At 40.7% G+C, this 121,896-nt stretch overlaps 1 protein-coding gene across 4 annotated transcripts; it reads left to right on the top strand.

The window, feature by feature from the left end:
- Positions 1-10,014: 10,014 nt before the first annotated feature.
- Positions 10,015-65,183, top strand: PPP4R2 (protein phosphatase 4 regulatory subunit 2). Of its 4 annotated transcripts, none has more exons than XM_080808275.1 (9): positions 10,015-10,927; positions 11,331-11,412; positions 47,701-47,871; positions 56,627-56,720; positions 58,298-58,335; positions 59,429-59,503; positions 59,754-59,897; positions 60,771-61,060; positions 61,314-65,183. In XM_080808275.1, coding segments are annotated over exons 2-9 (1,134 nt in total). In that variant the 5' UTR covers positions 10,015-10,927; positions 11,331-11,410; the 3' UTR covers positions 61,634-65,183. The 4 variants fall into 4 exon arrangements, with proteins under 4 accessions (XP_080664401.1, XP_080664400.1, XP_080664402.1 ...); XM_080808274.1 differs by having other exon boundaries at positions 10,021-10,318; XM_080808276.1 differs by having other exon boundaries at positions 10,613-10,630.
- The last annotated feature ends 56,713 nt before the right edge of the window (positions 65,184-121,896 follow it).

Genomic DNA, 121,896 nt, shown 5'->3' with positions numbered 1-121,896 from the left:
TATTAGAATCCACTGGAACAGCAGTTCTGACAGTGTTGTTCCTGAACAAAAAGCATCAGTATTACCTGGGAAGTTGTTAGAAATATCAATCTTGGGCTCCATTCCAGATCTGCATCAGAAATTTTGGGAGGGAGGCCCAGACATCTGTGTTTTAATAAGCCCTCCAGGTAGCTCTGCAGACGGCAATTTGAGAACCACTTAGGAGTTTGCTAAAATGGGGATTCCTGGCTCCCACCCCAGGCCTGCTAAATCAGAATCTCTGGGGTAAAGACCCAGAACACCTATTTTTATCAAGCTCTCCTAGTAATTCTAACTCACTCTAAGTTTTGAGAACAACAGGTCTTGGTGGCATGTCTTCTTTCATAGATTCTAGGATGCTAGAGAAAATGACAGGAATTAGGACACCCCTGACTGGACAAGAAAACATGGTGATTTTGACACAGATAAATTGAATCATGTCATTGCCTTGCTTGAAGCATTCCATTGTCTATCACCCTGAAGATGAGAACCAAACTGAGTAGGATGTCTCAGGAGGACCCACAGTGCCTGGCGTCCCCATTGCTGCCTCCGCTTTGTTCTCCACTCACCCATGGTGCTCCAGCCCTCTTTCAGGTTCCTAGAACACACCGTGTCCTTTGCTTTCTCAAAGCCTTTGTCTCTCATTTCCCCAGTTCTTCCCCAACATGGCTTAGGTCGCAATCCAAATGTCACCTCTCCAGAGACACCTTCTCTGATCGCCCATCCACAATGGTTTGCCCACGTGGTCCTCACACCATTTTTATCCTGTTGATTTCCTTCATTGTGCTTCTCACAATCTACAATACCTGGGCTCTTATGTAATTGTCTACTTCGTTTACATCTGTCTGTCCTACGAGACTATAAGATTCCTGAGGACAAGGATCCCATCTGCCTTGTTCAAGGCTATCTCCACAGATGGGTTTCTGGGGTAAAGTACAAGCTCAGGAAATATTCAGGCCTGAGAATTTCCTTGGGTCAGTTTTAGGTTCTAAGCCTGTGATTTTGCTGGTAGAGGCTGAACCATCCCCACCCAACCTACTCCAGCCAGTGGTAACGCTATAAAATCCACATATGATCAGGCAATTGCAAATGTGACATACCTTGTGACAAGCCAGAAAATAGCCAAATCCAAGAAAAGCAAGGGCACGGTCCTAAGTGGGGAGTGTAGCCACAGGTTGACGGTACATCCGGAGGCCAGTGAGGGTGGAACAGTTTGAAGAAAAGCTTGAGGGGTGCCTGGATGGCTCAGTCGTTAAGTATCTGCATTCGGCTCAGGTCATGATCCCAGGGTCCTGGGACTGTGCCCCGCAACAGGCTCCCTGCTCAGCGGGAAGCCTGCTTCCCCGTCTCCCACTCCCCTTGCTAATGTTCCCTCTCTCGCTGTGTCTCTCTCTGTCAAATAAATAAATTTAAAAGAAGAAGAAGAAGAGCTTGAAAGCAGTGGTAGGAGATGGAGTTGGAGGGCTGTGGAGTGGCAGAATGACCCACTGTAGGGACTGTGGCTTTTACACTAAGTCAAATGAGGAGTAACAGCGGGGTTACTTTGAGCAGAGGAGTGATAGGATCTGCTCTTCTTGTTAAAAGGATCCTGGCTGCTGTGTTGAAATCAAGGATAGAAGGCAGGAGAGCTGTTGGAGGCTGTTGTAATAATACAGGTGAGACATGTAAACACCTAATAAACATCTGGAAAGACTTAAAGCAAACTCACTACACTTCCTACAGCTGTGGTGGGTTGCTGGTTAGGGGAGAGACTTTTACTTGTCCTGTATTCTTTGAAATGCTTTATGAAACATTATTTATCAACTATTTGAGGAATTAAAAGTCACCATTATTATTTTTATTATAAATACTAAAAATTTTTACTCTTCCTTCCTGAATGATTAACTCTCATGCCAGTTAAGTGCGGCCAAAGAAAGCAGGAATCCGCAAGGGAGTAGGGGAAGGTAGCCTGGTTGGTGCACCGTGTCAGAGCCCAAAAGAGGTAGGAAGGCCCAGCGTTAAAGGGATTGGCAATGGTAACAAGCTGGTTGCATGAGAAAGATTGATCCAATAAATAAATATATTGAGGATAATGGCAGCGGGTTTTTTACTGTTGGAGCCTTGTACATACAGAAAAGGAAAAAAAACTAGAATGAATCCCCCAGTGTTGGATTGGAACTGGAAGCTGTGAACTCTTGGTTCCAAATATATGTTTATGTAGACAGATATAGAAATAAATGTATTTGTAGCTGTGTGTGTGTATGAATACATGTGTATGTTCTCTAGATCTGTCTGCCAATAGGGTCTGGGAGCAATAACATATTAATGGCAATGAACACCCTAGCCATCTTATCCAGACTCCTACATAGATAGCATTCTCCACTAAAAGAAATCAGGATTTGAAGAAATTATTAATTCCAGGGCTGAAGAAGGGAAGATGCAAATTGAGCCTGGAATAACATTTTGTACCAGAAAAAGAAGACATGCCCCAAGAATGATGGGGCCATGTCAAAAGGATGCAGAAGCCAGCTGAATGAAGGTCCTAATGGCCAACTCTAGAACAATTTAGGCATCAAAATAAATAGTGATAGTAATGAACAATGACCTACTGAATAGGAATCTGAGTCCAAACTAATATAAATTAAAAAATGACTTAACGTGAGATGATGCTTTCCTTACGTTATATTGCCAAGTTACAAAGGTAGAAGGAATGATGGAATTAGAAAATCACCATTTGGCAACCATCATAGTAATACTTAATGCAACCAAGAAACATCAATGGACATGAAAACTGAAGAGTGAAAGTTTGATGAGATATGGGATATTTGCAAAGTTTCAAAGTCCCTCACCACAAAGCACTTTAAGTTACTATCGTGCGCTGAATGGTAGCCCCCAAAATAATATGTCTATGTCCTAATCCCTAGAACCTGTGATTGTTCCTTATTGGGAAAAGGGTCTTTGCAGATGTAACTTAAAAATCTGGAACTGAGGAGGTGCCTGGGTGGCTCAGTGGGCTAAAGCCTCTGCCTTTGGCTGGGGTCATGGTCCCGGAGTCCTGGGATCGAGCCCCGCATCAGGCTCCCAGGGAGCCTGCTTCCTCCTCTCTCTCTGCCTGCCTCTCTGCCTACTTGTGTCTGTCAAATGAATAAATAAAATCTTTAAAAAAAAAAAAAGAATCTGGAACTGAGGAGATCATCCTGGATTATCTAGGTGGGCCCTAAATCCAATGACTAGTGTCTTTTTTAAGAGTAAGGTCAAGATTTGAGGACAGATGAAGAGGCAAGTGAGCACAGAGGCAGAGTTTGGACTGATGGCAGGCAGTCACGTGACAGGGAGTGCCACCAGTCAGCAGAGGCAGGAAGAGGTAAAGAAAGGATTCTCTCCTAGAGCCTCCAGAGGAGGGTGAAATCCCACTGACACCTTGATCTCAGATTCCTGGCCCCCAGCAATGTGAGGAAATACATTTCTGCTATTATAAGCTCCCCAGTTTGTGGTAACTTCTTACAGCAGCCACAGTAAACTAACACAGTTACCAAGGGGAAAAGAGCAACCTGGGTTGCTCTTTTACTAGTTTAATCACGGTAATGAGACAAATTGACATTGTGGGCCACCCAGTAGGATGGATCGAGAAGAACACACCATCCCTTCTGTGACATTCCTGCCAGAGATGCGTCACCTGAACCTAATCATGAGGAAAAATCACACAAACCCCAAATGAGGGACAGTCCACAATTGTAATCTTCAACAGGGTCAAGGTCAATGGAAGTCACCCTCAGGCTGAAGGAGACTAAAGAGACCTACCAACTGATTGTAACATGTGCTCCAGGACTGGATCCTTCTCCTAGAAAGGACACAGTGAGTTAACTGGTACAACTTGCATCGGGTCTGGGGATTGAATGGAGATAATCTATGAACGCTAACCTCTTGATCTTGATTGTGGTTAGGCAAGCAGAATGCCTTTGTAGGACCTGCATACTAAGAGGAATGTAATTTCAGGAGCTTGGAGGAAAGTATTTGACAATTTACCTCATGTGGTTTTTAAAAAAATGTTCTTTGTGTAATATTTGTGACTTACTGGTGAGTTTGAAATTTTTTTTAAAAAAAAAGGCAACAAAATCAGAAATACTATTTTTGTAATCCTTAACCTAAGTAACAACAATGGCTCATGCTGACTGAATCAGATCACTTGCTTAATTCTCACAGCAAGGCTATGAGTGAGATACTACCACATCTCCAATTTGCAGATCAGGAAGTTGGGGCATTTTGATATTAATCATTTACCTGAGGTCACTCAGCTAGGAAGCGATAAGCCAGAAATTCAATCCAGATCTGTTTGATGTTAGACCCTTTTCTTTTAAGGAGTACACCATTCAATTTTAACATATTCAATTATTGAATATTATATGTGCATATGCATTAGTCAGGGTTCTGTGGAGAAACAGAACCAATAGGGTGTGTGTATGTGTGTGTTCGTGTGTTCATTTATTATAAGGAGTTGGTATACAGTAATTGGTGATTATGGAGACTGGAAAGCCCCAAGATCTGCAGGGTCAGTCTGTAAGCTGGAGACCCAGGAGAGCCAATAGTTTAATTCCAGTCTGAGCCTGATGGCCCAGGAGAGCCAATGGTGTAGTTCTAGTCCAAAGGCCAGGAGACCTGGGATCCAGGAAGAGTCAGTGGTTCAGTTTGAATCCAAAGGCAGGAAAAAGCCAACGACCCAGTTAGAAAGCCATTGGGGTGGGTGGGAGGGAGGTGTTAGCTTTTTTGTTCTATTCAGACTTCATTAGGGAGGGCAGTGTGCTTTACTTAGTCTACTGGTTTAAATGTTACTCTCATCCCAAAACACCCAGAATAATGTTTTACTGAATATCTGGGGATTCTGTGGCTCAGACAAGTTGGCATGCAAAATTGATCATCACAATATATATACGTAAAATATATGAGAGAAAGAGGGAAAGACTAGGCTAAAAAGTGGACTTTGATAGCAAGAACCGATTAGTACCTACCTAGCCCTGCCTGAGGGAGAGAGGGACGTGCCGTTTCTTGCCCACACTTAGAAGACTGTACTCCCAAATAGGATGATGGGATTGTGTTTCTAAACAACACCCACAGTCAGGATGAACCTTCAGATTACTCATTGGCTTGGGCTCTACAGGGTACCATTCTGCCTCCTATGTGAGTTTGGTTAGGGACAATTGGATCCCTTGTTCTAGTCATATCTGGGGCCTCTGGTCACCACACCTCCAACTTCTCTGAGAATTCTCCATTGCTTGGCCCTGCTGCCCCACATTCATGGCCAAAGCATTCAGATTTACACTGGGAGACCCTGGGTTCCAGACCACAGCTGAGTGGGCACTTGGCCCAAGTCGGCTTGTGACTGAAAGATACTGGTCATTTATCTTAGCGAGTCTTTGGCAATGAGGGCATCTTTTTGTGAGCAGTAAACACTGATTCAGAGAGAGAGGGAGAGAGAAAGATATGTAGAGCTGAGGAAGAGCATGGCTAATGGGTTTGGTGAGAGTCCTGGATCCCATAGAATACCCTTCTCTCCTAATAAATTCCCCTTTTCTTTCACACAATTTGAAGTGAACTCCCATCTGTCCCCACTGTCCACCTTAGTTAAGTCATCAACCTAGGCCGCCCTTACTCCTCTCCTCTGGGTACTCTTCAGCCCAACGTGGCTGCTATCAGAAATCACACCCGTTGTAATGCCAGAGAAAACAACCAAGGGTCTTTCAGAACAGACCCTTTCTGCCCCTTATTTCCGATAAAAAACTGTTAGCTCTTGAAAGCGTCTGGAAAACAGTTAACCCTGATGATGTGTAAAGCTACCCTCTTGCCTATTTAGAAAATTGCATTCATCTTCATTTGTCCACCTTCCTATCCTGGCTTCATCTTGGTATCCACCGTGATATACAAATAAGGACTAAAAGGCATGAATAAAAGGCCATGAAAATCAAAGAGCCTCTATGGCTTTTTATTGTGGTATTTTAACCTTGCCTCTTCCCTTTTCTCCAGCCCTTGCAGATGCAGTGTGGTGTTTCTAGATTTTTCTACAATTCCCTGTTCTCGTCCCTTCCCACAGACTCATCTCAGAGGGATGGACAAACTCCAGTAATTCTCTCTGGGGTTATGAGAACATCCTCGCACATTTTCTCTGATTTAGTTACAGGTGTTTTCTCCTATTTCTGTCTCCTCTTCCACTTCCTACTGTGTATCTCTCTTCTCAAGCTCAGCTTTTTCTCTCCTTCACACACTCAGAGCAATGGGCCAGTCTTCCTGCAGGTTCATGTTTGTGTAAGGTCCATCATTTCCCCAGTACCTAGGAGGCCCTCAAGGACTGTTTGCTTGGTTAATACCACTCCCTTTGCCTGGAAGCTTCTTCCCTATTGGTGCTAATCTTTTACAACATTTAAGTGAGATCCTTCTAAAAGGCAACTTCTATCCCTCCCTGCTTGGAGAAATTTTCGCAGGCCTTTGACCACCTGATTTGCATACTTGCCTTCTACTTTGCCTCTGTCTGTGCCCACATCTTATCTCTCTGGGTAGTTTGCAACCTTCTCGAGGACAAGAAAGATGTCAAAGGCTCTGCAGTGACTCTAGATTTGAATCATGGGTCAGTCACCTGTCTGTGTAGTTAGTTGCGTGAACCTGGGCAAGTTGGTTCACCTCTTATACCTGTTTTCTCTCCTATAAGTGGGGGTAATATCACTAATCTCATAGGATATTTGCAAGGCTAAAATCAGACATTTTTGTAAAGTGCCTAAAAGAATACTAGACACATAGAAAATACTGAATAAATGTTAGCTATTACTATTAATATTCTCATTCTTTACATTAGTTATCTATTGCTGTGTAACAGTTACCTTGGAATTTAGAAGCTGAATTTTTCATCTTCATAGTTTTTGTGGATCAGGAATTGAGAAGCAACTTAGATCTGTGGCTCTGGCTTGGGATCCCTCATAAGGCTGTGGTCCAGATGCCGGGTAGGGGTGCTGTCATTCGAAGGATTTCCTGGGGCTGATGGACCCACATCGAAGGCCTCAGCTCTACTTTTGGGCCTCTTCATAGGGCTATTCTTGTGTTGTAATAACAGGGAAGCTGGTTTCCGCTCTAGTGAGGCAGAATCCACAGCACTTTCTTTCCTTTTTTTTTTTTTTTAATTTTATTTATTTATTTGAGAGAGAATGAGTGAGAGAGATCATGAGAGAGGAGAAGATCAGAGGGAGAAGCAGACTCCCCAAAGAGCTGGGAGCCCGATGCGGGACTCGATCCCGGAAGTCCGGGATCATGACCTGAGCCGAAGGCAGTCGCTCAACCAACTGAGCCACCCAGGCGCCCATCCACAGCACATTCTATGGCTTAGCTTCAGAAGTCAAATGCCATCCCTTTGGCTGGACTTTTATTGGTCACCCCGACCAACTCTGATTCATTGTAGAAGGAGACTGAGGGAGGACATGAATCCCAGGAGGCAAGAATTACTGGGGGAATGGTGGAAGCTGGCTGTCACATTTGCATTCTGTTTTCCTCCAATGGAATTAGTGTCAGTAGGAGGCTCCAGCAAGCACAGAGACTGTGCATGTTGGCAAGAGGAGAATTTCAAGGAAGAAGGAAGAAATGATCCAAAGGCAGTAATACTTCAGCCTCACGTCTTGCCTCTTCTGCCCTTGCATTCTCAATTAAAGGCAGACTGAATTTCCTATGACTCTTCAGAAACCATCCAGTTCTTTCTCGTTTCGAAACCTGTGTACCAATGGATTTTCTGTTTTCAAGCTTCTCCTCTCCACTTCACTTAGCTACCTACCACTCATAATTGAGGTCTCAGCTTAAACACTAGTTCCTCCTGGGATACTTTCCCTGATTCCCTTAGCCTGTCACTGTTTTGTGTACTTTGCCTCCTATCATAGACTTTCTCTAGCATTTTGAAGTCAAGGCATCTCCAAGTGAGGGGAATAGCTGATGGAAAGGGACAAGGCAAGATGGAAGAAATTAGTATGGTATGTTCTCTAACCAAGGGAACTTTTTTGGATAATAGGATTTTTTAAAATATTTTATTTATATATTTGACAGACAGAGATCACAAGTAGGCAGAGAGGCAGGCAGAGAGAGGGGGGAAGCAGGCTCCCCCCTGAGCAGGGAATCCGATGCAGGGCTCTATCCCAGGACCCTGAGATCATGACCTGAGCCGAAGGCAGATTCTTTAACCCACTGAGCCACCCAGGCGCTCCGATAATGGGATTTTCTTTCATTTTTTAAAGAGATTTATTTATTTGAGAGAGAGAAAAAGAGAGAGAGAGAGTGAGAGAGCACACCCTAGCATGCACAGGGGAAGAGGCAGAGGAAGAGGGAGAGGGAGAGAATCTCAAGCAAACTCCTACCATCCGGGGCTGGGTCTCATCACCCTGAGATCATGCCCTGAGCCAAAATCAAGAGTCAGTGGCTTAACTGACTGAGCCACCCAGGCACACTGATAACGGGATTTTCTTGATCTGTGCTGGACAATACAGAAACCATTAGTCCCAAGTGTCTATTGAGCTCTTGGAATGTGGCTAGTGCGACTGAGAAATGAATTTTATTGAAAAACTCCAGAACTGAATTTTAAATTTTTAAAAAATTTAATTAAAATTTAAATAACCACACATGGCTTGTAGTAACTATATAGTCTCACACAAGTCTAATAAAAAAGAGACTTACCTAAACAGGACAGGGTGGTAGAGAGAAAGGGGGCTAGGCTTTACTATCTAGAGAATAGGCCCCTTCAGACTAGAAGGGACCACCATAACTAAATGCTGGGCATGGTGGGTGTGTATATTTGATGCCAACCTCATACATCCCTCTGTAAGGCTATTTAACTGGATGCTCTGAACAATGAAAGGGTCTAAAGACACTAGGGACTGGTTCTCTGATGGCAAAATGAGAAGTATTTTGGCTTTGGGGAGCTTTTGCCGACATCTGCCACCCAGGGGCAGGGTCAGAGACATTATTTTAAGAGGGTCAGCAGTTGGGAGCGCTGTGTCCAAATTCTCACCTTCTGACACAAGTAAAAAATAGCCTTCTTTCCTCCTGCTCTCCTCCCCTCTTCTTCCTTCTTTTCGTGGCTTTGTGCTAGGCTTTCAAGAGACAAGGTGGAACAACTCAGTATCTTTTCCCTGGAAAGTGCAGAGACAAGAGAAGACAATGAAAACGAACACGCTGGCTGGGAGCAAGACGTTCTGGGTTCTGGTGCCGTTTTGCCAGACTAGCTTTCTACACCGCAGCTTTCCCATTTGTGAAATGTCGGGGTTGGAGAGGCCTTCTGAGGTCCCGCCCTAACTTCCTGGGTGCTTATGTAATGCAATCCAAATCATGATGACAATGAAAACAGCAGCCACGTTAACCGAGTGCTTACAAGTTCTAGGCACCGTGCTAAACGCTTCACGTTCACCATTTCACTCGAGTCTCAGGGGTGTTTTACAAACCCTCATTTTGTAGGTGAAGAAACTGAGGCTCTGTCAGTTTAAATAACTAGTCCAGGGTCACATAGGAATACTCGAACTGGGCTTTGAATCCAGATGGTTCCAATCGCTAAATTTTTAATCTTTTTTTATGTATCAGTTCTCTTCAAGGTAGGTCAGTGATGAGTGTTGGGTTCAGACAGGGAGATATGCTTGGTAGGATTATTCGTAACACCGAGTGTTTTTTTAATGCGTACTCTGATGGCTGTGTGCACACTTAATTCTCCCAGCGACTGTACAGGGTGGTCGATACCAGTGCCCTCATTGCACGGACCGGGAAAGTAAGGCTCAGAGAGGCTCAGTAAATTGCTCAACATCACACAGCTAGCAAATGCCAAAGACTCAAAATTAGGGCCTGCAGTCCCCGGCCGCGACCAATCCGGCTGGAGTACAGCGCAGGCAAAACAGGGTCCACCACCCGGGGGAAGGCGGGGCGGCGGGCGCCTGCCGGGTCTCCGGCACTGCCCAGGGGGCACGCCCCCGCCGCGCACGCGCTCTCGGGCTCCGGGTCGGGGCGCGCGGCGGGCGCGAGGACGGCGGCGGGGAGCGTGCGCGCGGTGACGTGCCGGGCGCCATGTTGGAGGGCTGGTGGTAGCGGCTCGGGGAGGTGCTCGCTCTCTCGGTCTCGCTCTCTCGCTCGCTTCCCCCGGCTCCCTTCGGTGCCCCCCCCGGTCGCCTGCGTGCCGGAGTGTGTGCGAGGGAGGGGGAGGGCGTCGGGGGGGTGGGGGGAGGCGTTCCGGTCCCCGGGAGACCCGCGGAGGGAGGCGGAGGCTGCGAGGGACTCCGGGAAGCCATGGACGTCGAGAGGCTGCAGGAGGCGCTGAAAGGTGGGGGTAGCTGCCCCCCTCTCCCTTCCTCCTCACCCCCCGCGGCCCCCTCTCCTCTCTCTGGGCAGGGGGCTCTGAGGAGCCGGGCCAGGCTGGAGCGGGGGAGGGGGGGCGCTTCCCCAGCTCCCATCCCCCTCCCACCTCCCCAGGGGCGGGGAGCCCTGTGGGCAGCTCCCTCCCGCCCGGCTCTGGGCTTTGTGTCGGCCGCCGACGTCTGGGCTGGGGGAGGGGAGCCGGGGAAGCTTTGGTAGGGGCCCCAGCCTCTCGCCCACCCCTCCGGGTTGAGGTCGTGGGCCCGCAGCCCCCCTACGGGTAGGCTCCGTTTTCCGTCGGGCCCCCGCACGCCAGGCGTCTGGGTGAGAGAAAAAGTAGTAGGTTTGGGTTGGTGGTGGGAGGGGGGAGAGGGCGGCAGAGCAACTTTAAAGTGTCTCAGGAAGTCTTTTACAGAGCTTCTGAAGTCATTCCTCCACGCGCCCTAATTCTGAGGTGGTCGCCTTCCACGCAACAGGCTTGAGAACGGGTGGTTCTCAAACTTAGAATAGCGTGTGATTTCAGCGTTTTCACAATTATGCATTGACATCGAAAATCATGTGGAAACGGCACCATGAGGTAGCTGCAGTTTCTTAAGACGCAGATTTATGAACTTTACCTAGATAAACAATTTATGGGGGTTGGGGCCTGGGATTTGTATTTTAATTGGTGTCTCAGATAAATCTGGTATTGGTGTTCCCCCGGACTACACTTTGAGAAACTGAATTAAGGATGATCTCTGGAGAAGTTGAGTGCCCCCTTTAGGAGGATTCTTGTTACAACGTGAAGAGACCGGTGTTAGAAGTAGAACTTGTGAGAGTCAGGCGTGAATATTTGGCTGAGAAGCTGATAATATATATATATTTTTAAGTGCTTTTTATATTTGAGAAAGAACTGGGAGTAAAGTTTGTTTTTATAGTGCACTGTAAGTGGTTGATGGACTTTGAAAATACTGATAATTTTTCTTTCTTCCCTTATTTAGATTTTGAGAAGAGGGGAAAAAAGGAAGTTTGTCCTGTTCTGGATCAGTTTCTTTGTCATGTAGCCAAGACTGGAGAGACAATGTGAGTTGAAAACATGTATTTGTTGTTATGGTCGTAGGTATCGTTCAGAATTGTTTAGAAGGGAGGGGAAGTGTATTTCAGAAGAATTGAATAATCTTTCTACAGCTGTACAAGCTCCACTTACTTAAAGCATTTCCTAAGTGCATATGCTTTATTTCCCTTATGCATACTCTGTGATGAGTTTTAAAAATTTGTTAAAATTTCCTTCGTATCTGTGCTTTTGTAGATTTAGAATTTACTAGTATGCAGAGCTAGGGAAAAGAATGCCTATCCTGTTATGACCCTTTTTGGCCCTAACAAACAGGTTTATTTCTGGAATTTTGTGGCTTTGATTCTGTCTCAAATTTTTTTTGTTGGTGGTATTTTCTCATATTGTCCTTTGTCCAGCCTTTTGTTGTCCTATTTATATATGTGAGTGTTTGAAGTGTCACTTCTATTTATTCTCTTGAGGACTTAGGGTGATTATCTGACAAATTCCAGATGCTACAGTTTTGATTGTCCTGTAAACTTTCTAGGATAGCTAACTTGTTACATATGCTCAGCATTTTATTAGGCTTGTTTCCAAATGTTGTGAATCTGAAACTTATACTGTGAAGTTAGGGCTGTTTTCTTAAGTACCATTCCAGTTCTTTGTGTGTGTAGTTTGTGTTGCAGGAGTTGTTTTTGCCATCACTAAGTTAATTTGTAGAAAGCAGTGTGGATTTGGTGACTTGCTTGTACTCTCTTTTTGTAGGGGGTGGGAAGTAGGAAGGAGATAGGTTTCTTTGGGTGCAGTGTTATTAAATGAGCTTTCTTTTGGCTCCCCTATGTCTTGTCTATTTTTAAAATTCTTTTTGAGGCCTACTGTGAGTGTAAGCTTCAGCAAGTGATGTATACTTTCTTGGGCTTTATTAGCAGATGTTCATTTCTCACAAGATGCACTTGTGGTTGTAATATATGTAGCCTTCTAATAACTAGCCTAAATTTAGAAAGGAAAAAAGACCCTCTGATTTAGTAGTATTTAGTAGTCATGTAGATAAGCTGAGTCTCTGTAGTGCTTTATTAAAAATTAACAGGACTGTATCTGTGATGTTTTGAATCTTACATTTTTATTTATTCCACTTAAAAAGTGGAACTCTTTAGGAGAAAAAAATTACATTTGTCTCTGAATTATAGTCTCTCTTAGAATATCTTGATTTTAAAAATTGATGCAACATAACTGGTATTTATGTAGATAAGCTTAAAAATGACTAGTTGCTATCTTTCAAAAATAAATTAATCCCTAAGTCATAAATTCTTAAATCATAAATTCTTAGATTTCCTCTATTTCTTTCAAATTGTCAGTTGGTTCAAGCTTATCCCTCTATAATATCAAGAGGGGAAGCTTTTACTTTCAGAGTTTTGATAAACAAGATTATGTCAGACTATTTGGAGATAAATACTTAAAACCTCTTCTCCTTATCAGGTCTGTACAAACTGGCTTCTCTTTTGATAAACTACATTGGCTGTAAATAGTTGAAAACTTCTGAAAGAAAACTTCTTAATATCCTGTCAGACTGGATCACCATGTGGCTAGGGAAATTTAACCTGATTTTTGTGGACAATTATTTCGTTTGTATAGAAGACTTACACAATTCTGCTCTCCAGTTACTCCCACCCCACATTTATTTACATTCACTAATATTATTTTGTATTAAAATGGTGATGTTAGATTCTTTATAGAATCTGGAAAGTATTTTTAAATTTATCATTAAAGCAGCTGGTGTTTACACGTTTAGCTTTAATCTTTTTGTTCTTAATCGACATGTGCATGCCTTTTGATTCTGAAATTTGCACTTTCTGACATCCACTTTATGGTTAAACTAAGCTTTGTCTAACTTACAAGATTTTAACAAGAAAATGTAAAGAACAGCAGATCAGATCTCTTCCGTGTTTTAGGATGGATGGGTGGCTTGAGATAAGAATTCTGTAGTTTTTATTTTCATTGGTATTTTATAGCAAGAAATCATTAACAGAAGAGATATGTGGACTTTGTTTATGGACAAACATTAGTGACAGCCTAGGCTATTTATTTTCCATTAAAAAAGCCTAATTTGACACTAGGTGTTTTTAGCTTTAGAGAGATTTTAAACTTATAGCATAGGTTTTTACTGAATAGGAGGTTGTAGGAAAATCTAAAAAATACTGGAGCAATTTTCCTTTATGGTCTTTTAAAAATTACCTGTAAACATCTAACGTAGGAAGTTGGGAAAGATGCCAAGACATGGCTTACTAAACTTTAATGAAGACAGATTATCTATCTAAAACAATCTCCAAATTTTGTTGGTTTGGCCACTTCAAGAAACTATTTATTTTTTTAAAATATTTTATTTATTTATTTGACAGAGACCCAGTGAGCAAGGGAACACAAGCAGGGTTAGTGAGAGAGGGAGAATCAGGCTTCCTGCTGAGCAGGGAGCCTGATGCGGGGCTCAGTCCCAGGATCCTGGGATCATGACCTGAGCAGAAGGCAGGAGCTTAATGTCTGAGCCATCCAGGCACCCCTGGAAAAATTATTTTTAATGTTGAAAAGGTTACTTTGTCCTGAAAGTGGGACATTTCCTTAAAGGACACTTTACCAAAGGTAACAGTTTATAGCTTAATGCTAAGTATATAGTATGTGCTGAATAAACAGAAACATATGTGGTAGGTTTCAGTAATGAATTTGAACATTTGATGGGTTTCAGTTGTGAATTTAAACATTTGATAAGTTTTAATTGCAGTTACTCTTTTTGATGGTCATATTGTACCCCTCTTTGGCCTGTGGGAGCCTCTTTCATTTGATCCCAGAGTCCTTTTGACTTGGCTCTTAGTGGTCTTTGAGTGTCCATAGTCTCTGGTATTAGAATATAGTCAGGTTTTTGGTTTTTTTTTTTTTTTTTTTTTTTTGGACACAGAAAGAGAGATCACAAGTAGGCAGGGAAACAGGCTTCCTGCCAAGCGGAGAGCCTGATGTGGGACTCAAGTCTCAGGACCTTGAGACCATGAACTGAGCCGAAGGCAGAGGCTTTACCCACTGAGCCACCCAGGTGCCCCTAGCATATGGTCTCAGCTCATTCCTATCTAGACCTGAAATCAGACATTTCTCAAGAAGCCGTGTCTTTTAGTGGGAAGTAGTGTTTAAAGACTACAACCTGGAGACTGGAGATGCTTATTATTACTGAGTTGGTCATTGTTTCTAGCCTCTTCGGTGGACAGAACTAATAAAATACTACATGATTCATTCTGATGCTTCCCGTTCAAAATCAGGGCTACAGAGTTTTAGTTCTTCCACCCTAACAATTCTGGTTCTCAAGGACATGGGAAAAGTCTAATAATAATACCAACTTCACTGGTGTAGGTAGTAAGAACATCAAAATTGTTCATATATTCTCCCAATTTGTAGCCCCAATTTAAGAAAAGTAGTTGTATCTGTATTATCTGGACATATAGCTATTGCATAAGTTTCTCCTAATCATCATTTGTTCTTATTTTTATAGTAGCTCTGTATCAAATGCACCACCAGTCCTTAGGTCAGTATCTCTAGTCAGTTTGGTTGTTTGAAGTTCATTTTCTCCTGGAGTCTTTTGGCAGAGTTCATGGGACATTTCCCGAGTTTTTATATATTGTTAACAGTTAGTGTCCTGTATTCTTGTGGGTCAGTTTGGAAATAAAATTTTTGGTTCTCATTTTCTGTCCTTGAGTAGCTTAAATATGTTAATTCCATTGTTTCCCCCAACTCAGAGTACCTGTCAAAAAATAATCAGATGATAATCTAATATTCTTTACCTAGTTAAAAGCCATATACTCTTTTTGCCTAGACTCCCAAGGAATTTTTTTCTGTTAAGCGCAGTAATTTTTTGGGACTTTGTTTTAGTGTTGGGCATTTTGGGTCAGTATACTCCGGTATGTGGCATGCTCTTTCAATATGTATTTTCAAATTTTTCATATCTTTAATTTCAGGAAATAAAAATTATTTTCTTTGATTTTCCTTTACAGGGACTCTTTGTATTCTTATGTCAGTCATCTTTGCGTGTCTTCAGTATTCTTTATTTTGTCCTGAATTCCTTTCTTTATTCCTGTTAAAAAAAACAAAAAACAAAAAAATCAAGCTTTGGCGAGGTAAGCTTCATTTATTGAAAATACATAGTTTGCTAAATTTTGACATGTGTCCTCAAAGTTGGACCAGACTGAAGATTCTGAACATACCCATTCATTATTTCCAGAAGTTTCCTCATGCCCTTTTGTAATCTTCCTTCCCTGCGTGTGCTCCTCTTCTCAGGCAACTAAAGATCCACTTTTCGTCACTTTAGTTTGCTTGTGCTAGAATTTTATATAAATGGAATCATACAGTTTGTTGTCTTCGGCTTCTTTTACTCAGCATAATCGAGGTCCATATTTGGTTATCAGCAGTTTATTCCTTTTTGTTTCTGAGTGGTATTCATTATATGGATATCTTACAGGTTTTTTTATAAATTCACTAGTTGATGGACATATGAATTATTTTCAGTTTTTTTATTAGAAAAGCTGTTACAAATATTTGTGTACAGATCTTTGTAGGGACGTAGGCATTCTTTTTTCTTGGATAAAAAACCTAGGAGTTAATTGGCTGGGTCATATGGTAGGTGAATGTTTAATTTCTTGAGAAACTGCCAGGCTTTTCTAGAGTGACTGCACCAGTTTGCATTCCCACCAGTATTAGTGGGAGTTGAGTTAAGGTTTTCCACATCCTTTTCAACATTTATATGGCTCTTCTTTTTTTTGTAGTCATTCTGTTAGGCACATATTGCAGAGTGGTTTTAATTTGTATTTCCCTAATGACTAATCATGTTCAGTATCTTTTCATGTGTTTATTTGCTATTCCTGTATCTTCTTGGTAAACTGGTTCTTCAAGTCTGCCCATTTAAAAATTGAGTTTTCTTACTGGTTTTTGAGAGTTCTGTATATGTTACAGATACAAGACCTTTATCTGACATAGGATTCATAAGTACTGGTACAACTTTTGTGGCTTTTCTTTTCATTCTCTTGATAAGTGTCTTCAAGGTGAAATTTTAAACTCTGTTTTGGTTTTTTAAAAAATGTCTTCCTTTAAAGAACTCTTACTGCGATATCTGTTATGTTCTTTCGTTCTCATGTATTAGCTTAAATGTCTGTTTCCTGAAGTAATTTTTAAAATGTCTAATCATTTGCCGAAATCTATTATAAAACTCATTTTCTGAGTTTCTCTGATTCTGACTTGTATCATTTTTCTCTGTGTCTTTAGCTCATTTTGAAATTGTATCATACAGTTTTGATATGTTTTTGGACAAGTCTTTCTAGGTTCCTTTCATTGTAGGGATGTTTGTTCTCCTTACTCTTTTTTCTTACAGTTACTTTGTACTGGGTTTGAGCTTGATAGTTTTCTGTTGTATATCTTTACATGAAATTAGTTTTCTTGACCTTTGAGGAGGAAATTTGGTTCAGAATAGCTTTCCTGACTTCATAGAGCTTTCTTATTATTTCTTTAAGTATTTAAGAACATGGAGTTTGCTATCTGAAATTTCCAGGTTCTGTTTTCCACTCCTGCTCTTATTTGGACCCTGTATTTCCTTCATCTTTATTGTCCTCTTCTCCACATCCTGGTGTCATCTCTGGATGGGAGCCCTGGTGGGTCCCTTTCAGGATCACATTGGAGCAAGACTGCTGTTCCTTCACTGTGGGTCCCTTTTGTTTACTCACTAGCGGAGTAGGTATAGCCCATTCAGGTCCAGCTGCTATGCTCAAATTGCCCTGTTATGATTTCTAGTGATTGCTTGTTGACAGTTTTGTGCTTCTCCTTTTCCTAGGCCTTACAGGTGCACCATGACCTCTCTTTACTTTCTTTTGTTCAGAACCTGATAAGGTATGGGTCATGTAACTGTCACTTTTTCTTAACCCTTTATTCTTTGGGGTTTGTGAGGTTCGCTACCTTCTTAGCTAGTTTTTGTATTGTGTTGTTTTTTCAGGTAGTTTAACTGTAAACTTTTTTTTTTTGTTGGTTTTTGGCTTTGCTGTCTAGTTATGTCTGATATATGGGGTTTTGGAGGGATAGAAAACTGAAGTACCATTGTCACCCTCTCATAATTATACTTCTTATGAAAACTTGTTACTTTCCTCATCTATGAAGTAGAAATAATAGTATTTCATAGTATAAGTACTTAATACATGGAAAGCTTATCATATCACTTGGTGAAACAGTAAATGCTCAATAAATAGTAGTTACTGTGTTGACAGTGCTTATATTGAGTCTGGATTGTCCCCACGCCCCTACCTCGCCCCCTGCAATTTGAAATTTTGTGTGTTGAGCAATTTTGACATCATAGTAAGAAAATAAAAGGTTACCTAAAAGTAGTTAACTACAGCTGAGACCTCCTTATTGTAAATAAAAATCTCCTTAAGCGATGAGGCTGTTAGATCTTTCTTCTCTGGATTTCTTTAGGGAATTTTGTTTGTCACTTGGTATTTACTGAACAGTAGTATATGCTGAACATTGTTTCTAAAATGTCAGTCTCCCAGGGCACCTGGGTGGCGCACTCGCACTCATTTGAGCAGCGGATTCTTGGTTTCTGCTCAGGTCATGATCTGAGTTAGGGCTGTGCTTGGGATTCTCTCCCTCTGCCCCTTCTGCTCATGTGTGCTCACTCTTTCTCTAAATCCCCCCAAAATATTTTTTTAAAAAGTCAGCCTCCTATACTGCCTTCATAATATTTGCCACAGCCTTGTAATATCTATGTAAATATTTAATACTATTTTCTAGTTTGGCTTACTTTTTTCCAGATTTTTTTCAAATAGAAAAATATTATAGAAGTTAAGCCTTCATTTTATCTCTCCACAGAAATGTAGTCACTATGTTAATTTTTTTCCTCTTGTGAGAAAGATCTGAAACCACTGGTTTGTTGCATTGGTTACATCTTTCTAAGTCAGTACTTATACTCTAAATCTATAAATACTAAAATAATGTACTCACTATGAATTTTCCTTGTGTCACCTAAAGTCCTGTCATGTACCACCATCACAGTGGTACACAGACAAAGCACAGATTTTCATTAAATATTAGTTAAGTGGGTGCGCTTTTGTTTCACATGTTCCAGTAACTGCGATGATTAAGGTATAAACATGAAAATTTTAGTCATTTTCATTTGTTTCATCATGTCATGCTATAAACCTGATGTGTCATGCATACTGCAGAAAATCTATTGACGCCTTGGAAGCTAGACATGTCAACTTTGTTTTCTCTGTACAGTTAATTTAAAATTTTCAGTCTCTTTGGTGTGCAGGTGAGCTCATATTTTCCGTGTTCAGTCCCTATTTTTACTAGTAGTTGGTTAGTTCCATAATTTCATGAGAGTTAGCATGTGGTAATATTCTTGGAAGGAGCATGGCTTGAATTCTGAAATTAGGTTGGCGACTTCTCTCCATGAATTTGGGCACGTTATTTGTGAGCCTGTTCCCTCACTTGAAAAATGGTTTTTTTACCATATAGTTGCCTCAGCTCTTGTGAGGACTTTAAATAGAAGGATGTACCTATAAATACTAAAATTTGGAGTAAAAATTAGAATTGTCTATATGTCGGGCATAAACAGTGAATTTGGTTTAAGATACAAGCCTGAGGTATACTGTGTCTTAGGGAAAGAGCTCTGGTTTGAGTCAACACAAGACCTGGGTTTGAATTCCTACCTCTACCACTTATTCTGTGACCAAGGCTGAGTTCTCTGTGCTTTAATTTTCTCATTATACATCTGAAGTGCTTAATACAGTGAATGGTGCAAATTGACAACCCACTCTCATTCCCACCCCTAAATGGAAGTTGCTATAACTATTTTATTTCCCATTATTTAAATCACTTAAATTACCGTGGGCCACAGTTGGCTAAGATAGTAAATGAGGGGCTTGTAATCGATGATCTCCAAGGTTCCTCCCAGCTTGAAAACCATATAGGAGTCTGTGTTGTGGCAGTTACTTTGGGAGTAGTATTGCAGCAGTAGTGATTAAGAGTGAAGAGTGGGGCATAGTGATTGTGGTTGATGTTAAAAATGTCTGCTGATGGTGAAAGATGTTAACTGTTGGGATTATATTGCAGAGGTGAATGGTTTGGAGACCAAAAAAGATTAAAAAAAAAAAAAATGGAGAATCAGTTGTGTATACCTGGATGAGAAAGACCAGTCATGGTTAACCACTTTAATTCATCAGAGCCACAAAGAGGTTCACAGAATGCTGTTCTTAGTGCCACCTGTATACACACCTGTGTATATCTACATCCAGAGGTCCTCTTTGTGCCTGCCAATTGATGAATGCATCAGTTCATAATGCTTATGGAATATTACTGGAAGTCTGTCAGAAACTCCATGTTGCTTCAAAACATCTTATTAGTAAGAAGTTAAGGATTTTATGATCCACATTTACTGTGCTTTCCCTCTGTTTTGTGGACTGTAGGTCTTTTACTTTAATGATATGGGAGTTTGTGAGTGAAAAGTGTGTGTGTCTGTCTGCATCCTTCTGCCTGTATCTTTCTGTACCAAAATCAAGTTTCAGTATCAATAGCAAACAAAACAAAACACAAAACCCTTAAATGTATTCAGTGACTAAAGCAGTAGAGGCAGTTGAAGAGGAGAATGTTGGCTGTTACTTCATTTAATACATATGTTTGTGAAAGCATTTTGCTTTAAAAATACCCAGTGAATCTGAGAAATATATTTTAGATCTTCATTTTTGCTAGGGTTTTAAATGTGTTTAGTTGCTTTTCTTTGCTTTCTCTGGTTTCACCCACAGCAGTCCTGTTTATATTATCAGGCTGCCTGGGTTTGGCACTGCTTGTGTGGAATCTACCTTGTGTAATAGGTACTTCTGTAACCCAAGCTCAAAGTCCAGTCCTACCAGATGCACTGAGTATTATTGAGAGATTACACCACTGACTATAAAGTGAAAAATAGTTAAGTGTCAAATTAGTAATGATGTAAAATAATGGTAATTACTGCCCCCAGTTCTTTTTCAAAATGTACCATATATATGACAGTGTAGTAGGGCTTTTTTGTTACCACTTACCAGTGTGTCTTTGGGGAGGGGGGTGGAGAAAAGCTTTATTGACAGGCTCTGTGGTACAGTGAAGATGCTCTTGGAGGTGAATTTGTGAGGGTATCTCTCTTGACTCTGTGTTTATAATCTGCTTGACCCTAGCTTAGAAAACAATCTTGGTGAAAATTTTAGTTTCCTTATAATCTATGTGAATGACCATGATGGAATAGGTTAGTTACTTAAGCCGCCTTTTTCTTCAGGTCCCCCGCTGAAAATGTGAAACAACACTTAACTTCACGGAGTTTTTTGAAATAGCAGGTATTCAGTAAATCTTAGATTCCTTATTTTGTTTTTAGATTGATATGAAAATAAAAATTAGCAGTACTAAAAATTAATTTAATACCAGCTTTGATACTTAAAAGGTTTACAGCTTACTGAAATGAAGTCCTAAGAATAAAAACATTGACCAGTTACAGTGATCTCTCTTCAGGCCCAAGACTTCCCTAAATCTCATCAAACTTTTTTATACTTGGGACTGAGCTAGTTACTCATTTTGCTTTCTAAAACTTTGCTTTAGCTATTATATTTTCCTTCTTTGCTATAACTAGATCTGACTTAGACTTCTTCAGACATACAGTACATTGTACTTTCTTTTTCTGTCTCCCTATGATTTGTCTAGGCTCCTTGCAGCTTCTGGGTATCTTGAGTATTTTTGACCCTTTTAAAATTTAATTCTCCAAATGTTACTTCTTGTTGTGTGTGGTGCTTCTCAATAAACTCCTTTGTGGAGTCTTAGATTGATTTTAAGCTCGTGAACCTGAAATGGGGATTTGTCTTTAAGGGTCTAGAGTTTTCACATAGGACTTGTGTTTGGGTTAAAGTGGTTTTTCTTCGTGAAAGGCAAACTTTGAGTAAACATTTTGTGCCAGACACGGTCAGATGTTTCATATGTGTATCTTGATTTGATCTTTACAACTACTTTCTGAAGTAGGTATCTCTGCTTTTTAAAAGCACATACTGAGACTTACACATCTTAAAAAGTTTTAAGATAGTGCATCTGGTGAGTGTCAGAATTGGAATTTAAACTCAGGCATTCTGCCTTTAGGTCCTCTCGTAGCCTGTACTTTTATACTCCTTGTCCCATGTTGTCTTCTCACATCTTTCCTCTTTTTTTTTTTTTTTTTTAAGATTTTATTTATTTATTCATGAGAAACAGAGAAGCAGAGGGAGAAGCAGGTTCCTTGCTGAGCAGGGAGCCCAGTGCAGGACTCCATCCAGGACCCTGGGATCATGACCTGAGCCTAAGGCAGACGCTTAACCCAGGCACCCTACATCTTTCCTCTTTACTGAAGCACTCTGAGAATTCTTTTAAAACCTTGAGAATTTGAAATTATGCTTTTGACAGGAATCTGTTAATAGTTATTTCTGAGATGTTCTTGCTTCTTATCTAATCCTGACTAATGTACGGGTCCAGCTTTCCTTTCCTTGTGGCATACCATGATAGGATCTTCTAAGCACTGACATGTCTTAGTTTCCTGGGGATTGTGGCAAATATGGGGAGGTTGGGTGTGGTAATTTCTGATTTAAGAAAAAAATGTGTCAGAAGATACTTTACTGGAAGAGTCAGTAAGGTAAGTTACTTGTTATACTTTTTTTTTTTTAACTTGCTATACTTTTGACATTTGTGATTTAGACTATTTTCCAGTAACCTCAAAGGCTGAAAATTTTAATAATTGTAATTTTTCGGACATGTAAATTTAAAGTGTATAGGTGATAAGACTGATGTATATTTTAGTTGGAATTGGAAGTATGAGCCTAGCTTTCTTTTCAATATATGTGTTTTGGATTTGTTACTCTTAACCAACCAAAAATCTTAACCTCTCAATATTGGGAGGTAGGTGGTAAGATTTCTATTTACAGATGAAAAATATGGAGAAAAATATGCTATAGAAGAATTTGGTATTTGAGAGGTATAAGCTATTGTGAGTACATTTGTAATTTTTGCGTTATTGTATATCTCTAAGAGGGAGGGTGAGATAGCTTGTTAACTGATGAAATATTTCTGTTCAGAATTGTTTGTGTGTACTAAAGTGAATTTGACATTTTTTGAGATTGTTTTATTCTGGTCTTATTTTAGGAATACTGTCCATGGTGACTGCAGGGTGATTTTTGAGATTATGGCTATTTTGTCTCAAGGTAGTTAATTATCTGGAGACAGGTCCACCTTTTTTAGGGACTTTGCACAGCAGAGTATTTCTGCAACAAGTAATCTTGAATGTGGGTATAATGTGGCCTAGTTTTCTTTTTTCCTCAGTAAGTGCTGTTAGTGAATTCAGGGTTTTCCTATTCAGGAGCTATTGTAAGGGAAGTAGTCTTTGTCTCCCTCCTCTGTAGATACTGATAGCTCTCTAGGCTTGCCTGTTTATTTTAGAAGGTTCATAGGGATACTTGTCACTTTAGCCAGTTTTCTTGTAAATATTATCTGTGACATTTGATTTTGCTATCTTAGTTGCTGTAGGATATGACAGAAATCAGTGCCACAGTTACGATGTGGTCTCTTTATATATATATTTTTTAAGATTTTATTTATTTATTTATTTGAAAGAGATCACGGGTAGGCAGAGAAGCAGGCAGAGAGAGAGAGAGAGAGAGAGGGAAGCACGCTCCCTGCTGAGCAGAGGGCCTGACGCTGGGCTCGATCCCAGGAACCTGAGATCATGATCTGAGCTGAAAGCAGAGGCTTAACCCACTGAGCCACCAGGCGCCGATGTGGTCACTTTAAAAATTATTTTTTGACAAAATTTTAGGTGCGTAGACAGGTGGTAAATTTTAATATTTGTAGTCTTAAATATTTTAAGAATCTCGAATATGGAGACTACAGTACATACATTTTCTGTTTACATCACCATTTTGGTTAAGGAGAAATTTGGTGAAAATAACTGCATGGTGAGTTTAATGGATCACATGGATTAAATAATTCTTGTGCCCATACTGTGAAAAAACTCATGTACAAAGATTATGGGAATCAGTACTGCTTAGATAAGCTTATCTAATTAAAGGTTTTTTTATTTTAGTGCTAACAACAAAAAATCAAACTATACTTTTAACCTTTTTCTTATATAGTAACAAAATCTTTCTGTGTATGTGTAAATGTGTGTATGTTAATTCTTTTTAAAAAACACGTAATATCAAACTTGGGCAGTTTCCCTTTTGCTACCTCCTATATTTGGATATCTTACCAAAACAGAAGTTTGCTTCATTGTTTTTATAGGTTGCATAGAATTCCATATTTTGGGACATACCATAAGTTATTTAACCTATCCTTCTTTGATGGTTCTTTAGATTGTTTACAGTTGTAAAACAATTCAGAAAGTGCCTAAGTGAGCATATTTACATTGACACAGATGGAAGAATGGAATCTATAGGTTGATATTTATGGGCATTATTTTTTTGTCAGGTATTGCCAGCTGGCCTTCCAAAAAGTTTTTTCAACATAACGCTTATACAAGCGCTATAGGAAAGTTATTTCTCTACCGCTGTTAGCACCGGGCATTATTAGGCTTTTAAATCTGAAAATCTGATAGATGGAAAATGGTATCTTGTTTTAATTTGCTTTCTTTTATTTTGTGCCTACCTCTTTCCATTTGTTTATTTCCAATTATAGTTTCTGTCTTCCTCATTTATGAAGTTAGGATTTGTTTTTCAGGGTTTCTGCTAAATTTTTTGATAAAAATAACAAATTAGCCCGATGAAGTTAGTTCTAAATAATTACACTTCTTTGTATTAGGAATAATTTGCGTTTAAGACAGTCTCAAGCAGCGAGTTGTTTAAAAAAGATGGTCATGACTATATAGCAAAGAATAGTTTTTGTAATGATTGGATTGGGTTGTTATTTCTGGCATATATCTGTCTTTTTAGGCACAATCCATGGACAAGTAGTCATATTTATCAGTAAAAGAGACCTCAGATAACAAAGTATGAGCTGTGTCTTTTTAATTTTTATGACTGTATTTGAAATTTTGTTCTTGTAAATTTTTTCTTCGCAATCTAGTTCTGGCATTTTTTTGTAAATAGGCCAAAACAAACCAGTTATTTTCAGGAAAAAAACTACATTTTGCTCTTCAGTTGACTGAATACTGAGAGCACTCTGAGATTGCAGAAATGTCCTAGAGTTCTGGTACTCAAGCAGGAAGAATAAAAATACCACCTACAAAAATGGACTTACCTTCAGATTGTTCTTCTTTTTAAAATAAGTTTTGAAAAAAATTAGTTTTGAATATATATATTCTTGTATTTAAATGTAAGTAAAATACTTGATCTTACCTATGGTATTTATGTAAACTCGCAGGACTTTGCAGTAATTAACAGTAAAACTAATTGAAGGTATTTGAGATTTTTGAGATGTGGGCTTTTTCTGCAAGTTTTCATTTAATTCTGTAATACTTGTCTTTACTTTCCTTTTCCAAAATTTACGGCAGTGGTTCTCAATCAGGGATGAAAATGACTAGAGACTGTTTCAGTTGGTACTAGCGAGGGGATGCTACTGAAAATGGGTAGTGGCCAGGGATGCTGTGCATTGCACAGGATAACTCCCAACAACAGAGTATTACCAGACCCAAAATGTCAGTGGTGCTGAGATTGAAAGATTCTACTTCATAGGAAAAAGCATACATCAAGCTTTAAAATGTGTCTTATAGTTTGTTCTTTCACCTGTGAAATAAAAACTGATGGGTATGATCAAAATCTTTAACCATGTCTTCTAGTTTTACCTTTGGAATTCTATTTGAGAAACTTAATAAAGTTTAATTTTGAGAAATAAATATTACTTGTCAAAGATTCATAGTCTTAATTATAAGTGTTATTCTTGATTTTCAGTGAAGGTGAAAGTTGCAGATGTTTGCCTCTTACCTAATCAAATATGTCTGGAAAATTCTGTCTCTCCTTTACTCTTACTCTCTGAGCACTTCTGACATTACATGTGTGGGCTTTCAGGAAATTCTGTAACACCAGCTGAATGTCCTACAGTTCAATTCACTTCTGACACTATCTACCTGGGGTTAATGTCAGATCTCATAAATTAAGGGCTTAATCTTAAAAGACTGTCTCTCTTCTACCCTGATGCTAGTCACACATCTGGGTTGTTACCTGTGGTTTGGATCAGCAGGCTGAAAAATCAGAGGTTTCCATGACTTTGTCCTTGGGTTCTATTAATTTGCTAGAGTGGCTCCCAGCACTCAAGAAAACTGTTTACTTAACTAGATTACTGGTTTATTACACTGGATATTGAAGGATACAAATGAAGAGCCTGATGAAGAGATAACATAGGGTGAAGCCTGGCAGGATCCTGAGCATAGAAGCTTTTGTCCATGTGAAGTTTGGGGTGCACCACCCTCCCAGCATGTGAATGCATTCTTGTTCTTGATTCTGGAAGCTCTCTGAATCTAGTTTATAGATTTCTGTGGAGGCTTCATCATGTAGGCATGATTGATTATTCACTCCAATTCTAGCCCCTCTCCTCTCTTTGGAGAATGGGAATGGAGAATGGCAGTGCTGAAAGTTCCAAATTGATTCTCACTTGGTCTTTGTGATACCAGCCCCCATGCAGGAGCCCATCAATCGCCTCATTAGAGTCGCTTCATTAGAACAGAAGCTGTTTCTATCACTCAGGAAAGTCCAGAGATTTTAAGAGTGCCTTGTCAGGAACTGGGGCCACAGACTCTATAATAGAGCAGAAGTTTGTCCTAGCACCCCTGTTTTACAAGGCTTTTAAGAGCTCTGTGTTAGGAACTAGGGACAGATACATATAAAATTATTCACAAATACATACATTAGCTAGCTTCATGGGATGAGTCTTAATATACATTGGGAAGAGAGAAGCTTTAATTCTTCATTTTAGTGAAAAAGTACTAGCTTTGTGTGTTAATATTAGCTACTCTGTATATACTTAACATATAATTTCCCTTACTTCTGCTCATTGATAGCTTGGCAGCTCTGTATTTCAGGGACAAAATCATAGGCCTTAATTTGGCTGATGCATCAGCAGGACATTAGTGGTAGCAGTGTTGACCACTTCTTCCACATCCAAAGATGCTAATTGCCCTAGCCTCTGGAGAAGTCCCCTTGCATACTAACCCTTGAAAGGGAAGGATTAGATACATCGAGTCTGGAAAGGGTGAAAGAAAGATAAATTAGTTATTCCTGTCATCTTTCAGATTTAACTGCACATTAAAGTGAGGACTCTCTTCATTATCCATGCATTTCATAAACAAACTGACAGGATCATGGCAGAAGTTGGAAGTACAAAGTGGAGAGGCCTACCAAACCTGCATATTTTACTGCAGTTACTAGTAACAGTTCATTAAATATGGTACAAGTGGTAAACTGGGTGGAACACCAGGTGAACAGATGTAGACCAGGACTGTTCTAACTAGGATGTATGGTCATTCTGCTTTGTTCCCTTTAAAGTCTCCCTTGTTAACATTATTAGTTAATATCATTCCTTCTTATACTTCTGTTCTTCCAATGAGGCAAATATTGTCTTACTCATTAAAGTTCTTTCTTGATTTGGGCTCTTCTTAACTTTCCAATCTTTTGCCACCATTTGTAACTTGACCAAATTATTTGCATTTCACTGAATGTGCAGTGCTGTATTCTGCTAGTATTAAATTCTAATAGCATCTTCCTGTTGATTGCCTCTGATGTTCTTCTTCATGGCATAACCTTCACTTGTCTTTTAAGATTGTTCAGATAGCTCTATTCAAATACATAGTAATCTGCTGAAAACTTTCTCAGATCCCCCTTTCTTAATGGAAACCACCATATTTCTGATGTGCACTGATCACATTTTTTATTGCAGCTGTTTGCTTACTAATCTGTTTCTACTTGTGGTTTCCCAAGTGTTGAGAGGGCTGAAATTGCCTTGCTGAGAATGTGACAAAGTAGGAGCTGGATTAAATATGTAAGTGGAAGAAAAAGCAAAATCACACCTGTCTTCATCTGTTAAAGAAGTATTCTTTCTAACTTTAGAAAATAATAGAAACTACTGTAGCCAAATTCAGAGATTGTGTACGTGAGAGAGAGAGGGAAGGATGGTGGGAGAGATAAAAGGAGCTTGATTTCTCTTCCCTTTCAGTTTCCGTATGTCTAAAATCTATTTAGACAAAGGTAACTTTGCCTTCCCAGATTTTCAAACAACATAGTAACTTTGCCTTCATAAATTTTCCATTTATTGTTTTCTGCTCTATGTTATGGGTGTTTTATTACAACCATTATTTCTCTACCAAGCTAGGCTTCTTAGAAGTCATAATTTGGTTTTTGATCTTTATATCCTTCTGTAGTGTATGTCACTGTTTCTTCAATAGTTGACTTGCTGTCTTAGCTTAGGTTATAGTAACAAAATAACATAGATTGGATGGTTTCAATTACAAATGATTTTCTCACAGTTATGGAGGCTGGATGTCTGAAATCAGGGTGCCAGCATGTTTGGGCTTTGGTGAGGACTCTTTCCTCATTTGCAGAAGGCCACCTTCTTGATCTGTCATATGACAAGAGGAAAGGAGAGAAGAGGGGGGTATGGGAGAGGCGAAATAGAGAAAGAGCAAGCAACCTCTGTCTCTGGTGTCTCCTAGTAAGGACATTAATTCCATCATAAGGGCCTTACCCCATGGGCTCATCTATACCTAATTGCCTCCCAAAGATATCATCTCCAAATACTGTCATATTGTGTCTTAGGGCTTCAACATAAAAATTATGGGAAGGCACATATGGTCCATCACATTTGCAACTGATTTGTGCAGTTAGTACATCTTTATCTCTTTTTATATCTACTTATTAGATTCAGGTATGCAGATATATTCTTGAAATTTTTAAATTTCGTTGAGTTTTGTTAAATATTTTAGGTGTACCCTGTTTAAAGGAAAAATGGGAAAGAAAAAGGGCTGGGATTTATTGAAAGCGTACTACATGATCATTCATATGATATTCTGTGTAAGATATGCTGGTGTGAAATTTCCTGAATGTTGAAGTTCCTTTTGTTTTCTTCTCACCACTTAGTTTTTGTTTGATAATGTTATGTTTGTTTATGTTCCTTCATTCCTTCCCATTTCCTGAGGTGTTAACTTAAATCAGCAGACATTGAGCATATATATATGCTGTGCCACATACTGTCCTAGTTGCTGGGAGTGTACTGGCGAGCAAACAAACCATAGTTGCTTATAGTATTTGTTATTTTAGCTTTATAGTATTATATTTCATATGATATTTTGCTTGCTGCTTTTATCAACATTCACCTGTATCAAATATATTATCTTCATTTTTAAAATTAGGATCGAAACTTTAAGTTTAGTTCCTTTAGAGAGTAATTTTTTTCAGTTGACCCTTAAATTAGCATATGCTATGAGCCTAAGACTAATCAGCTATAGAAGGGGTAAACCAATAATAATAATTTTTGTCATAGATTTCTGATTTTCTATTTTGAGTAGGGAGAAGAAAGCTTTAGTTTCAAGAGATAATAATAGCCTTTATAATGTATGAAGTGGTATAGAGCTTGGTTAGATTATATGAGAATAGAATTGAAGTTACTTTAAATTTCTGCTTTTCAGATTTTTTTCTGCTTTGTGTGTGTGTGTGTATATATATATATATATATTCCAGATATTTCTCAAAATTTTGACATAATCACAGATTTTATTAAAACTAAGGTTTGGGATGCCTGGATGGTTCATTTGGTTGCGTGTCATCTCAGGTCGTGATCTCAGGGGTCCTGAAGTGGAGCCCTGCATCAGGAGCTGTGCTTCTGGCTCAGCACTCAGCACAGAGTCTGTTTAGGATTCTCCTCTTCTCCCTCTGCCCCTCCCTTTGTTTGCATGCTCACATGAGCTCTCTCTCTCTCTCCTTGTTTTTCTCTCTGAAATAACTAAAATCTTAAAAAAAAAAAAAAAAGAAAAAAGGTTTAACCCCAGAGTTTGTTACCCCCCCAATTTTTTATTTATTTGTTTATTTGAAGTTATTATTTTTTTTTAATTTGACAGAGACACAGTGAGAGAGGGAATACAAGCAAGGGGGAGTGGGAGAGGGAGAAGCAGGCTTCCCGCTGAGAGGGGAGCGGGGAGCCTGATGCATATCTCAATCCCAGGACCCTGAGATCATGACCTGAACCAAAGGCAGACACTAATGATTGAGCCACCCAGGAGCCCCCCAAAAAGATATTTTTAAATTAAAATTAAGATAAATTTTCTTCATTGGCATATGTTTTTCTGTGTTTTAATAGCTCTGAAATTTAATGTCTATCAAATATCAGTAATGGTCTAGAATTCTTAAAATATTGTAAAGTTTCAAAATGGGTCCTGATTTAGGGTCACCTGGGTGGCTCAGTCATAAGCGTCTGCCTTTGGCTCAGGCCTGGCCCTGGGATCTAGCCTCCTGTTGTGGGGGGGGTCCTTGCTCAGCAGGATGACTGCTTCTCCCCCTCTCTCTGCCCCTCCCCCTCCTTGTGTTCTTTCTCTCTTTCAAATAAATCTTAAAAAAAAAAAACAAAAACCAATTGTTCCTGATTTAGGCTTGATGCGTATGGTGCTGTTAGAGCTTTGGTTTTAGGAAAAGCATATAAAATTTAAGTATTGGATGGCTAGTACAGTTTGAAAGTATTATTCATTCTTAAAAAAAAAAGGCTTCTGAGTATTCAGTGTAAGATTGACTTAATTATTAGCATATTTCAAGTCAAGTTTTAAGAAACATAACTATATTGCTTTTATATTTAGTTGGTAGTCTTCAGAAGTTGTTTATATTGTTATAAGGATTTATGGATAAAATCATATTGTTATTTGTGATTCTTAGAGATTTTGCTTTTTAAAAATTTATAGTTGAACAGTACAAAACTTTTAAGTTATAGAATCATGTCAGTGGGATGTTTTCTAAATGTGCTAATTTTTTAAATTACTGAATTTCTTATGTTAAGAAATGTGGCTGGGTATTTAAAATGTATTTTTTATTATAAAAGTAGGATACCTATGTAAAACAATTCGAACAATGCAGTTTTTCATAAAAGAAAGAAGTGACAGTTTCTCCATTTGTGTGCCCCAGAATTTGCTGAATTTTTATATTCATTCAGTAAAATACAAAATGGAAGTGAGAACTTAGTAGCTTAAAAAAGCCACAAGGAAAAACTAAAACATACTTGAGCAAACCCTTTGTGTTCTAAGGAATTAAATTCATATTTTTAAGGGATAGTTGGAAAAGAAATGCCAGTAGCCCTTTAAAAACACTGTTTTGGATCAGCTTTGCTTTGTAATATTCGGTTTGAAGATTTTTATTTCTCTATTAGAAAATTTCGCCATCAGTAACATAATTTTTCTTAGTTTATAATTTCTTTAAAGATTTTATTTTTATTCATTTATAAAGATTTTATTTATTTACTTGACAGAGAGAGATCACAAGTAGGTAGAGAGAGAGAGGAGGAAGCAGGCTCCCCGTGGAACAGAGAGCCCGATGTGGGGCTCTATCCCAGAACCCTGGGATCATGACCTGAGCTGAAGGCAGAGGCTTTAACCCACTGAGCCACCCAGGCACCCCAAGATTTTATTTTTTATTTGACACAGAGAGAGATCACAAGTAGGCAGAGAAGCAGGCAGAGAGAGAGGAGGAAGCAGGCTCCCTGCTGAGCCGAGAGCCTGATGAGATGCTGCAAGGCTTTAACCCACTGAGCCTCCCAGGCGCCCCTTAGTTTATAATTTCTCTGCCTTAATTTTAAGCAATTACCTTTTTTAATACTATTTTTAATATTCCCATTAAAAATAAGAACTTCATAGATATGATTGGCTGAAATGTACAACCTTCTTCAGACACTAAATTCATAACTATATACATTTTTAAGTTTAGTTCTAATTTCTGATCTAGGAAAATCAAGGTTTTTGAAGACATTGGATATTTATATTCACACTATAATCAAGGGATAAGGTGCTAATAAAGAAGAAAACAGTAATAAAGTTACTTAATAGTAGTGATCTGTCATAAAGACAGTCAGTGTATATAACAACATATAGGGTCTGTGACATTCTGAATTACGTGTAGAGAACAAAACTAAAACCCAGAATCTCTAAATACTGTGGGTAGTCTCTTAGACTGAATGTTCAGATGGTTCATTTGGCAGTGTCCACTTAGACTTGAATTAATTTTAGTGTCACAACATTTTAAATATTAAAATATTTAGGAGTGAATGTAGGAAATAGAGGTGAACTTTTACGTTGTAATTTGAAAATCCAGAAGAGGCTTTTTTTCTCAGCTCAGGTTTTTGCTTAAAGATCAAGCATTAAATATTTAATCCTCAAAGAATATATGGTTTTTTGAAAGCATCAAATTAATGTAAAGCTTTTTTGCTTACAAGCAAAACAGACTGACTTTGGTTCTCTTAAGCCCAAAAGAAAATGAGAGAAGAGACAGATTTTTTGGAAGTATTCTGAGATAGAATTTAGAATCAGAGGTTGGGTTAAACTATCAAGCCAAGGATATGAGAATGGGGTACCACAGGCTGGACTGGAAGTTGCTGGATGTTTCTTTTCAGTTCCTGCCAAAGAGATGATTTATTTAGTCCACTAACTTCCAGTCTCTTTTCTCTGCATATTTCACATTTCTGGGGTGAAATGTCCAATTGGCTAACCCCAGGATTTAATCCAGTTTTTGCAGGGGAGGGGTTAAGTAATACGGACAGGGAAAGAATTGATTCCTTGAGCATCATTTTTGTGTATTATATCTCTTTCTAAGAAAGTGGGAGCCATGAGCTGGGGAGCCAGCCTCATTGGTATAAGCTGTAGCAAGCATATGTGCATGCATGTACAGTATCCTCAGTTCATACAGGTAAAGTATTAAAATTATTATCTTAAAACTGTTAATGAGATTATAACTGTGACTTGCGAGAAAGAATCCTTCTTTATTGTGAGAAGTTCATTGATCTTAACATCTCTGAGTTGTGGATTTGAAGCGTAGTTTTTGCTTACATTCCTGTCAAAGTGTTTCTAACAAAAGACAGTTCCCACCCAAAAGAAAAAATTCTGTTGCATGATGCTTAGCTTCATGGAACCTCACAAGAGGGAAAAAAAATCTAGAACCTAGTGATTATGGTCTGGGCAGAATATAATAGTTGCTTTAAGGGAGTAAGAAAGTGCTTCAGGAGTAAGAAGTTGATTTCTGAGGATTAAGGATGGCTTCCTGAGACAGGAGGCAGTTTAGCTCAATCCAGCTGGAGGAGAAAATGAGCAAAGCCAAGAGAAAACATGTGGTTATGAAGGTGTATTTGGGATAAATCAGAGTGTCTTGCTAATACATAGAATTTTGCATTTACAAAGATTTTACAAGTTATTGGAGGATTTTTGTTTTTAGTAGAGAGATAAAGCAGAACTTTGTCTTGGGGAAACTGGTGTCTAATTTAGGTGAGGTAGGGAAATCAGGAGGCCGTTATGGGAATTTAGGATAGAGGAAATGAGAGCTTGAAATAGGGCAATGTTAGTGGAAATGGACATGAAGATTCTCACACAGTGGGTTTACAGTTCTGTGGACATTATCAATCATTTTCATCTTGCCCAGGTTTCTTTGTAGTCTTTTCTAAATTGTTCCTAAACTGCAGTTTACTTTTTCTGTTTAGTCTCTAATCTATGCTATTAGCAGTGGTCCTGCTACAATGTAAATATCGTGTTATTCCCATGGTTAAAATTTTTATGCACCCTCCTCCTTCCTAAGTTAAAATTTAAAATCTTTATCATGATGTTCTAAGGTGTATATGATTGTGTTTCTGCTTAATTTGCTATTCCCCAGTTTCCTCCTTTTGTTTTTTTCCTGCTTTCCTAAACTACTCAGAGTTCTGTGGTGGATCATCCTCTCTCATCTCAGTGACTTTGCACATTCTGTTGCCCTCTGCCTGGAGCAGGTACCTCTCTTTTCCTTTGTGCTCATCTTTTTAAGATACATAGAAAAGTCTACATGTAGGCAAGTTTTAGCCCAGTAAGTAGAATACTTTATGATTGCTTCCATTGTTGTATGTATAGATTTTGTTAACGCTGTCTTTTTTGTTTAGATTGTGAATTCCCTGAAGGCAGGTTGACTCTTACATCTTTTCCTATTACAGAGTAGCTTAGAGATGCATATTTGCCCACCTTTCCTCCCTCCCTGTAACTAGATGTCATGATTTTCCAAGAGTTTGGATTCTGAAGCCAAAATGCTTAGGTTTAAAATCCTGGCTTTGCCACATACTAGTTGTGCAATCATGGGCAGGTTATTTAACCTCTTTGTTTCTTAGTTGCATACTGATGATGAGACCAGTGAAATAATGCTGCCTAACTCATAGGGTGGTTGTGAGGATTGAATTAATATGTCCAAAGCGCTAAGACCAGTGTCTGACATAAGTGGTTTTATGTTTGCTCCTTTTTCTGTTATGCATTGTAGTTTAAATACACATTTGTACTCCTGTTGCAAAAACAGTTGCACATACAGTACTTCCTAAATCTGTTTGTAAAGTGGTATGTTCCTGATTTTTTTTTCTACTGTAGGTGGGTTGTTATTATTATTCCCACCAAAGCAGGCTTCAGAATATTCACCAAATAATTACTGAGTACTTCCTGTCTGTCAGACATATTCTTGGTAGTTGTGATATATTTCTATATATATAGGTGAACAAACCTGTGGGCAGGTAGTAAATAATTATGTATTATGTTACTTCATTGTAAGGGCAGTGGAAAAATATGAAGGGTAGGGGAAGTGAGTGTTAAGATTGGAGAGGAACTTGTAATTTTAAATAGGGTGGTTAGACTAAGCTTTATGTGGTAGGAGAGCATTCCAGGCAGAGGAATCCTTCCACACAAAAGTCCTTAAGTAAGAGTGTGTCCTGCCTTTTCACAGACTAACCAGGAGGTCACTGTGGCTGGTATAGACTGACCAGGGAGAGGAGGTCAGAGAGGTAAAGGGGTTTGGAGTTAGCTTTTGTAAGACATTGTGGACCATTGTAAGGACATTGGGTTTTACTCTGAATGAAGTTGGGAGCCATTGTGGAGTTCTGAGTAGAGAAGTGACATTATCAGACTTAAGTGTTAAGAGGATTGTTTTACAAATGGTGTTCAAGATGAAGGTAATGCTATTATTGAAGAATGATAGTGGTTCAGGTATCTGGAGGTGGTGAAGATTAGTCATAATCTTTATATATTTTGAAGGTACAACTGACAGGATTTCCTGTAGATAGGCTGTGGTGTACGAAAGAAAAGTAGTCAAGAATGACTCAAGGGTTTTGCCTAAGCAGCTAGAAGATGGAATTTCATCACGCATGCTGTGGGAAAGGCTGCGGCAGGGGCAGTTTATGGGAAAGATCAGGAGTTCAGTTTTGGACACGCTGAATTTTAAATTGAGGTAGAACATGTGGTTGGTTGGATGATGAATGGGGAGATCAGGAGATATAATGGGCATATAGATGATATGTAAAATCTCCAGACTGGATAAGATCCCCAAGCCTGGGCAGAGAAGAGTTATTCCGAATTTGGCTTACTCTAGAGTTAGAAGTTTGGGAAACCTGTAAAGGAAAATGAGCAACAACGTCCAGTAATTTAAAAGAATATAATTAAGGAAGGATGGTCATCTGTGTGAAATACTCTTTATAGGCTAATTAAGGATGAAGTGTGAGAATTGACCTTTGGGTTTAGCAGTATGGAGGTCATTGATGACTTTGTTTTTTTTTTTTTTTTTTTTTTTTAAGATTTTACTTATTTATTTCACAGACAGAGATTACAAGTAGGCAGAGAGGCAGGCAGAGAGAGAGGGGGAAGCAGGCTCCCCGCCGAGCAGAGAGCCCGATGCGGGGCTCGATCCCAGGACCCTGGGATCATGACCCGAGCCGAAGGCAGAGGCTTTAAACCACTGAGCCACCCAGGTGCCCCCATTGATGACTTTGTTAAGAGCAGAGTAATTTTTAGTGGTGGGGCTGAACCCTTCTTTGGAGTGGGTTTGAGAGATAACAGGAGGGAGACAACCCTTTTAAGGAATTTTCTTGCCAAGGACAGCAAATAAATAATGCAGGGGATAGGAGGGTAAGTGGAAATTTTTGAGATAGGAGAAATACTGACATATTTGCATGGTAATGGAAATGATCTGTTAGAGATTACAAAGTAGGTATAGATGTAGTTGACAGGAGAAAGGGGAGAATTACCCAAGTGATGCTCCTGAGTAGGTGCACAAAAGGAGAGAATCTGATATGTTAATAGATGAGAGAATGAATAGTACATCTGTGATTACAATTGGGAATTCAGTGTGTGTGTATGAGATCCTGCTAGTAGGTGAATAAATGTGGTGGAACTCTGGATATTGTTCACTGCTTTACTTTTATAAGTGAAGCAGAAAGCAAAGTCAATGAGTGTGATGTTGAGGAAGAACTCATTGGGGGTTTGAGGAGGATGATATAAAATAGTTATCTATAAGAGCCTGAGAGTGAATAAACTGGGGGGAAATTTATTACCTGTCAGCATTAATAGTGTACTTGAGTCCAACTAGCATGGTGGTGCAGTTTTCTGTAACTTTCGTGTTCCTTCTGGGCACAGATTTGGTGGGGATAACATATAACTGGTGTAGTTGATTTTGTGAGCACAGTGAAGGCAAAGAGGGTTTAGAGAGTCAACTGTATGCACAGTTTAATTTAAACGGGATAATGAAGAGAGTGGGTGTCAGAGGGGTTGAGGAATAGTTAAAAGGGAGAAGATCAATGCATTGGAGATCCTGGTGGAGTCAGTTTTTGGAGAAAGTGCAATAGTAGGTTTTCTAGTTCACCAGGAACTGCAAAACATATAACTAAGGTTTGACAAAGCTAGGTGATATACAGGTGTTTTTTGCTATTCTCTCTTCTTATCTGTTAGCTGCAATACTTCATTTATTTACTTATTTGTTTGGTTTTTTTTTGAAGGAAATAGTTTTGTTAAATGGTGGAAAAAGGAATATTGGATAAAAGATTTTCTCCTCTTGGGACGCCTGGGTGGCTCAGTTGGTTAAGCGGCTGCCTTCGGCTCAGGTCATGATCCCAGCGTCCTGGGATCGAGTCCCACATCGGGCTCCTTGCTCCGCAGGGAGCCTGCTTCTCCCTCTGCCACTCTGTCTGCCTGTGCTCACTCTCTCTCTCTCTGACAAATAAATAAATAAAATCTTTAAAAAAAAAAAAAAAAAAAAAAAAAAAAAAAGATTTTCTCCTCTAATGAAGGGAATAGTTAAAGTAGTAATTCTTAGACCAGAGAGATTGCCTGAAATTCTTAGTCTGTTGTGTAGCAGTACATAAGATAAGCCCAACCATTTTATTGTGGTCTAACAGAGGTCTTGCTTACTGTTTTAATTCTTTTCTTGGTAATGCCACCTGGAAAGCTGTCTGCATAGTTCTGTGATATTCTCAGGTGTTCTCTCTGTCCTGAGTTTCTTGAGGAAAAACAACCATTGAGTGCTTACTAAGTGTGAGTTACTTTGCTGACATGCACTCTCCTTACACTAATGTTAATCCTCACAGTTCTGTGAAGTAGGTACAATTATTTCCATTTCATAGATGAGGAAACAAAGGGATTATTTAAGATACTGTCAGATGAAAAATGAAAAAGTGACTAAGCTGAAATTGGAGCTCGGCCAAGCTTCCAGTTTATTTTCTTGGCTTCATCACATATAGATGGACATTCTGAGGAAGGATTACCCAGTTCATTGTTCATGTGTTTGTTTTCCATGTGTTCAGACAGATCTTGGGCCAGAGTATTGTAGAATTGTAGATGTTGTGCTTTTAATGATATGTTTTTCTTCCTTTTGAGAGTGTAGATGCAGAAAAATGCTTCCTAAGTAATTATGTCTTTAATTAGTAATTTTAGAGTAGCACATAACTCTGGGGCATACTTCAAAACATGAACAGAAATAATCTGTATATGACATAGCAGAAAATAGACACATACTAGTCTACTGAAAGCCATTATTGCAAATACTGTTAGACTCTTTGAGCCTCATCTTCAAACTCAAGATTCTTCAGGATGAACCTTGTGTACTAAAGTATACAGTAATCTCCCACCATCCGTGAATGTGTAAACTCATTTTTATATTTCAGTAACAGAAACTATAAAGCCTTCATCATTTACATACATTTCAGTCTCCTTAAAAAGAAAACCCGGGGTGCTGGGGTGCTTGGGTGCCTCAGTCGATTAAATGTCAGACTCTTCATCTCAGCTCAGGTCTGGATTTCAGGGTCCTGAGTTCAAGTGTCACGTTGGACTCCCAACAAGCTGGGCATGGAGCCCACGTAAAAATGAAAAGAAGAAAAAAAAACCCCAAAATTAACTGGTTGCTTTGCTTTGCACCACATGAGTTTGTCTGTGGGTCAGTGTGGAAAGATTTTTGTTTTTGTTTTTTACCTCTTCCTCTCTCAGTACACAAGATGACACCTGAGGAAAAAAAATGTAGGGTCACATCTCCACAGCACATTTTCCTGCACAGTTGAAAATGATTTTGTGAGACAGGCTTTAATGTTAGTGAGCGTTTTATTTATTTTTTAAACAAATCATCTACATTTTAGAATTTCTTTCTGCCATTAAAAATATATATGCATATTATTTTATCCTTCAAATTTTGTGAGACTTTGATCTGGCAGTTCTCATTTTCCCAACCTTACTGATTTTCAGGAACCAATGTAATCCTCAACAAGAGGAATTGTGTATTGCAGTGGTACTTGATGTGTGTGTGGGACAGCGGTCCCCCCCTCCCAGGGTTCATTTGGCATTTTCTGGAGATATTTTTGGTTGTCACCACTCTCGGTGGGAGTGCTGCTGGCATCTAGTTGTAGAGGCCAGGGACTATACTAAACACCCTGCAGTGTACGGGACATTCCACCATAACAGAACTCTGTAGCCAAAAATGTCAGTAATGATTGGGAAATTGTCTCTTTTAAGCTTCTACTTTTAGGTCCTGTACTTTTCCACTTTATTTTTTTGCATTCTGCTCATCCTTCTACAAGTCCAACTTGCAGTCCTCCTTTGTCCTGATGCCTTTCCTAGATAGCTCTAAGCCTACATTTCATATTTCCTTTCCCTAGGTTCCGTTTACCATCACTAAATCTCTACAACTAATAGTTTATGATGTTTTATTTGTTTATTGTCTTTGTATCATGTTTTCTAACCTAATTTTACTAGTGGAGGATCAGTGTTGTATATCTTCTGAGTTTTCTAACTGCTGTTGCCCCTGATGTGTAGTGTGAGTTGGTAGAATGCAAAAAGGGCCCAGGGCCTTACCTAGGCTCTGACAGACTTTACAGTGAAGGAATGGACCATTGCCTGTTGATGGGAATTTGAAATTTGTATCATTTGGATTGTGGGGGAAAGTAATAGCAGTAGTGGTGAAAACAGTAAGAAGAGCTGCTCCTGCTCCCTTCGAGTTAGGGGACAGAATAGATCCACTTAAGCCAATAAGCTCGTGCTATTAAAAAAACTCCGGTATCCTCCGAGTTCTGAATTGGTTGTCTCTCTTAAACCTGCGCCTTGCTGTTAGAGATTTATCTTTGGTTCAGCTGTTTATGGGGGACAGAAGGGCTCATGTTGGTAATATTAATAAATTTTAGAAAGATTTTCAGTAAGGGGCCAAAGGTTAGCTAAATTAGGCTAACCAGACACACTGTTTCTTCAACTTTCTGCTTTAATTGGTAGGGAGAGATGGGTGAGTAGAGAAAAGTAACTTGACTCTTTAAACATGTTAGAACCCTTGGGGCGCCTGGGTGGCTCAGTAGGTTGAAGCCTCTGCCTTCAGCTCGGGTCATGGTCCCAGGATCCTGGGATCGAGCCCCGCATCGGGCTCTCTGCTCAGCGGGGAGCCTGCTTCCCTCTCTCTCTGCCTGCCTCTCTGCCTACTTGTGATCTCTGTCTGTCAAATAAATAAATAAAATCTTTAAAAAAAAAAAAAACATGTTAGAACCCTTATCATGAATATGTAAGTTGCCAAAGATGAAACCCAGGTTCATGCTGAGGTATTATCTGAACGTTTGTGTTACCTCTTGAAGCTTTTCTTTTCCATTGAATTGGATCTTTGATGGGTACAACTATCAGATATTTTAGTACTCTTAATTTGAAAATTCATTTTCAGTATTTGATTAGAGCTTCATTGCTTTGACACAGGTAAATACCATGCCATCTTCAGATATGACTTTCTGAGCAAGAAAATGTGTTAATATTTCAAGGGTAATTTCAAAATTGGAACAAATAGACAAAAATTTTAGTGTCACTTCAACATTTATGTAAAAACAATTGCTCTTTCTTAAGCAGTCAGTACAAAATGGCAATTCAAAAGTTATGTTCATACTTGTATTGCATAGTAGTTTACTTTTTCTTTTAAGGAGTGTGGGGATGGGGCAGTGCTTCTTAATTGGGGACAATTTTTGTCTTCTATGTAACATTTGGCAGTGTTTGTAGATGTTTATGGTTGTCACAACTTTTGAGAGGGTAGAGATTGGGCGCTCCTGACTTCAAGCAGGTGGAGAAAGGCCAGGGATGCTGCTCAGCATCCTACACTACACAGGACCTTCCCCTATGACAAAGAACTACCAGGCTCACAGTGTCAGTGGTGCCAAAGTTGAGGAACCCCAGGATGAGAGGATTGGAGAGGACCTATTCCAGACACAAAAGAAATGTCTTGTGACCAGTGAACATAAAATACTCAATTTTACTAGCAGTAAATGAAATGCAAATAAAGTGATTTTCTACTATTAAATTGTGCAGGAGTTTTGAGAGAATTTAATACTTGAATGAAATAGGTGTTTCTGTCCTGATGGCGCTCGAAAGCAGTACAACATTTCTGAGAGGCCGTTGAAAGTACGTTTATCAGAAGTTGATACTTGTATTTTAGACTCAGTAATTCCACTTAAGGAATCTATCCTAAAGTAATAAACAGATGCCTTCAAAGTTTATTATTAGGATGTTAACCACAATTATTTTTAATTGTAATCAGCGGGAAGAAAACCTCTTTTTAAAATGGTGTTTATTCTTGATCTCACAAAACTGAGGGTTGCGGGGGCGGGGGGAGAGGGTGGTTGGGTTATGGACATTGGGGAAGGTATGTGCTATGGTGAGTGCTGTGAAGTGTAAACCTGGCGATTCACAGACCTGTACCCCTGGGGCTAGTAATACATTATATGTTAATTAAAAAATTTAAAAATTAAAAAAACATTTTGCAGAAAAGTATGTATAAAGTTATCCCTACTGCACCTTAATTAATTTTTATCAAATCAATATTATTTATAGAAAATGATTATTAAATAATGGTGCAACTGTATGTGATATAAATTAAAAATCTTACCAGAGACTACAGATCGTGTGACAATATCCATAGTAAATAAAGAGGGAAAGAAAAGGGTTATCAAAATAGAATGCCATATTTTAATAAGTAAGTAGAATAGAATAGTGAAAAATACACTAAAATATATTTTAATGATAATTACTGGACAGTTCATGGGCAGTGTTCATTTTGTTTCTATTTTCTAATTTTTTATGACTGTGCTATTAAAATACAGTCAGAAAAAATACTTTTTACACTTTGGTAAAATTTTGTAGTAGTCCTACCATTTCTTAGGGTATTTCCTGAGTAATCGGTCCTTTCCTATATACTATGTTTCCTTGTGTTGGGTTTATTTCTGGGCTCTCTGTTCTCTGATATATTTTATTTACTCATTTAAATGATAAAATATGATACGGTGTAATCATGATGAAAAAGGAATATTCCCTTGATTGGGGCCATTCTTACAGAAATTTTCTGAGCTAGTATTTGGTATTTTAAAGTTCTTAAAAATGCTGTCATGATGTTGTGTAAGCAATTCACAATATGTTATTTTTGCCACGTGTTTTTGCTCATGTAATTCAGTATTCAAATTAAATTTACTTGGTTTTTCTCTCTCCTGTCATGTAAAAATTCTGACTTTTTGTTTTAAGATTTTATTTGAGAGAGAGAGATCACAAGCAGGGGAAGGGGCAGAGGGAGAAGCAAATTCCCTGCTAAACAGGGATTCTGATTGAGGACTTCATCCCAGGACCCTGGGATCATGATGTGAGCTGGAGGCAGATACCAACTGGCTGAACCACCCAGGCCCCCCAAATTCTGACACTTAAAACCTCCTGATTTGAATAGCTACCTTTTGAAGATGTTATGAACTTGTCACCCAGCCCTCTTAAATTTGTTTTTATTCATTCGTTCTTCATGTATTCCCCTTTGATATTTGCAAATGGTGTAGTATTTGCTACTCCTGGAGGTAGTAGGGCTCTCCCGTGCTCTCTTGTGTTAGCTTCCCACACAGATTTTGTGTGGAAACCATTGAGGCTGAGAAGACGTAATCTTAATAGAATTTGGAACTGTAAGAGGCAGTAAGTTAAGATGGTGGTTACTGGCCCCTGAAGTGTTCTAGAACCAGCTGAGAAAATAAGAGATTTTCTGCCCTTGAACGGGTATAGACTTGTGAATTCCTCTGGGGATGATAAGGTCATTGTGTGATATTTCATAGGGTATCTTTATTAGTGTTGTGTCTTTCTAAAGGAGAAGCTGCATGAAAGTAAAGATGGAAAGAAGAAAGTGGAGGGAGGTGAGGTTACTTTAAAAAAATTAATGAGTGGAGTGCCTGGGAGGCTCAATCATTAAGCGTCTGCCTTTGGCTCAGGTTCTGAGGTCCTGGGGTCCTGGGATCGAGCCCCACATTGAGCTTCCTGCACAGTGGGAAGCCTGCTTCTCCCTCTTACACTGTCCCTGCTTGTGTTTGCTCTCTCTCTATCTCTATCAAATAAATAAATAAAATCTTTTAAAAATTAAGGAGTAATTTCAGTAAATTCTTGAGTTAATTTTAGCAAAGCAGATTAAATTAATGTGGAGGAATTGATTTGATTTTAAAGTTGAAAATGTATGTTTTATGAGCATCTTCTTAGAATAATTTTATTTTCATTTGAAAAATAAGGGGTTTTTTGTTTCTAGTTTCTACTCAACCAATGAGTACATTCCTTTTTTTTTTTTTTTTTTAAAGATTTTATTTATTTATTTGTCAGAGAGAGAGGAGCGAGAGTGAGCACAAGCAGAGTGGCAGGCAGAGTCAGAGGGAGAAGCAGGCTCCCTGCTGAGCAAGGAGCCGATGTGGGACTCGTTCCCAGAATGCTGGGATCATGACCTGAGCCGAAGGCAGCCACTCAACCAACTGAGCCACCCAGGCGTCCCTCAACCAATGAGTACATTCCTAAGAAAATATTTTTTCTTTGCCAGATCCTTAGTTGATTTGCTCATGGCCTATTGTTGTGTTCAAATTCTATAATATTCATGAAAACATTTTCTGTTTTTGTTTTTGTCACAGTTGTAGTGTGACAAAAAGCTACGTTTTTCACATTTTTGTAGAAGTGGTTTTTCATCTCTGTATGGTGTAGTGACTTTTGAATTTCATCTCTTGGATCTAATTCAGAATAACTGCTTTTGATACCTTTGAAACTTAATATGTATAAAATTCATTTAGTTTATGGGACTTAATTCCTGACAAGTTAATATCATAGTCTTTGAAGCTCCCATAGTTTGCTTACCCTGGGCTCTATCTTTTCTTATCTAGCTATTCCTATTAATGTGTGTGACTGATTTGTGTGTGTGTGGGGGGGTTAATATATAATTTCTTCTATTATGTTATATTAGTCACCAAACAGTACATCATTAGTTTTTGATGTAGTGTTCCATGATTCATTGCGTATATCACCCAGTGCTCCAAGCAATACGTGCCCTCCTTAATACCCATCACGGGGCTCACCCATCCCCTTCCCTCTGAAACCCTCAGTTTGACTCCCCAGAGTCTCTCAGGTTCATCTTCCTCTCTGATTCCTTCCCCCTTCGTTTTTCACTTCCTTCTCCTAATGTCCTCCATGCTATTTCTTATGTTCCACAAATAAGTGAAATCATATGGTAATTGTCTTTCTCTTTTTGACTTATTTCACTTAGCATAATCTTCTCCAGTTCCATCCATGTTATGCAAATGTTGGGTATTCATCCTTTCTGATGACTGAGTAATAATTCCATTGTATAATGGACCACATCTTTATCGATTCATCTGTTGAAGGGCATCTCAGCTCCTTCCACAGTTTGGCTATTGTAGACATTGCTGCTGTGAACATTGGGGTGCATATGGCTCTTCTTTTCACTACATCTGAACTTTTGGGGTAAATACCCAGTAGTGCAATTGCTGGATCATGGGATGGCTCTATTTTTAACTTTTTGAGGCACCTCCACACTGTTTTCCACAGTGGCTGTATGAACGTGCATTCCCACCAGCAGTGTAAGAGGGTTCCCCTTTCTCCACAACCTCTCCAACATTTGTTTCTTGTCTTGTCAGTTTTTGCCATTTCTGACTGGTATAAGGTGGTGTCTCAATGTGGTTTTGATTTGAATTTCCCTGTTAGCTAATGATGTTGAACATTTTTTCATGTATCTGTTAGCCATTTGTTTATCTTCTTTGGAGAAGTGTCTGTTCATGTTTTCTGCCCGTTTTTTGGACTTACTTGTTTTTTGGGTGTTTGTGGGTTTTTTGTTTTTGTTTTTCATAGCATGGGTGAATTGAAAAGTAGTTAATGGAAAGATGGGGGGAAACTCCTGTGTGTGTAGAAATCCTAATTTGTAAAACAGATGATTACTTGGTGGCTTTATTAAAGTAACAAGAATTTTTAATTTAAGAAGTGAAAAGCGGTGGGGAGTGGTGGCATCCGGGTGGCTCAGTCAGCTGGGCATTGGACTCTTGATTTTTGGCTCAGGTTATGATCTCAGGGTCATGAGATGGAGCCCCATGTAGGGCTCCACACTTGTCATGGAGCCTGCTTAAGCTCTCTCTCTTTCTACCCCTCTCTTCTTCCTGTGTTCTCTGTTGTATGCCCCCCACCACCACCGCCACCACTCCTCTGGGTGTGTGTGCTCTCTCTTTAAAAAAAAAAAAAAAAAGGAATTAAAATTAAAAAATGAAAAGCACAAGGCTTCTCTTTTAATAATCTTTCTTGGTGTGTTTCAGTTGAATGCCTGTGAAGAGTCCCGTGCAATTTAGAGATAAATTTGTAACCATTGGCAATTGTATGTTAACCAGAAATTAATATTAGGCATGTCAGAAATTATAATGTGCTGCCTCTGCTCACAAACCTTCCCAGAATAGACCAGGGAATGGAAGAAGGTGTGATCATGCAAATAGCATGATCCTCTCCAAAATTTTTTAATATTAATAAAATTTGTATACCATGTAAGTTATTCATTTAATAGAATGGAATTGTCAAATTGCATGTTAACTCTGTGTTTAACTGAGATACTGCCAGACTATTTTCCCACCATGGCTATACCATTTTGCACTCCCACGGACAATGTATAAGATTTCCAATTTCATCCTGCATCCTCCTCAAACTTGTTATTGTCCCAACTTTTTGATTATAGCCACCTTCAATAGATGTGAAATGGTATCTTATAAAATGTGCTTTGATTTGTGTTTCCCTAGTGGATAATAATGTTAATCATCTTTTAATGTAGTCATTGGCCATTTATCTTCTTTGGAGAAATGCCTATTTTTGAATCTTTTGTCCAATTTTCAACACTTTTCTTTTGGGGTAAAATATACATAACAAATCTTGGCATTTTAAGTGTATAACTTGGGGACATTAAATACTTCTACAGTCTTGTGCCGCCATCATCACTATCCATATCCAGGCCTTTTTTTGTCTTCCCAAACTGAAACTCTATACTCATTAAACAGTAATACCTTACACCTCCTTTTCCCCAGCCCCTGGGCTAATGTCTTTCTACTCCTTGCCTCTGATTCTATTTTAGATACCTCATGTAAGTGAAATCATAAAATTTGTTCTTTTGTATCTGGCTTATTTCACTTAGCATATTGTGTTCAAGATTTTTCAAAGTTGTAGCATGTGCCAGAATTTCCATTTTAAGCCCTAATAATATCCCACTGCATGTATTTATACCACATTATTTATCCATTCGTGTGTTGATTGATGGTATTTTGCTCCTTTTGGCTATTGTGAATAATACTGCCTTGTGAATTGGTATACATGTTCTGATTGAGTCCTTGCTTTCACATGTTTTGGATATTTACTCGGAAAGGGAATGGCTGGATCACCTGGTAATTCTTTGTTTTTGTTTTGTTTTTTTGGTTTTTTTTTTTGAGAAACCACCACACTTTTCTACAGTTGCTGCATCATTTTGTATGCCCACCAGCCAGTACGAGGTTCCAATTTCTCTACAGCTTTGAGGGCCAATAATTGTTGTTTCCTGTTTTGTTATTGTTGTTGTTGTTTGCATAGCAGGCGACCTAATGGATGTGAAGTTCTGTCACGTTTTGGTTTTGATGTACATTATCCCAGTGATTAGTGAGGTTGGGCATCTTTCCGTGTTATTGGTCTTTTGTATATCTTTGGAGAAATGTCTGTTCAACTACTTTGCCCATTTTTTCACTGGGCTGTGTTCCGTGCCCTCCTGCCCTCCTTGCTTATTTGTAGGAGTTCTTTTTATCTCCTGGTTATTAACACCTTATCAGATAGATGATTTGCAAGTATTTCTTCCATTCTGTGGGTTGCCTTTTTACTTGTTGATAGTGACCTTTGAGACACGAAAATTTTTTGATTTTGACATAGTTCAGTCTTATTGTTGTTGTTGTTGTCACACAGTACTGTTTAAGTCGACAGTGACTGATTCTGAAATGTCTTGGGAATGTATCAGGAGCCTTCTAGGCTCATACTGAAAAACATTTTCTAGTTTCACTTTCTGTTTTGAAGTTCAAATTTTTCGTTGGCCACAAGTATTTTAGTTACTAGTTATATCTCTTGAAGTCATTCATTTTTGAAAAAATATCTGCCAAATTTTCTTGTTCTAAAAAAGCCTTGTTTGTTTGACAGTCCTTTCAAGTAAAAATTGCCTTCTAAGATAGCAGCTAGTTCAGCTGGCAACAATATTCAACTGTTGTTCCTTGAAATGTATATAATATTTTGATACATTTTTCATGTATTATTCATCCCATTTTGTTACAGAGAATATTAAGAAAATGCATATTCAGAAGTTGAGTATTAATAAAATTAGTATTTTTTGTTTTATTAAACTTTAAATGAAATGGTTTTTTGTTTTACTGTGAATTTTTGGTGGGTGAAGAAGGTGATGACTGACTAGTAGATAGGAGTTTGGAACTGTTGCCTTGATTTCTGCTAAGTGTCTTCATTTTCCCTGTTGCTGTTCTTGCACCATCAAGACAAATATTAACATAGTAAAAATATCAACTCTTATTCTTATGAGAAATGGCTTTGGCCTCTTAAAATACACTTTTGAGAACTGCTGCCCTAGTTTGTAAGATAATGGATGGGAGAGAAGAGTACAGATTAACACATCCCTTATTTTGCTTAAGCAGTCACCTGTGTTAAGATGTATCTGCTGCCATTAAAGGTTTGTACTTTCAACTTTGGGAAATGGTTGACGTTCTTGACTCTTGGATCTCCTGGAATTTAGGGTATTCAGGCAGGTATAATCACAAAATTTTTTTATATTAGTGGTAAAATTTAAGAGGACAGGAAGAAAAAGTGTTCTTATTAATAACTTAGTAAGTGAATAGATATTAAAAGCACAAAAATTATATATTTTTACTTTGCAGATACTTGTTGCATAGAACCTATGATATGTACCCTTTAAGAGACAGAAAATTCTGAAAATACTAGCTAAAAGAAAAGAGAAATTGAAGTTCATTTTGCTGTTTAACATAGATATAAGACAAGAAACCTTTATTTGTCTGTGTAAGCATTATAGCTTGAATACTAAGAGCTTCGGGTCTGGAGTCATTCTGACTTGCCTATTTAAAATGTGAACTTGAGCCAATTTCTAATAACCTATTTACGATTGTATGGTAACACCTCCCTGGCTGACTTGTTAGGAGCAATAGAGTCAAAATAATGTTTTAAAGTTGCAAATAATGAGACATAGTACATAATAGGCTTTTAGCCAGAGGTTGTTCGTTTTAAAGATTTTTATCAGAGATTGGGGTTTCATTTGGATCAGGAGTGGGGAGAATTGGATGTAACTAGTTTGGGGTTTGAGAGTCAGATTCATAGGCCTGGTACTTGCCACTTAACAAAGATATTCTCACTGCCCCTTACTCAGATCTTAATGTTACTAGCATCAGCGTTATCCTATATTCTGTTTTGTGCTTTGTGTTCAAGAATTGTAAAGCTACATGTTACTGTGTTTTGTTTGATTTTTTGCTTATAGGATTCAGTGGTCCCAATTTAAAGGCTATTTTATTTTCAAACTGGAGAAAGTGATGGATGATTTCAGAACTTCAGCTCCTGAACCAAGAGGTCCTCCCAACCCAAATGTCGAATATATTCCCTTTGATGAAATGAAGGAAAGAATACTGAAAATTGTCACTGGATTTAATGGGTATGCACTTAATATTATTTTAAAGGTTTAATTTTTAGCAGAACATTACGGATTTTTATTTGTTTGATCATTGATTATCCATTAAGTAAGTTCTGTGTCTCAGGTGACATTTGGTAGTTAGTGATTTTTAGCTTAAAAGTATTAAATAATTACAGTGTATCTATTTATTTAACTTGAACCACATTTATGGGTGTATAAGTGGCATTTGGACTTTAAAATGGGTTTGACAGTGGAGGCATTCAGGAAATTTAGTTTTTTCTTTCCATTTTATACGTGATATAAATCTTTATACTTTGCCTAGAACCTGCATATCATTGAGATGAGTAATATTTTTTTAAATGAAAAATGACAATTTATGAACGTATTCTACTTAGGACTTTCTATTTAAAATTTTTTTTTGGAGTTCCTCTTTTACTCCCAAGTAAACAAGTAATCATTTTTAGCCCTTTGTAAACATTGCATTAAAAGATACAGTGTATTAAAATAAACGGCTATTTTAAAAAATGTTGCTGTGTGTCATATTCTGTGTCATTTTAAGTATTTTTCTTTTTAGGACTTTGTAGGATTTTCTTTATTGAAGGGAAGAAGTATTTTTGATGTTGAATTGTTCAGTATTTAGATTGACATTAGCGATTTGGATACCAAATTTAATGAATTGTGGATATGTTAACCATGAATTCATATTTGAGATAGGTTTTATTTGAAGAGGTTTCATTTGTATTAGGTAGCATAAACAGTCTCATTCTTTTCAGATATTTAAACACACGGGATTTGCAACAAGGTAGTGTAATTCAGTTAATCCTTTGTTATATGTCATGTTTCTGTGCTTTTAAGTTTTGAGTTTTGCTTAAAATAACACATCCTTAGACTTTGGCTTTAGGTATGTTGCTAAAGTGCTTTTTGGGGGTAGAATATATGGCTTTATCTTTGAGCTGCCTTTGGGGGTTTGGGTGGAGGGACACTTATTTTGACTTTGTACCCTGTTGTACTTCTGTACACTCTACCGAAAATTATTTATCTGTATGCACGTACTGCTTTTGTCAATAATAGTATTTTTTAAAAGCACATACCCAGACAAAGCCACATGCTTTATATTAGAAATATGTTGCATAAGATTTAGTCTTGAACTAAATTATTCAGTATAAGAATACTTCTTTGGAATATTTATAAATAGTACACAGATAGTACTTAGACGTTATAACTCATCTTTTCAATAAGTTATGGCTACCATTTAAAAATTAAGAGTCAAGGTAAAAGAGGTCATAATATGCTACTGCTTTGTGAATGGTAAGCTAATATACTTGTGATTCTGAATTAGTAATACTATTTTCAGTTCTTTCAAAATTAAGACTGACGAGACAGATATGTAGACTAAATAAATCTAAATATTTATAATTTCTTAGTCTGTAAAGCAGGTAATTAACATACTTCTGAAAATGATTTAAATGGTCATTAAATGCATACCTAAGACACAATTGCTTTTAAAGTATTTTTCATCTTTGAACCATAAGTATTTTGAACTTATATTGTTTTTAATTTGATTTTTCAAAATAGTTTATGAATCCTTTTTCCTAGTTAGGCGGGATCGAGGTCTTAATCAGTGATAAGTATTTTTCAGTTTTTAATTAACTTTTTTTGTTTTTGTTATATTGATATATTGAAACATGCTCATTTTTTTCAGTTTTATTTTTTTGTATGAATATATATAAATTAATTGGTGTGTTAAAAATTTTGCTAAGAGTAGTAGCTCCAAGTAGCATTTTGGTCTTTTTCAGCCAGATTGAGGATTTGTCCTCCTTAGTATACCTTTATACTTCATATAGGTATAATACAATAGGTCACCTTTTAAGTTATAAAAATATTTGTTAAAATTTTTAAAAGATCCTTAGATGTCACAGGAGTAGTACATAAAGAAAAGAAGATGGGATCATGTACATAAAGAAAGGAAAATGGGATCATGTCATATGCTAGTTGTATTTTCATTTTGAAGAGCTTTGACATCTATCAGTGCATTTATAGTGGTATCTTCTGTTCATCTGTGTATTTGAAATGACTGCATTATTTTTTATTATACGAACAAGTTTGCTTTATTTCTGTTGGTGGTGGGTGTTTATTTTTTGATTATTTTAAGTAGTGCTTGTAGTGAGCATCCTTGTATGTACCTTCTTGTGTTGATGAATGTTACACATTGTGTGTATAGATTGTTGCTTTTAATTTGTAGAAATGGAATTGTTAATGTCACAGTGTACACATACTTAAAATTTCTATTGAACTGTCAAGTTGACCTTGCAAAATGTGTATTATTTCATGTGTGTGTAAATGCAGATACTGTAATTCCTTAATATTGTGTGTGTGTGCAGCGCATGCATGTGCACACAGATTTATGTGTCTTTAAGTGCAGGTGAAATTGAACATCTTATCAGGTTCTTATTAGCTCTTACAAATTGTGGTTTCATACCCTTTTTTGTTTTTCTTTTTTTGGAGTGATTTTCTTATTGGTAAGTTTATTGTTTTTGCTTTTAATTAGTAAAAGCTCGGTTTTTAAATGCTTCATAGTATTTAGTCCTGAAAAAGGTTATTCATTTTCTAAAATTATTTTAGTATATTGTCAACATTTAAATTTTCCCTCTTTGAAGTGGAAATTGTCCATTTACTTGTTGGCTTCATTTCTTGAACTGTAAGATTTTGAAAGACAGGGTTGTCTTTTCCAAACAAGGCCTACAACAGTGAATGCCTGAACAGTAGGTTTTCAAACAGTACTGAATAAATCAGTGAAAGGAATAAAAACATGTTTCTGTATTTGTATTTTATTTGTAGTAGTTCATTCCTGCTGGTACACAAAGAGGCACTTCAAGAGGTAGAAAGAAATGTAATTTACATTTTTAGTAGTTTTTAAAAAGATATTTATGTGTCAACTCTAAATTACTGACAGTCGAAGAATAATGAATATAAATTAACTGTGCCTTTGCTTCTCCTTTGTCAATGTTGTTAGATCTTTCTAAAATAAGCAGTAAGTTTAAGGTACTGAGTGGTTGACTAAAGTAGTGTGGTTAACGTGTTTATGAGCAGGTCTGGAAAAAGTACAAAACCATTTGATACCTAAAGATCTTTTTTGTCACTTCATCTTTCTAAGGCAGGTACAGTTGGTTACAACTGAAGAGCGCTTTTCATCTTTTGGCATGATAGTCTTTCTGAATATTGAATTTCTTCTCTAAAGTTACTTTAATGTACATGATTGACCAGATTTTTCTTAGTCATAAAAGCTTTCACATTATTGTTTTTCTTTATTTTTAATTTTTTATTAACATATAATGTATTATACATTATTGTTTTATATGTATGTTGCTTACACACAGATAGCGCTTGAAAATTTCTGCACCTGAGAGTGTGTCTCTTTATACCTTTTTAAAAGGTCATGTATGAGATTTTTGTATTCTTACATCTGGATCATAGATTTAAAGCATAATCCTATTTTGATTTTGTATTGTTTGCTTTACAGTTAGCTTGAGATTATTCAGGGATGAGAGAATAGGTTCTAGCTATTTGTTACTTTGTTCTCTTACTTCCTTTGACCTATTTTATTGCTGCTTCCAGAATTCTCTTCAGTTGTTTAGGAGAAATAGAGTTTTTGTGTCAGTATTTGTTGAACATATTAAATCTTTTAGCTAAATGTGTTTATTTCCGTTTTCTTCACTGTCTTTCACTTAGCATAACTAGTTAAGAATTGGAATTATTTAGTGGCCTTCCCTCCTCCTCCTACCTCGCCTTGCCTTTGTACTTTGATCATATGGTTTGATTTGATGTTCTAATAAAATGTTTTAAATTGAAAGGTAGGATACAGCAAAAGTCCTGATTTTTTTCTTGACATTTTTTATTTGATGCCAGAACAATGACAATTCATACTACTGTAGGCACTATAAAAGATTATTAACTTGACTGAAAGTGTTGACAGTTGCTACATACTTATTTTGGGATTTGGAGTGGCACAGATACTAGTTTATAATTACTTAGCATTATTTAAAGAGGGTAATTCTTCATTTTATTAATTGTTTGTACTTATTTTACATTGATGTTTTCAGTAAATCTCAATTTCTGACATTTGATTTGAGGTAGAAACTATATACATAACAATATTTAAGTATGTGTATATTTATACAAATGTAAATCCTGAGTACTGATAGAGATATTGTGTAGATACTAAGATAAAGATAATATCACGTGATTCCAGTGATATTTCTGACTTTTGTAGGACTTAAGAGTAAACAAAACTGAACCTGTTTGTTCAGCCTTAGATAACTGAGATAGATATATATATATTTTTAATTTAATTTTATTTTCTTAGTGATAACTGAGGTACATTTAAGCTAGTTTTTACCTGAATAGTTCAGGTCAGATTTAAGTGATTTTGTTAACTAAGACATAGTATAAATGTAGCCATTCATAGAAAATAAGGACATAGTAAAAATGACATCTTTATGCATAAAACTGAAGTTGAGCTGGCTGTTTTAACATTTTTCATAACAGGATGTCTGATTTTATGGTTATCTCTTAGTTTTTATACTCAAACGGCCTCTGTGTTATATTTTATATCCCTCTCTTTTTCATGAGGAAAGTTGCTTGCATTGGAAAGGAATAAGGTAATCAGTTACCTGATTTTTATCTTAAATTCTGAATTAAGTATGCATTTTTCTTCTCTGAATGTCTTTCCAACTGAATTTACCTGTATACATTCAGAATGTTTGTATACATTGGTATACATTCAGAATATTTGTACATCTTAATGGTGAAACATTAAATAGACTAAGATAAATTTTAGTCAAACTGTAATCTCAGCTTGAAATATAAGATAGGAAATTCTTCCTTGAGGTGTTGGCCTTACTGTCTAAAATTTCTTTTATTAAAAGTAGCATTGGATTGCTAATTCATGGTTTGATGTCTTTCCCTGATGTTCAGCCCCTTTCATGATACTGAATTCTCTTTAAGACTTATGCATATTAAAGAGTTGGGCATACAGAGGGAGAGAGAATCTCAAACAGGCTCCACACCCAGTTCAGAGCTTGATCCCAGGCCCTATCTCATGACCCTGAAATCTCGACCTGAGCTGAAATCAAGAGTTGCTGCTTAACTCACTGAGCCACTCAGGAACCCTGATACTTTTTTTTTAATTCGGTGAATGGGGACGATTGCAGTCAAATTCAGATACTATAACTAATGTAAAACATGTTAGTTGCTCTCCTTGGAATTTAAAGGAGTATTTTAAAAGATAGAGATAAACTTTTGGTTTTGTTCCTCTATAGTTGGTCTTTAGGGTGTTTGTGCTTTCTACAGCCTTCATTAATTAGTGGGTTAAGATCAGGATGATGATAGGAACTAAGATTTAATGAACACCTTATAAAATATTTCAGGCACTGTTAAATGGTTTATATACATTATATTTTATTTAGTCTTCGTGATAATCAGTGTGAGATGTATACGTTCAGAATCCCTGTTTTCTAGATATGGACATGAAACTTTAAGAGAGGTAAATTCAACTTGGACACAGTCTGTCAGTGGGCTAGCGAGTATGCCTTTTTATCCACACTACCTTATAATTTGTACATAAAAAGTAGACTGGACATCAGTGTTCTGTAGTGTTTCCAGGTAATACCATTTGAAAGGACTTGTCACTTTTGGATCCTTTACTTGATGTGGGTTTTTCCCCCTCCCAAGTTTTAGTGGATTTCGTGGACACACCTTTTTTTTTTTTTAAAGTTGAAAATGCTAGCTAGTCCTGTTCCAAGTTTCCCCCCACCCAATTCTTTATGTAATCTTAGTTTTTATCTTAGGATGGCAGGGAAATAAGTAATATATTGCAGAGTAAACAATGTATTCGATTTGAAATAACCCCAGATGTTTTTCTATTAAATTATTTTACAGTATATTGTTCCAGTGAACATCCTTACCCATTTCCCCAAATTTAGGGATTCTGGTTCAGATTTTTCATTGTGTGGTTTTTGCTTTTTTCTTCTTGGCACATAGGGTCTTAATTTAGTTAGTGATTTTTATTGGAAAAAGTTTTAATATTTTCAGGAGTTAGAATAAACTGTTTTGTATGCTATATCTAAGAAGTAATAGCAAAACTTGCACAAATTTTTTGTACCAACCATTCATTTTGGATTTGGTTATCTGGTTTATTCTTATACCTCCTTTTAAAGATCTAACGTAGATTAAGTGTTTCCAGGTTCAGACTTACCTCCTTGGCGTACAATTTATTCTGTTTTGAGAACACTGTACAAAATTTTATTGACATTTATTGTAGTTATTTACATGCTCTGATTTTAGCTTGTGGTAGGCTTTCATATTTACCTAAAAGGTTAAAAAGTACAACTGTATAAAGAGACCTTCAGTGCATTTGGCAAGATTATATTAATGTTCCCAGAGGATACTTTTATTTACAAGTAATACCTGTATTTTAGCCTGCTTATGCAAGGGGGTGGGTATTATATGACATTTTAGTGCCATCTATTGGACACTTCGTAAAATACCTTCAAAAGCTTGTGAAAGTGACCAAGGAGTAAACACGTTTTATCATAGGCTTTTATTGCTAACAGTGCTGTGCAAACATAATACCTTTTTCTCCCTAAAAGCAGTATTATTTATCAATACATGCATTGTTAATAATAGGCTATGCTTTTACTTGCCTTCCTGAATAAAATTAGCCAAAACATGTAAACATTGTTAAACAGACAATTTAAAGATACTTATGTTTTAAAGCTATTTTTAACTTAAGAGAAAATACTGGTTTTTGGTGTTTGAAAGAAATTTAATTGGAGGAAAAGACATAGTTAATATCTGTTGAAATATTTATCGGTTAAGTATTGTTTGAATATTCTTAACAGTGGGTGCTGTTTTATTTTTTAATAATGTAGACACTTCTGATTGTATCACTGTTGAGTTAATTAATGAGGGGATAACATAGATAGGTGGAATTTGTGTGTTTAAGGTTTGGAAAGTAATGAACTTGAAGAAGGGGCTGAGGTGCTGGTATACCATTAATACTCAGAAATCCATGGTGGTACTGCATTTCAGATATGTATGTGTACAAATAACTCGTATATTGAACCTAATATAAAGGAGGAGATCCTGCCCTTGAGCTTTCAGGAAAGACATTTTGTAAACTCATGTTGTTTATTACGTATGTAGCTTGGGAAAATGTTTCCCTGAATTTTTTAATGCAGGTAACAGTTTCGTGTATTAGCTATAGGTTTTCACTTATGTGGTGTCTTTAGAGGAATGAATAAAACAGACCAGTAAGCTGTTTCATTATTAGTAACGTTGTTGGTGTGTTTTTTGTTTCCTTTTTCCATTTCAAAGATTCTTCGTTTTGACTGTGTGTGTACTCCAGTCTGACCATATTTTCAAAAGCAAGAAACCGTATTCTTTCTCAGAAACCCATAGGAATTTTCTTTAGCAGTCATGGTGAACATCAGAGTTCTGTAATTTCTAGTTGCTTCTGAGTATTTGTGATATCAGACACACATTCTGCCATTTAGTTAGCTCTCAGTCTCTTGTGGACAGAATGATAGTTTCTGATTTTTAGGTTTTGATGCTACTTGAGAAATGATAGATTCTTGGGCTCTCCTAAGTAAAATGTTTGTTTCATATGAATAACATACACTTTACACCTTTACAAAATTTGTTATAAACCTTATACTGGCTTTTTATAAGAACATAAGAATGATATTGATGCTAAGGATATGAGGACTAAATATGGTCTGTCCCATTAAAAAATAAACAAGATTTTAAGTATGTTTAGAATAATGGAGGGGAGGATAAGGGATTTGAAGTTAGAGACACTGGGTTTGAGTCTTGGCACTATTATGCACTACCTGCTTTCCTTTGTGGGAGAGTATTGTATCAAAATTCCTATACATAGTAAAGAACTTTGTGAATATTAACTCTTAATTTGAGGTTTTGTAATTCTCTTTATAAGGAAAATAAATAGATTTGAATGGCACATAATGAAGTCTGAAGTTTATGTCTGTACTTTTTAGCTGTTTGTCCTATCTAATGCTTTTAGGTTGGCTGTACAGACTGTAATTCTGAGGAATGCTGAAGTGTGTGAGATAAACTTTTAATATTTATAAAAGATTTTAGTTCCAACTTACATCAGTTTTGTATTTGATATGATCAAGTGAAAATTTAATTATGTTAAGGCACTTACCAAAATATTGATTGTATTTGTGTGTATTTTACATCTGATGAATCATAGATTGTGTGTAAAACTAACTGTGGAGCAGAACTCTATCATACGTCTTCATTGGAATCATTTGCCTTGTTCTGTCTGATACTACATTTGTAGTTTTGTTTGGAGACACTGTAAAGAAACCTTTATGTGCACAGAAATGCTTGAGGGAAAATTCCTGTATTTAATAAACTGTAACTTGATTATTATTTGTGTTGCCTCTCTTGTAAACTTTAATCATATTCAGAATGTCAAAAATATGTTTCTCCATTAGTTTTGAAACTTCTAAATTTTGTGTGTTCTTTTTTAATTGCTTTTTAAGGCTAGGGATTTTCTTGTTAAAGAGATAGGTGTGCTTATTATCTTGAGTATTTTTTAAGTCACTCATCATTTCATCTCCCTATTGTAGCAGTTTCTTTTATCGCTTAATACATGGGTAACTAGATAAATCTTTAAATAGTAAGAGTAATAATGTTTCTGATTCTCTTGATAATTAATGACCTCAAACTATAAAATTATATTCTTTTGCAGTATCCCTTTTACTATTCAGCGACTATGTGAATTGCTAACAGATCCAAGGAGAAACTATACAGGAACAGACAAATTTCTCAGAGGAGTAGAGAAGGTATTTATCTTAATCATTGGGATTATATTAAACTTTATTTCAGAAGAGAGCACTGAGTAAGTTCTGTTTCAGGCACCTTTTCTTCAAATAGATTTCCTGAAACATACCTGAAGTTTTTTTCCCAAATTGTTTTCCTAATTTGGGAAAAACTAAGTTTTGGAGCAAGATTTAATAGAAGGGACACAGAGGGAGGACTTATTGATCACTGAAGTTTGGGGAATGCAGCTTACTGTCTCTTCAGAATTCCTAGTACACATTAGTATCAAAGGCTCTACAAAGTTCTGGAATTGATATTTTAACTTTAGTTGTGTTTTGTACACTTGTTACCCATGGAATTCATTTCTTCATTTCTGGACTTCAGAGGTACACAACTTTGGAAAATCTGATGAAAAATTTAACTTAGATATTGAGAAAGATGTAGATCAGACTTAAGAATGAAGAAGTGTTGTTTTTTTTTGTTGGTAAGGGATGTTAGTTGTAAGAGAAGGGCATATTGGATCTAGGAAACAGTGTGATGAACAAAGACATCAAGGTGTTTGAGGGACTAGTAAGTAGGAAATGGACTTGTTTGAAGTGAAGAACCAATGAGAGAGCCCTGTGAGAACCAAGATTGGACCAGTAGGTTGCTAATTCCCTCTGATTGATCCTAAAACATTGTCTAGTGTTCATTTTATGGTTATAATTCAGATTCAGTTTATTCTACCCTTGGAACAGGAATCTAAAACCGTTACTTAATGTTTACAACAGATCTTAGGACCTTATTGGATTAATTTGTTTTGTTGCGCTTCCATGCCCTTGATTTAATGAGATTCCTGAAGGGCAGGAAGGTGAGATGATTCATCAGTACTTATTTTCAGCTTATTGGACTTTTAATAATTAGATTTTGGCAATCTTTGAATGAAGAGGCAATTAAAGTAGTTATACCAGGAGTGGTCCTCTCACCAAATCAGGGCTGCAGTGTTTCATATTTGGGTGACCATGGACCAGTTACATAACCTAAGTCTCAGTTTCTGATCTGTGAAATATGGGTAATAGGACTGCAGGAGTGCTGAAAAGCACTTCCTGTGGGTCATACTACACTTCTAATCAATATTGACTATTAGGAAAGTCAATATTACTGAGAAGATTATATTAAAAAGGTCTGAAGCTCTTTTTTTGGATGTATGATACTACTACACAAACTTTTGATTGTGTACTGCTTTTTAAGGAAATTCATTATACGTGGCCTGAATACTTCAGTCTCCAAGTATCTTGGCATGATTTCGATCTAAAATAAGAGTGTGGTTCCACTGTATTAAATTTGATACATATCAGGGCTCCAAGGTAGCTAAAGTAGAATTAAAATAATACTGGCAGAAGGAGCAAATGGTTTAGTAGGTTATTAGATTTAGTGTGTTAATCGTTTTGGTTTCTGTTGTTTGATTAAAAGTTTTTACTTCTAAACATTTATTTTCTTGTATTAGTAAAATTGGAGTAGATGGGGTGCCAGGGTGATTCTGAGAGCTTAAAAACAAATGGTTAACCTTTATGTCATAGTGCTTTTCTGCATATTAAAGCATCAATTTTTGTTGTTGCAGAATGTGATGGTTGTTAGCTGTGTTTATCCTTCTTCAGAGTAAGTATAGAAATTTTTTAAAATTTCTGTATACACTGATTATAACATTTCTAATATTTTCTAATATATAAGTATTTAAATTAGGTCACATTTATTTTATATGGAAATGATGCAGGAAAATATTTATAAATACTTGTGAACCTACCACCCAGTCCCTCAAGTAGAGTATTACCAATGATATCATCTGTATGTTTTTCTAGTAAAAAGGTTTGGATTAAAGTGATTGGTGATTTGCTGTAATCTTAAAATTTGTGGATTTATGTCCTGTCATGGTTTTCAGGGCCCTGAGATCCCATTCTAGATACCTTGCCATGGTGTGTCTGGGGAATAACTCCTAGGTTTGGAATAGTTCCTTGATGACTTTCCTCCTCACAATGGAAAAGTATTTCCAGTTGTCAAGATTTATATAGCAAATTAACGTGTTGGTTTAAGACACAATCCTTGGCACTATTAATGTTTTGTTACGATTGTTTGTCCTGGGAATTAAAGTGGGTTTAGCACTGTCCTAGGCTTCTACCTACTAGATGCTAATAATGCACCTCTTTCCCTGAAAAATGTCTTCAGACATTGCCAAAAGTCCACTGGGACTATGGGGTCCATGAAGGGGAATTGAGAGGAGAATGATGTCTTCTGTTAAGAAACACTGGATTTAGGGCACCTGGGTGGCCCAGTTGGTTGAGCGACTGCCTTAGGCTAGGTCATGATCGTGGAGTTGTGGGATCAAGTCCCGCATCAGGCTCCCAGCTCCATGGGGACTCTGTTTCTCCCTCTGACCCTCTCCCATCTCATGTGTGCCGCGCACTCTCTCTCTTTCAAATAAATAAGGAAAAATCTTTAAAGAGAAAAAAAGGCACTGGATTTATAAAATGTCTGATTTTATAGACGATAATGTTTGTTTTTAGAACTCTAGCAAGAATATACCTGTGTTAAATGAGATATTAAGGTAATCCCATAGTTAATGCTATTTCTTAAAGAATTCTGTTTGTTGTGTTCTGTGACTGTGAGATTGTACAGAAGATCGTTTAGGCCTGTGGCTCTTACCAAAATTAAAGAACTAAAGGGTCTATAATAATGTTTTTTCCTTTTCTCATAGGAAAAATAATTCTAATAGTTTAAATCGAATGAATGGTGTTATGTTTCCTGGAAATTCACCAAGTTATACTGAACGGTGAGATTACTGATGTTAATATCCAGAGAGATTGTATGTTCCTAATTTTGAGAACAGGTTCAATATATTTTCTTATATAAAATTGGGCATTTTATGGAAGCCATAGAATATACTGAACAATTAATTTGGTAATCCTGAAATCTTGAAAGTCAAAGTTAGAGTAAAGACTTCTGTGATGTGTTCACATAAGCAAACCTTGGGAGGGTGACTTCTCACCAATGAGAAAATGATGTTCTTTATCTTATCCTAGGTCTAATATAAATGGGCCTGGAACACCCAGGCCACTTAATCGACCAAAGGTTTCTTTGTCAGTCCCCATGACAACAAATGGCTTGCCTGAGAGCGCAGACAGCAAAGAGTCAAACTTACAGCAAAATGAGGACAAAAATCACAGGTTTGTATGTGATTTATATTTAAAAACAGAAAATGTTTTCAAAATAGGTTGACATTTATCCTTTCAGCACTCATTATCTACTGTATGCTGTTGTTTTGAGGGACACAGCAAGGTTTTAGTGTGGTCTATGGCTTCTGGACTTTTTCAGCAATAGCACATGATGAAGACAGTCCTAGAGAAGCTTAAAACTGCTAATTTGTAATAGCATCTTAATAAAGTAAAGTGATCGGGGTGCCAGGGTGGCTCAGTGGGTTAAAGCCTCTGCCTTCGGCTCAGGTCATGATCGCAGGGTCCTGGGATCGAGCCCTGCATCAGGCTCTCTGCTCAGCGGGGAGCCTGCTTCCCCCTCTCTCTCTGCCTGCCTCTCTGCCTACTTGTGATCTCTGTCTGTGAAATTAATTAATTAATTAATTATTTTAAAGAAAGTAAAGTGATTATAATGCTTTCTATTTCTTGTTTTTGAAAGTAATCTGAAAAGAGAAAAGATTTATCAGAGTTGAAAATTTTTAGTTATTTCTCATTGTAGATCATTAAAGGAAAGCTTTTATTTATATCCCAAAGCAGACTAAACAGGTGAGAGGTCTTAATGAGTATGTCCATCTGGAAGACTTGTAGTTCTCTTATGGAAAGACATTTAGGTTACTGGGGAATTGAACAGAAATGTCATATAACTTATTGACTAGTTCTAGTGAGAAATATTCGTGACACAGTTTAGGTTCCCTTGAAATTATTCTTGTGTTTCTCTTTGTTCAGAAGTTATAATTTAACTTTGACACTGAAATGCAATTTTAAAAATTATTAGACCTTAAAAATGAGAATGTGGAAGATGAAGAAAACAGTCTTATTAACGACACTTTAAAAAAACATTTACAGTGACTCTGTGACATCTGAATCAGAAGGTTCCTCAGTGAGCCCTATAAAAAATAAACATCCTGATGAAGATGGTGTGGAGGCCGAGGGGCATGAGGTAAAAAGACTCAGGTTTGACAAAGAAAGCGAAGTCAGAGAGACAGCCAGTCAAACATCTTCCAGTGAAATTGCTTCGGTTATGGTAGAAGAAACAGAAGCATCGTCATCATCTCAGGATAAAGACAAGGAAAGTAGTTGTACCAGGCAGCACTGTACAGAAGAGGATGAAGAAGAGGATGAAGAGGAAGAAGAAGGTATTTAGAGACCATCTGTAAAAGGGTGGAGTAAGGAGATCCTCAAATTCTTGTACTTCATTTTGCCTGAAAGAATTTAACATAATGGAACTCCTTATAATGCTGATGTTGGGCTTTTCTCCCACCTGTATGTATTTGCTGCTGAGTTTCAGGGGATATGATTTGAACTGTAGAATATCAGAATTCATGAAACTTAACTGTGGAGGTATTTTGAAAATAAAATTTAACTACAACAACATTTGCTTATTTTTAGAGTCTTTTATGACATCAAGAGAAATGATCCCAGAAAGAAAAAATCAAGAAAAAGAATCTGATGATGCCTTAACTGTGAATGAAGAGACTTCTGAGGAAAATAATCAAATGGAGGAATCTGATCTGACTCAAGCTGAGAAAGATTTACATTCTGAAGGTAGTGCAAATACAGGCCCTGTAAGTAGTGGTTCTGATTGCCATGAGACAGAAGAATTAGTAGGATCCAACTCCAGTAAAACTGGAGAGATTCTCTCAGAGTCATCCATGGAAAATGAGGACGAAACCACAGAAGTCACAGATGAACCAATGGAACAGGACTAACTATTGAGAAATATGTAGATGCAGTATTTTACATACAGTTCTGGTTTTACACTGTATAAAACTTTTATGTAATAAAGTGGACCTTTAGTTTTACAAGAGAAGCAGGTTGTAAAATAAAGTACTTTATGGGATAAATCCTGAAAGAGTTGTACATGTAAGAACTGTGAATATCAGCTCCTCTGGGTCCTGCGTACCGCTGACTTTTTTTTTTTTTTTCTTCTCCTGGTCTTGTCAAATCAGTGGTTTGTGTATAGATTTTTTTTTTTAAAGAATTAAAGTTTTTAAACTGGAAGGTAATAATTATAATTTTGAAAACCTTTTGGAGATTATCACATTTAGTTTATACATATGCAAGAAATCTTTTTGTCTTGTCTCTTTCTGACAACTCTAGCAGTTTTCATATTTTGGTCATAGTTTCAACATTTTAACATGTGAATTATAGGGTTTCATGCTGGCTTCCAGATTTTATTGTTTGACTATGTACAATGGAACTTTAAGTCATATATACATATATATATATTATTCTAAGGGGGGAAATGTTCTATTTTTCTGTTTCTATAAGAGATGAATACAGTGAATACTTTTTCTATTGGTAATGATTGAGTTCACCTCTTTCAGAAGACAGTTTCAGTTTCTCTTCTGAGTAATTCAGATAAAATCTGGCCCTTGTGAAACCCTGGAAATAAGTCTGTTGAAATACCAGGTTAAACACATTCCAAGAGATCTGTTCTAACTAAAATTCTTTTGTATACTTCTGAGGTGCCTGAGAAAAAGACTTCATTATTTATGAGAAAATATGCTTTATCTTGGAAACTGTGTTCAAACATTAGCTTACTATTTTGTAGAATGAATGCTGACATGAGACCATCTCAGAAGAACCCGGCAGGTTCCTTGACCTTTTGCTTGCTTTTCTGAACATTGTGAATATTACACATTTCTTTCTAAATTATTCTAGAGTATGCAAATGTCAATGGTATGAAACCCCACTGTACTGGAAGAATTAATATATTACTATAGTAATGTACTGGAGCTAAATGACTGAAGCTTTAGGGGTGCATAGAAACCACCATAATTTGTATGACATTTTGAAGTGAATTAAATATTTTTGAACATGCTTCTTCGACAGCCAGTGTTATATTTTTCAGATTAACACAAAGCACAATGATTACTCTAAACTCAATATTTTCAAATTCACATATTTAAAAGTCATGCAAGCTGCAACTTCCCTGTCAAAATTACTGGCTGCCAAATTTATACCTGTTTCTTCAGCTGTACCTTTTGATATTTAGAATTTTTAAATTTCTGTAAAGTAGATTTTGTAGAATGTAATGTGTTCACTGCCTTTGTGAAGCGGTATATAATTGTATAATTTCTGTGTGTAAACTGAATGCTTGGGCTTTCAATACAGTATTCATATAAAGCAATAAATATTAATGTTATGAAATATTCGAGTACATTTTTATCAAAATACAAAAGAATCCCTTTTTTAGTTTCAGATACCTGAAGTACACAGATGAACTTATAAAACTGATGCAAACAATTTCTGACACTGTATCATAATCTTTGGGGAGATGTGGGTGGCGACCACAACTTTTGCATTTTGACTACTTAAATTGCTATGACTGAAATTACCAAATGATTTGGCTCCGTTTATGTTTATAGGGTAAATATACTACTGACTGACTTGACTGTCAGGTTCACAGCAGCTTGATGATATATTTAAGAATATGTCTAGTAGTTAAAATAAAAATCGAATATTGATTTACTGTACCCAGGAGGGGAGAAAAATCACACATTGTAAATTTTTAAAAATTTTTTTGCAAAAATGTTGAAGCCAATTTTAAATGTGACATTCATTTGTAGTGACCTATTGACCTATTATTTTGTTGAGGGATATTTTGCCAATGAGAACAGATTTTAAACATTTTAATTTTAGAAATTTTGAAATTTTCTTTAGGATATTTATGAAATTACTGTCAATAAACGTATTCTTTAAGATCCTGTGACCTTTTGATATTTTTTGTTTTAATTGTGCCATGGACCATTTGTAAACAAATCAATTTACTTTTGTTGGTTATAAGTTGAAGATTTAGCGTCATGACTTTTGAGGTCTGTGGTTTTATTTGTAAACTTGCAATTGCTATTTTTGCAAGGGCAAATGTATTTCTTTATTAAATAAAGTACAATAATGGTGAATGTACCAAAATGCCATCACTTAACTCTATGAGAGATCTGCATTTTAATCTATAGTTTAATAGTTTTAATATTTATTAGATATTCATATGTTGATCATAGATCAAACTTGTTGCTGTTCATACAGATAATTGTAGAATGCTCACGGAATATCTCCTTTAGGATAGGTGGAATACTTATGTAGTTAAACTGGGAAACCTTGTTCAGCTGGTTTAAGATACTGATGCCCATTTGGAAGTAGATTTCCGCAAGTATGCATAGGTGCACTTACACAGACTTTGCTTAAATGAAAATGTCAGTTGTAATAGTAACTGATTCGGATGTGAATTTTTTAAAGGCTGATTTTAGGCACATTTTCTTACATCAGCAAAGTCATATTAAAGATCTAAATGAAGAAGCAAGACCTCAGTGATTAAAAATGTTATTTTCCCTTTTTTTGGCCTTGAGCAGATTGTTTACCTATTAGAATCTAGATTCTGAGCCCAACATGTAAAAACTTGAAATGCTGATGAGGATAGAGAATAATATGTAATATGTTTTAGCACTTTCCCCTTTTAAAAAGGTAAAAATATCCTAGTACATTTTAAAAATTACATCTTTTCAGTTCTGAAAATGTAGCAGAACAGAAATAAGTGGTGGAAAATGTCATATTTTAAATGTTGATTATTAAATAAATTTAATCCAGTTAGGGTTTATTGTAACTACACCTTTCAACAATGTGGACAGAGCAGTGGAATTCCCCGTCAGAGAGCTATAACCCTTTGGCTTGGAAAGGCGTTCCAGAAATCCTGCGCCAGAAGGTGTAGCCTGTTAAAGCATGGAGGTTCAGAGTACTTTGTTTTGCTGGTGTAGATAGGCATGTATTTATGCATTTTTGCATTTGTAAAATCAGTAATTTTTCAAATAATGTAAATGTAATATACTAGTTTACTTATAAAGGTACTGGGCAGAATCTATAGCTGCTACAATGTTTATGAGAAATGTAACGTGATAAGGATGAAAATGCAACTTGTAGAACCAAAGGAAATAAAAATTTTGGATAGTGTTTCAAGTTGTCTTCTGAACAGGAGTTTCTTAATTACATTGGTTTTGATCAAATGAAGCTCAGTTCTCTTGAGATTTGTGCTAATCATAAAATGGATGAATGCAAAAACACCTTGTAATTTTATGTGGAATTATTATAATTAGGTTTATTGGATTATTGGCCTAATAAGAATGCTAGTATGTATTGGTTAGGATACATCTAATATTTCACATTCAAAAAATAATCAGTACACTTCAGAATTTTCTTTTATTTCAATTTGGAGCCTAGATTACTTTGCCAAATGTATTATTTTCATAATGCAATAAAATATAAATTAGAAGAATATATGTGTGGAATTACTTTATTTTCTTTAATAGTTCACACCTCTGTCCCAGCTCCGCCTCCCCAGGCACTTTAGATAGATGGTTTAGGATCCGTAAGCATTTCCTGGTCTGTAAGGGAAAAAGCTTAATGCACCTCTGTTTCTTAAGTCTTAAGGATTTCCGCGTGGAGGGTGCACGTGACGTGAATGGACAACTCAAACTTGGTATCTGACAGAAGTCCTGATTCACCTTATAAAAAAGTTCTCTTTTGGCATAATTTGGCACTAACTTGCATGCATGGATGTACAATATCTGTACTGGAATCATTTTAGAAAGGTTTCTTTCAGACAACTACATGATTAGAAGTGTAGAATTGCCCTAAATGGAGAGAATGGATTCCGTTTTCTAAAAACCCTGGGTTCTTGCTTTTTTTATGTTTTGCATAGTAGATGATAGTAAACAGTAACACCTGGGGCTTTGGATTCAGAAGCTAGTACCAATTAGCATATGCCTGAATTTAAATATTTTTGAATTTCAGCTTCATATTTGATCTCTAACTTACCCATAGTCAACTTTAGTAAACAGAATTGGTAGTACAGAGTTTTGGGGTAACTTGATAGACTGATTGTTGCACTAAACAGGATGACAATGGACCATCTCTGGCTACTTGCCATTCTAGAATACTATTTCCTGTTGTATTCTAATGGTTTTGGAGTAACGGACTTTTTTTTTTCCTCCAAAATTCAGCAGTGTAGTTTGTGGCTTAGGTTTATACTAACAGACTTTTTTTCTTTCCCCCCAAAGGCAGTGGGTTTTTTAACTAATGACAGAAATGTCAACAACTCCATTTCCCAGTCTGCACATTCCACTGTTTCACTAATTTTTATACTCGCACAAGCTAACCTGTGCTTGGCAAATGGTTAACAGCTGAAATCAGATGAGCTTTGTGGATACTGTTTGCACAATCCATTTTGGGATTCCTAAATTCACTAATCCTGCAGTTACTTTCTACCCAATTGAAGGGTTCTCAGTTATCCCTGAAGCATTTCTTTGCTGCTGGGTTTAGTTGAGAGCAGTACACACAGTTGGATGCCCTTGACACTGTCCCAGTAACAGAAGAGGTAAGGTCAATAAAACCAGCGTCCCCAGGCCTATAGAAAGGCACAGCACATTGTCACTTGGTGGTGGACAGGTGTTTCTCCAAGTTGGACATACAGGCAAACCAGTCAAGTCGTCTTTAATGTGTTATGGTGGGACTTGATACTTGCTTACAGTTGAGTAGCAATGTGTGTTAATGCAGTGTTAATGCATATATTTCCTGAGAATTTGAGGGTTAAATGTGTGGTAGGTACTGGACTATCTTCATTTTGGATATTTTTCTTTACATTTCTTGTAATTTATAATGGAAAGGTAAGCTTAGTTGATGACCAGCAATTGCCATGTGCATTTAGGAATGCACACAGTCTTTCACTTTTCAACTCGGATGGGTTCCTAAAATTAAGTTGGGCAACTTGTGTGAGTTGTGTATTTGGGGGCTAAAAGAATAAACTCAGTCCATTTCCTATGTTTGAGGAATTTAGTCACCTTTGGAGAACAATAAGCAGTCCAAGTTTTGAACTAAGGGTGGTCTGCGACTTGAGATGCACTGGTGAGAGACAGTTTAGTGCCATTGTGGCTGTCTGGGAAGGCCTCTCAGATTTGGGCTTGAGAGATAACGGAGTAGGGTGTAACAGGCGGAATAGAAGGGCATAGGAGTTGCAGTGATAGGGGTTAAATCTGGTTTGCCTTCCCCAGCTTGAGCACCTTGGGCAAGTTGCTGTATTTCTTTGAGCTTTAGTATTCTCATTTTGAAGTGGGGAGATAATAGTATCTATCTGGCAGGACTCTGGGCATTCAGTGTAATTATGGGAATAAAGCTAGATCTAGTTTAGGGTCTGACTTTTTTTTTTTTTTTTTCCAATGTCGTATTTGAGAGCATGAGTTGGGGAAGGGGCAGAGGGGGGAGAGAATTCTCAAGCAGACTCCCTACTGAGTGCAGAGCTTGATGCGGGTCTCAATCCCAGAACCCTGAGGTCATGACCTAAGCCAAAATCGAGAGTCAGATTTTAACCAACTGACCCACCCAGGCATCCCTAGGATCTGACATTTCTTTCTTTCTTTCTTTTTTTTTTTTTAAGATTTTTATTTATTTATTTGACAGATAGAGATCACAAGTAGGCAGAGAGAGGAGGAAGCAGGCTTCCCGCTGAGCAGAGTCCGATGCGGGGCTCGATCCCAGGACCCTGAGACCATGACCTGAGCTGAAGGCAGAGCGGCTTTAACCCACTGAGCCACCCAGGCGCCCCACTGACATTTCTTTTAAGGAGAAACATGGAGAAGAAAATATGTATTGTTCCTGGGGAAGCCTTTTTACCAGAATCAAAGTTGAGGTTTCAGTCCTGGCTAATAACAGGATAATAATAGCAAGCACTAATTGATCACACACTTTATGCCCTTCCTTGTCCTTAGCACATGCCCCCTCTTTTAATCTTCCATCAACCCTATGAGATGTGTAATATCCTTGTTTTACAGACATTTGTGGTAAAGGAAGGCAAAGGGACCCTTTGAAAGGGGAGGGTCAGAATGAGAATCGGGCTCTTGACTCCCAAACCTGACTTTTTTTACCCTCCTTATGCTCAGATCCTGTCTAGTCTTAGAAGGCCTGTCAAGTTAGAGTGGGACCAGCAGAGGGAAACCATTCTAGGTATACAAAAGTTCTTGGAGCTACTTGGACTGCAAGTTCAGGTACCTCAAAGGGCTTGACCAGTCACAACCCAAGCATTTGTTTTCACACCACATTTACTTCACTGTCTAGCTTCACCTTATTTTTTCTATTATCCATGGTTTTCCAAAAAGACATTCCCAGTACATGATCAATTTTTAAAATTTATCTTAAAAATTAGTAATACACACATGGCAAAAATTCAATAGAATAATATACACTGGGTTGTTTATATCCTACTACTCTTGCTTCTGTATCTTCCCCCTCAACCCTGAGAGAAATGCTCTCATTAGCAGGGCATAGTGCTTGAGAGCAAAGATCCTGGAGCCTAGGTTGCCTGGATTTGAATCCCAGCTCTACCGTTGGCTGGCTGTGTGATCTCCAGCATGTTTCTAAAATGAGGATGATGTCCCAACCTTTAGACTTGACCACTGGAAGAGAGCCTGACTTGCTAGTGGTCCCCTCTGACTTCCTTTCCATAGCGAATGTGTACGTTACAGTGAGAGACATCTTACCTTTCCTGCCCTATTTATTTTTGTAATATGTCTACATCAGTACCTACAGTCACCCTGGTCGTTTTAGCAGCAGCATTGTATTTCAGTGTATAGATGAACCATACTTGATTTAACCAACTTCCCTTTGAGAGACCACACAAAGTTTTGATTTGTGGCCACTGTTCACTCAGTTTGAGCAGTTTGACATGGGGACTTATGAAACCAGCCTTTCTTCCCTTCCTTCCTCCTTGGGAAGAAACAACAAACCAACCATTGAACTTTATTCCTTAAAAAATTAGTAATGTGGGAAACAGATGCCCTTGCCCCTGCAATGTGGTGGAGGAGAGGATGGGGAATTTTCTGTTGGGCAAATGACATGCTGTATTTGCAGTCATCTAAAATAATAAGAGTCACTGTTACTTTATGTGAGGTGGGAAAATAAGCCGCTCATTGAAATCTGACACACGCTTAGTGATATTCCTGCACTGCACACGGGGCAGTCACAACAGTCTCTCCTGGCTTGCCATTTTCATCTTTTCTGATGAGTCTTGTAATTTCTCGATCATTTGCGCTGCTTGGCTTCTGCTGGGTAGCCTGCACTAAAGCAAAACAGCTTGACCTCTTTGTGGATGTTTTCATTTCTTAGGCTCTTAGTTGTTGCTTGGCAAGGAAGTATGGAATTTGTCATTCCCACAATGACAAGTACTTGCTTTACTAATTGTTCTAATTTACTAATTACTTGCTGTTTTATTGTTGTGACTTTCCTGACATAACTTTTTTTTTTTTTAATGGACATGGTAACTTTTTGTCTCATGCAGAATCACAGTATAAAGTCTTGTAAAGACATTTCCGGTGGCAATTAATTTCAACCCATATTGTTGTACAGCAATGCACATAGCTCGATTGGAGTGACAACACCAGGAACAGTGATGGCCACTTTGCATATGCTTTCTCAATGGCCGCGGCCACAACCACCACTGGCCCATGGCTCTTGAGTTCCAAGTAGACAAGAGCTTGCTGGAATCAGCCATCTCAGAAACAGCCATCAGTCAACCCAGACAGTGATCTGCTCCTTGGTTCATCCATTCGTGTTTATTAAGGGACTGCTTATGAGCCTGGGTCTGGCGGTACAGCAATTAAGATGGAGAAACAAGGTAAGTAGAAATATATGTCAGACCAATATTATTAGCCATATCATATGAACTTTAGCCTGTGTGATTCCAGAAAAATGATCTGTTGGTACTTTAATGTGATCATAATACATTTTAAAATTAACTGGAATGATGGGCATCTTTATGATGTTGGATCTTTCTAATTAAGAACATATTGTAAGGGTACCCTTGGGTGGCTCACATGGTTAGGTGTCTGCCTTCGGCTCAGGTCATAAATTCCCAGGGTCCTGGAATTGAGTTCTGCATCGGGCTCCTTGCTCAGTGGACAGCCTGCTCTCCCTCTGCCACTCCCCCTCCTTGTGCTTGTGCTCCCTCCCTCTCTTTGACAAATAAATAAAATCTTAAAAAAAAAAAAAAAAAAGAACATAGTGTAGGAGTGCCTAGGTGGCTCAGTCTATTAAGCATCTGCCTTTTGGCTAGAGTCATGATCCCAGGGTCCTGGGATTGAGCCCCACAGCAGGCTCCCTGCTTAGCAGGGAACCTGCTCCTCCCTCTTCCTCTGCTGCTCCCCCTGCTTGTGTTCTCTTACTCTCTCTCTCTGTCAAATAAATAATTGAAATCTTAAAAAAAAAAAAAAAAGAAGAAGAAGAAGAACATGGTATAGAGCTGGTAAATGAATTCAGTAAAGTCACAGGATACAAAATCAGTGTACAGAAGTCTGTTGCAACCCTATACATTAATAAACAACAAAAAGTGAAATTAAGAAAATAATCCCATTACAATTGCCCTACAGACAATGACGTATCTAGGAATAAACTTAATCAAAGAGGTGAAAGACCTGTACTCTGAAAACTATAAAACACTGATGAAAGAAATTCAAGATGGTGCAAAGAAATGGAAAGACATTCCATGCTCATGGTTTGGAAGAATAAGTATTGTTAAAATGTCTGTACTACCCAAAGCAGTCTACACACTTAATGCAATCCCTATTAAAATACCAACAGCATTTTTCACAGAACTAGAACAGACAATTCTAAAATTTGTATGGAACTGCAAAAGACCTTGAATAGCCAAAGTAACCTTGAAAAAGAAAAAACTGGAGGCATCACAATCTCAGATTTCAAGTTATATTACAAAGAGGTAGTAATTAAAATAGCATGGTACCGGCATAAAAACAGATACATAGATCAGTGGCTAGAACAGAAAAGCCAGAAATAAACCCACAGTTACATGGTCAAAAATCTTCAACAAAGGAGAATGAATCTCCAGTGGGAAAAAGACAGTCTCTTCAACAAATTGTATTGGGAAAACTAGACAGCCCTATGCGAAAGAAGCAAAATGAACCACCTTCTTTTACCATATACAAAAATAAACTAAAAATGGATTGAAGACCTAAATGTATGGCCTGAATCCATAAAAATCCTTGAAAAGCGCACAGTCAATAATTTCTCTGACATGAGCCATAGCCACATTTTTCTAGATATGCCTCCTGAAGCAAGAAAAACAAATGCAAAAATAAACTATTGGGACTCCATCAAAACTAAAAGCTTCTGCACAGAGAAGGAAATAATCAACAAAACTAAAAGACAACCTACAGAATGGGAGAAGATATTTGCAAATGACATCCAACAAAGGGTTAATAACCAAAATATATAGTGAACTGATAACTCAATATCTTGAAACCAAATAATCCAATTAAAAATGGGCAGAAGATATGAATGGACATTTATCCAAAGGAGACCTCCAGATGGCCAACAGACACATGAAAAGATGCTCAACATCATTATCAGGGAGATGCAAATCAAAACTACAGCAAGAAATCACCTCACACCTGTCAGAATGGCTAAAATCAACAACACAAGAAACAAATATTGGAAAGGATGGGAAGAAAAATGAGCCCTCTTCGTTGTTGGTAGGAATGCACATTGGTGCAGCCAAGGTGAAACAGTATGGAGGTTCCTCAAAAAATTAAAAGTAGATTTACCCTATGATCCAGATAGTGGACTACTGTATATTTACTCCCAAAAAACGAAAACAGTAGCCCAGAGGGATATATTCCCCCCTATGTTTCTGATGGCACTGTAATAGCCAAACTATGGGACAGCCCAAATGTCCACAATAGATGTATGGACAAGAAGATGTGGCTTATAGATATCTACAATGGAATATTACTCAGCCATAAAAAAGAATGGAATCTTGCCAATTGCAGGGACATGGATGGAGCTAGACGAATGATACTAAGAAAAATAAGTCAGTCAGAGAAAGACAAATACCATATGATTTAAACATATGTAGCATTTAAGAAACAAATGAGAAAAAAAAAGAAAGAGAAAGAGAGAAACAAACAAGAAACAGACTCTTAACTATAGATAACAAACTGATGGTTACCAGAGGGAAGGTGGATGGGGGGGATGGGAGAAATAGGTGGTGGGGATAAAAGAGTACACTTATCATGATGAAAAAGAAAATAAAATGACAGAAAAAAGAACATGGTATATCTTTTGGTGTAAGTTTGCTCTTACAACTTGGAAAAATTTTTAATTCCTTCATGTAGGTTTGTGTGTTTTTCTTGTTAAGTTTGCTCCTGAGTGCATTATCTATTTTTTCTAACTCAAGTTTGGGCCAGCCACAGGCCCACTGTCTGTTTTTGTGTGGCCTATGAGATAAAAATAGTTTTTACATTTTTAATGGTTGAAAAAATTTAAAAAATGTAATATTTTGTAAAACATGAAAAATTATTTGAAATGCAGGTTTTAGTGTGTAATAAGGTTTCAGTGGAATGCAGCCGCACCCATTCATTTTATGTATTGTCTACAGCTCGTTTCTCACCGTGAAGGCAGAGGGGGGTGGTTGCGACCAAGACCATCTGGCCTGCAAAGCCTGGAGTATTTATGATTTGGCCCATTGCAGAAAGTCTGCCCCCTTCTGTCTTAAGGGTCATCGTTTTATTTATTTATTTATTTTTAAATTTTTATTTCTTATTCATTTATATGACAGAGAGAGAGAGAGAGATTGAGAGAGAGAGCCATCACAAGTAGGCAGAGAGGCAGGCAGAGAGAAAGAGGGAAGCAGGCTCCCTGGTTAGCAGAGAGCCTGATGCGGGGCTCGATACCAGGACACTGAGATCATGACCTGAGCAAAAGGCAGAGGCTTTAACCCACTGAGCCACCTAGGCTCCCCAATTGTTTTATTTTTTTTTTAAAGATTTATTTATTTTAGAGAGAGTGAGCAAAGGTGAGGGAGGGCAGAGGGAGAGAGAGAGAGTCCCAAGCAGACCCTGCACTGAGCTGAGCCCGACCTGGGGCTTGACCTCATGACCCCAAGATCATGACCTGAGTCAAAATCAAGAGTCAGATGCTTAACCACTCGGCGCCCCCTAGTGGTCATTGTCTTAATGCATACTTACATCCTCTGACCCTGTAACCCCTGACTAGCCTGGTCCTACATTTAAGCCAATTCAGAACTTCACCGAGGTTGAGGGAAAATTAGCAGGAAGACTGCCCTTCAGGGCTGCTACCAATAACTGGGACAGCTAGAATTGATCCAGTGGAGAAATAACCTATAATACCATTGACAAAAGATTTAAAATCTGTTTCCACTTCCAGAAGATGTGTGATTTTTTTCCGTTAAATAGGATTATTTCTTTTGAAAGGCAGGGAATTTTCTTTGGGGAAAGACAGGAAAGAGACTATCCAGCCAGGTGACCGCCTTTTCAGAAGCGAGATGACCACCAGCCCCTAGGAACCACCACTCCGCCCTGTTTTTCGTTGTCAGCCATGGCTGGAGGTAGAGCCAGCAGCCAGACGCTTCACGTCAGGGGTGCCCTAGCGGTGAGAACCGGCTGTTAACATCTTTTATGAAATGCTGGTGGAGGTGAGAGCTCGTGGTGTGTTTGTGTCTATCTGGTAATACACTGAAAACTCTTGGTTGGGCCCTGGGCGGAAGATTGATCAATATCCCAAAGCTGTGATTGTTTACTTCTCTCTTCCATGCTTGTACCATAAAGCCCGGAACGGTAACTACTGGCCCCCAGCCACCAAGGAGCAGCTGTGTTGCACAGCTCAGGCCAGTAAGATACAGGCAGAAGTGCACAGGTAGTGTTTTCTTGCTAGGAGAAAGTGCTGCGTTCTTCACCTCTGTACCCTTTGTCCTTTTTCTTTTTTCCCCCTTCTCTTCCTTCCCTGACCTCCTGTTCTATAATAACTGAGACCCAAGTCTTGAAGCCACCTTCCTCCTAGGAGGACACCAGCATGAGAGTGAAAACCAACACGGGAGGCTTGGCAGAGCAGAAATCAGAAAGGTGTTAATTAACGAAATCCGCAAGTTAGGACACCACACCTTGGTATGTCAGTGACTGAAACGGACTAGGAGCGTCTATAAGCCTTGGTCACAAAATAATATCATGGCTGCTAGAAATGTGAAATGAAAGTTCTCTGATGGGATCTTTCAGTGAATTTTTTGAGTAACCGTTGTTGAAAAACCCTGTCTTCTTTAGAGAGAGAGGGAGACTCCTTCAGAGCAGGGGGTGGCTTTCAGCAAACTCTTCTTCACCTTCTACCCCTCCACAACATCTAAAAGTAGATCCTTCAATACGTCTTGGATCCACTGTGGCAGAAATGTCTGAAGCGAATGCCAATTATCAAGGAGTTATCATTTTCACGAATTTATTTGAGTTAAAAACTACTGAAATCTTTCCTGGCATTTCCTGGCCCTTGAGGAATCTCAAAAGGGACCCAATAATTAATAGCAACGTAGAGACATTTCTTTTTAAACTGACACCCAGAAGTGCCATTGCTCAAGTCACGCCACCTGTCCAGCCCAGGCACATGAAACAAATGGTCATTAGTGTCGCCATCTTGGCGTCTTGGCATCTGGTGTGCATCAAGCAATTTAGATGTACTTTTCCTGATCCTTACAACCTGGATGTAGGTTATTCTTGCTCTTAAAGAGAATTAAAAAAGAGAGTTTCTCAGGTAAATTAATATCTCTAACGATACACAGTGCATTAAGTTTTGAAAGGGGTTCCTGGTGTCAGAGCCTTAGTTTTCCCCTGTCTCAACACCAGGTAAAGGCAACTCTTAACATCCCCTGCATGCTTAAAACTTTTTCCTATTCCTCCCGGCCCACCCCCCACCTCTTCCAAACCTCTCAACCATCCCATTCACAGGATTACCCGAAGTCAAAAGTTTCCTCTGGGGTTGCCACTCTCTAAGACGGTGATGGAGTCTGAATGACCCCCTTTGTGGTACGAATTCTTAAGTGTTCTTCATTGTTTTCAGCTACTCTGTCTTTTCTGGAGATTCTGTTACAGAGGAAGTCGGTGAAATCTCTGTTTATCCTCATAGTTGTTGATCTCTATAGTCCCAACACTGGTAAGAACTTCGAAGCATAGGTGAGTAAATATAATAGAAGTTCTGCAGCTTGTTATTGTTACTGTTACCAACGTTGTAGCAGTATTTGGTTTTCCAAGCCTGCTCCCGAAGGGCAACGGGCAGCGGGTGTGTTACCAGTGGGGGATGAAGATCTTGAGAAAAGAAATTGAGTCTACCCAAGCCTTTTTCCACCTCGTCCCTCCTCAGGGTCTGCATTCCTGTCCCCTTGCTCCATGGAGCGGAAGTGCGGCCTCATGGTGCCCTCTTGTGGTCATATGTTTAGTTGCAAGATGGTGGGGGAGTTCTTTGCAAATATGAATAAAGAAAAAGAGAAGGAAAAAAGGTCCTGCATATGTTTTTAGTCAGCAACAAGTTTTGAGATGTGACAGTCCTGTCAAAACAAAACAATTCAACAAACTTCAAAGGAAGCACAACAGAAGATATGTAGACACATTTTGGAGCCTCGTGACAGAGCCCCACTGGAAAATGTGCCAAAACCATTTGAAGGACAAACAAGAAGATCTGAAAGGGAAGTGGGGTCCCTAACACTCAGGTGTGTGGTAGATCAGACAGAGACCTGGGAGCCAACCAGCTGAGACTCGGAGGGAGAGCAGTAATGCCAAGGCCGAACAGACCTTCACTTTTCTCATTTTCTTCTGTGGGAAGCTGAATTTACTGCCCATTTTTAAAGAAAGTGTGAAGTTCTTTTTCTGTGTATTACAGGCAGTTCTCAAATAAAAATTATGCTCTTAAAAAGAATGTGGGAAGTTCTGTGCCCAGTTCAGGAGTCTGCTTGTCCCTTTCCCTCTACCCTCCCCCACTCTCTCTCTCTCTCTTTTAAAGATTTTTTAAAAATTTATTTATTTGACAGACAGAGATCACAAGTAGGCAGAGAGACAGGCAGAGAGAGAGGGGGAAGCAGGCTTCCTGCTGAGCAGAGTCCGATGTGGGGCTTGATCCCAGGACCCCGAGATCATGACTTGAGCCGAAGGCAGAAGCTTTAACCCACTGAGCCACCCAGGCACCCCTTCCCTCATTCTCTCTTAAACAAACAAACAAACAAATAAATAAATAAAATCTTAAGAATACCAGAAGCTCTGCGGTTCCTTCACATACAGTCCATCCAGGCATGAACAAGACAGTGTCCCTGACTCCACGGAGCTGACATTTCAGTGGGAGGCGAAGGAAGAACATAAACAGACAAGGAAACAAGAAAACTTTAAGAAGTGAGTGTCCCCCAGAGAAAAGAAAACAGGAGGATGAGATGGAGACAGAAATGGAGGAGAAATGGGAAGAGGGAGAGGGAGAGAGCCCTGGAGGGAAGAAGTGGTTACATTCTGGGTACATCGTGGAGGTGAACCTGATCTGTTGACAGATTGGGTGTGGGCCGTGATGGAGAAAGGAGCCAGGGTGATGTCAAGAGTCTGGAGATAGGGAGCCTGCCGAGGGGGCCACCTTCTGGCGGTCAGGTCTTGCAGACGATGAGCTGGCAGCTCCCCCCACCCTGATAGCCCATCGGTGGGCGAGTAGACATGGGCTACCCAGGGCTGATGGGGGAGGGGGGAGCTTCCCGCTCACTCGATGGACCTGCTGACTTGCCACACGTGTGCAGTGGGTGGGCGTGTGCTCTGGGTGGGAGGAGCCAAGGGGGCAGCGTCCCAGAGGAGACGGAAACTCCCAGGGGCCACTGGGCTCTGAAGGCAGCCCGGTCAAGAGGGAGGAGGGGGCCTGCCACCCAGCTTGGAAGGGGGGCCTTGAACCTGGGTGCCTCTTGGTCAGTCCCGATAAGAGAGCAGGGGGCCCAGGGAAACCCTGGAAACGACTGGGTTTTAAACCCAGGGAGAGGTAAAAAGCCCTAGGAATCATGGAGAAAATCTGCCTGTGATGAGGTTAAGCTGTTTTCTCCATGCACGAAGGAGTCGTAGGATCAGGTTATGAGTTCCATTCAGAAAGTTAAAAAAGAAAAAGAATTGACACACTGGGTCATAAACCTGTGCCATTCTTAAGCTTTCTGACTCTGCCTAGCTCTGAGGGGGGTGTCCCCCTCCTGCTTCACCAGAGTCCCGGCCCTGCTGGGAGTCCTGGGGGACAGCGCATATGGCAGTTAGCCCCCCAAGGGGCACATATTCATCCATCGACAGCTGACAGCCATGCAGAGCTGCTCCCAGGGGCCTCTGGCCTGCCTGCGGGTGGCCGAGCACTCAGGGGGAAAGCAGGAGCTGGCCGAGGAGGCTGGGGGTGCCCTGAAGTGGTGGGGCTGGGGGGGGTTGCGGGGAGGCACGGTGACATCTCCCACAGCTGTGCTTCCCAGCTGCTGCTCCAGCGCGACCTTGTCCCCGGGAGCTCCCTTGGGTGCTGGCAACTTTAGTCAATGTCCTTTCGGGGTGCAACCTCGCATCTTCCTTCCTGGTGCTCGTCACTGTCCCTCTGAGCCCGGGACCTCCCTCCTACAGCTCAGCTCATGTTTGATGGTGGCATTCACCCCCGACTGCACCCCAGTCTTCTTCTCTGGGGATCAGTTGCTGCAGTTTCTTAAATGCTCCTCACATTCTGCACAAAGGCAGGAGAGCTCTTAACATTTCTTTGCTTTTTGTTTTTGCTAGTACAGAGAGACCTTCAATGAATAATCATGCATATGTTCCATTTCACAACTAGGCAACTATATTTGTTAGATAAAATCCTAGAGGTAGGAATTCTAGCTCCAAATGTATGTGCTGTTTGCTTTTGAAATAACCTAAACTATTTCCTTTTCTTCCTCCAACTCTCCCTCTCCTCCCTTGTCTCTCTGTCTCTCCCTCTCTCTCTTGTCTCTCCCCATTTCTTCTCTTTTTCCTCCCTTCCTCCTTCCTGGAAGTGGGAGCTGGGATCTTGTGCTGGAACATTTGGGGAAGGTGCATAGGAGTATGGGGAATATTTAAAATTTGGGTTCTTTGTCAAATTGGGATCGAAACTGTGGCCGATTTCTGTCCGCTCTTGGAGAAGACAAGGCGAGGATACTGAATTCTAACTTGAAGATCCTGTAGGATCCTGAAGTCTATTTTTCCAGAAGTTTCTACCAGGAAACATTATTCGCCCACGTTCTTTCTCCTGATGGCCAAACACGCATTCACACCACCCAGCGTGGGCACTTCATCCCTGAGTGACACATCCTAGGATATCATCATAAAACAAAAATAGCCTATCTACATCCTCAGAGGAATAAAAATAGAACGACCGCATGACCTAACAATTCCACCCCTGGGTACTGATCCAAAGGGAAGGAAAAGAACTCGTGTTGGATTTCCCTGCCTGGCAAAAAAAAGACACCTTCCCAGAGGCAAAGCCTTGCTCTGGAATGTGAGACTCTGCTGTGACAGACAACAGCCCTTTAAAAAGCTCAGTGGAAAGCACCCCATGGGTTGAGAACAAGTCCCTTCAGGGCACCGAGCTTTGAGTCTGAAGAAAACCTAGACAGAAGCCAGCTTCCTGCCCCAGCTTGGCAGGAGGGATCCTTGGAAGCTCCCTGGCTTGCTGGCTCTGGGGAGGGAGCAGGTAGCACGGGAGGCGGGACCCTGCGGGGAAGCAAGTCTCCACTGCCGCCTGTTTCAAACTGGCGTGCCTGCTCTCGCTCAGCTCTCCTCAAAGGGCTCCATGCCTGCAGGGGTTTTGCTGTGTAGCTAAGGAAGACGCCTCGGTGCAGACCCTCTGGGAGAAGACGCAGGAGGCAGGAGCATCTTCTCTTGGAAGCCACCATCACCGTCACTGCTCACCGGCTACCTCCTGGTTCCCCCTGGGTGCCTGCTCCCCAGGGGAGCCAGCAGCCAAATCAGGTGTCCTCTCCAAGTCTCTTTTTCCCAGTCTGCAAAATGGGCACAATGGTAATTTAGCTTTTTGTCCTCATTGAAAGATGAAATGTGTGTTATTGGGACAGTTCAGCCCGCCCTAAGATCTGATGGCCTTTGGGATTCCAACCTGGCAGTTTGTTGTTGCTGTTCATTTATTTCGACAGCTCAGCCTGATAAACGGACTGTGTCAGAGGACAAGCAGATAAAACACACTTTTAGAGAATCCTAGGGAGGCTGTTGGGTGCGTGGCTCCGTCCCTGAGACTCAGCTGCAATCCTGTTACTAACCTGTTTGGTCACTGGGTGCAGGTCCCAACTTCCCCTGGGTCTCGGTTTCCCAGCTGTATGCTGTGGGGTTTGATAGAGCAGAGGTTTTTACCCAGGCGTGTGTGTCAGACCCACTTGGAGAGCTTTGAATATATGTGTCCAGTCCCCACCTTGGGTTTCGGAGGCTCTGGTCGGGGACCCTGGGAGTCTGAGTTATAAATGAGGGGTCCCAGGCGTTCTGATGGACCAAAAAGCCAGAGCACTACTAGACCAGGGTGTCTCTGGGGTGCCGCTGCCTTTCCTATACAGCAGTTGAGGGAACTCTTGGAAATGAAGCATGCTCGGGCTCTGGAAGGAGCTTGGTGATGTGACCTCCTCCCTGTGCTTGGGGTGCCCACCACATGGGGATGGGGAAGGGTTGTTATTTCTGTTCCCTGGGTTGGGGGAGGGAAGAGAAGAGGAAAGGTAGGCACACCTGGCCTGTCTGGGATCTGAGTCCTTGACCTCTAGGGAGTGACCAGACCCAAAGTCTGGGTGGGAGGTGCGGCCTGTAGTCCCCCAGTGCCTCTACCTGGCTTGAGCAGGCAGCAGAGGGGAAAGCTTCCGTCCCCCACCCCATGACAGTCCCTAAAGAGGGGAGGAACCAAAGGGACCCTGGAAAGTTGATTGAATCTTTAGTAGTTCATTTCTTTCTAATGACTTCATTAAACAAACAAAAAACCCCCAGCTTCTTCCATGGGAGATGAAACTGAAGAGTATCCTTTTTAATATGGAAATCGCTTCCTGAATATGCAACATGGTTTTGCATTTATCTACCTTTAAAGTTTGTTTGTTTGTTTGTTTGTTTACTTCAGTTGGGGGAGGGGCAGAGGCAGAGGGAGACACTCTCAAGCAGGCAGACTCCCAGCCGAGCTCAGAGTCTGACCCGGGGCTTGATTTCACGACTCTGAGATCATGACCTGAGCCGAAACCCAGAGCCGGATGCTTCATTGACGGAGCCATTCAGGTGCCCCTGTATTTACCTGCCTCAAAATTATTTTTAAAAATCAGCTTGAGCATAAGTGAACATCTATCTCCCTTTCCTGTGCCTTAGAGTCATGCAGACCTAGACTACGTCCTCACGTTGCCATTAACTAGCCGAGTGACCCTGGACAGATGATTTTTACCTCTCTGTGTCTTAGTTCTCATCTTAAAATTGAGGAAAATAAAACCTACCTCTGAGGGCTGCTGCGGCAGGTTGTGATTTCCAAGGATCGTGGCAGTGTGACCTCCTACCCCACGTGCTCTTCCTCTCATGTGAGTTCCACGGTCCTTCTGGCAAGAGATGGGGCCCACGCCGGGTCTCCTTGAATCCGGCCAGGGCTGCGGTATGGCAGGAGGGGGTCCTGTGGCACTTCTGAGACGAGATGATAAAAACACCACCTTCTCTTGGAGCGGAGCCACCATGCTGTGAGGAAGCCCAACCCAGCATAGGCCAAGGGCCAGATGAGGGGCCACATGTAGGTCGTCTCAGTGATATCCCCATGTGCACGGGCAGCTTCATCCACCAGACCTGTGAATACAGGTGCCTCCAGGTGGTCCCAGTGCCCGGCCCTCCATCACCCCAAGCATGGGCCCCACACACCAGAATAGAAATCCTGCCTGACACGAATGACTGACTCACAGAACATACGAACCTAACAACATGGTTGGTTTTCTTTTGCCGTTCATTTCAGGTGGCGATGTCCTCAATAGCCGTAATAGCAGGAATGGTTGCTGTGAGACTTAAATAAGATATGGTATGTAATGTGCTTAATTGTTACATCACCATTGTAGGGGGAAATTCTGACATAGACGAGCACATAAAGGTGTAATTGGTATGTAAGGGGAGTTTGTAAAATCCTGCTCTCAATTAGAGAAGACATCCTTACCAATACTCAGGAAATAGTTATAAAAATTGGCCATTACTATGTCATCAAATAAGTCTCAGCACATCTAAAATTACTGCTATCATAGCTCACCTGCCATTCAACACACATACTGAGAGCTGTTGTGGCCCAGGGACCAAGACACAGCAGTGAACCAAGGGGAGCAGAGTCTTGCCATCTTTCTTCCAGAGGGAGAGATGGACAATAAGCACCAACTGTGGCAAATACCTACTATGTTATGTGGTGATAACTTTTTTATGGAGGCAAAAACAGAGCAGGCCAGAGTAGAGGAGGCTGGGGGAGGCTATCCATTATATATGGGGCGATCCGGACAGGCCTCTCAGAGGGAACTTTTCAGAAGATGTAGGCAGGAAGCGAAGGAGCATGTCTTGCAGATGTCTGTGGGAAAAGCAACCTGGGAGGAGGGCGGCACAGCCTGTGCAAAGGCCCTGAGGTGGGAGTGGCTGGATGTGGGAGTGTGAGAAGGCCAGTGTGGTGGGAGTGGAGGCAGAGAGTATGCTCTCCACCAGGCAGTTACATTGGCAATTAATAACGTCAAACCATGGAAATGCCCTCAGGTGTTTAGAAATGTCAAACTATTTCTCGAGTAACTTAAGGGTCAACAAATAATTCATAATGGAAGTTTAAGGTGCTTAGAGTAATGTGCAGCTCGATCCAGAGCAAAACAGCATATGCGCTGAGGGGCCGAGGGGGTGGCTAAGAGGGTGGAGGCTAAAAGCACCTCCGCCCCCCACATGCCGCATAAGAGACCAGCTCCAGGCCCCTGAGGCCAGAGGAGGCTTGCCAAACCCAGGATGCCCAGCTCAATTTGAATTCCAGATACACAGTAAGTGACTTTTTATTTTTACTTATTTATTTAAAAAAGATTTTATTTACTCATTTGTGAGAGAGCACAAGCAGGGAGTGCGGCAGGCAGAGGGAGAAGCAGACTCCCCTCTGAGCAGGGAGCCGGATGCAGGACTTGATCCGAGGACCCTGAGATCACTGCCTGAGCCAAAGGCAAACGCACAACCCACTGAGCCACCCAGGCATCCCAGTAAGGAACTTTTTAGAATATGTATGTCCCATGAACTTGTAGGGGCCAAAGGTAGGCCGCTCCAAAATGTGCGGCTTTGGCAGACTTAGGATGAAGCTGGCATCCTTCCTGTCAGCATGAACAGCACAGGTCACCTAGACCGTGGGCACGGCTGACCAGCCCAGGAGCACGTAGGCACAGGCTCAAGGGAGAGGGACGCTCTCTTATCTTTTAAAGGGGCCTCAGGGACATGTGGTTAACCAGCACCGCCCTAGAGACAGAATCACCAGGTGTACCTAATGAAGAATAAAGGCAGGTTTTCAGAATCCAAATCTCTGGGGCGGAGAAGACCATGGAGGGGGCGGGGGAGGGGTGGGAGAGCAGAGGGACCCCTATCGGAACGCCTACCCATCCACAGCCTCCGCCTCCTCAGGAGACCCTGCCCCAAATTTGGCCCTTCAAAATCCTCACTGGCAAGTCATCGGGGAGTTGGGGACTTTGAGCATCAGGTCCCCATTGTCCCGGGTGACAGTACACCAATAAATAGGCTACCTCTTCTCACGGCAAAAGCTTGGGGTTCGTTTTTACTGACTTGGGGGGACAAACTCTTCTTTGTTTTGGTTCCAATTATTTTACACGAAAGTTTCTTCAGAGACAACCTGGGCAAGAAGGACACTCCGCCCCTCCTCGTCCCCCTGAAAGCAGGAAGTACATCCCCCACGTGAGGTACCCTCCCTGCCCCAGGTGGTAAAGAGACTTTCTGATCCTCAGAGATGGGACATTTGGAACCCCGAAGGCTATAGAAACAACTCCCGTTTCTTTTTATTAATTTACGACCCCAGCCTAAGTTCTGTTTAGAATTCCTTATGAACGGAAGCTCCCAAAGTTAAGTTTTCCCTGTTGTATTCATTCCTCACGGATGTATTGTCTTTCTGTCTGAAATGTATAAAGACAGCCTGCCTTGGTCATTTCTTTAAGTCTCAATCTCATTTTCAGGCTTCCATGCATAGGGGCTGAAACTTTGTGTATTTTTCCTCCTGTTAATCTGTTTTGTGTCAATTTAATTCTTAGCCCAGGTGGAAGACCTGGACGGGTCGAGGAAGAATTTCTCCTTTTCTATGCAATATTTGTGATTATACTTATGCTAAAAAAAATCATTTTGCATTTGAAATTCAAATCGAGTCTCCCTCTGTGTGTGTGTGTGTGTGTGTGTGTGTGTGTGATTTCAATCTGGTCATCCTAGCAGGACACCGCAGGGGTGGTGTGAGGAAAGGTAGAGCAGAGTCACATCTGCCTCCAGCCAGCTTGTAAGGTCTGAGGAGAGTGGGCTGTTTTCTGGGCCCTCCCTCTGCTTCCCCGCAGCCCTGCCCTGTTTCATAGCTCTCAAGAAGGTGCACTTGGGCAGCAGAGGGAACTCACCTTCCCAGCAGTCTGAGGGGCTGGCCTTCCCAGCATGCTCCATGCCAGGACTGGGACCCGCCATCCACCCTGCCAGCCTGGGTCAGCTTGTAGCTGCTCCCACCGGGAGCACCTGGAGCCCAGACTGTGGGGACGGACAGCTCAGGATGTTGTCACTGGGGTGTGGTGGAGTGCGGAGGACCCCGGATCTGGAACTAGCTGCAGCTGGGGCTGAAATCCCACCTTGCATTTTGGAAAACAAGCAAAAGACCACACAGCCTAGAATCTTTGAGTGGAAAAAGCGGGTACATCTAGCCTGACGTCAGATAAAGTTCATAGTTTTCTGACTATGGTTTTGTCTGTGCAGTGGGGATAACTGTACCCATCTCATGGATTCATCCTGAGAATAGTGAAAAGCTGTGTGTGGGAAGTGAGAATATGCTTGGGGACCAATACCTGGCATCTTTTTGGGGTCCTCGGGGCTCTCTGGGGGGATGGTGTCTGGGAGCTGCGTTACACTTCACATAGGCTAGAAGATGTCATTCTTAAAGAGTGGGAGTGGGGGGAGTTGCTCATGAAGATTTTGGGAGCCCCCAACTTTGGTTCTGGCACCCTTGTTAATATTGAAAGCCTTTCTGGGTCTCTGTTTTCTCCTGTGAAGTAAAAAATACTTCCTCACAAGAGCCAGGTAAGAATGCACCTGGGGCTTGCTTTTGGTACATCCTCACTCAGAGTGGGTACCCTGAGATTGTTAGGGTCAGCATCCATGCGTCTCCGTGTCTCAGGTGCCCTGGGGAGTCCTTCGAACTTCAGAAGTGCAGAGACAGAGCCCACGGAAGCAAGCACGGGAAGAGCCCTTTTCCTCTAGAACCTTCTTTCTGGGGCAAGAAGTTAACGGGAGGGAGCTCGGGGAACTCTTTGATCAGGAAAGTCACCTGCAGAGTGTTCTAGAGAGTTCCAGAGGGAACTGGTGGGTAATTGCTGTTGTGACTGCCAGTTGTCTTCTCAAGTCTTTTCCAATTTAACTACCGGGGATTCAAAATTTTTCTTAGACACTTGAACAAGCGCTCGGTAGAGCAGAGGCCCTCAGCCTTTCCCCACTTTTCATGCAAACCCCTTCCCCTTGCTTTTTCCCCCTTTCTGTGCTGGTGTTGATTCTACCAGGTTCTAAATCACGCATAAGTAAACCCAGTAGTTCCCCAAACTGTCTGGGGCTTAGATTCACCTGGAAGGATGTGTCTCAAAAAATGTCGACTCTTGGGCCATCTGAAGGCGAAGGGACTGTGTCGTTCGTCAAGCGGAAGAGAATGGGGGCATAATTCCGATGGGAAACCAAGCCTATGAACCACTGGTCCAGTTCTACTTGGCTGTTTGTAATTTCTTCCTTTGCTTAAAATGGAATAATTCACCGTTAAGATCACAGACCAGCTGTTTCCAGTGTGAGGCTCTATGGTCTTGGGACCATCAGCTTCACCTGGTATCTTGTTGGAAATGCCAACGCTCAGGTCCCTGACCTACTGATTCCCAACTCTGGGGCTGGGACCCCACGCTGGTGTTCTAAGAAGACCTTCAGATGATTCTGATGCTCCCTGAAGTTTGAGAACCGCTGCGACCGGCTGACTATTTGGTTCTTTAAATTGAGTTTTTAATTCACCTGGGGTTGGATTTGTGGTGTCGTTCAAAACCGTACTTTTCCCCGCAGTCATTAGGAATCAATCCCCAGTCACTAAATGTTTCTTCTGTTTGTGAGCTTTGAAATGGTTACTGAGCACCCATTATAGCTGATGCTCCCTCCTGGTCTTGGAAATGTTCAAAATCTAGGGGGCAGGGCACCTGGGTGGCTCAGTGGGTTAAAGCCTCTGCCTTCGGCTCAGGTCATGATCTCAGGGTCCTGGAATCAAGCCCCACATCGGGCTCTCTGCTCAGTGGGGAGCCTGCTTCCCCCTCTCTGTCTGCCTACTTATGATCTCTCTCTGTAAAATAAATAAATAAATAAATAAATAATAAAAAAAAAATCTAGGGGGCATATAAGACCCTTATGCCAAAATATACACCATGAGCACCAAAGGAAACCGGCAAAATATGGGGGGATAAAGGTGGGAGGGATGGTACCTAATTATGGGAAACAGGTAAAGGCTTCATGGGCGGGGGTATGGGAGGGCTTTGGGATCACCTGACATGGGAAGGACTGGCTCTTCTTCTTTATGGAAAGAGTGACGTCTAGAGTACAAAGAAATTGCGTCTCCTCCCCCGCCATCTTGCCCCCTTCAAAAAGCTCATGTCAGCTATTCGGAGTGTCTCCTCTTGTTTTTACAGAGAGGTTACACGCACCACACACTGGGCCCGGCACAGAACTCTACCGTTTTTCTCAGCAGTATACACACCATGCCTCCAGGCCAGCGGACCTGGATTATCCTTGTTCTAACGGTGTACGGTATCCCCTAATGCTGAACCCATAGTTTGGTCACCTCTTGTGTGTCTGGTTTAGGGCCACTTACGAAGATCGAGAGGTCATTTTGACAGGTTGGGACAATGGGGAACTGTTCGGAGCAGGGTAAGACATTTCGGGATTTTTCCACTTCAGCAGCGGAGAACACTTGTATCAAGAAAGTGGGAAGATACTGGTTTTTCTTTGGGAAACGCCTACAAATTCAAAACAAAGTTGTTAAGAGAATGAACTTGATGGGGTTTCTCCAGTGGTAGGATTTCCAGCAGTGCTGGTCCCCCTCCCCACTGCACCCTGATGCTCACATGGTCAGGGCGCCCAGGCAAACATCCTACAGCTGCCAACTGTCTTAAGCTTGGCAGGTCCCACCCCCAAGTTCTGCCCCAAACCTTACTTTCTCTTCCTCCTCCTCCCCCCAGTCCTGGGTGGATTTCCCGGGAAATCACCTCCACATATTTCCATAAATTTGCACCGGAATCATCAAAGGGGATTGCATAAGAAATGTTGGCAGCCCACTGGGGATTTGAGCGCTTTAGATCCGGTCTTCTTGGCAACGGGAGGCCCTTTCTTGCTCAGCATAAACAAACCCCAGCACTGCCCCCACATCCCCTTCCCCTCAAGGTTCAAGTTTGCTTTGAAATCCATAGCGAAGGATTCGAGGTGTGGCCTCATCTTGGCAAAAGCCTTAATTCCCATTATCTTAAGAGACTGTACCCATTACCCTCTCCCTCCCACATGTAATTTAATAAAAGTCATGTGTGAGAGGGGATTATTCTTCATTCATCTGGAGTAAAAGGTCATCTCCAAGTCCCAAAGGCCATTTCCCCGTGTGCCTGGGAGCAGGCCCTGGGGAAAGGGGGTGGCATGAATGCTTCTATTGCAGTTTGAATAATGACCACCAGAGGGCGCACGAACACTTGGGAACTACTTGGTTCCACCCTCATTCTAGAAAAAGAGGCCTGTTAGTAATAGAGAAGGACCAACCTTGTGTGATGTAGGAGTTCTTGTCTCCTCTCCACACGTGGAAGAGCTAATGAGATAAAGTGAGAGGCTTCTTGCTGGGAATTGCAGAATTCAAGGAGAAGCATGTCCAGTAATGCAAATATTAAATTCTGCCAATAATTAATACCATTGTTATCTCACGAGTGTAGACCAAGTTGGCTGGAATCATTGGCATTTACAGCTCCGAGTGGACACTGCATACAAGCTTATTTCCAGTCTTAACGAGGAAGTCAGAACCTGCCTGGGAGGCCCTGTTCATGGTTAAAAACTGATCTTTGAGCAAGGTGGTAAACGGGTGACATTAATGTTTGGGTCCCTGGAACCTGTGTGAGAATTAGTTTCAGCTGTCTGCTACAGCCGTCGAAAGACCCGTGCTATACCTGGTCCAGGGACCATTATGGGTTTAAAAGCCCAGGGAACAGCTGAAGGTGGTGGAAACAGTGCCTGACGGAGCTGGATTTCCTCTAGAAAGACTCTTGTCCACCTGCCCTGTCCTGGACGCTTGCTGTGGTATGGATGCTGGGCTTCATGATACCTTCATGGGTATCATCTCGCTCACCTTCATGATAATTTGGGGAAGCGGGAGCCTTTATCTCACCCACTGAAAAAATAAGGAACTTGCTCAGAATAGTTCAATGTTTACCCCCGGTCCTATAGGGGCGGAGGCAGGATCTGAACCTAGGTCGGTATAACATTCATTCATACATTCGTTCATCAGACATAGATTTTGTGCCCTTTGTTCAAGGCTGTGTGCTAAGTGATTGGGATACAGCAGGGAAGAAGGAAGATGAGTTCCCTGCCCTGACAGAACTTACGCTCTAGTAAGGGATGGCAGGCTCTACATGAACCAATAAAAACCAAGATACTTTTGAGGGATACTGGTCAGAAAATAAAGGGAGATTTTACGGTGATGGAGGTACAGGAGAGACAGAGTGCTTGGGGAAGGCTTCCTGGATAGGGAGCCCAGGAGGAAGTGAGGAGATGTCTCCATCCATGGCAGGATCTGGGGAGGAACATTCTGGACGGAGGGCTCAGCCAACGCAGCAGCTTTGACGGGGACAGGCTCAGCGGGGTAAGAGGAGGCCCGCAAGGCTGGAGCGCAGGGAGAGAGGATGAGAGACACAAGGGACAGGGGAGGTGATGCGGCTGGGCCTGTGTGTCCTATGCCCCTCACCGTCACACCACAGCTCCCCTCAGCGGTCTCAACATGAGAGTCCAGCTCCCAGACATATGTGTCGCTGTCAGAGGCAAGATGAGCCTGTGGCTGGATTCCAGCTCATTTCACCTTTTTTTTTTTTTTTTTTTAAAACACTTAATTCATCCTTACTGGCCTCCCTGATTCCCAAAGGAAGACCCAGCTGCCAATTCCCTCTTTATTTTAATATCTCTCCGGGTCCCTCCATCTGCTTTGGATCAGGGTGGAAACTGTCATCGTCACGCCTGCCAAATGAAGCCCTACATCTCTGTTAACCTAACTGGCATCCAGACACCAAACCTTCTGATCAAGGGCAAGCCCGGCCTTTGGGACGACCAGCGGGTGCAGGAAAAGACAGCCCAGCCGAGTTTGAAGGAAAGCTCTAGGGCGATGCATATGTCAGGATGGTCCCTGGGGTTCGTCCCCCAGTGTAGGAAAACGAAAACAAGTTAGCTGTCCATCCCCAGAAGCTGGTTAACTAAAATTTGATCTCTTCATATCATGGGGTACCAGGCAGCCATTAGAATAAGGACCTGGAGCCATGGTCATGACCTCACATGAGGGAGGTTTGAGGTGGACCATCGTGGATGAAGAGGGAAAAGCAGACTGGAAAACAGACCGTAGTCTGGCTGTGCATCGGAAGAGGTTATACAGAGCTCCATGCTTGTGACAGTGAGTGCCAGGAGCAAGTTTTAGAGAGTTCACAGCAAAATATTAACTGTTGTCTGGATGGTGGGATTTGGGTGACCATCTATTTTCACTCTCTTGCTTAAAACCCTCCAGGGGTGCCCATTGTCCTAAGGATGAAGTTTCCACACTTCTCACAGGACACGCTCACTCATGAGGCCACCTGCTGTCTGACTTGTCCCCACCACGGCAACCGGTTCTGCTAGCTCTTTCTTAGAGCCCGTGGGCCGTCTCTCCTTTTCCCCAACAATTCTTGTCCCTTTTCTTGAGGCCTTGGCTCAGGCTTTTCCCTTGTCGGGAATCTTCTTCCCCGACGGCACACCCCAGCCACTTTGCCATTGCTGCCTCTCCTTCCTGTGTGGGTTCATTCTTCACTTTCTTGGGGAACCCTCCCCCCGTCGACTCCAGGGGGCTGCCAGGCTGCCCTGCCTCTGAACAGCTAACATGGGGCCCTCCCCTACCTGTACCCCAATTGAGAGAAGTGCCCAGCCATTCCCCTGCCAGAGTATGGATTCCAAGATGGTGGCCGTGACACCCACCTCATTCCCGGGCCGGAGGGTCGCACGCACACCACAGCTGCTCACAGCTCTGTTGAGTGAACGACACAAATGCCTTCCTGAACCGTCTGCCTTTTTCTAACTAGTATTTAACCTTCCTTTGAGAAAAAAATACTAAATAAAAATATTCTTCCTGACGATACACGATCATGGCGAGAATGTAAAATAGTTCTGAGAATGTTAAATTTCCTCTGTGACATCATTTTTGGGATCAGAACACTAGAGCTGTTCTCATGGGAGAAAAGGGGCCAAAGCGAAAGTAAGACTTTTCCAGATCTCTTCCTTCCCTGAAGGCTGTGGTAGGGTTGAGTGTGGGCTTTAGAGTCGGGCTGCCTAAAATCTACCCCTGCCTGGCACCAATCTTGACCAGCTGTGCAACCTTGGGCAAGTGACTATACTTCTCTGAGTCTCCAATCATTTATTTATTTATTTTTAAAGATTTATTTATTTACTTACTTACTTGTCGAGAGAGAGAGAGGGAGAGAACAAGCAGGCAGAGCGTCAGGCAGAGGGAGATGCAGGCTCCCCGCTGAACAAGGAGCCCGATTGGGGCCATGATCCCAGGACGGTGGGATCATGACCTGAGCCAAAGGCAGAGCCCCTCAGGTGCCCCTTCGAGTCACATTTCTTACACAGACAAAGTTATAACTTCTGCGTGTAGTGAGGGCTGAATAGGATAACGCGTGTAAAGTGCTCAGCACAGGGTCACCAGTGCATTGTCTACCGTGGGTTTCCTTCCCCGCGGTCTCTGAATCCCGGCTCAGGGCTTCCCTTGGAGCAGGGGTTCAGTCCCTGGAGTAAATTTGTGGAAGTTCGTGGGTGCTGTCAGCATTACTCATTTCTCCCAGGCTACCAAGCTGGGGGAAATCCCTCTGGGGTCTCTTCTCGGCTCGTTTTGGAAGCAGCAATCCTGAGGCCAAAACCTGTGCGGGGAGGAAGGCATACTTGCGCCTTTGGGTTTGGGGAGCTGCAGCCCTCGGTGGTGAGACTAGAAGGGCCCTGAGTGGGTAGCCTGAAGTGATGTGGTTCTGTCTGGTCCCTTGAGATGGAGCATCGTTTGATGGGAGCTTGTCGTCTTTGCCTCTTCTCTTGCTCACGGGCCACACTTGTTACCGTGTCATGGCCAGATTCTGAACATTTGCTCCCATTGGCTGGGGACAAAAGTCAAAGCAGCTCTCTTTGGTTTAATGAATTAGATTCAAAATCTTTATTGAAAGGCTTTGCGCTTAATTTCTTGTCTTTTGCCTCAGTTTATGCATTGGGGAGACCATTCCAAAGAGAACAGGGAGGGGCTTCAACCAGAATGGAACTGAAATCGTAAACCTAGTTTAAAAATGAAAGAATTTTGGATTTATACCTAAGAGCTTTTTGTCAGTGAATTCACGGGGTCTGTTTTTCTGGTACTGAGTCAAAAAACAGAATTTGGGAACTCCTCGGAGCCCGGGGATATTTATGAGAATTAGTTCTGGCATGTCCCAAGAATGTCCTCTGTTTTATCTTGGAGAAATGTTTGGTCTCAGCTGGTCTGGGGAGCCCACGCCCCAGCCCACCCCGGGCCTCCAGGCAGACAGATGGACATGGATGTGCCAGGGCAGCTGAGGCCACCCCCGGCCCTTCCTGGGCAGCCCTGCCCCACTCTGGTTTGTGTTTGGGGAGCATCCACATACCTTGAAGGAGAGGACACTCTGACCCCGACCAGGCTGGGAAACACTGAACGTACGTGATGACTTCACACACGAAAACTCGCTTGCGCAAGCCCTTGGATTTCAGTGCATTTCAGTGCATTCAGTGCATTTCAGTGCATCCAGCAAATACTTCATTTTCCCGTAAAGTGTTTGAATTGAGCTCAACTCAATGTTGCTAAGGATAAGGCTTGTTTTGAATTCTGGGCATAAGCTGCTGGTCCTTGAACGGCACCACCTCAAAACTCAGACGGCCGGGTCCGCTCCCAGAGCTGTCGCTTCAGGGGTGCCGGGGTGGGGCCTGGGATTGTGCATTTCTCACGAGTATCCAGGTGCTGCCACCACCAGTGGTCTGTGGACCACATTTTGAGAGTCAGTGATGGAAGAGCTTCTCGGTCTGCGTCCCCTGGTTCAAACTCCCAGCTGTGCCACTAAAAAAAATATTCATGGGAAACACGCATAGTAGAAAATGAACCATTCGAAAGTGAAAAATTCAGTGGCATTTAGTTTATTCCCAGTGGTTTGCAAACACTGTCTCTATCAAGTTTCAGATCATTTCCATCATTTTGAAGAAAAAACCTCACACCCATGAGAAGTTTCACTCCGTTTCCTCCCTTCTCTCCAATTGGAGTTCTGTCTCTGGGTTTATCTGTTCTGGGTATATCATATAAATGGAATCATAATACACATGACTTCTCCTTTATTTATTTTTTCCCCCACTTACCATGATGTTTTTGAGGTTGACCCATGTTGTCAAATGTATCAATACTCCTTTTTATGGCTGAATATTCCATTGTATGTGGATATCTACAATCTGTTTATTCATTCATCTGTCGAGGTCGGCCCCTTTTTCCTGTGTGGTGTTGCTCAAGTTACTTAACCTCTCTGAGCCCCCGCTTTTGATCAGACCATTATAATAGTCATTTCTTTTTTGTGGAATTGTTGTGAAAATGAGTTAGAACCCACATGGAATAAGCTTCCTGGGACAATTCTAGGCACATATTTAATGCCTCTGTAAGCAGAAGCTGTTATAAATACTCTTCAACTTGATTTAATATTTCTCAGAAGTAGATCCTGTGATAAGGTTTTGAATCCCCAGTAGCTTATTTGGGAGGTAATCCTGAGAATCATCTTCAGGGGAGTTGAGAAGGGACACAGGGCATGGAAAGAGCCAGAGTAGATTGTGTTATTGAGCCAGCTATCACACCCCGCACCTAGAGCAGAGTCTTCGTATTTTTTTATTTTTTTATTTTTATTTTTATTTTTTATTTATTTTTTATTTTTATTTTATTTATTTATTTATTTTTTAAAAATCTCTTTGCCCCATTCCCTGCCACCCCCCCCAAAGCGGTTCATGCAGCTAAATCTTGCTGAAAACTCTGGGAAATGGTGTAGAGCACATTCCCTAGAGTTGTCCTGCTAGGAGGTGGGGGTGAGAGGGGGCTGGGATGTTTATATCCCTGCTCCTGCCCGACACACAGGGAAGGTTCATCCGGGTATGAATTCTGCAGCCCCCTGCAGAATTCTGCAGGGGCTAGAGAGGGAAGTGTGGTAGAGAAAGCCGCGGGCAAGGAGAGGCAGGTGCTGGCTGTCGGCAGTCCCACTGTGTGCCGTGACGTGGCAGGCGGAGAGGAGGTGAGCTGGTACGGCAGCATCCACTGTGCCCTTCCCTGGCCAGTTCTGTCTTTGTGCCAGCGCTTAGCACGTCCATCTTTGCCATGAGATGAATGGGCTTGAATGATAGCTGGTTGGCTGTTTGGAGGCTCTAAATTCTGATCTGAATTCTTCCCTGGAGCCTAGCCTGGTGCTAGTTCTGTAGAAGTTCTCACCATCGCCCCCTGGGCAGCTGATGATGTGTATCCTCAGTGAAGCCCTCTCCTCGAGGCTGTTGGCTTGCCTCACCCACCCTGCAGCCCCAGACACTTCTCTGCTACTGACCGAACTGACTGCACACACCCCGTTCCCCTACCGACTGAGTTAGCCCCCAGACCTGTTCATGTTAGTTGTGTGATAATTTAGAATAAATTCAATTAAATGGATTAAATAATAAATAAATTGAATATTGTGTGATCCAATTAGATAAAAGTGCAACATTTTAACATTTCTCTGAAAACTACAATGAATGCTTTGGGAACCTAATTTGTTGAAAAAAATTGCTGTTGAATTAGCGGCAAGAAATAGTGAAAAATGGTTATTAAAATTTGTTTTGTTTTTGTTTTTTTTTTAATTTTATTTTATTTTGACAGAGAGAAATCAGAGCTAGGCAGAGAGGCAGACAGAGAGAGGGGGAAGCAGGCTCCTGCTGAGCAGAGAGCCCGATGCAGGGCTCGATCCCAGGACCCTGAGATCATGACCTGAGCCGAAGGCAGAGGCTTAAACCACTGAGCCACCCAGGCGCCCCTGGTTATTAAAATTTGGAAGAATCCTACATTCATAGGGCTTTGGAATGGGTCTAGGTTCTCTCTGCTTTTGAGACACTGCTGGCTGGGTAACTCAGTGCCTGATTCTCTCCCCTTTCTTCCCAGTCTACCTCCATTACAGAGGCTATAGGCCAAATCCCCTGAATTTCCAGCTTTCTTTGGACCCTGGTGTGTCAGTGACCTAGTTCTTACTAATGAATACATGAAAGTGTGCTGGGGGAGGACGTGGTTATGAGAAATCAGGAACAGGTATATGTTAGGCCCTATGCTTTCCTCTTGTTTCTGCATTAAATGTAGGTAGAGTATCTGGAGCTGCAGCAACCGTTTTGTGATCATGAGGCTCTAACCCCAAACCGAAAATCAGTAGAGTGGAAAGTCTTTTACGACACTCTAGAGCCACAGCACCAATGCAGGAATGTTTATCTTCAGACTTTCACATATTAGATAATTGCATGTTTGTATTGCTTAGTTCGTTGTTAGTTGTAGCCCAAAGCATTCCTAATGGACACAGCTTCTTCAAAGAACTTGAACCCAAAATTCGTGGATGTGCATTCGGGATACGGTTTATGCCAGAAAGATGGTATGCAATCTTGAATGACCCATCCACACGGGGATTGATCATTCATCCCACTGTTGGCTAATGGTGGTGTACCTGTATGCTTTAGTTAAATGTTACCTAGGTAACCCATATCTAGTCATGAGAAGAACAGCAGTCTGACTCCCCACAGCAGACATTCTAGAGGACATTGACCACTTGTCCTCAAGACTGTCATGACCATGAAAGGAGACGGAGAAACTATCACAGCCCAAAAGAGCCTAGGGAGACATGCCCCTAAATGCAATGTAGGGCCTGCCCTGGATCCTGGAACAGTGAGAGGACGTTAGTGGAGAAACTGGTGAAACCCAAACCAGTCTGAAGTATCATTAATAGTAGCATGCCAAAGTGAGTTTAGTTTTGACAAACGTGTCCTGATAATATAGGATGTTAATAATGGGAGAAACTAAGTGATGGGAACTCTGTGTCCTGTTGGTGAAAACTTTCACTGAAAATCTATGGGTTAATAAGCTTCTGCCTTCAGCTCAGGTCATGATCTCAGGGTCCTGGGATCACGCCCCGCATCGGGCTCTCTGCTTGGTGGGGAGCTTGGGTCCCCCTCTCTCTCTGCCTGCCTCTCTGCCTACTTGTAATCCTTCTCTCTCTGTCAAATAAATAAAATCTTAAAAAAAAAAAGTTTACTAAAGGGGTGCCTCGGTGGCTTAGTTGGTTATGTGTCTGACTCTGATTTCCGCTCAGGTTATGATCTCAGGAGATTGAGCCCTGTATCAGGCTCCGTCCTGGGTGTGCAGCCTGCTTAAGATTCTCTCTCTCCCTCCCTATGGCCTCTTTCTAAAATAATAATAATAATAATAATAATAATAATAATAAATAGGAAAAAAACCCCTTCATTCCTTTAGAAAAATTTTATTAAAAATGCTCTGTAGGCATTATCAATTGCTTTTCTTGTGTATCCTCACTTGGAAAGACACTTGATTGACTCACCAACTTCCAGCCTTTTAAGTAAGACCATGGGTGTTTCTAGTGTACTTGGGGTGCTCACTTATGCTGATTGCCCTGGTGATAGAGAAAAAGAAATAGTTTGCAAACAACTTTCTCTCCCTTTTTAGTCTACATCTCATAGCTACCTTACCATAGAGCTGCTTGGGACTTTAAAAGTTCAGTTTTAATATATTTATCTAAGGGCGCTTGGGCAGACCCATCGGTTAAGCCTCTGCCTTCAGCTCAGGTCCTGATCCCAGGGCCCTGGGATTGAGCCCCGAATCCTCTGCTCAGTGGGGAGTCTGCTTCTCCCTCTACCTCTGCCCTCTTGCCTCTCTCTCAAATCTTTAAAAAAATACTTATTTAAAATTTAAATTTGTATTTACTTTTGAATTTAATCTATTTTCACTATTTTACTTGCAATTATTTCTACTAATCTGATTTAATTTTGTCTTCAATTTGATTTTTATATTTTATTATGGTATCATGCTGGGCAAGCAGATAAACCAATATGGTGGTGAGAGGTGGTTTACGGATAGGTACTGGGCTCAGGACTTTGCTGGAATGTTCCCAGGAATGATGCCCTCTCCTTCGGCTGGGAGTGTTAGCTGATGGATGTTTGCCTGGTGACATCTGTGCCATCACCAGCCCAGAAGCCTGCTTGGCAGTGACCCTGGAGGCAAACAGAACCCACACTTAGTGACCAGCCTTCTTGATGTTGTTTGAGCTCCTGGGATCCAGCCATGTTCCTATCCCTGGACTTTTCCATTTAAGAGCCAGTAAATGTCCTTGTTCTCTTTTTAAAGTCACAAGGAGTTGGATTTCTTTCTCTGTCACTTAGAACCGTAGGATTTTTGTTGGAACAGTAACGTCTCGCTCTTGTGATTTTCTGTTGAGTCCTTTCCCTCTGCCTCCCATGGTCTTTAGCACGAAGCTATACACACTGCCTACTCTTGATGGCAAGTCCTGATGACACTGGGCTGACTTCCTTGCTCTGCCCGCTCTTAACTGTGCAAGTTATAACCAGGGCGAATTCCCTGACTTCTTAAGAGCCTCAGTTTCCTTGTTTGTAAAGTGGGAATGAAAGCCCTGCCTGTGGGTCTTACTTAGATAATGAAATGAGGACATGCCTGTGCAGCATGAACTGAGTTCCATTTTAAATAATCAAATGTCAGTGATTTGGTCCCCTTTTATAAGTGGCCAGGTTGTCATGGACAGCAGCCCTATCTTACTTATCTTCCTATCTTCCACAATGCCTGGAGTACAGCGGGCGGTTGAAAAATTTTAAAAAGGGTTAAGGATCTCTGTGCTGGTTTCTCAGAATAGAAAGCTGAGTAAGACACAGTCTGTCCCCTCAGGTCCTTCAAGCCTCGCGAGAGCCATCGCCAGGTTGAAGGCCAATCAAGAACAAAAAGAGAGCGTACCTGAAATAACAACAGAATGGTTCATAGATGCAGCCAGATTTTCTGAGCACCTACCTCATGGCAGACCCTGTGTTGGGGGAGGGGCTGTGAATAAAGTCAGGTGTAAGCTCTTCTCATTAGTGGGTAATGAGATGCGTAAGCAACTTGTGCATACGATTTTAGGAACAGGGGAAGGGGTATTATACAAATGGACTCATCCCTGTGCTTGAAGGCTGTTTCTCCAGAAGGGATCTAAGTTTTACAGATACTGGACGGATGGCACAAAGGGAAATGTTTCCCAAAGAACCCGAGGGACCATGGCCTCTGGCAGGCAGGTAGCTGCTACTTTTAAATTAAAAAAAAAAAAAAAAGACTTGGAATTAAAAAGACTTGATAAAAAGACTAGAAAGACTAAAAAAGAGAAAGAAAAGAGACCAACATGAGCACTGAATGTATTAGCACTAAAATAAATGTGTGGTTCAGATCACCCACATCCACACACAAACTGGACTTGAAATAGTTATTATTTAAAAATAAATATTTTCAGGGGTGCCTGGGTGGCTCAGTTGGTTAAGCGGCTGCCTTCAGCTCAGGTCATGATCCTAGGGTCCTGGGTTGGTGCCCCAAGTTGGGTGCCCTTCTCAGTGGGGAGTCTGCTTCTCCCTCTGCCTACTGCTCCCCCTTCTTGTGCCCTCTCTCTCTGGCTCTCTTGCTGTCAAATAAAATCTTTAAAAAATAATTATTTTCATAGTATATGATTTTGTAAAAAAACAAAAACCACCAAAATATATCTCTCTTGTTCTTAGTTGTTGAACTTGCCTAAAAAAATGTAGATTTCTTCTTTTCTCTATTTTTTATAAAACAAAATTAAACCAAATGTAAGGCATTTCAGAATTGCAGACATGCAGAATCTTTATGAGGACCATTTGACCTGATTTGTTTCACTAATTAATGAAGCACCCTCCCCTGAATGGCATGTCTCACCCCACAGCACATTTTTAATCAAGGCATAAATTGTAGCAAAACCAAGGTTTTCTTAGCAAACCACGAAGCACCACCTCGACAGAAAGAATGCATTTGTGTCGCAGCAATAACACAGCGGGAACCTGGATGAAGGGAGTGGGGAGTTAATTGCAGGGGGAATGAAGGGTCCCGAGGAATGACAACTTCCTGCCCCACGACAAGTGGTCACGAGCAGTTGGCCGGGGGGGCGTCTCCCGTGGCAGCTCACGGGAAGGTCCAGGTGCCGTCACAGGGCTGATGGCATCCAGTGACCTAAAGAGCAATTAAAGGAGAAATCATTTGGAGGACGAAATGTCAAGAAGGACATGTCCCTGTGAACAACAATGTCTGGGCCAGGTAGCCTGCCTGACTCATCTGAGCCTGAGCAGTTAGAGGGGTCGGAGAAAGAGGGCTCCCTGTGGGCCTGGTCCCCGGAGAGCAGGAGGGCTCAGATGTGAGCTCTGAGGGGCCTGCCCTGGGGGCCACGCCCCAAAGCCTCATGATGGAGAAGTGAAAGTCTCCTGCTGGGATACAGTCCCCCCTGGAGTTTAGGGAGACAGGTGCCACGTCCAGCTTTAGGGCTGTTTATATTTGGGAGCATTGCTGTGTTTCATTTCCAGCTTTAAAAAGTTAGCCTTTGCTAGCCCCAATGTAGGCAGGTAGGTGAGACTATCCTCTTAGGGCTCCAAGTGCTTAGGATTCTGTATTTCAAGGGAGCTTCGTTTCTGTCTCAATCTCTGCTCCCTCTTTCTGCCGCTCTTTCTGAGAGGGGTTCTCTGTGGAATTCACAATTCTAAATGACAGCTAAAATTTTTTGAAGTAGATTAAAAGAACCTTAATACATCCGGTTCATAAAAATTCAGTCGTGCAACGATCTAAGCTCTAGAACCAAGTCTCTCATGGTCCCGTTTCCCAAGGGTGATGCCTTTGCATGGCTGGGTGTATGTTCATCCAAACAGATTTTTAAAATTTTAATTTTAAATTAAAAAATTGTTTTCAGAAAAGGGAGTGGGAGAGGGGTAGAGAAAGAGAGTCTTAAGTAGGCTCCATGCCCTGTATGGAGCCCGACACGGGGCTCGATCCCACAACCCTGAGATCATGACCTAAGCCGAAATCAAGAGTCGGGTGCTTCACCGGTGGACTGAGCCATCCCAACGTCCCTCTTCCAAATTTATTTTTTAACGTACAAAAGAACATATTATCGTTTTAACAGAAATGGAGCTGTTCATACATCTTGACTTGGCTCCCTGTTGATGGATATTTGTTTCTGTGGCTGTCTAGTATCTGTGGACACACCCTGCTCACATTGTGACAGTTTTCTGGGTAGCTCTGCTTTGTTTGCTTAATGATCTGTCATGGAGATTTTTCTGTATTGGGACTTAGAGACCCACTGCTTCCCTGCTTCCTTTGTTTAAGGACTGTGGCTATGCGGTATCCCATTATATGGATATATTGCCATTTTTTTTTCATCTATTTCTCACTGATGGACTAGAGCAGAACATACATTTGGAAACTCTACTTCTCTCTCCATGCACACACACACACACACACACACACACACACATATTTATGGCACTTCTCTGTAGGGTTAAGGAAGAGAAAATAAGGAAGAGAAAAGTACACACACACACACACACACACACACACACACAGGCAAGATCTTTACAGCCGTGCATGTGTTCAGTGCCAGTGGAATTTCTTTTGTATGAATTACTTGGATATGATGATCTATATTGCATAGGTTATGAAGCAGCCGTGCTGGTGAGGGTGGGACAGACCTATTCTTCCTAGAAAGCCTTGATAAATAAGAAAGAGACTGTAGTCTGCAGTCACACTTCGAGCTTTGCAGGTGTAGACGTGCAAAGAATAATGTAGTGCTCCTGCTTTGGATAAGAGAAACAGTAGCCACAAGATCCTGACACTAAAGTCCAGGGTATAGTGATGGGGGATGTTACTACAGGATGTTTGAGCCAAGACTGTGTCCCAGGAACTTGTGGTGGTAGGAGGAAGGATGCTAGGAAAGTATATTTAAAGGGAAGTTGGGGAGAGATAGAAAGTAAAAAATAGGCTGGAAGTCAAAAGTATCAGGGTTGGGGCACCTGGCTGGCTTAGAGGAACATGTGACTCTTGATCTTGGAGGCCTGGGTTCTAGCCCTGTGTTGGCTGTAGAGATTACTTAATAAAACTTTAAAAAGTGCAGCAAAATTGCAGTCTTGCCTAGGATTTTGGGGTCAAATTTACCAAGCATGTAGACTCTTAGGATAAATTTCCTGTCCTTTGCCCATGGTGGAAGTTGCTAACCCATACGGCATCATTTTCCCTTTGAACCTGAGGTAGCTTCTCGGATCTTCTCTCACCATTGTTCTAGGCCAGTCCGAATAAAGTCAGGCCTGACAGGAGGGATGAATTCTGTTTGCAATCCCACGTCTACAGGGACCTGTTCTATAGGGGATGGGTTTCGGGGTGGTGGAGCTTAGAATTGTCCCTGATGGATTCCCCTGTGCTTTCCAAACCTTTGGCATCCCAGAATAAAAAACAAACATGCACCCAAATAAAAAAAAACAAACCAAACCAAAAAACCCAGTATGGAATGGTGGGACAAGCAAGGACTTTTGAGTAGGCCAGAGTGGAAGTAAAGCCACTGGTTCATTTGGGAACCTTGGATAGGTTAACTAATTTGCATTGGACTTAATTTCCTCATTTGTAAATCAAGGAAAGGAATACGGCACATGAGAGTGCTGGAGGCATCGGAAAGTGAAGGGCATGCTATTGGAAATAATGCAAGTGCTCGACAAGCATTATTTCCGCATTTCTTTTTCATCTTCTTGCTTCCCTGTCTCGTTACGTTTCTCAGGTGAGGCTGACTGGCAGAACCCGGTTTATATGCGTGCCCCGAGCTGCAAGGCAGTCTGGGAAGTGTGGTACCTCTAAGAGGAAGTGACCCAGCAAGTGGGCAGAGCAGGTGTCAAGCAACAACCCTGTCTCTCCAGCACAGTTCTAATATGCCCATTGGAGCAGCTCGCTGTGCTCACTCAGCTTCTCCTTCATAACCTAACCTTATAAATGACCTTGGCTTGTCATTCCTTCATGTGCAGGCTTCACAGCTCACTGCTGTAGTCTCCCTGTGTTTCCCAAATCAAACGGGCATACATGAGAGCCTGGCTTGCTCTGCTCACTTTCAGGTGCTAGGCCATGGCTCTGGTCACCAGACAACTCTTGGGCTGATTGGCTGTCCTTGCGTCCACATGCCCTTCTCTACCTAGTCTGCTTGGTCCAAGAAAGGTGGTGTTGAGGGGCCAGGTTGCTAGTGACACAGGGTGGCTGCCTGGGCTCCAGTGGCTGGGGTGGGAGATTATGCAGGAAGGTGGGAATGTGATAGACAGTCATGGATGATTCTAGCATATTTCACATTCATGATTCAGCCCAAATCTAGCTTCTGTGACGTCGTCACCCAGAACCCTGCCACTAACGTGGGTGGTTTCTTTCGCTGACTCCTGAGTGTCGCGTGGCAGGTTGCACAGCCCTGGGTTTATCCTTCTCCTAGGGCCTTTAGCACCTCCGTTCTGTAGTCCCAGAACTACTGTGTGGGCCAACTACAAGACAAGTGTGCCTCAGACTACTGGTCTCTTGGGCTGGAGAATGGGTGACTTTTGACGGAAGCAAACAGGCAGCCCAGGATTTGTGAGGAGCCCAGAAACTTCCTCTTTCCCCCCCCCGTCTTCTCTTCCCTGTGGCTTTTCCACTTGAAAGGAATCACCAACCAAAAGCACAAGTAACCAAAGAAAAATGGAATAAATCAAACATCATGATAACTAAAAAGTTGCTGGGTCAAAGGACACCAGCAAGAAAGTGAAAAGGTCGTTCACAGAATGGAAAGAAATATTTGTAGATCATATATCTGCTCTAGGAGTAGTATCCAGAATGCGTTAAAAACTTCCATAATTCAACAATAAAAATACAATGCAATTAATAAATGAGCAAAAGATTTGACTAGACATTTCTCCAGAAGACAGACACATGGCTAAAAGGCACATGAAAGATGCTTAACAAATCTAAACCACAGCCCGTTCTCACTTCACACCTGCTAGGATGGCCCCAATGAAGACAATAATGAGTGCTGGTGAGAATGTAGAGAAATTTGAGCTCTTAACGCACTGCTGGGGATATAAAATGGTGCAGACACGTTGGCAAATAGCCTGTTGGTGCTTCAGAAAGTTAGAGTTATCTTGTGACCCAGATTTCTCCTAGGTAAATACCAAGAGAACTGAAAACCTACATGCACGCAAAGCTTGTGCATGAGTTTTTATAGCGGTGTGATTCAGAGTATCCAAAACACGGAAACAAGCCCCGTGTCCCTCACTGGACGAACAGGTGAACAAAATGTGCTCTATCCATACGATGGAATAGTATTCCGCCATAAGAAAGGATAAATTACTGATACATGGTGCAACATGATGCATCTTAAAAACCCGATGCCGAGTGAAAGAAGCCAGACACGGAGGCCACATAGTGAACAATCCCATTTATGGGAAATGTCCAGAACCCCCAAGCCCCTGCAGACAGGATATAGGTGGGTGGTTGCCAGGGGCCGGGGGTGGAGGGCATGGGGACTGACAGTGTTGTCTCACCTGATGAAGAGCTTAAACAAAAGGAAACCATATATTTTATTATTTTTTTAAATTTTGTGTTTTGGAAGGAAGCCATTTCTAACGAGGCTGACGGTGTCAACTGCAGCCCCCAAATTCCATCGATCCTTGGCTATGGTGACTCTACTTTCTTTTGATTAATGGCCTTTAAGAAGAATTTTATTCCTGTGGGATGTTGACCAATTGTGGGATGGACGGAAACCACAAAACGTGTTATCTCCTGGGGCTTCAGTGAGGTTAGAACTCAGGTCTCTAGAGATGAAAAATTACCTCTTTGACCAACTACATGAGGAGACTTCCCTTAATCCAATTCCAGGGTGGCCTAACACAAGCTAATCATAGAGCCTCTGCAGTGCTGAAGATTAATCACCGTGCCCGCAGATGGGGGGGCCGAGGCTCTGAAGACTCAGTTGGCCCAGCTGGGGTGTGTCAATAAGCCATGTGATCAATGAAGGAATGGCCATAAAACACCCTTTTGAAGGGACGGGGACATTGACAATAGTGGAGAGGGATGTCGGGTATCAAAGGATCGGTCACTGCTGCCGGTGAAATAAAGGGTTAGGGATTTATGGCAACTCTTTGCCTATTTTCCCCCAATTGTTAAGGGATGGTATTTGCCATATGGCCTTTCCTGTTGTGAAAACTCCCAGGTCATATGTTATAAATTCTGTCTTCTGCCAGGAGAAAGGATAAAAGCAAGGGACTTCCTTATTCGAGCAAGGAATTAATAATAGAATGTATTGAGAAGTTAGGTTTTAAATCAACACTTATTTAGAATAGGCACTGTTCGAAATGCTTGACTGATAAATTCTTTAAGTCTGAATGACAACCCTATTAGATGGGTGCTATTGTTATCCCCATTTTACAGATGAGGGCACTGAGGCACAGAGAGGTTAAGTGACTTACCCAAGGTCACACAGGCAATGAGTGGTACAGCCAGGATACAAACAGAGCTTGCACTTTAATTCTGCTGTACTGACTCTGAGTGACCTGCTGGGTTCATCCCACTTCTTTCCCACAGCTTTCTGGACTTCAGGGCTTCCAGAACTTTTTTTTTTTTTTTTTAGATTTTATTTATTTATTTGACAGAGAGAGAGATCACAAGCAGGCAGGCAGAGAGAAGGGGGTAAGCAGGGTCCCCACTGAGCAGAGAGCCCGATGTGGGGCTTGATCCCAGGACCCTGAGATCATGACCTGAGCCGAAGGCAGAGGCGTTAACCCACTGAGCCACCCAGGCGCCCCCAGAACTTTTAATATGGTAATCAGCATTATAAATCTTTAATATCTAGATAGAGGATATAACATTTTTCATATTAATTGCCCCCACTCAGGACATCTGTAATTTTGCAGAAGAGCGGAATTCAGATCCACACAAATCTGGTTCCAGGACCCAAATATTAACCATTCTGTCACACTACTTCTCATTGTGGCCCACTCTCCCAAAGCTATTTTTCACTCAAATGATCAGAATGGCAGTTGTGGATTTTAAGTCTATGTTAAAAGCTGATCAGAACCGCGATGTTAGTAATACAACCTGTTTGTCTTGGCACAGGACGTCTGTCATTTTCCCCAGGCTGGCATAGTGTCTGTTCTCCCTTCTTTTTATTGCATTCCAGTTTTCTTTGGGGGGGGCAGGGGAGTACCACACTCTCTCATCGCATGCAGTCAAGGCGTCCAAGTGAAGTCAAGCAGATACTTTCCTGGGAATTTGAATCTTTCGTATTTGAGCTAAAAAAACTTCAGCACAAAACACGGTGGGAGCTGCTGAATTTTTCCAGGGGAACCTTGAGGCTGCCGTGCTGCCTCCAGTTCCTTTGGTTCTAGCTTTTCTGACCCTTGGCTGTTGCATCAGTTACCAACGGCTGTGGTAATGCTGTGTGACAAACGGCCACAGAACTTTCAGTGACATTCAAAAATAAGCTTTGGTCGCATGTGTGGGGTCAGCTGGCTTTTGGTTCTTCCGCCTTGCTGGGTTGCTCACATGATTGGCGAATGGCTGGCAATCGGCACATTTTGGGACGGGCTCATCTGGGGCAGCCTCCTCTGCTCCACGTGTCTCTTACCTTCCGGCGGGTGAATTGTGGCATGTTTTCACAGCTGCAGCAGAGACACAAGAAAGTGCAAATACACAAGCTCATTAAAAAAGGGAAATTCCAACTTTAAAGAATTTAAAAAACTTATCTTGACACGATTATAGAGTCACATGAAGTTTTAAGAATGACAACAAGATCCTGTGTACCCTTTTTGTGATTTCTCTCAACACTGAGATCTTGCAAAACTGTATAGTGCAGTAGCACACCGAGGATACTGACATTGATACAACCCACTGATCTTGTTCAGATTTTCTCAATTGACTTGTACTCACTTGGGTGCGGGTCTGTATTTGGTTCTGCCCAGTTATATTGCAAGGTAGAATTGTGTATCCGTTACAGTCAAGATATGGTGCAGTTCCAACACGACAGAGATAACTTTGCATGGCCATGCGCACCTTTCTCTCGTCCCCTGCCCCTTTCTAGAAATCACTAATCTTTTCTCTGTTTCCTTTTGTTTTTTGTTTGTTTAGATTTATTTATTTTAGTTTCTTTGCTGACTATCGTATTCACATTATCCATTCTATCTTAGTTTTGTTGGTTGGGGTCCATAAGAATTTGTCCATTTCTTCGGGGCGCCTGGGTGGCTCAGTGGGTTAAGCCTCTGCCTCCGGCTCAGGTCATGATCTCAGGGTCCTGGGATCGAGCCCTGCATCGGGCTCTCTGCTCAGTGGGGAGCCTGCTTTCTCCTCTCTCTCTCTGCCTGCCTCTCTGCTTCTTGTGATCTCTCTGTGTCAAATAAATAAATAAAATCTTAAAAAAAAAAAGAATTTGTCCATTTCTTCTAAGTTGCTGGATTTATTAGTCTACAGTTTTTAGTACATATTCCCTTACTATCCTTCTTCTTATGGATTCAGGATCTGTAGTGCTATCTCCTGTTCACTTCCTGACAATGGTGATTTGCGTCTTCTCTCTTTTTACTTTTATCGGTCTTAGAGATTTATTAATTTTATTGGTCCCCCAACCCCCAAAACAGTTTTGGTTTTATTGACTTTCTCCATTTTCAATTTCATTGATTTCTATGCTTATTATAATTACCATTATTGCTATTATTATTTCCTTTACTCTGTTTTGTATTTTTATTCTTTTTTGTAGGTTTTTTTTTTTTTGATGTAGAAACTTAGGTTATTGATTTGAGATCTTTTCTCTCTCTCCTTTTTAAAGATTGATTTATTTGAAAGAGCCAGAGAGAGAGAGAGAGAGAGAGAGAGAGCATGTGCAGGGGGACGGGTGAAGGGAGAGGGACCAGCAGAAGGGAGAGGGACCAGAGCAGGGAGCCTGACTTAGGGCTCAGTCCCAGGACCCCGAGATCATGACCTGAGCTGAATCAGACACTTAACCAACAGAGCCACTTAGGTGCCCCAAATCTTTTCTCTTTTCTAATATAAGCAGTTGGTGTTATAGATTTCACTCTCAGAATTGCTGAGCTACATATTTTTATTTTATGTATGTATTATCTTGTAAAGACATTTCCTTACCTTTTTTTTTTTAAAGATTTGTGTATTTATTTATTTTATTTGAGAGAGAGAGCTCACAAGCAGGAGGGGCAGAGGGAGAGGGAGAGAATCTCAAGCAGATTCTTCGCTGAGCATGGAGATGCTGGGCTCTATCCCAGGACCCCGAAATCATGACCTCAGCAGAAATCAAGAGCAGAAATCAACAAACCGAGTCACCCAGGCGCCCCTGTGTCACATGTTTTTAAACACCGTATTTTCATTTTCATTCAGTTGTATATACTTAAAAAATTTCTTCTGAGGCTTTCCCTTTGACCCGTGAATGATTTAAAAGTGTATCATTTAATTTCCAAGTGTTTGAAGATTTTCCTTTTGCCTTTCTGTTACTGATTTCTTGTTTCATTCCTTTTTGGTCAGAAAACAAATTCCGAAGCTTTAATTTTTAAAAAATTTTAAAAATTTTTAAAAAATTTGGGGGGTTTGTTTTAAGATCCTGGATGTGGTTTATTTGGGTGAAAGTTCTATGGACACTTGAGCACAATGTGTATTCTAGCTGTTGTTTCTTGTTTCATAAACGTTGTTGGTTTCTTCTGATTGATGGGTTTGTTCAACTGCTGTATAGTTTGGCCCGTTTTCTTTCTAGTAGACCTGTCTCTTGCCGAGAATCTCCAGGGATGACTGCAAACATGTCCATTTCTCCTTTCAGCTCTATCAGTTTCTGTTTCATGTATCTTGAAGCTCTGTGGTTTGATACACACACAGGCAGGACTGCTGTAACTTCTTGGTGAATTGTTTTACGGTTACACAGTGTCCTTTTTATGTCCCTTGCAATTCTCATTGTTCTGAAGTCTACTTTATTTGAATATAGCCATTCATGCTTCGAAAAATGATTAATCTTAGCATGATCTGTCCTTTTCTTTTGTTTTCCAATGTTGTCATTGTGCTTGAGGTGAGTTTCTTGTGGACAGTGTACGATTGCGCCATGTATCTGTCCTTCTGTCCTTCAGTTGGTGTATTTAGACTACTTACATTTACAGGGACTACTGATAGGTTAGGGCTTAGGTCTACCATTTTATTATTTATTTTCTGTTTGTTTCCCCTGTTTCTCATTTCTCTGTTCCTCTTTTCTTGCTTTCCTGTGGTTATTTGAATATTTTTAAGGAATTCATTTTTTTGTTTGTACTATTTTTAGTATATCTTTTTATTATTTCTTGAATTGTATTTATATAGTTTTTTTTCTTTAAGCGATAGCCCTAGGTTTTGTAATACATGCACATAATTTATCACAGCCTTCTTGTATTGATGCTTTAGTACATTTGATGGAATATTAAAATCTTCTATTTAATTTCCTTTTTCCTCTCTGCTGTTGAAATGTGATTGTCTCAAGTGGTTCCCCATTATGCATTGAGTACCACAACAGAGGATGTTTTCATTTTTGCTGCAACCGTAAAACATGATTTAAATGACCCAGGATGATAAAGAGTCTGTTTCTTAAATTCTGTCATTACCTATCTCACTGTTGTTCTTCCCATTGTGAAGTTCTACTACTTCTGCTCCCATTCTCCTGTTCGTCTGAGAGCTTCCCTCAGCTATTCTTTATAAGGGTAGTTCTCCTGGCAACAAATTCTCTTAGTTTTCTTTCATCTAGAAATGTCTTTATTTCTCCTTCATTCTTGAACAATCATTTCATCAGATCCAGAACTCATGTTTGGCAGGTTTTTTTTTTTTTTTTTTCCATCACTTGAAAAAAATACTGTGCCTCTTTCTTCTGGCCTCCATGGTTTCTGACAAGAAAGAACTCATCTGAGTTGGTGATCCCTGTTAAGTACTAGTAAGTAACCAGTTTCTCTCTGGTTGCTTCTAAGATTTTTCTTGGTCTTTAGTTTTCGGGAGTTTAGTTATGATGCGCCTTTGCATTGATTACGTAGGTTTATCTTACTGAGGGTTTGCACAGCTTCTTGGATCTGTAGGTTTATGTTTTTTGGTCAAATTTAGGAGATTTTCAGCCATGATTTCTTTGAATATTTTTTCAGCTGTCTCTTTTCTTCAGAGACCAAAGATATGAATGTGTAGGTCCCTGAGTGGCAATTCTTTTTTTTTTTTTTCAGTTTGTTTTTCTCTTTTGTTTAGATTAAGTAAATTCTACTGGTCTGTCCCCTTCTGTCATTTCCACTCTACCCTTGAGCTTATCCACTGAATTTTTTTTACTCTATTTTCAGTTCTATAATTTCCAGTTTTTAGTATGTGTTATTTATTTGCTAAAGTTTTGTCTTTTCATTTGCTCAAGAGAATTAATAATTACTTTTGGAAATGATTTTATGACAACCGCTTTAAAATTTTTGTGAGATAGCTCAACATCTGATTTATTTCGGCATTGGTATCAGTTGATTGTCTTTTCTTGTTCAGGTTGAGATTTTCCTAATTCTTGATCCTATTTAATCTTTTTAATTTTAGCAGGAAGGCACTCTGTTTGGTTTAGTGTGTAGGTTCTGGCCCACCTTTGAGGACTGTAATTCCAATGGCAATTGAGTTTTTTGAGCCCTTGCAATGTTATTCTGCTCTTTGTTCTTCTGGCTCCCTGGAGCCCCCGCCAGATCCCTCCTGGTACCAGTGTTTGAAGGAATAGGTTCTGGTGGTTCTCTGCCACTGGGTGGGGAATCAGGAGACCCTGGGCCTTATTTATCTCCTGTGGCTGGGTGGGGAGTTAGGGATGCCAGACCTTGGCTGCCTTTTGGGTGGAGTGTCCGGAGATGCAGGTTCTGCTGGTGCAACCAGGTGTGGAATGTGGGATGATTCCCCCTGCTCAGGTAGTCTTTTGTTGATGCTGTGGGAAGATTCGAGTGGGTTGTTCCCTGGAGCTCTGGTGCCAGTGCTGTAAGTAGATCAGGCTATTACTGATACTAGTTTTGGGTCTCCCTGCTATGTCCCTCATGGGGACTTTGGCCAGAGCAGGACTTTTTTTTTTTTTTTTTTTTTTTTTTTTTAAATAACTCTTGGTGAATCTGGGTTGAAGTCTCTTTGGATAACCAGTCTGGAATATATGTGAGCTAAAAAGAAAACCCAGGGAATTTACCATAGTTTTGTTCTTTAAGTCCTGAGGTCCCTAGCCAGTCGAACTTCCTCTTTTCACCTTTTATGGTTGTTGGATTCTTTCCAGGGTATTTTGTTGTACTCAGAGGGCAGATATAGAGAAAAATCCATCTGCGCCCCCTGGTACCCCCAATTCCGTTTGTGGCTCCTGCTAATGCTGCCCTGCTAGCATTCCAGTGGCTAAAGCAAAGCACACAGCTGAGCCTAATGTCAAAGGGAGAGGTGAGTCCGTCCAGCCATGCTGGGGGGCGGGGGGACAGTGCCTGCTAATGTGCTAAGGACATGGAGATCGGGAGGGGTAAGAAATTAGGGTTGTGCTTGCAAATAACCACAATTGTCCTTCTAATTACACCCTCTTTTTCCTTAGCTGGAGTTGGTTTCTCTTGCTTAGAGGCAGAGAAGCTAGATGATACAGTCTGTAAACCATGCTCAAGTAACAGCTTGATCTGTTTGTAACTTTTGAGTCTCGTGGGGGTTGGGACCATGTGTCCCCAGTTAGCTGCTATGTCCTCAGTGTCTGGGAAAGATAATTCGGCAACACTGCTGAATTGAACAACACCAGCATGGGGTGTCTACCATCTCTTTTAGGACGCATAGTCACCGTGATGTACATTTGGTCTTCTTCACGGTAGCTTTCTGGTTGGGAGTCTCCAAGCCCTAGCTTGGAGCCGGATATCCCATGCAGACATATTTCCGTGACCATGAAGTAACTATGATCCGGATTTATGTTGTTATACTACATATTCTGGTGGGGTGAGTTGCAAGCAGCCTTTGACCCTTCTATTAAGATGGCTATCACAGACCCCAAACCTCAGTGCTGAGGAGTCTGGTCAGTCTGGGAAACCGGACTGGTACACATGGAGCTCTCCATTTCTCTGAGGTCATTTGGACCCAGACCAAAGAAAGCTATGAGACTTGACTCTGTGTGACCTCCCCAGTACCTCAGAGTTGGATTTTACAGCTCGCTCTCAGCAGAGCACAGAAGGAAAAGGACCGTGACACAGTCTCCCGACACACAGTGACCGTCCTAAAGTGGGCTGTGCCTGTGTAAAGAGATGTAGATGGAGGACATTATGCCAGGTATTTGGGTCAGGCACATAGAAACACAGCCTTATTAGTGTCTTTTATTATTCCCTGCGCTTCAATTTTCCTAGTAACGAAGATAATATTGATACGAGTAATACTAATGTCAACTTGTATTTACTTACACATTCATGCCACAAATATTTATATAACCTTATAACATCCTAATAACCGCTCTGAGAAGGGGTGCTGTGACTATTCCCAGCTGACTGGAGGCCCAGAGAATTTAAGTAACTTGGAGTACTAGCTCGTTGCTAGTGAGGAGTGGAGTCCGAAAATGCCCTCCTGGTTCCCTGCCGCCCTGCGCAACCAGGGTCTTTGGAGAGGAGAATATAACAGGCATCGGAATTCTCTGACCGGCACTGGGGACTCAGACGGACCCTATGCTCAGCGTTTTGTCTTCTCTAGCGGTTCTTCAGTACCAGAGCATGGCCTCTGATTTCTCTGATAGATCTAAATGCCAATTTAGAGCTGCATATTAATTTCCTCGCATTTTTTGCTTTTCTCACATATTCTGAGAGCACAGGCTGTCCCCTATAAGTCACTGTCAGCCACCTGTCCCTTCAATCAGCTCTGCACTCGGTCCTAATAGGACGACGGAAGGAGGCACAGAGCAGCTGCCCCCCAACTGTCGGGAGTGCCGAGGAAATTAATTGAGAATCAAATATTTGCCTACTCCAGAGTGATTTATCACAATTAAAAGGAATAATTATGTGCCCTTTGGGTCATGTCAGAGATTTCAAGGGGTTGACTGCTGCAACATGTCCATAAATCAAGCCAGAGAAGAGTCTCCTTGGGCTTCAGTTGGGCCCAGCACAGTTTTCCAGTTGGGAAGATAGTAGGTGTTTGGCGGAGTGGATTCCTACACCGAGGCAGCTTGTAAAGACAATGCTTCAGGAGCATGTCGAGGGCAGCCAAATATTCCTTGACAATCTCATGGAGAGGCCCCTTTCTGGAAACTAAGAGCCCATCTGTCAGTAAGTCCACCATAGACAATTCACCCCCACCCCCGCTCACGGTGGAATTCTTCACGGTTTCTTAGTTGAGCACCAGATGTGGTTCAGAGTGAGCTCAGGCTGAGAGTGACCGTGGGGACAGCTGAGTCATATTTCGGATCTCCATTCTCTGTAGGACATGTGCTCAGCAAGTGTGTGGAGGGCAGAGTCATTTGCACTATTTCAATTATTTCCCTTCCCCCCCCACCACCCCGTTCCTTCCCCGCACCCCCGGCCAGTACATGTGATTGAATTTGCAAAAATCAAACCTACCATGATACAGCCCTACTCCAGGGAGATACCAAAAAGCCATGACTTCTCAAAGTTAGAAAGTGCTTGGATGGCAGTTCTGGAAAATTCTCTCCTATAAACCATGATGACAGCTGGGATTGATTACCTTTCACTAATGATTCCAATGAAGCCCAGGGCTGGACCATGTGATCAAAGCAGATGGAGGAGTTAAATCCGAACAGTGTTTTGGTTGTATAGACCTTTATTTGTCTTTTGTAAGGTTCTCAAGGTCGACTTTTAGGGACATTATCTTTCAGAAACATCGCGTGGTGTTGAAGTTTTCCATTGACAAGGAGGTTTTCCTCATGCTCGCCCTATTAGAGGTAAAAATGGTGCCCACCAGAAACTGTTCAGAAGGGAGGGCCTGCTGCTCCAGGAGATCATAGGCTTTCGCAGAGTGGAGACAGTTTTTGTGATTAAAAGAACGTGCGTGGGGTCCGAGGCAGTCTGCTTATGTGACGCCGTGCGGGCTTGCCGGAGCGACAGCTGAGTCTCCTAATTAACTCGACACAAACAACCCTCACCTGCCTTCAGGCTCTCAAGGTCTTTGCCATCCCAGTCACCTGAAACTCTGCCACTTCTCCTCCCCAGGGGCAACCGGCTAGCCACTTGGCATTCACACAGGAGAAAGGGACTTGCCCTGGGAAGCCCTAACCTACTCGGGGTCACCGTACTGTCGTTTTCCTCTGTACTCGCTCCATTTTTTCTGCTTTAACGACCAAGGCTACCTTTTGGCTCCATGTTTCCCACGACTGCCTGTAATTGAGACTCCAATAGTAAAATATACATAACCGGCCGTTTTACCGAGTCATCATTTATGAATACAGCTCGATTAATTTGTTTAGTCAGATGTAGAGGGGCAATAAAAAGTGATTGACGAAAAACAATTAAAACAGTAAAAGTAAATTGTTTGTGTCCATTAAAACCTGCTGAGGCCGTCAGTTGAAAATTGTAGGGCCTCAATGTGAAAATTAAAACTATTGATTTCCCCCTTATGTATGTGAATATCAGAGTTCTAATTTGTTTTGTTTTTACTGGCTGAAAGCCCCTGAGGTCAAAAAGAAGGTACGCCTTCAATAAACTCTTTTGGTGGAGTTAATAAAGATTTGGGAAGACAAATATGGATGAGAAACGGCGGAGATGTTTTAGGGAAGAATTATGTGTCTGATGAGCACCCAAGGTGCCCTGCTGTGCTAATACTTGGTAATTTATTGCATTTTGGGGGCGAAATGGAAAATCAACAGCAGAATATATGATATTCATAGGTTGAGTTTTTAGGGCTTTGTGTTAATTTATGTGAGTAAGAGAGATATTTTTTTATTATTGTCATTTTATTTTTTTATGCGCTGCACTAAATCTTGTATTCCACGAACTATTATTTTTTAGTGTTCAATTAAAATACCGACATAAAAGAAATTTCACATGGATAGATCTTGACTCCTAAGACGAGAACTTGGGGGAAAAACCCTGTGGATCAGATGGGAAGGTTTTCAATCAAGAGATATGATGGCGTTAAACCTTAGAATGCGGTAAACACAGAGTACCGTGTTTGGAATTCCAAGTATTAGGCTATCTGTCACCGTATCAGGTTGGGCATGAGTTGATATCAGGCTTACAGACTTAATAAATCACACATTGAGAATGCAAAGTGTTATATTTGGTGATTAAGTGAAAGATCAAATAAACAAGTCAGACTTTCTCTTCATCTCTAAGGCATGGTTTTTGAAGAAGTTTTAATACAGCTAGAAAGTCATCCCCTTTGCATACAGCGTTTAAAAAGCTGTTACATTGGTGGTGTTACCCGAGTTTGACTCTCACACACTGATTTTTCAGGGAATAGAAGAGTCAAATAAATAGCTAATTTTTCCTTCTTGGGGAGTTGTTGTTTTATTCACTCCCACCCAAAGCTGCAGAGTTCTCTAGAGAGGATATAAATTCTTCATCTGCAGGAGATGCTGTGGCATTTTTCCCCTTTTATTTTATTTTTTAATAGCATTATGGAGGTGTACTTGAGAAGTAGAATTTGTATATATTTAAGGCATGCAGTGTGATGGTTTGATAACCATATGCATTGTGCAACGATTACCACAATCAAGCTGATTAACACAGCTTTCCCTTATCTAGTTACCGTTTTTATGTGTGTGGTGGTAACCGTTAAGATTTACTCTCTTAGCCAGTTTCAAGTGTGGAATGCAGTATTTAGTGACTGTGCTGTACATTGGATTTCTGGAACCTAGTCATCCCGAAAAACCGAACCTTTGTGCACTTTGATCCTCATTTGTCCATCCACCCCCCGCCCCCCTGCCTCCCGCCCACCCATGTCTCCACCCCTGGCAAGGCACCGTTCTACAGTCTGCTTCTATGAGTTGGACTTTTCTCCTATTCCACATATAAACAAGTTCATACCATATTTATCTTTCTGTGTCTGGCTTCTTTCCCTTAGCATCATGTCCTTAAGCTTCATCCTTGCTCTAAGTGGTCAAAACTCCTCCTTTTTTTTTTTTTTTTAAATCAAATACTATTCCATTGTATGTATATATTGCATTTTCTTTATCCCTTCATCTGGAGACAAACACTCAAGGCTGTTTTCCTCCCTAGTTCATTGCAGCATTATTCAAAATAGCCAAGATAAGGACTTGAATATTTCTTGTATCATTGAATTTCAAACGTGAGCAAGCTGGAGACACGTTGTTCTGTTCGAGCAGTGCATTCCCAGGCACCACCTGCAGATACTCTGATGTGAGAGGGTGGCAGACTTTGGAAGTACACGTTTTTATTTATTTATTTATTTGGAAATAGGTATTTTTAAAAAGTGTTCTTGGTGGGAGGCCTTAGGACTGCCCATTGAAATATAGACTGCAGAACAGTGATGCTTTAGTTTTGGGAGGTCAGAAATGTCCTTTAGAATCTTCTCAGAACAACAACCATATATGTATATGTGTGTGTATATATATATGTATTTGGCTGAAGGTATCTGCATTTTATGGTCTGATATTAAGAACTTCCACTACTATACATATATATATGTGTGTGTATATATATACATATACATATATATATATATATATATATATATAGTGTGTGTGTGTGTGTGTGTGTGTGTGTGTATGTGTGTATGTATTTGTGTGGTGGTAGATAAGCATTTGTGTGGTGGTGGATAAGCATTTTCACCCAGAAGAAGAATTAACCAGGGAAATGCCTAGGTATCATGTGGTTTCTGTGCAAAACCTTTCTTTTTTTTTTTTTAAAGATTTTATTTATTTATTTGACAGAGAGAGAAAGCGAGAGGGACAGTGGGAGAGGGAGAAGCAGACTCCCCGCTGAACAAGGAGCTGGATGTGGGACTCGATCCCAGGACCCTGAGATCATGACCTGAGCTGAAGGCAGACGCTTAACCGACTGAGCCACCCGGGCGTTCCTGTGCAAGACCTTTTTATGGTCCTCCAGGGTTCATGCAGCTTCTGAGCTGAGGGTTTTGTGATTATTTGGTGGCTTTGGCTGTTTTCTGGTTGTGAGAGATACTCGGTAAGTAGGGCCAGGTGTGTGGACTGTGGTGTTCTGATTAGCCCTTTTCCTTACTGTGCAGGTGTGTTTTTATATGGCTATAGTTCTGAAGGTATTTTATATGGCTATAGTGAGCGGTGAGTAGGGGCTGGCACATGCTTGGGATGGAGGGATTTCCGCCATGCCCAGCGGGGAGACTGGATCACACGACCTGCCCCACCTCCTTGGTGGTGCCCGCAAGGGGGACCCACAGGAGGGTTGGGCTGGCCTTGCAGAGTCACAGGGTCCTGCTGGACTGAGACCAGCTTTTGCTGCAGACTGCAGACTTTGCAACACTTAATGTAATCTTTTCTTAAAAACAAAACTAAACGTGAATTGGGTATTTTAGGTGGGCAGTACCATTGCAAGGCTTACAACTGGAAAAGCATAAAAGACTCCAGGAAAAGCCCTCTCCTATCAGGCCTCTAGTTACTTGACTAACTTGGGAGAAATTTTAAATAAAGGAAAGCAGATATGTTTGTACATGTCATTATCCTTTTAATTTTAACACAGTTGGTGGTGTATGAAACACATTGTTTTTTGTAAGTTTTAACATTTACGTTTGTATTCTTCTCTGGAGAAGAATTTAGAAAGGGAATGTGATACCGTGTGTGTAAATTTTATCGCTTTTTCTCTTATACTGAACATTGTGTGTAATCCTGAACAGATGTTGTCAGGGCGCCTGGGTGGCTCAGTCATTAAGCATCTGCCTTTGGCTCAGGTCATGATCCCAGAGTCCTGGGATCGAGTCCCGCGTCTGGCTCCCTGCTTGGCGGGAAGCCTGCTTCTCCCTCTCCCACTTCCCCGCCTGTGTTCCCTTTCTGGCTGTCTCTCTCTCTGTCAAGTAAATAAATAAAATCTTAAAAAAAAAAGTCCTAAACAGATGTCGAATGGGTACAAATATCAGTGCATTTCCCGAGGGTTGAGTCTTAAGATTTGGACAGCTCTGGGGTGAGGCCGGAGACATTGGTCGGCTGGCACAGGCACACCTCAGAGATGCTGTGGGTTCTGTTCCAGACCACCATAATGAAGTGAATATTGCCCTAAAGTGAGTCAAATGAATTTTTTGGTTTCCCAGTGCATATAAAAGTTAAACTTACGCTAGAGAGTAGTCTTATTAAGTGTGCAATAGTATTATGTCCAAAAGGACAATGTACGTACCTTGATAAAAAAAAATGCCTTATTACTAAAAAACGGGAACCAACTTCTGAGCTTTCAGGGAGTCCTAATCTTTTGCAGCTGGAGGGTCTTGCTTGGTGGTGGTTGCCCTGATTGATCAGGGTGGTAAAGGCAGGAAGTTAGGGACCACACTGTGAGGAGCTCTGTTCAGCAGGTTGATCTCTGCTTCTGCACGTCAGTAGAGCTAAGGTCTGTCACATGGGTTTGCCTGCCCAAGGCTGACTGTCATAATACCGACTCAGGATTCCTCTGATTTTATTTAATTTTTGTAGGTGAAGGAAGCCCGAGACCCCTGGGAGGGAGGCCCAGCTCCGTGGTGGAGGAAGGCAGCCAATTACCTCACTAGCCAGAGGGCCTATCGATCTGGTGCAGCGGGGTTCGTATTGAGTGGGAAACAGCCAACTTCCCACAATTCAGGGGAGCCTCGGGAGAGCGGAGACCACCTCTGCTTTATTTTATAACGAAGGGGAAAATAGTCCGCCCTAAAATGTTGCTTAAGGGTCTTGCCTTTTACATTTATGTCAGCGAGTCGCTTATGAATCAAACCACCCACTTTGAAGATGTCAGTTCAGATATTGGTTTTCCTGCTCAGTGGCTTTATGCAAATGTTTTAGCTTCTCCCAGGATGAAGCTTAATGGGGACTCCGGATCTAGTTGGCCTGAAGTGGGAATGTGCCCCCTTGGCTGTGCACTCATGTCTGATTACCAAACCCTTCCTCCGTCATTTCCTTAGCCTGGGGGATGGAGGTGACATTGGTTTTTCAGAGACCTTTTGAGGGGAACAGACTTCAGGGTTCTTGGAAGTGTGAAGACCATCAGTGGAGGGAGAAATGTGCGTGCGTATGTACTTTGTTGCCCTCGAATCCAGTTTGAGGAGACTTTCCAGATGAACTTGCTTGGTGACTCTGGCCCTAGTGAAGCCTCCTCATTATCCAGAGCTTGATCCGATTCCTTGCCTCGGGGGGTACTGGGCCAGTTGTCTCTGCGCATAGGGCTCCCATGCTGACCTCTGTAGCATGTTCAACCCTGCATCATGTTGATGTGGAAGCTTGGGGAGGGGCAGGCCTGGGTGTCTTGTGGTTCCTAGTAGTGCCCAGTGCCTGGCTTGTGCCTGGTACTTTAGGAGCACTCAAAACATATTTGGATGGATGTGCGTGCTACTAGCAGACACATGCTTTTTATATTATTTTAATGGGCATTGCTCCGAAGATAAAAGAAGATCAAACTTTAAAAAAACTATCCATTGTATTCACAAAGAATTTTCTACTTTTACTAGCAGAGAAAGCTATCAAGACCAAAATGACAGTCATGCATATTTGTTTCAATTCGGTTGATACCAAGCTTTGTTAGCCCCATTGTCCTCACATCCACTGAGTTAATCATATGCCCATGACCAAAAATGTTAGATACTTGTCTGAAGTGTTTCTTCCCTTATCACTTAGAAGTAGAGTCTCCAGTTTTTACATGGACACATGGTGACCTTAAACAAATACATTTCCCAGTTTCCCTTGCACCTAGGCATGGTCATATGATGGCGGCAGATGGAGGCACTTGTGATTTCCAGGGACTATCTTATTACTGTCTTCCTGCTGTGGGACTATAGATGTGATGGTTGGAGTTCAGCAGCCATCTTAGGCTGTGAAGATGGTAGCACAGCAAGAAGAGGGACCCTGAGTACTTTTCTAAAACTGCCTTACAAGCCCTGCACTGCCCACTTCTGGACTTCATTTATGTGTATTAGCTACTATTACTTAGGATTTGCTCTCTAAGCTAAATGGAATCCCACCTAATATAAGAACAGAAGAATTGTAAGTCTCAGAGAGAACCTTTTAAAGGCCAGTCTTGGAAAACATGCTGCAGGTCAATTACCGGTGAGGGTTTGCATGTGACAAGGTTTTGGGTAAGGTAGTGTGAGTGTTAAAAGCATGGACTTGGAAGAGTGTTGGATTTGAGTTGCCATGAGTTCTTGGACAGTCTCCTTAAGGTTTTAAGCTTTCGTCTCCCTGTCTGTAAACTGGGGATAATAATATAGTGCCTGATTCCCGCTGTTCCTCTTGTTACTTTGAGTTATGGAAACTCCATATAGCTAATTCTCTAAGGGCCAAAGCAATTTCAGTTCAGTAAAATATCTCTTGTACAGTTTTTCTTTTTTCTTTTCTTTTTAAATCAACAAAATGAAATAACAGTAGAAATAGAACTAAAGCATAAAAAATTGTTGGTTCCTTTCTGTGATAGTAAGTCAATTGTAGACAGTTTTTACCATCTCAATGGCAATTCATTTAGGTCTTCTTAATTTGATACTTAACCAAGTACCAGGCATTCTCTTAAGACCTGGGTACAAAAACCAAAATAACAACGACAAATGGTTAAGACATAATTGCACCATTACAGAATGTAAAGCAACTGGATGCATGTCCTTCTCTTTACAAAATAGTTGTAGGATATGCAAATAACGTGTTCTTTGGGGGTAGAAATGTGGATGATCTGACTGTGAGTCTTTTGTTTGGTCTCATTGATGCAAGGATAGGTAAACTGATTCCAAGTTAGTGGGGTCATTGTATGTGTGTGATACATTGTATGTGCAATCCAGATGTTGGCTGCATGCTCCTTGGCCCTCTGGGTTCGACCTGGACTCTGAATGTCTCAGTCTTCTGAGAGTCCAGAGACAAAGATTCCCTCTTCCCTAGAGTTCTACAACGTCCTGGCTTTTTCACCGCTTCCTTCTGTCTTGCACTCCTGTTTTCAAAGAGGGCCTCTTTGATTTATATGTGAGTGTATTTCATCTTTCCACTGATAGTAAGGAATTTGAGATCAGGGACTATGGCTTCTTGTAGGATCTGCACACGGGTCTTCAGCCAGTGTTTTACGTGCATTCTTTCACAGTTGGACCGATTCCTGGGGCCGGCTAGGATTCTCAGAACACACAACTTCCATCCCTCATTATTGAGCAAGAGACCTGGAAATGGGCTGCCCCAAAGACGTTCATCTGCATCAAGGGCCCTGAGTTCTACTCGGAAACCTCAGTGGGGTGGATTTCCTTTGGCAGAGAACTTGCCCCTGTGTTTAAAGGTCAGTACCTTTATTTGCCCCCTCTCCTTTGCCTTCTCCGTTTTATTGTGCCTAATAAAACGCAGTGCTTATTTCATTATTTAATAATTTCTAAGATCAAAGGAAGTGAAGTAGTCATTTCTGCTTTTATTAATTAGTCTTTTCTTTTTCAAATTAGTTTTCCATTGATGTTTTCAACAGATAAATGTAATATCATTTATTCCTCTCTGTGAAGGCCATTGAATGTCTTAGTGGATTTAGCTTTTTAATTTATTCTTGAATTCTTAAGCAGGGAAAAAAAAAAAACAAGAGTGTACGTTAGAACGGATATGTTGAACAAGACATATAAGCTGCTTTTCGCCCATTGGTTCTCATCTCTGTTGCCCAAGCATGCTATACGGGCCCCCAAGAATCCTACAAGACTGTATTTCTATGTACCATCTACAGTAGGGGAATAATTAAATCTAATGATTTTCTAATCTCCGTGGCAGATGTTCCAGTGGTGGTTTTATTCTACTAAATAGTACTTTCTCCCAGAATTTTTTTTTTTTTGCACTCTTAAACTTTGGGATTTTAGGTGTTTTCATTATGACAGGAGGCATTTCCTGATGTTCAAAAAGATCTTTGTAGTTTCATGTAAGTTTCATGTCATGCTCCCAAGTGGAGACTGGGGCATTCCGCAATTCCAGTTCTGGTGGGAATCGTGGCATGGGCACCACTCTAGCAAAGAATCTGAATTGTGTGATGTATGAGCACAGTGACCTTCCTAAGTATGTTTACGGGCAATGCCAGAAATGTTATCTCTGGTTTAGGAAAAAAATGGCTTGGCTTTGCTTTCCTCTGAATGAGGCTTGTGGGGAAGACCCAGCTATCAAAGGGAAGGTGATTCACATGGCTTTTTAATCTTACCGGATTGCTTGCTAATTAGAAATAAGAGACCTGGAACTCCCTTGAAAATGAATAAATAAACTTCTTAGGTCAGGAACTTAGGAAAAGTTGATACTCTGTATGTTACATGAAAGTCGTCTTGGGCTGATCAGAGTTTGATGTTTCTATAGTGAAAACAACCCTTGAAAAAATGGAGAACATTCAGTGATAGCAACATGCAAATATTTGTAGGAAAACAGCAACAGACCATATTTCAAGGACTTGAAAGGATGCTTGGCTGGTGGTGTCTTCCCAGAAGCTAAAGGCGTAGAGCCAGCCGAGGCAGAGGCTCTTAGTCTGAGACACCAGCTCCTCTTGGAAAATGCTCACAGCAACAAATATATCCAGACCCTTATTTTCCCTTTGATTTTTTTTTTAACTGCAGTTTTGATTAATGACAAACATATTGATGTTTGGCTTGTGGGGTGTGGGTGCTTCTCTGCTCTTTCTCAGTAAAGCCTGGACCAGGGTAGCAAACAAAATCTAATTAGTTCTTTTGATGTAGCCCCCTCACCCCCCACTGCGCTATTTGTTTCCAAGCTCCTCCCTTTGATGGTCTAACATTGTGTGGTCTGTGGACTCTTCTAGCATGTAAAATTTTTAATATATTTGTGTATTTATTTATGTATCCAAAAGCAGTCTACACGCTATGCATATGGAAATACTTAGGGAAGAGTGTATTCATATCTGCAACTTACTTTGAAATACATAAGATGGGTTGATGGATGGGCAGAACAGTGGATGGATGTTTGATAAAGCAAGATAGTACAATAGTAATTGTAGAATCTTCATGGTGGGCATGAAGAAATTCCCTGTAAAATTCAACTTTATTCATGTATAGAAATTTTTTAAAAAGACTTATTTATTTATTTATTTATTTGACACAGAGAGAGAGAGAGAGAGATCGATCACAAGTAGGCAGAGAGGCAGGCAGAGAGAGAGGGGGAAACAGGCTCCCTGTTGAGCAGAGAGCCCGATGTAGGACTCAATCCTAGGACCCTGAGATCATAACCTGAGCTGAAGGCAGGGGCTTAACCTACTGAGCCACCCAGGTGCCCCTGTATGAAAATTTTTATAATAAAATATTATTGTATTATAGGAGGGGAAATATATACACAGGAGGGGCAAAGGAGAGGATACTGTCATTTAGGATTCTCAGATGAAGCCATGCTTCTAGGAATAAAACAATTTTTTGCACAAAAGTCTTGATTTACAGGCAAACTCGGGGTGTTTATTGCCTTGTCGCAATAAAGGTGAAGTGGGGCATCTTTCCATGGCGTTACTTGTGAATCTGTTTCTGTATCTTCTTAAAGGCTGTATAGTACTCCATTGGGTGAATATGCTGTAAGTTGTGAAGCCAATTTTTGCTTGGTGTTTTAGCTGGCCAGGCATTACCTGCTGGGGCTGTCACAACAAAATACCATGGATTGGTAGTTAAACAACAGACATTTATTTTCTCAGAGTTCTGGAAGCCCAAGATCAAGGCACCTGCGGATTGAGTTTCTGGTGAGGATTCTCCTCCTGGCTTGTGAACCCAAGGCCTTCTTGGGTTGTCTCGTGGCATTCCCTTGGTGCTTCTCTGGAGAGAAAGATCTCTGGTGTCAATCTTTGTCTCCCTCTAAGGACCCCCAGCCTATAGGACTGACGTCTTCTGATCACTCTCATGACCTTGCTTAACCTTTTTACCTTTTTCTGTATAAATGGACAACTCCTTGGCCTCCATCTTATCCCTTCCCTTCTGGTTGTATGGCGCTTTCCTTTTTTTTTTTTTAAGAGTTTTATTTATTTATTTGACAGAGAGATCACAAGTAGGCAGAGAGAGGGGAAGCAGGCTCCCCGCGGAGCAGAAAGCCCCACTCGGGACTTGATCCCAAGACCCTGAGACTGTGACTGGAGCGGAAGGCGGAGGCTTTAACCCACTGAGCCATGCAGGCGCCTTGGCGCTTTTAAGAGAGAGCCTGGAAGCAGTGCCTCCTCAGGGCTGGCTGGGGGCTTGGCTTATCTACCTCTTGGGGTGCCTGTCTTGCCTTCTTTCATGGGCTCAGTGTTTAATGGTGTATATTTGTTTTCCCAGATATGGGGCACGTGCCCCAAGGGACATGGTCCTCAACACAGTCCCAACTCCTGGGGCTCCTTATGAGGAGCTGGGAGGAGGAGGAGGAGAAGTGGGAACCTAGCTCAAACAGGGGTTGAGGCTGGGACTGGATGAGGGTGCTTCTGGCTGCCCAGCCTTCTGCCACCATTCCTGAGATTGGAGCAGCTGTTCCCAAGGCAAC

Source organism: Martes martes (assembly GCF_963455335.1).
Source record: "Martes martes genome assembly, chromosome: 1".
Lineage (NCBI taxonomy): Eukaryota > Metazoa > Chordata > Mammalia > Carnivora > Mustelidae > Martes > Martes martes.
The sequence above is the reverse complement of the archived record's forward strand: the minus strand, read 5'-3'. Positions and strand labels throughout refer to the sequence as shown.

Bases quoted from the DNA above. Each gene is read 5' to 3' on its own strand.
- PPP4R2 (XM_080808274.1), top strand. From the start codon at position 10,285: ATGGACGTCGAGAGGCTGCAGGAGGCGCTGAAAG. The intron at 10,319-11,330 runs GTGGGGGTAGCT...TCCCTTATTTAG, and splicing joins GCTGCAGGAGGCGCTGAAAG to ATTTTGAGAAGAGGGGAAAA. The intron at 61,061-61,313 runs GTATTTAGAGAC...GCTTATTTTTAG, and splicing joins GGATGAAGAGGAAGAAGAAG to AGTCTTTTATGACATCAAGA.